The sequence below is a fragment of the Rutidosis leptorrhynchoides genome, chromosome 3 (genome assembly GCF_046630445.1).
Source record: "Rutidosis leptorrhynchoides isolate AG116_Rl617_1_P2 chromosome 3, CSIRO_AGI_Rlap_v1, whole genome shotgun sequence".
Taxonomy (NCBI): domain Eukaryota; kingdom Viridiplantae; phylum Streptophyta; class Magnoliopsida; order Asterales; family Asteraceae; genus Rutidosis; species Rutidosis leptorrhynchoides.
Genome location: NC_092335.1, coordinates 253,610,519 through 253,754,697, shown reverse-complemented (window position 1 = coordinate 253,754,697; position 144,179 = coordinate 253,610,519). Strand labels below are relative to the sequence as shown.

The 144,179-nt window shown below is 34.3% G+C and overlaps 1 protein-coding gene across 1 annotated transcript; it reads right to left on the bottom strand.

Moving 5' to 3' along the window:
- Nucleotides 1-85,172: 85,172 nt before the first annotated feature.
- Nucleotides 85,173-86,171, bottom strand: LOC139900956 (uncharacterized). The gene has a single exon (XM_071883701.1). The coding sequence runs from the start codon at nt 86,169-86,171 to the stop codon at nt 85,173-85,175; it is 999 nt and encodes a 332-aa protein (XP_071739802.1).
- Nucleotides 86,172-144,179: the final 58,008 nt, after the last annotated feature.

Here is a 144,179-nt window from a genome sequence, read left to right as displayed (position 1 = left end):
GAATTTAATACATATATTACTGATATAAGGTATATGATATGCATGTCGTTGGAAAGCTGTCGAAAAATTAATAACTTTTCATTTAGAAGTCATGTGTTTTCGTTGAACGGATTAAAAGATATAGTTAACTGAATTATCATTAATTCTGATATTATTATTATTACTATCTTCGTTATTATTATCGTCATTATTATTATTATCTAATAATTATTATTATTACCATTATCGTTATCAATATAAGTATTATCATTAAAATTGTTATTGTTAATATTATTACTATCGTTAATATTAAAAATTAACATTTTTATAAAAACTATCATTTTAATATTTTTATCCTTATTATTATTATTAAGAGTATCATTAATATTAAAATTATCACTTTTATTAAAATTATCATTTCTAATAGAAATATTTTTTTTATAAAATATTATCATTATTATCATATTAGGGTTATTATTATTAAAAATTATCATTTTTGATAGAATTATTTTTATAAAATATTATTATTACTATTCTTATTATAATAATTAATAGTAAATATTATTAAGATAAATTATATATATTTTTTAATATTGAAAATTATTATTATAATTATTATTAATGTATCGTTACTAATTATCATTTTAAATTTATCATTTTTATTAACACTATCATTCTATTAAAAATTATTATTATTATTATTAAAAATTATCTTTTTATTAGAATATAGTATTATTAAAAGTATAGATTTTAAAACTACCGTTTTATTTAAAATTATCGTTATTATCAATTTTATTTTTATTAGTATTATTAATATCATCATTATTATTACCATTGTTAATTATATTAAAATACTTTTAATAACATTATCTTTATTATTATTATCATTATTATTATTATAAAATAATACAACTTTTACTCATTATTATTATTATTATCAATTTTATTTTATCAAATAAATATGTGATACGAATATATTTTTACCACACGTAATATAATTACATTAATAATGCATATTACTATTTTTTTATGATATTGAGTAAACTGTATAAATTTTATTATTACTTGAGATATATAAAGGCATATTTTTATCATATATAAAATTTAATATAAATTTTTATTTATTAATATATGACTTGTATTATTTACTCTAATAAAAATCTGATAAATAAATTTAAATATATAAAATGACTATTTTAAGTTATATAATAAACATGTATAGATTTTTGAAAATCATTTTGGGTCAAATCGACTTTTGTTGACTTTTGCATATCGATCTCGAGCATTAGGATTGTGATACATTACGACTTGACCTAAATTGTTAAATAGATATTGACCGACATATAAATATATATATATATATATACTTAATATAGATTCGTGAATCTGAGGCCAACCATGTACTTGTTCAATGTCGTCATATGTATTTTTACTACAAAATACAGTATTGTGAGTTTCATTTGCTCCCTTTTTATATAACAACCCTCACTTTTCCATTCTGAATTTACCAGATTGCCCTTAGGGTTTCATTTCCAGATCCTGTGTATTGTCATTAGGGTTGGTATCCAGATAATTAAATGCTCTATAATTAATGCATGTCATTAATAACTTGAAACCCTAACCTCAAATATTAATTAAAACCCTAATCTTGTAAACCCTAAACCTAACTCTATACATTAAATACTAAACCCTAATACCATTTAATATTAAATATTAAACCCTGACCCTAATCAAACTATTATGTATATATAAAAATTTATACAATTCTGTAACAAAACTATGTAAAGTTATATAATTAGCTTCATAATTCAAATATGGTGTCAAATATCTAAATTACCAAACTTGAAGTAATAAAACTTATAAAGTGATAAATTAAAATAATTAATTAAGTTATTTGTAAATAATGTATATATATACATTATATAAAAAATATATAAATATATTAAATAAAAAAATGGCGGCTATCATTTATAAAAAAATAAATAAATAATATATAAAACAACTACAATTAAAAGATAAATACTAAGCTAAAATCCTAATCTAAATCAAATAACTAGTCCTAATCTAATCACAACTCCTAATCCTAATCTCTATTCTAGAATAATCTATGAGTAATCCTAATTGTGTTATGACTCTAACTAATGCAATATAAAAAGACATCTAGACACCCTCTAATCTCATTCACAAACTCATTCACAATTTGCTCCAAACTCTCTCCTCTCCTCTCTAATTTTTGGCTCACACATCACCACCCTACTGCAGCTTCTTTTTTTGCTGCTGCTGTCCGTCGAACAGCCACCACAACCACAGCCTTGCTACTATTTTTGGTGACTAAAAACACCACCAAAACACCACCTAAATCGCCCCTGAGCTGTTATTCCTATTTGATGCTTCTGCTGCTGTTATCGTGACCCAAAAATAACCCAATTCGCCACCTTTTGATCTTGAATTGCTGCTGCATTTTTCTTGTTGTTTCTACGTGGCAACAGCCCAAGAAACCCTTAATTTGGGTCGTGTTTCCAGCTGAGTAAATTGCTTCTGTTTCAGTCCCCAATCATCATCATTCTCTTGATCTTGATCTTCTAAAGGTATCCCTAAACCCTAGTTTAATCATGCATTTAAATCAATTACTTTTAAGTTACTTATAAGTATATTGTTAAAAGTATTATGATTATGAGTATGTTGGTATTAGTTTATGAATTAATGAAAAAGATAAAAGTATGATTATGAATATCATGTATGAATAAAGATTATAGTTATTAGTTATAAGATTAAGCATGATTACATAAGAAGTATTATGATTATTAAAAAGTTAAGGTTGATTGAATATGATTATGATATAGATTATGAATATGAGTTGAGTATGATTAAAAAGATTAGGGTTAATGAATACGAATAAGTAATATGAATTAGGGATTTGAATATGATAAATAGTTTATGATTTTATGTTAGTGTTATTAGGTTATGGTTATGATAAAAGGTATGATTTTATGTGCGTGGGATTGATTTATAGGTAATAATGATAATGATATACATGCATGCATGCATGCATGCATACGTATGTGTGTACATGTATACACTGTATATGTATGTGTATGTGTATATGTAAATATATACATACGTGTATATGTATGTGTATATATGTATGTATATGTACGTGTGTATGTATGTATGAATGTGTATTATGTAAGTTATATAAGGTTAGTAAACATAATAAGTGAAGTAATAAGTGCATTTATATATGTATCATCTTGCACTTATATATGTAACACATACACCTAATATATATATATATATATATATCATATAGTTCTGAACACATACATGTATAATAATAATAAAGAGTATATATGTATGTATCATATAGGTATATTCATACATGTAACATAATGATAAGATTACATAATGGGTGATTAATTAGATAATAATATAATTAATATAACTTATACACCTATCTATATGGTAACAATTAATTACACTAAGTATATTATCACTTATATATATATATATATATATATATATATATATATATATATATATATATATATATATATATATATATATATATATATATATATATATATATATATATATATATATATATAACTAATAAGTACATTAATAAATAGTTATGTGTATACATATATAACGTGAAGGTTATGATTAAAGATAGCGTATAAATACTACAAACATCACCGCTACTTGTGACCTAGGGTGATCCTTGTTGCCATTATGGGACACACTTGTGGATCTCGAATGCCATGACTTAGATTCTGGTCAAGAATCCTGGGCGCCCGGTAACAACAGATTATTCGAGTGACTTGCATGATAGCAACGAAGTTTGGACAAGATTGTACAACATCTTTGTTAAGAATTATAACCCGAACTTCTAAAACAAGAAAACTTACTATAAGTGGAAGCTTTCCACAAATAGTAGGTTTCCAAAAATAGAAACTTTGGAGAATATGAACTTTTCTCGAAAACTGTCACTGTTAATATAGTTTGCTATATTAATAAACAAACTTTATTTCTATTAGACATTAACTAATCGAACGTTATATATAGGTTGAGATCTCCGATTACATACCTCGTTCAAACTACTTGCGTGGAATTTCTTACATGCTACTAAGGTGAACTTCATAACCCCTCTTTCTACTATTTCTTAACTGTTTTATAAAATTTGGGGTGAGACACATGCTTGCTTTTAAATGATTTACAATTTAGACACAAGTACCTAAACTATTTGATATGCAATTTTGTGAGACTTTTATTAAACATGTATTTATTGTTACATGCAAATCCCCGACATAATATCGTTAATTGCTGGAATTGGAATTTTGCAAGCTTAATTATTATGAGTAGGCCTATTGAGAGTGACGTCTCTACCCATTGGCGTGATCATCATGGGGGTACATAATAATGATTGTCGACACCCGTACAGTGTCAGGGGTTAATGTTTAGTTTGATATTATAACTCATGGCATATTGAATATTTTGATGTTTTGAACTAAATCTTGTGGTCTAAAACTTATTACGATTGTTAAACCTATGATGTTCACTTAACCTTTGTGTTGACACTTTAAGCATGTTTGTCTCAGGTGAAGATTAGCTTATGTGCTGCCCTATGATGCTTAGTTAGCTGTTGCATTGTAGTCCACATATTAGACTTATCATTTGTTATTTACTTATGAATTTCATTATGTAAAACATTATTATGTTTCCGCAGTAAATCAAATTTTGTTAAAACGTCTCATTTAGAGTCGTTCTCATTTATACATACTTGTATTGTGATATTGTGAAGTCATATTTCCCCGACCCTATTTGGGGGTATGACATTTTAAATACTTTTGCAATATATATTTTTGGGACTGAGAATACATGCGCTGTTTTTATAGATGTTTGACGAAATAGACACAAGTACTCGAAAATCTATGGTTGGATTATCGAAATCGAATCTCGCCCCTTTTAGCTTGGTAGCCTAAGAATTGGTGTTTATTATAATTGCCACCAATTGACGTGAATCCTAAAGATAGATCTATGGACCTTGACAAGTCCCATTCGGGGTATGAATGCTTTAGTACTTCGATCGATATATACTGATTGCGACGGCCGGTATATAGCATGCAGTTTGCGAAATGCCTGTATGTGGGGGATATTCTATATGCATCCTATTAGTTCGGTTATCAAGCGTTCACCATATGAATGGATTTTTATAGCAGTGAGCAGATCTGCACAGATTGTTTATGAAAAATGAGAATCTTGTGGTCTATTAAAATGATGGAAATGATTGATATTGATAAACTAATGAACTCACCAACCTTTTGGTTGACACTTTTAAGAATGTTTATTCTCAGGTATGAAAGAAATCTTCCACTGTGCATTTGCTCATTTTAAAGATATTACTTGGAGTCATTCACGGCATATTTCAAAAGACGTTGCATTCAAGTCGTTTGAAGTCAAAAAGGCTGACATTAAGTCAATGATAGATTAGTTATTCATATTATTGGAATATATATCATTTGGTTATTTTGAAACGAGTGGTCATTCAACGCATGCAATGTTTGTAAAACGTATCATATAGAGGTCAATACCTCGCAATGAAATCAACTATTGTAATTCGTTTATAATCGATATGAACGGTTCCTTTCATAAACCCCCGATGTATGATGGGAAACCGGATCCTTTGATAAGCACAACATGGATCTCGAATGTCGAAGGGTGTTTTCGCACTATTGAATGCCCTCCCGAGAAGAGAATAAGACTCGCTACTAGCTTGTTGCGGGGTAGGGCGAAGGATTGGTTGGATGGTAAAATTGATATTGTTGCGAAGCGTTTATGGGGTTATCGTGGGATGATTTTAAGAAGGAATTCTTCGAGGAGTTCCGGACTCAAGCTGATTTGTCAGATTTGCGTGATGAGTTGCGAAATTTGCGACAAGGATCTATGGACTTGAATACTCTAAAGACGACTTTTATGGCGAAGGCTCATTTTTGCCCGGAGTATATTGGGAATGATCATGCGTTGATGGGGGACTTCTATCGAACTTTGAATGATGACTTGCGAAACAAAATTAGCCGGGGTCAAGTGAAGTTGTTTGCGGAGTTATTCGCGGTGGCTAGGGGTTTTGAATCGCATTCGCGATCGATGGTTAGTGAACCTTCAAGTAAGAGAAGGGCTGATTCGTATGGTGCCCCAAGTAAGAAAACTAAGGGTGCAAGTGCGAGTACGGATAATGTGGGGAAAGGTTCGACGGATTCTCATGTTTCAATTATGATGTTAGGGGCCACAAGTTATGGGGGTGCACAATGCCAAGAAGTGATGACGGAATGTGCTACTATTGTCATAAAGAGGGACACCGCAAGCCAGATTGTCCCGAGTTGGCCGCGACGAATGCCGCAAGGAGATATTAAGGTACTTTTCGTTTTAATAAATATGTCCTTAATTATTTATTGTGTACCGAAGAGTTTGGGTTTGCTAAATGCCTTGTGTTATGCATATTATTGTTGTGGGTGACATCCCTAATGGGATTACCCTACGGTGGTGTTTGGATTGACGGATGAAGGGCATACGACTTGGTGCAACCAAGCATTCCTTAGTGTTTGAGAAATGTTTCTACCAAGCCATGGGTATGGGCTTTGGATTTCAGTTGCTAAGCGCGTGTTCGCTTTTGTGTTGAGGGTGGTGAACTATGAGTTTCATTGGGTGGATGGAACCCGAGAGATCGAGTGTTTGATCTTGATGTATGTTGGTGAAGGAGTCTACATGACGCGACGTCAGGTGCCTCTTTCATACCTACTAGCGTGGTATTCGACTCCGATGGTGTTGCAGTTACATTGAACTTAGGGTACCGGTGAGAAACCCTTAGGTGCTTGAGTGACGGTGTGAAAGTTACAAGTGATAGCAACACGATGATTGCTAGAGTGATACTTGTACGGGTGGTAAGTAATTCGGTTGAAGTAGCGAAGGATAGTCTGAAATCCTTCGTGTGCTCAAGGGTAGAGCAATGCATTGTGATGTGCATATTATGGAATACAAGATGCATGGATCTTGTTTTTCTTTAGCATGTTGGTTGTATGAGTCTCGGTGAGATGGAGACCGGCTCAGCGATTGACTAAGTCAACAATGAGTGGATAGTGGTTTCGCGGGATACTTTTATCTCGATGATGTGGTTACGGCACGGAGTTCTAAGTGCGGGAGTTTGTATTCTCGCACGAAGATGTTCTAGTGTGTTGATATTGGACAATGTTCGTATAGATTTGAGGCTAGCATTGGGACCTACGTTGGTCGGTTGTGGTAAAAGTACGGTCTGGAATAAACTGTACTTATGATTTTGGATTTAAATTACCACCGAGGTGGTAATGTGGCGAATCTCTTTGGGAGATAAATGGACGTGTTTGACGAGTAAGGTAAGATCCCTCTGTTAAGGGATGTGCGTGTCTGATTCTCTTCTATAGAACTATTATTGTGCCTATGTAAGATATAAGTGGTTCTTGTGATAGCGATGTTCGCGCGTGCGAATAATTTAGGTGCGGAAATTCCAGGCGGTGTGGAATGATTTTAAGTATGCGTATATACTTTTGTTTGTGGTGAATGGTTAGTGTAATTCGTCAGGATTCACTATGGTGTGTGCAGTGCGCGATGCCACACTACTTATTGATTGTGAAGGTATTTCGTATGCCCGAGAGATATATTAAATTAATGTGGCTAATGTGTTGTGATCCAAGTCAGGTCATACCCAATAACAAACTTACCGACACCTTATATGCATTTAATCCTAACGATTGGATCGTTAAGTAAATACGCGACACTTGGATTTTAGAAAATCGGTTTTCTAAAATATTATCACTTGAGATAAATTATTTGGATGATTTATATTTGATTATTTATAGGTTTAAATAATTATATTGTGTTATATTTTATAAAAGGTTTATAAAATATATAAGTAGCATAACATTAAATGGGTTTTATACAAGTTTTATAAATAACAAAGTTTATATAAATAACAAAGTTTATTTATAAAATATGGTGAGTGTGGGCTGATTTTGGAGCCCCAAGAAAGACCATCCAATGCTTATTCTTGTTGTTTTCTATAACACAATTCCATATATGCATGTTCCTTGACTAGAAGTACACATACACATGCAATTACATCAAGTGAACTAGCAAAAAAACTGCACCATTCTGCTGTATTCAGGCCGTGGGTTTTGAGGTGCAAGAGGGTGTACTTCAAGCTCTTTTAAAGGCTAATTTTAAGTGTCAACAAATCCTAACCAAAGTACTAGGTGTTGGTGTCTTGTTTGGGGTATAATCTCTTGAGGTTTCATCATTTTGAGACTTGTATTCATCATCATTCCAAGTTGCTGCTGACTGAATTTTCACAGCATATACAAGAGGTTTCTAGCTTGGTTTTGTAAGTGTTTAAGTGTGTTAATCCTAACATAACTTAAGGGTGGTGTTGGTGCATCAAAAGCTTGGAGTTTTACACGCTTACTAATCCTCTTCTTCATCTATTTACCTCCTAACTTGGAGTAGGTACATCTCTAAACATCCTTTTATTGTAAGCATATTTCACAACTTGATCCTTATTGGGATTCAACTTTATTGGTCAAAGATTAACAAGTTTAAAATGGTAATTACGAAATGCTTCCGCTTTAATTTGATACTTAAAAAGATTTTATGTATTATGAAACTTGTTAAATCCAAACAATGGTATCTAGAGCTGAAGTTGTTGAAATATGCTTCGTGAAGATTTTAAACCCGCTAGATTTTGCATTTTATGAACATGCATAATAGTAGAATGCAAAAATTTTCGGTTTTGGGTGGGTTTATGTGTTAGGCCGAATTGTTTGGGTTCCAAAAGTGGGTTTTGGGCTCTTTCATTTGGTCATATTTGGTTGCATGTTCATGTTCACAATCATAGCCTTGACCTTGTGTTGAATGCATGTTATGGTTGTATGTTTGGTTAATTTGTAATATTCATTTGGTATGTAATATTAATTCATTCAATTGGATGTAATATTTATTTTGGCTATGTAATTTGTTTTACATTTGGTATGTAAAATAGAATAGGTTGTATTTTCATTTTCTAGATAAAAATGTATTAGGATACATATTTTGTAAAATGAAGATACAAGATGATGAAGACTTGAAGAACACAAGGAACATATGGATGCAAGGTTAAGTGGGAGATTTGAAATCTCCTACTTTGTATTATTACCCTTTAACCCGGTGACATTTGTTTTCGGCTAAACAAATGTCCACCAAAATGGCTAGATTGTGAACATACTTGTTTTGCATGTGTGGTTGTTTGTTTGTTTATTGTATTGTATGTTTGGTTGATACAATTAATCACAAGATAACAACAAGCAAAACGACAATTTAATTGGTTAAATTAGACGTATTAATAACATGCAAGACGACAATTTAATTGGTTAAATTAAAAGCAACTAAAGACCTTAATAAATGGTTATTAAGAACAAGAAAAGGATCACATATATATAAAATGGTTTATATCAAGTAATTGGCAAATTACAAGACTTGAAAATGGATTTCAAATGAACCATACACTAAATGCATGTTGGTGTATGGCATAAATGTTTTCTTAAACTAGAATTAACGAAAACTTAAAATCCCTTAATCGACAAGGTAAATAAGTTTAACGCCATCCTTTTGTGGGACACTTAAACGTAGTAGGGAACTCATAATGGGATAAAGGTCACCTAACCGTTATGAGCTAACTAATATGGTTAAGGTAAAATTCGAATGCTTGTGGGATAAAGGTCACCTAACCACTTGTATGTTAATTTTACATGTTTACACAAGTAGGACGACTTGATTTGGGAATCATGAACTTAGGGTCACCGAAGCATGAGGAACAAATAGGCGTTGATGGGATAAATATGCCATGCAAAAGGATTGCATGATCCCATAATTTAGAAGTTGCAAAAGGATTGCAATTGTCATATAAATGACTACCTAGCTAAATCAAATAACGGGATAAAGGTCACCTAACCGAAATTTGATTTACCGTTGGATTCTAATATTTAATAAAACAATTATATATAAAAGGGTATTATTTATTAATTTTAAAATCGATACTTAAATGAACTTTGTTTATTTTGTAGATGGCCGCAAATAACAACAACATGCAAAATGCACCACTTAACCTAAACAACCTATCATTAAGGTCTCTTCTCGAGAAAGACAAACTTAACCATACGAACTTTATGGATTGGTTCTGTAATCTTAGAATTGTCCTCAAACTTGAGGATAAAGCGTATGTGTTGGAGGACCCTATTCTCGACCAACCGGATGAGGAAGATCTAGAGGGCATGGCTTATTATGACAAGTATTGCGCCGATTCGGTGCAAGTCGCTTGCCTAATGCTTGGGACTATGATACCCGAACTCCAAAAGGATTTCGAACATCATAGTGCATATGACATGATTACGCAATTGAAGGAGATGTTCCTTCAACAAGCACGTGTCGAGCGCTTCGAAACGGTTCGAGCGTTACATGCATGTCGTATGGATGACACCCAATCCGTATCCTCTTATGTCCTCAAAATGAAAAGCCTTATTGATCGCGCAAACCGTCTTAATCTCAATATATCTAATGAGCTAGCCACTGATCTTATCCTAAACTCCCTGTCAAAGAGGTTTGACCAATTTGTAATTAATTACAATATGAATGGGATGGATAAGACCATTGGTGAACTTCATGGCATGTTAAGGACGGCCGAAACTAGCATGGGTAAGAGGGCTTCACCCGTGCTAATGATCAATGATGGTGGGTCCAAAGGTAACAACACCTCTAAGCCAAAGGCGGCTAAGAAGAAAGGACCCGCCCATCAAGGCAAGGGAAAGGGGAGGATGGTTACCCCAACCAAAAACAAGAACAAGAAGCAAAAGGTTGCCGGACAAGCAAACCCCAAGGAAGACCCGTGCTTCGGTTGCGGTGAAATGGGTCACTGGAAACGCAATTGCCCGGTCTACCTTAAGGAGTTGAAGGATAAGAGGGATGCGGGGCAATCCTCAGGTAACATATATATGGTATATATAGAGCTTAGTATTACTTCTTCTAATACATGGGTATTAGACACTGGATGTGGAACTCACATTTGCAATTCTTTGCAGGGGTTCAAAAGAAGTAGCAAGAAAACGGGAACATCAAGTCTCTTTATGGGTAATGGAGCCAAAGTGCAAGTGAAGGCTCAAGGAGACTTTGTATTAAAACTTCCAAGTGGTTTGGAACTTATTTTGAACAATGTTTTGTATGCACCGGATTTATGTCGAAACATTATTTCAGTTTCCCGTTTAAAACAATGTGGTTTTTATCTTAATTTTGTTAATGATGATATCCACGTTTATTTAGATAATGTATTTTATTCTAAGGCTTCGCCTTCAAATGGAATTTATGAATTGGTTCTTGATGACACATCATCTAGTAGCTCAATATACCATACTAGCACCAAGAAACTCAAAAGGGATTTGAGTGATTCCTACTTATGGCATTGTCGCCTTGGTCACATAAACAAGAATCGAATGCATACACTCCAAAAGAATGGCCTTTTGAAATCAAATGAACTAGACTCGTTTGATGTATGTGAATCTTGTTTACAAGGCAAAATGACTAAAGCACCTTTCAAAGGGACCTACGAAAGGGCTAAGGACTTATTGGGATTAATACATTCGGATGTATGTGGACCCTTTAAGCCCATAGCTAGGAATGGTGAAAGATACTTCGTTACTTTCATTGATGACTTCAGTCGTTTCGGATATGTCTACTTGTTAAGACATAAGGACGAAACTTTTGAAGCATTCAAAGAGTATCAAAACAAAGTACAAAATCAACTCAATAAGACAATTAAGGTACTTCGAACCGATAGAGGAGGTGAATACCTAAGCGATGCCTTCCAAGATCATCTTAGAAGTTGTGGGATTATCTCGCAACTTACTCCACCCGGGACACCACAGCTTAATGGTGTGTCCGAAAGGAGGAACCGAACCCTAATGGATATGGTTCGGTCTATGATGGCTAGAAGCTCGTTACCTCTATCATTCTGGGGTTATTGTCTATGCTCAGCGGCTCGTATTTTAAATATGGCCCCAACCAAGAAAGTGGAACGAACACCTCATGAGATGTGGTTTGGAAAACCTCCATCTCTATCATACTTAAAGGTATGGGGATGTGAATCTTACCCTAAGCGTTACGTCCCTAATAAGTTGAATGCTCGATCCACGAAGTGTATCTTCATAGGATATCCCAAGGATGATATAGGATACTATTTCTATGATCCTTCCGAGCAGAATGTATTTGTTGCTCGGAAGGCTGAATTCCTTGAAACTAAGTTCCTAATGGAAGGCAAAAGTGAAAGGAAGATAGATCTTGAAGAGGTTCAAGATCAAGTAGATGATACACAATTGGCTGACACTAGCACTCAACATGAAAATGTTAAGAGTGATCAGATGGATGATCAAAATACACAAGACGTTCGCAGATCTGGTAGGATTAGTAATCCTCCTGAGAGATATGGGTTTCTCATGGATGGTTGCTATGTGGTTGATTTGGATGAACCAATAAACTACCATGATGCTTTATCAAGGATTGATAAAGATAAATGGCAGGAAGCCATGAACGCTGAGATGCAATCCATGTATGACAACCAAGTTTGGGAACTTGTTGCGCAACCTCCTGGCTCTAGGCTAGTTGATTGTAAATGGCTGTTCAAAATGAAAACTGACATACATGGAAACTTGGATACATATAAAGCTAGACTTGTAGCAAAAGGTTTCACTCAAACTCAAGGGGTTGACTATGATGAAACTTTTTCGCCTGTGGCGATGCTAAAGTCCATTAGGATATTACTTGCCATTGCTGCTCATTATGATTATGAAATATGGCAGATGGATGTCAAGACCGCTTTCCTAAACGGACATCTTGAGGAAGATGTCTGTATGGTTCAGCCTGAGGGTTTTGTTGATCCGAAATATCCTAAAAAGGTATGCAAGTTAAAGAAGTCAATCTACGGATTGAAACAAGCATCTAGAATGTGGAATCATCATTTTAATGAGGAGGCCAAGAAATTTGGCTTCATTAAAAATGGTGATGAAGCTTGTGTATACAAGAAAGCTAGTGGGAGCACTATCATGTTCCTTGTACTATATGTGGATGATATATTGTTATTTGGAAATGATATTCCGGCAATGCAAGGTGTTAAAACTGTGTTAAGCAAATGCTTCTCCATTAAGGATCTTGGAGAAGCACAATACGTTTTGGGGATTGGGATCTACAGGGATAGATCCAAGAAACTGATAGGTTTAAATCAAAGTGCATACATTGAAAAAATCTTGAAAAGGTTCAAGATGGAGAACTCTAAGAAAGGTTTGATACCTATTCAAAAGGGAACACTTCTCAGTTCATCTCAGTGCCCCACCACGAAAGATGAACAGGAGAGAATGAAGAAAGTCCAATATGCTTCTGCCATTGGGTCAATCATGTATGCAATGATATGCACTAGACCGGATGTGTCATGCGCTCTTAGCCTGACAAGTAGATACCAGAATAACCCAGGAAACAGTCATTGGATTGCTGTTAAAAGTATATTGAAATACCTTAGGAGGACTAAGGATATGTTTCTGATATATGGGTCTGGTGAGGAGGAACTCGCTGTAAAGGGTTACGTAGACGCGAGTTTCCAAACTGATCGAGATGATTCTCGATCACAATCCGGTTATGTCTTCACATTAAATGGAGGTGCGGTCTCTTGGAAGAGTTCAAAATAGGATGTTGTTGCATTATCCACTACAGAGTCAGAGTACATTGCCGCCTCATTGGCAGCTCAGGAAGCTGCATGGATGAAGAAATTCGTCGACGACTTAGGAGTGGTCCCTACCATTCAAGACCCTCTTGAGATTTTTTGTGACAACGAAGGTGCGATTGCTCAAATCAAGGAACCTCGTGCTCACCAAAAGACCCGTCACATTGAGCGGAGATTCAACTACATAAGGGATGAAGTTGAAAAAGGAAAGATATGTATTCGCAAAGTTCACACAGATCTAAATATAGCGGATCCACTCACGAAGCTCTTACATGGTGCAAAACATCAAGGGCATGTTAGTGCATTAGGACTTCGATATTCTAGTGATTGGTCATGATCTGTTTTAAGTATTGTAACGGAACGAAATTGTTCAAACTCATTAATATAATTATCGTATTAATTTATTTTGAGTTATGTTCCTATTTTGCATATTTTATCCATGAATAAGTAATTATTCTAAATTCCGTAGTCGATCACGTTTGTGGGAGCAAATGTGAGGTTTAGGCTATTATGAACTCGGATTGGTATACATTCACGGGATGAATGTGGTGCAAGGTTGCAACCAAGGTTCATAGATATTTGTGGGATACAAATATTGGAAGACCCGCCCTCAAGACTTACTAAATGGAGCCTTTGTGGTTGATCACATGTAATCTTGAGTAAAGGCGAATATCATTGTATCCTCTGACCTGAGATACATATTGGGTTCGGACATTCACTAAGTATTGTGCCTTGATTCTTTCCTTCACTATTCTGAAATATGGTAGTTCATAAGGAAGAGCTCAGGTGTAATGCATAGTATATGTCTAGGACATATGTAGTCAAGATGGAATTTGTCCCTCTTATTCGTTGAGAGTCAGATGTCTAAGGCCTGATAAAGTTAAATCTAGAAGACAGTGATCACTCTATGTCTCTTGGATTTAACATGACATCTAGGACGAAAGGATATAATGAAAAGATTCACCTATTCATATTCGAGATGGGAACTCGAAAGGAATGATGTTATTGAATGGCACAAAGTCATAACATATTGGGGGTGATGGACGGTCGTTAGGTGGTATCCATCACTTGCATTAATTTCTTATGTTTCTCGTGCAAGTGGGAGATTGAAGGTATTTCGTATGCCCGAGAGATATATTAAATTAATGTGGCTAATGTGTTGTGATCCAAGTCGGGTCATACCCAATAACAAACTTACCGACACCTTATATGCATTTAATCCTAACGATTGGATCGTTAAGTAAATACGCGACACTTGGATTTTAGAAAATCGGTTTTCTAAAATATTATCACTTGAGATAAATTATTTGGATGATTTATATTTGATTATTTATAGGTTTAAATAATTATATTGTGTTATATTTTATAAAAGGTTTATAAAATATATAAGTAGCATAACATTAAATGGGTTTTATACAAGTTTTATAAATAACAAAGTTTATATAAATAACAAAGTTTATTTATAAAATATGGTGAGTGTGGGCTGATTTTGGAGCCCCAAGAAAGACCATCCCATGCTTATTCTTGTTGCTTTCTATAACACAATTTGATATATGCATGTTCCTTGACTAGAAGTACACATACACATGCAATTACATCAAGTGAACTAGCAAAAAAACTGCACCATTCTGCTGTATTTAGGCCGTGGGTTTTGAGGTGCAAGAGGGTGTACTTCAAGCTCTTTTAAAGGCTAATTTTAAGTGTCAACAAATCCTAACCAAAGTACTAGGTGTTGGTGTCTTGTTTGGGGTATAATCTCTTGAGGTTTCATCATTTTGAGACTTGTATTCATCATCATTCCAAGTTGCTGCTGACTGAATTTTCACAGCATATACAAGAGGTTTCTAGCTTGGTTTTGTAAGTGTTTAAGTGTGTTAATCCTAACATAACTTAAGGGTGGTGTTGGTGCATCAAAAGCTTGGAGTTTTACACGCTTACTAATCCTCTTCTTCATCTATTTACCTCCTAACTTGGAGTAGGTACACCTCTAAACATCCTTTTATTGTAAGCATATTTCACAACTTGATCCTTATTGGGATTCAACTTTATTGGTCAAAGATTAACAAGTTTAAAATGGTAATTACGAAATGCTTCCGCTTTAATTTGATACTTAAAAAGGTTTTATGTATTATGAAACTTGTTAAATCCAAACAATGGTATCTAGAGCCAAAGTTGTTGAAATATGCTTCGTGAAGATTTTAAACCCGCTAGATTTTGCATTTTATGAACATGCATAATAGTAGAATGCAAAAATTTTCGGTTTTGGGTGGGTTTATGTGTTAGGCCGAATTGTTTGGGTTCCAAAAGTGGGTTTTGGGCTCTTTCATTTGGTCATATTTGGTTGCATGTTCATGTTCACAATCATAGCCTTGACCTTGTGTTGAATGCATGTTATGGTTGTATGTTTGGTTAATTTGTAATATTCATTTGGTATGTAATATTAATTCATTCAATTGGATGTAATATTTATTTTGGCTATGTAATTTGTTTTACATTTGGTATGTAAAATAGAATAGGTTGTATTTTCATTTTCTAGATAAAAATGTATTAGGATACATATTTTGTAAAATGAAGATACAAGATGATGAAGACTTGAAGAACACAAGGAACATATGGATGCAAGGTTAAGTGGGAGATTTGAAATCTCCTACTTTGTATTATTACCCCTTAACCCGGTGACATTTGTTTTTGGCTAAACAAATGTCCACCAAAATGGCTAGATTGTGAACATACTTGTTTTGCATGTGTGGTTGTTTGTTTGTTTATTGTATTGTATGTTTGGTTGATACAATTAATCACAAGATAACAACAAGCAAAATGACAATTTAATTGGTTAAATTAGACGTATTAATAACATGCAAGACGACAATTTAATTGGTTAAATTAAAAGCAACTAAAGACCTTAATAAATGGTTATTAAGAACAAGAAAAGGATCACATATATATAAAATGGTTTATATCAAGTAATTGGCAAATTACAAGACTTGAAAATGGATTTCAAATGAACCATACACTAAATGCATGTTGGTGTATGGCATAAATGTTTTCTTAAACTAGAATTAACGAAAACTTAAAATCCCTTAATCGATAAGGTAAACAAGTTTAACGCCATCCTTTTGTGGGACACTTAAACGTAGTAGGGAACTCATAATGGGATAAAGGTCACCTAACCGTTATGAGCTAACTAATATGGTTAAGGTAAAATTCGCATGCTTGTGGGATAAAGGTCACCTAACCACTTGTATGTTAATTTTACATGTTTACACAAGTAGGACGACTTGATTTGGGAATCATGAACTTAGGGTCACCGAAGCATGAGGAACAAATAGGCGTTGATGGGATAAATATGCCATGCAAAAGGATTGCATGATCCCATAATTTAGAAGTTGCAAAAGGATTGCAATTGTCATATAAATGACTATCTAGCTAAATCAAATAACGGGATAAAGGTCACCTAACCGAAATTTAATTTACCGTTGGATTCTAATATTTAATAAAACAATTATATATAAAAGGGTATTATTTATTAATTTTAAAATCGATACTTAAATGAACTTTGTTAATTTTGTAGATGGCCGCAAATAACAACAACATGCAAAATTCACCACTTAACCTAAACAACCTATCATTAAGGTCTCTCCTCGAGAAAGACAAACTTAACCATACGAACTTTATGGATTGGTTCTGTAATCTTAGAATTGTCCTCAAACTTGAGGATAAAGCGTATGTGTTGGAGGACCCTATTCCCGACCAACCGGATGAGGAAGATCTAGAGGGCATGGCTTATTATGACAAGTATTGCGCCGATTCAGTGCAAGTCGCTTGCCTAATGCTTGGGACTATGATACCCGAACTCCAAAAGGATTTCGAACATCATAGTGCATATGACATGATTACGCAATTGAAGGAGATGTTCCTTCAACAAGCACGTGTCGAGCGCTTCGAAACGGTTCGAGCGTTACATGCATGTCGTATGGATGACACCCAATCCGTATCCTCTTATGTCCTCAAAATGAAAAGCCTTATTGATCGTGCAAACCGTCTTAATCTCAACATATCTAATGAGCTAGCCACTGATCTTATCCTAAACTCCCTGTCAAAGAGGTTTGACCAATTTGTAATTAATTACAATATGAATGGGATGGATAAGACCATTAGTGAACTTCATGGCATGTTAAGGACGGCCGAAACTAGCATGGGGAAGAGGGCTTCACCCGTACTAATGATCAATGATGGTGGGTCCAAAGGTAACAACACCTCTAAGCCAAAGGCGGCTAAGAAGAAAGGACCCGCCCATCAAGGCAAGGGAAAGGGGAGGATGGTTACCCCAACCAAAAACAAGAACAAGAAGCAAAAGGTTGCCGGACAAGCAAACCCCAAGGAAGACCCGTGCTTCGGTTGCGGTGAAATGGGTCACTGGAAATGCAATTGCCCGGTCTACCTTAAGGAGTTGAAGGATAAGAGGGATGCGGGGCAATCCTCAGGTAACATATATATGGTATATATAGAGCTTAGTATTACTTCTTCTAATACATGGGTATTAGACACTCGATGTGGAACTCACATTTGCAATTCTTTGCAGGGGTTCAAAAGAAGTAGCAAGCAAACGGGAACATCAAGTCTCTTTATGGGTAATGGAGCCAAAGTGCAAGTGAAGGCTCAAGGAGACTTTGTATTAAAACTTCCAAGTGGTTTGGAACTTATTTTGAACAATGTTTTGTATGCACCGGATTTATGTCGAAACATTATTTCAGTTTCCCATTTAAAACAATGTGGTTTTTATCTTAATTTTGTTAATGATGATATCCACGTTTATTTAGATAATGTATTTTATTTTAAGGCTTCGCCTTCAAATGGAATTTATGAATTGGTTCTTGATGACACATCATCTAGTAGCTCAATATACCATACTAGCACCAAGAAACTCAAAAGGGATTTGAGTGATTCCTACTTATGGCATTGTCGCCTTGGTCACATAAACAAGAATCGAATGCATACACTCCAAAAGAATGGCCTTTTGAAATCAAATGAACTAGACTCGTTTGATGTATGTGAATCTTGTTTACAAGGCAAAATGACTAAAGCACCTTTCAAAGGGACCTACGAAAGGGCTAAGGACTTATTGGGATTAATACATTCGGATGTATGTGGACCCTTTAAGCCCATAGCTAGGAATGGTGAAAGATACTTCGTTACTTTCATTGATGACTTCAGTCGTTTTGGATATGTCTACTTGTTAAGACATAAGGACGAAACTTTTGAAGCATTCAAAGAGTATCAAAACGAAGTACAAAATCAACTCAATAAGACAATTAAGGTACTTCGAACCGATAGAGGAGGTGAATACCTAAGTGATGCCTTCCAAGATCATCTTAGAAGTTGTGGGATTATCTCGCAACTTACTCCACCCGGGACACCACAGCTTAATGGTGTGTCCGAAAGGAGGAACCGAACCCTAATGGATATGGTTCGGTCTATGATGGTTAGAAGCTCGTTACCTCTATCATTCTGGGGTTATTGTCTATGCTCAGCGGCTCGTATTTTAAATATGGCCCCAACCAAGAAAGTGGAACGAACACCTCATGAGATGTGGTTTGGAAAACCTCCATCTCTATCATACTTAAAGGTATGGGAATGTGAAGCTTACCCTAAGCGTTACGTCCCTAATAAGTTGAATGCTCGATCCACGAAGTGTATCTTCATAGGATATCCCAAGGATGATATGGGATACTATTTCTATGATCCTTCCGAGCAGAATGTATTTGTTGCTCGGAAGGCTGAATTCCTTGAAACTAAGTTCCTAATGGAAGGAAAAAGTGAAAGGAAGATAGATCTTGAAGAGGTTCAAGATCAAGTAGATGATACACAATTGGCTGACACTAGCACTCAACATGAAAATGTTTAGAGTGATCAGATGGATGATCAAAATACACAAGACGTTCGCAGATCTGGTAGGATTAGTAATCCTCCTGAGAGATATGGGTTTCTCATGGATGGTTGCTATGTGGTTGATTTGGATGAACCAATAAACTACCATGATGCTTTATCAAGGATTGATAAAGATAAATGGCAGGAAGCCATGAACGCTGAGATGCAATCCATGTATGACAACCAAGTTTGGGAACTTGTTGCGCAACCTCCTGGCTCTAGGCTAGTTGATTGTAAATGGCTGTTCAAAATGAAAACTGACATACATGGAAACTTGGATACATATAAAGCTAGACTTGTAGCAAAAGGTTTCACTCAAACTCAAGGGGTTGACTATGATGAAACTTTTTCGCCTGTGGCGATGCTAAAGTCCATTAGGATATTACTTGCCATTGCTGCTCATTATGATTATGAAATATGGCAGATGGATGTCAAGACCGCTTTCCTAAACGGACATCTTGAGGAAGATGTCTATATGGTTCAGCCTGAGGGTTTTGTTGATCCGAAATATCCTAAAAAGGTATGCAAGTTAAAAAAGTCAATCTACGGATTGAAACAAGCATCTAGAATGTGGAATCATCATTTTAATGAGGAGGCCAAGAAATTTGGCTTCATTAAAAATGGTGATGAAGCTTGTGTATACAAGAAAGCTAGTGGGAGCACTATCATGTTCCTTGTACTATATGTGGATGATATATTGTTATTTGGAAATGATATTCCGGCAATGCAAGGTGTTAAAACTTGGTTAAGCAAATGCTTCTCCATTAAGGATCTTGGCGAAGCACAATACGTTTTGGGGATTGGGATCTACAGGGATAGATCCAAGAAACTGATAGGTTTAAATCAAAGTGCATACATTGAAAAAATCTTGAAAAGGTTCAAGATGGAGAACTCTAAGAAAGGTTTGGTACCTATTCAAAAGGGAACACTTCTCAGTTCATCTCAGTGCCCCACCACGAAAGATGAACAGGAGAGAATGAAGAAAGTCCCATATGCTTCTGCCATTGGGTCAATCATGTATGCAATGATATGCACTAGACCGGATGTGTCATGCGCTCTTAGCCTGACAAGTAGATACCAGAATAACCCAGGAAACAGTCATTGGATTGCTGTTAAAAGTATATTGAAATACCTTAGGAGGACTAAGGATATGTTTCTGATATATGGGTCTGGTGAGGAGGAACTCGCTGTAAAGGGTTACGTAGACGCGAGTTTCCAAACTGATCGAGATGATTCTCGATCACAATCCGGTTATGTCTTCACATTAAATGGAGGTGCGGTCTCTTGGAAGAGTTCAAAACAGGATGTTGTTGCATTATCCACTACAGAGTCAGAGTACATTGCCGCCGCATTGGCAGCTCAGGAAGCTGCATGGATGAAGAAATTCGTCGACGACTTAGGAGTGGTCCCTACCATTCAAGCCCCTCTTGAGATCTTTTGTGACAACGAAGGTGCGATTGCTCAAATCAAGGAACCTCGTGCTCACCAAAAGACCCGTCACATTGAGCGGAGATTCAACTACATAAGGGATGAAGTTGAAAAAGGAAAGATATGTATTCGCAAAGTTCACACAGATCTAAATATAGCGGATCCACTCACGAAGCTCTTACATGGTGCAAAACATCAAGGGCATGTTAGTGCATTAGGACTTCAATATTCTAGTGATTGGTCATGATCTGTTTTAAGTATTGTAACGGAACGAAATTGTTCAAACTCATTAATATAATTATGGTATTAATTTATTTTGAGTTATGTTCCTATTTTGCATATTTTATCCATGAATAAGTAATTATTCTAAATTCCGTAGTCGATCACGTTTGTGGGAGCAAATGTGAGGTTTAGACTATTATGAACTCGGATTGGTATACATTCACGGGATGAATGTGGTGCAAGGTTGCAGCCAAGGTTCATAGATATTTGTGGGATACAAATATTGGAAGACCCGCCCTCAAGACTTACTAAATGGAGCCTTTGTGGTTGATCACATGTAATCTTGAGTAAAGGCGAATATCATTGTATCCTCTGACCTGAGATACATATTGGGTTCGGACATTCACTAAGTATTGTGCCTTGATTCTTTCCTTCACTATTCTGAAATATGGTAGTTCATAAGGAAGAGCTCAGGTGTAATGCATAGTATATGTCTAGGACATATGTAGTCAAGATGGAATTTGTCCCTCTTATTCGTTGAGAGTCAGATGTCTAAGGCCTGATAAAGTTAAATCTAGAAGACAGTGATCACTCTATGTCTCTTGGATTTAACATGACATCTAGGACGAAAGGATATAATGAAAAGATTCACCTATTCATATTCGAGATGGGAACTCGAAAGGAATGATGTTATTGAATGGCACAAAGTCATAACATATTGGGGGTGATGGACGGTCGTTAGGTGGTATCCATCACTTGCATTAATTTCTTATGTTTCTCGTGCAAGTGGGAGATTGAAGGTATTTCGTATGCCCGAGAGATATATTAAATTAATGTGGCTAATGTGTTGTGATCCAAGTCGGGTCATACCCAATAACAAACTTACCGACACCTTATATGCATTTAATCCTAACGATTGGATCGTTAAGTAAATACGCGACATTTGGATTTTAGAAAATCGGTTTTCTAAAATATTATCACTTGAGATAAATTATTTGGATGATTTATATTTGATTATTTATAGGTTTAAATAATTATATTGTGTTATATTTTATAAAAGGTTTATAAAATATATAAGTAGCATAACATTAAATGGGTTTTATACAAGTTTTATAAATAACAAAGTTTATATAAATAACAAAGTTTATTTATAAAATATGGTGAGTGTGGGCTGATTTTGGAGCCCCAAGAAAGACCATCCCATGCTTATTCTTGTTGCTTTCTATAACACAATTCCATATATGCATGTTCCTTGACTAGAAGTACACATACACATGCAATTACATCAAGTGAACTAGCAAAAAAACTGCACCATTCTGCTGTATTCAGGCCGTGGGTTTTGAGGTGCAAGAGGGTGTACTTCAAGCTCTTTTAAAGGCTAATTTTAAGTGTCAACAAATCCTAACCAAAGTACTAGGTGCTGGTGTCTTGTTTGGGGTATAATCTCTTGAGGTTTCATCATTTTGAGACTTGTATTCATCATCATTCCAAGTTGCTGCTGACTGAATTTTCACAGCATATACAAGAGGTTTCTAGCTTGGTTTTGTAAGTGTTTAAGTGTGTTAATCCTAACATAACTTAAGGGTGGTGTTGGTGCATCAAAAGCTTGGAGTTTTACACGCTTACTAATCCTCTTCTTCATCTATTTACCTCGAGTAGGTACATCTCTAAACATCCTTTTATTGTACGCATATTTCACAACTTGATCCTTATTGGGATTCAACTTTATTGGTCAAAGATTAACAAGTTTAAAATGGTAATTACGAAATGCTTCCGCTTTAATTTGATACTTAAAAAGGTTTTATGTATTATGAAACTTGTTAAATCCAAACAGATTGAGGCCAGAAGAGCGTGTGTAATTGGTGGGTTATGGCCATTGATTCGGTCCGCTAACTTCACCTTGGGAGTAATGTTATATCGGCATGGTATAACGTTATCGGGAAATGCAAGTACTGGTAGGGAATGGGAGTAACATTCTTTGCGTTGTGATTTGGGACGTGAATATCGGGTTGTTCGTATTCACAATATTTCGGGTAGTACGATTGTCCCTGTCGGTCGGACTCATAGTTTGAGGTAGTGAATGTCGGGTGGTTCGGATTCACTAAGGCTCAGTTTGCACGGCCATCCTCAGTTATACTATGTGGTGGAGGTGGTGAATATCGGTTTGCGCGTATTCACAATGACTCGGGTTGTGCAGTCATTTCGTTATAGGAAATATGGATTAGGTTGGTGAATTTCGGGTTGTTGCGAGTTCATTAAGGTTCGGGTTGTTTCGACCATCCTCCATATATGTTTAGGCTTGGGTTGTTTCGGCCATTTTGGTGTGGAATTGTGATGCAATAGTCGTGTTTTACTCACGTATTTGCGGTAGTTGCGTATTAGCCATGTTTGCACACTACAAGGGATGGTAAGTAGTAAGTGTTATCCATAAGGATTCGCTTTTATTCGGTCTTCATCGGGTTGGGTGTTGACCTTATTTTGATATGTGGATACTTTAGCATTGTACTTGGTATGGGTACGCTAAGGAGATGATATCTCGGTACGAGATTGTTTAAGTTTTTCCGACGTGAGGGATTGAGCAAGTTCTTGTGCTCGAAATTGCGGATTCGATGAATCGCGGGTGACGATTTAGTTGTTGAAGGTGACTCTTTGAGAATAATTACCTATAGGAGTTAGAAGAATACATGGTGGTTTCGCGTATTCTAAATGGTCGTTGGAGACTTCGGTTATTGTGTGCATTGCATGCCTCGGAACGCGTGCAAGTGTGTATTTATTAAATGGAATAATCTTCGGGTTAATGAGAAATGTGGTGGAAATCGGATTGGAATGATTGCCAAAGGACCGTAGAGTGTAGGTCCGGATTGGTTAAGTGACTAGGATCGCGATGAAGCTATCTAGTTTAAGTGGGGGAGAAATGTAACACCCCGTTTTTCGTAGCGTAAATGTTTCGAGAGGTGTCTAAATGATGAAGTATATTATTTTATTAATAATATAATGTTTGAGGTGTCGGGTGTTGGAAACATGGAGAATGGAGCGTGTAAGGAGAGGTTATGCGCACTTTCACCAATTTGGTCATAACTTTCTCATACGAACTCGGATTGAGGCGAATCAAAAGCCCAGACAACCATAATTCGATCCCGAACGTTTTTAATTTCAAGTTGTGAGCTGGAAGGCTCCAAAAGTGCCGCCTTTGGTCTAGGAGCGCCACTTTTGGTCCTGATTGGGTGCTGTTGGAAATTTTAAAGAGTTAAATGAGGGGTAATTGGGTCTTTTCACTTGGGGTGTTTTGAGCCATTAAAACTAATCCATTGATCATTATTATCCTCATTTCACCCACACAAACACTTTCATCAAACCCTAGAGTGAGAAACCCATTTTAGTCAGAGAGAGAGCTCCATTTAAGGAAGAAGAAGGGTGAATCGGGTCAAGTCTCAAGTATTAAAGTTGTTCTACTCGTCAACGGCATCATTTTGGTGGTATCGGTAAGTCTCAACTCTGAATTTCATCTTTATGATTTGATATTCAAGTTAGGGTTTGGGTTCTAATTGTTGATAAAACCCATCTAGACTTGAAATGGGTTATTTGTAGCAAGTTATTGTTGTTGTTGGTAGATTTTGGGTTGGTTGATGATTTAGCCATGATTAGGGCTTTAAATTGAGTGTAATCACTATGATTAGTGATTGTGTTGTTGAAAGAACCCAAATGGGTGTTGTTGGAAACTTGATTTTGAATTGGGTTAAAATAAGAGTTGTAGGTTGATTTTGGTGAAGACAAGTGTTTAAAACTTGTGGTTTAGTTAAATTGGCATTGTTGGAACCATTTTCACTAGTTTTAGTGGTTATGGAAGCGTTGGAACCATTTTTGGGTGTTTTGGTTGACTAATTTTGAAATGGGTCAAAATTAGGGTTTATGTGTCAATTTGGGCAAGATATGTGTTTAACACTTATGATTGGGTTTGAGTGGTGTATTAGGACCATTCTCACTTGTGTTAGTGATATTTGGTTAGTGTGGGCGCGGTTTGTGCTTGGAAGTGCATTTGGGTCGAAATTGCACTAAGTGTCAATATAGGTTGGTTTGTAATCCACCCTAATTGTGTTGTTTGTTATATGATAAATGGAATAGGTACGTTTCATTGGCGATTGCGGATTTTGGTTTGTGCATCCATCAAGACTTCAAGGTGAGTGTAAATATATTATATGCGTATGTATGCATAGGATGGGTGCGGGTTGGTAGAGTGATCCTTGCTCGGATTCACTCTACATGTGATGGAAAAATGGATTCTCGGAGTTTGAGTCCATGATTTTACGTTTGTGTGTTTTGAGTTACCACCCTTGGGGGTAGTGAATCCTTGGCGTATACGGATTCACGTTGGTATGTCGGACCAACCCCGTCGTTGTTGATAATGTAGAGGAGATGAATCTCGGGTAGTGCGGATTCATGATGACTCAGGTAGTTCGGTCATCTTAGTGATGAGGTGGTGAATCTTGGGTAGTGCGGATTCACTAAGGCACGGGTAGTTTGGCCAACCTTAGTTGTTGAAGCAATGAAGGAAGTGAATCTCGGGTAGTGCGAATTCACTAAGGTCCGGGTAGTTCGGCCAACCTTCATATGTATGAGGTTAAGGGGTTAACCTTGGTGTCTTGGTTATCTATTGTATATGCGTATATATATTTATTAAATGTTGTAGCTAATCTTGCGGATTTGGCTCGGTGGTACGCTAGGTATAGCTTGTTAGTTATACTTGGATTGCGGTATGTGTTTACTAATTGTGTTGGTGTTACGTATTCATTTTATGCATATGTATTGAAAGTAACTAGAGGGGGGTGAATAGTTAGTGGTTTCTTAAAATTTTTTGAAATCTTTAACAATCAACACATAAGTTTTAAGCGTGGAAGCATTCATGTTTGTTAATGCAAGTATGTAAAGAATGTAAGTGTACAAACACAAGGATTTATAGTGGTTCGGGTGGATGTTAACTAATCCACCTTAATCCACTTCCCAATTCTATTAATTGATAGTTTTCTTCACTATGATACCCCAAACCCGGTGGAGTGTCCGGATACAACACTAGCTCCTCGATAACCCGCTACTTATGAACCCTTATGATCAAACCAAAATCGTCTGGAATGAATAGATTTCGGGTTTGAGTGCTTGACTTGGGAGAAATAGTAAGTCGAATGTTTTAACTCCAATAATTGCGCGAAGCTCGATTTGGAATCTGGATTCCAAGGGCGTAAAACAATTGATTGAATTAGCCTTATTCGATCAGAATCGAATAAGCTAATTTCTAAGAGTGGGGATTAATTCCGACGATGATCGGAGCACCGCCCGAAATTGATTTAACGACTGGAGTGATGTTACCGCAATTGATTTGGGCAGAGTAACGTTAATGCATTCAGTGTTGTTCTAATGAAAGATCTTGTTTACGTATTTATAGATGTCTAGGAGGGAAAGATGACGTGGCACATGTCCCTTACATGGTTGTAACGAACTTTGTCAATCCCGAGGGGTGACGTGGCACCTGTCCCTTTCGTGGGGAGTAATAGATCCTAACGAACTTCCCTAGATTTGTGGGCTGACGTGGCATGCAACTTGTTTGCATGCTTACTCCGTCGTTAGGTAATCGTTCCAGGACGAAGTGACTGCTCCGAAACAGTGCACTTTCTCCGGGATAATGGGTTCATCCCGGGAGAATATCTTCGTGCCGGGATGGAACGCCGTGATGGTACTAACGGCAAGTTGGTCCCGGTTACGGCAACACGGTGCTCTCATTCTAGCCGGGAAGGTTTTTCTTTCTGCTTTGTTCCAAGTGTTTCTTCACGGTTATGATTATCGCGACTGGCTGTATGACGCCAGTTATATGTATCTCATCCGGGTTCTTGGTCTTGCCATTTGTCCAGCATGGTAAAGTTTCCGTGATGACGTCAGGCTGACGTCGGGAAGAGAAGTCCGTATTCCGGTACGCGCAGTACCGGGTATGATTTTTGCCGGGATGCTTGCCTATTTTGAGACGGATCATTATGCGTATCATTAAGTCCCCCAGTTTGGTGAGGTCAGCTGGGACAGTTGCGTCGCCAAACTTGAATTATCATGACCCACCCACGTGACTCGATGTGAAATAAATACGTGTTGCATGCTATCTTAATCATAGTACATCTCGTGTTCCAACGCACCTTTTCGTGTTTTATGGGGCCCACGTAGGACTTTTGCCTATATAAAGGAGCGTTTTTCTTTATTTGATTCTTTCTACCTTCGATAGTATTCACTTTACAAAATACAGAAAAACGATTTTCTTATTTTCCTTGATTTGTATCTTATTTCTTTCATTTTTTTGCAGTACGGCCCCCAGACCTAACGTTCTTCATGACGTGTTACGTGCGCCTAGCAGCGTTGATGAAGCATACCTTGAGAGGGTTTGTTTTATATGTCTGATAACTCCTAAATTATACATGTTTTTGAATACATTTTGAGGAGTTATTTTGGTATTTTAAAGTTATTTTGATACTAAAACACACAAAAATGGGTAAAACGGGAAAAAGGTATTTTAATATTTTATTTGAGAAATGTGTTAAAACAGGACTAAAAACAGGAAAAAGGAAGTAAGTGTTGAAGCAATGCTGAAAATCTGCGTGCTATCACCGTTTTGGCCATATCTTGAGCATCTGGACTCCGTTTTCGACGAGTCACCTGTCAAAACGACCGTAACAGAAAATTATACAACAAAATGAAGGAAGTCGCTAGCCTTGTTAAGATGAAGTAGGCGGCTTCGGTCAAAAAGTCAATATTTTTCCGTGGAAGTTTTTCTTCGCCTCCAAGCTCAGATCTGAAGTGAGGCCACCGGCTTGACATCTGAAGCCGCCGACTTGGATCTAAAACATGTTTTCTTGGGCATAACGATCAAGTTTTGAGTGGAGAAAAAGTCACCGTCATAGGAAGCCGCCAGCTTGGTACGAAGCCGCCGGCTTGCGGGGTCTATAAATACTGGTCGAATCCTACAGTTTTCAATGTACATTTTCATTATTTCACTCTCAACTTTCGAAATTCTGTAGTTTAGGGTTAGTTTAGGTTTTATTTAATGTAAAGTTACTCTCTTGCATTGGATTCAAGTTTAAATTCAAGATTAATGCAGTTTTCTTATTCCTCTTTATTGCTTTGTAATTTATAATCTTATTTACTTTATCGTATCTCTTTTATTATGTCTTTATTTATTGTTAATTGTTTCTGTTCATCTCCAACTATGAACTAAACGTTCATAGTGGTTACTTGGATGAAACTGTGAACATCTGGGAAAACAGATGAAGCCGCCGGCTTCGTGCTTTAGTCCGTACGGTTTCTGGTTCTTTTCCAGATCTGTATGTTCATGTTTCTGTGATGATTATTTAAACTGTTTATATCTGCCATAATTCAATAACTTGTTTGCCATGCTTAATGATTAAATATTATGAATCTAGGATTAACTAGTCATTGATTCTATGATCTTATATTCGATTCATATCACTTGTTTAGATCTAGTCCATCAAATAGAGTGTTTGGATTACATGCTAATTAGGTAAACATCATTGGTAGTTATATAATTAGTTGAACTTGAATCACACTTATATAATAGAATTCATTATTGTTAGGCTTAATCGAAGAACCTTTGTTTATGTGTGTTTAATTGTCAATTGCACGAAAACCTGATTAAGATTAACTTTCAGCTAGTAACTTGAGTTGATCTGATTAAGTTTATTAGCTTATATAATTTGTCAGTCTAATTAAATATTGCCTTGGATCCACATCAGGTTTAGGTAATATTTATCATGTGATTATTTGAATGCCATGAATGGAGACATTAGCTATGAACATTACTTAGTTAATGTATGCTTTAGGTCCTACCTTATGAATGATATGTGACATTTAGCTTAACCTTTTAGGGATAATGATTGGTCTATGATTGTTACCTTTCTATTTGTTAATATAAGTTATGAAATAATTAATACAATTCCCTTATGATTAACACGTCCTTGTAATCACTTCTCTTTTATAATTGTTTATTTCAAAATCTTTACTTAATTATTTTGTTATTTTATTTATCTTCAATCATCTCTTTCCTAAGAGATAAGAATCTATCCTATAAAAACACATAAAAATATATCTTTAATTCTTTAATAAGAATTAAACTATTTAATAAAACAACTCTTATCCGCATACACGCTCTCTTAGGACGATAACCTAAATTACTACATCTGATCGGGTTTTGTTGCTCGTTAGGGTGTTAAAAGTGTATTAAATAAAGGTTATATAAATTTAAAAGTCTGAAATGCAAATTAAGCACTGTACACTTTGCGCATCAACTTTTTTACTCCGCTGCCGGGTAGCGCAGTAAATACGGAAGTTGGATATACTTAGGTTATTGATATTTCTTGAAAATGGGTGATGACTGTCTTCCTTTAGGGGAGGGTTGTTGGGGTTCCGATTTAAAGACTCCTGCTCGAACCTAGACGCTGACGGGTCACTTAAGTATTGAAAGATTCAATAGGCCGTGTATGTTTGATTATTCGTTGTTAAGCGATAAATGTTTTTTTATAATTTAATCATTTTATATCTATTTATATATTATTAAAATCCTAATTCCTTTCCCGATTTATATTCTAAAATATTTTTAATTTACTTATTTTTAGTTATTCGATCCTTTCGTGAGAATTTATTTTCGCAAAAGTTACTTGCTTTATTTTCTTTTCTTTTCTTTTGTGGTTTTTTTTTTGTTTTCTGTAGTGTGATTACAGCTAGGTTCAAAGCATAATGTCGAATCTTAGAGATATGTCCATGAAGGATATGTTGAGAAACCTAGGGATTTGTGAAACATGTGGAGTCTCTTATTGTGGAATGAGTTTTGATAAGAATATGAGTATGGAGCAATTGATGGGAACCAGCATGGGTTATTTACCGATTATTTCAAGTTATCAACCAAGCTTGGATGAGTTAATGCATGAAAACGAAAGAAGACTAACCATGCAATATGAGACTTCCGCTCAACTCCATCAAAAAGGATTAATCGGTCATGAGTTTATGTGGGAGTTAGCACAAATCAAGGCAACAATTGCCAAATCCTCAATTCCTACATTTAATTCGCAAGAGGAGTTCGAAGCATTTCAGACAAAACCTTGTAAAGAAGAAGAAGTGGAGGAAGAAGATGAATCCGCAGAGTCTATGATCGTAGAACCATTTGAGGAATTTCCATATTATCTAAAATTCGGATATCTTCATGAACTTAAACGATGGAACTTAAACAATAGACGGTGATAGATGCTGAATTGTTTGAACAAGAAAATGAGAAGGATGAGTATGCTTCAATTCCACAATCTACCACTCCACCACCTATGCTAGTAGCCTCGCTATTTAAGGATGAAATTTTAGCTGAAGAATCGCCGGGTATAGATTGGGATCCTTCAGATACCGAAGACGATGATGAGTTCCATCCGATCAAATGGGATTCTTCTAATGATGAAGAAGATGATTCTTATCCTAATTTTGAGGTGAACGTATTGCTAGAAAATACTAGGTTAGTGGAAAATGCTCCAATTTTAAGGTTATATGACATTGATTCTTCTCTTGAGGAAGACTTTCGAGAATTAATGAATGTAGAAACAGGGGATTTCACACCTATAGGTATTAAGGATGAAGATTTAGATGCCGAGTTTGACGAGTTTATGAAAGTCAACATCAATGATGAATCCGAGGATGAACTGTTTGAAAATTTTACTAAGAAAGAACTTATACAGGAAACACCACTTGAAATATGTAAAACTCCTATAGACTTCGTGTATCCTAAAGAAATTATTAGATGTGAAATGGTATTTAAAGACCCGTTTTGGCAAAAACCCGCAACAAAAACAAACTTATTGCCGCAAGACCTACACAATGGGGAACTATTAATTGACACTCGGGTTAATTTCAAAATTTTGAATAAACATCAAATTAAGTATATCTTTACAACCCGAGGTGTTAATGATTGGTTAACGTTAGTAATTCGTGGAACGTTTTCCACCAAATTTATATGTCGCCCGATAAGTGTGGGGGAAGTTAAACCCTACTAAGGAAAAATTTAAGTGGGGTCGAGTCAAGCTTATGACTCGTTAATAAAGAAGAACGTATTTATTTCCTTTTTATTAGTGATTGTTTGAATAAATGGGATGATTGGGCGCATGTTCTTCAAATTCAACTTCTGCAACTATCCTGTAACTACAATCTAATTCCAAGTAACATCACTCTTCTCCCTATTTACATTTTTGTCTTCCTTTATTTTATCATTGTAGTATAAATTCATGCAAGTGAGGACATTGCATGATTTGAAGTGTGGGGGAAAGACGTGAATTTTTCACTTAATTAAAAACTAAGATATATTTTTTTTTAAATTGTTAATGAAATACTAAATAAAAGGAGGTTTTCTAATCACACTAGATTTTGTTTGTCCTACATTATAAAATTTTTTGTTGCTTTTTGATTAATAATTCATACCCTTAAAAGTAACTAATTTTTAACTCCCTGTATGTGAAATTTTTAAATTTTGAGATGAAATAAAATATAAAACACCTAAGATCAAGGTAACGTAAATGATAAAAAATAATCTAGGATTCTATTTTTTTTTTAGCCTTTTTATTTTAAAACCAATTTAAGCTAGTACCCAGGTCATTAGCACCCAGTATGTGTGCTAGATACAAATAGTTACCATTAGAAACTTAAACCTTTTTAGGAATAACCCATATGAAACAAATTCCCATTCCTAACCCTATATTTTTGGAAGTATAAATTCTTAGTCAAACTTATGTCTTTTCATTAATCTAATCTTAAAGCTAATAGAACTAATCTCAACTTCGAGATCGGACTACTTGTTTAAGATAGGAAATAAACGCCAAATATTGTGAAACGATTGCAAACTTATAGCCACTACCATATGGTATAATAAGCATGGACCACTGAGTCAGCAAAAGAGTCCCAATGAGGGTCAACTTAGAAAAAATTGCCAAGTGCAAAAGAAATGAAAAGCAAAAGATCCCAATGAAGGCCAAAATGAGTGATGAGAGCGAGAGAAAAGAGTTCCAATGAGAACCACACACTTAGAAAGCTCTAGTTAGAAAATAAAAGAGTCCAATGATGACCAACTGTTGTATAAATCTGGTTTAATAAACATTAGGACCACTTGTACTCCTTGGTCTGGTTCAGAATAGTTCTTATAATAATAACTAAACTTTAATGATTACACATCTTTTTGACTTTGCATTTTGCTTTCGCTTGTACACCAATTTTATCTCGTGTCATGACCAACCCGATAAACCAAATTTTGATATAAACTACCCATTTAATATTTTTTTTGATACATTATGTAGGTGAAATTCATAAATAAGTGTTAATCTTTCAAAAGATTTTGAAGATAATTTCCAGTTGAAAACACATGATTAACCAAAGTATTGTACTACGTTTGATAAAAATTCCTAAGGGAGTATACTTTTAAATGTTTTATCTTTATTTGCTTGAGGACAAGCAAAAGCTTAAGTGTGAGGGATTTGATAACTCCTAAATTATACATGTTTTTGAATACATTTTGAGGAGTTATTTTGGTATTTTAAAGTCATTTTGATACTAAAACACACAAAAATGAGTACAAATGGAAAAAAGGTATTTTAATGTTTTGTTTGAGAAATATGTTAAAACGAGACTAAAAACAGGAAAAAGGAAGTAAGTTTTGAAGCAATGCTGAAAATCTGCGTGCTATCACCGTTTTGGCCATATCTTGAGCATCCGGACTCCATTTTTGACGAGCCACCTGTCAAAACGTCCGTAACAGAAAATTCTACAACAAAATGGAGGAAACCCCCAGCCTTGTTAAGCAGAAGCTGCCAGATTGGCCAAGGGATGCTGCCAGCTTCGGTCAAAAAGTCAATATTTTTCCGTGGAAGTTTTTCTTGGCCTAAAAGCTCAGATCTGAAGTGAAGCCGCCGGCTTGACATCTGAAGCCACCGGCTTGGACCAAAAACGCGTTTTCTTGGGCGTAACGATCAAGTTTTGAGTGGAGAAAAAAGTCACCGTAATGGGAAGCCGCCGACTTGGTACGAAGCCCCTGGCTTGGCACGGTTTTAGAGGTCTATAAATACTGGTCGAATCCTATAGTTTTCAATGTACCTTTTCATTATTTCACTCTCAACTTTCGAAATTCTGTAGTTAGGGTTAGTTTAGGTTTTATTTTCAATGTAAAGTTACTCTCTTGCATTGGATTCAAGTTTAAATTCAAGATTAATGCAGTTTTCTTATTCCTCTTTATTGCTTTGTAAGTTATAATCTTATTTACTTTATCGTATCTCTTTTATTATGTCTTTATTTATTGTTAATTGTTTCTGTTCGTCTCTAACTATGAACTAAACGTTCATAGTGGTTACTTGGACGAAACTGTGAACTTCTGGGAAAATAGATGAAGCCGCAGGCTTCCTCAGTCCAAGCCGCTGGCTAGGCTGAGCCAAGCCACCGGCTTGGCTGAGCCAAGCCGCTGGCTTCGTGCTTCAGTCCGTATGGTTTTTGGTTCTTTTCCAGATTTGTATGTTCATGTTTCTGTGATGATTATATAAACTGTTTATGTCTGCCATGATTCAATAACTTGTTTGTCATGCTTAATGATTAAATATTATGAATCTAGGATTAACTAATAATTGATTCTATGATCTTATATTCGATTCATATCACTTGTTTAGATCTAGTCCATCAAATATAGTGTTTGGATTGCATGCAAATTAGGTAAACATCATAGGTAGTTATACAATTAGTTGAACTTGAATCACACTTATATAATAGAATTCATTATTGTTAGGCTAAGTCGAAGAACCTTTGTTTATGTGTGTTTAATTGTCAATTGCACGAAAACCTGATTAAGATTAACTTTCAGCTAGTAACTTGAGTCGACCTGATTAAGTTTATTAGCTTATATAATTTGTCAGTCTAATTAAATATTGCCTTGGATCCACATTAGGTTTAGGTAATATTTATCATGTGATTATTTGAATGCCATGAATGGAGACATTAGCTATGAACATCACTTAGTTAATGTATGCTTTAGGTCCTACCTTATGAATGATATGTGACATTTAGCTTAACCTTTTAGGGATAATGATTGGTCTATGATTGTTACCTTGCTATTTGTTAATATAAGTTATGAAATAATTAATACAATTCCCTTATGATTAACACGTCCTTGTAATCACTTCTCTTTTATAATTGTTTATTTCAAAATCTTTACTTTATTATTTTGTAATTTTGTTTATCTTCAATCATCTCTTTCCTAAGAGATAAGAATCTATCCTATAAAAACACATAAAAATATATCTTTAATTCTTTAATAAGAATTAAACTATTTAATAAAACAACTCTTATCCGCATCCACGCTCTCTTGGGACGATAACCTAAATTACTACATCTGACCAGGTTTTGTTGCTCGTTAGGGTGTTAAAAGTGTATTAAATAAAGGTTATATAAATTTAAAAGTTTGAAAGACAAATTAAGCACTGCACACTTTTGCACATCAATGTCCTCAGCTGCGAGGTTTGGGGTTAGTTATTCCAAGGTCACAGCAGCGCGCTTGTGGGCCCCTGCCCAATCATTGTGCTATCTATTTGAGACCTTTTGAGGTCTCCAATTTGAGATACCCATTTACTCGCTTCTTCATGAAGGTTTTAAATTTCTATGGCCTTAGCGTAGCTCGCTTGCATCCGAATGGGGTTCGCGCGATCGTGCTGTTTGAAATGTACTTCAATGGTTTAGGCATGGGCTTGAGCTTGAATATTTTCAGAAGTATATTTCGATTATCATCCTATCGCAAAGTGTGGTACACGTTCACTGATGAAATCGATTTCCTTGGGGAGGCACCGGCGATTGCAGATAACTGGGTGAAATCATTTGTTTTTGCCAAGTGTTCTGATTTTCCGTTAAATAACGCACAGTCCTATTTGTTTAGGTCGATGACTGTTCAGCCGCCGAGGTAGCTTTTTGAGCTAGGTGAATCGATGGTTGACCAATTGAGGGGCCTGAGGATTCCTCAACGGTGTTATAAGGAGCAGGTGTTGGTAATGGCTAATGTTAGCAACAACTGGACTCATTCTGATAGGATTCCTGTCGCTCGGAGAGGCGGGAGAGGTATTTGACCGTTTGACGTTTTTGCATCTCCTTTTTTTATGTAACCGTGATTTATAAGGTGATGATTTGTGCAGAGTTGACCGTGTCGGAGGTTCTGAGGGCTGTGAGCCTGGATGGCATGGTTGAAGGGACGACACCTGCGTCCGCCAGCCGTCGCAGGATGTTACCTCCTGAAGATTTGGAATCTTCTAATGGCGGCTCTTCGGAAGGTGGGCTGATCCGTCGTACCCGGCATCGGATTGAGCCGGCTGCGGCAGCTGAAGGTAGATGTTAGTCCCGTATTTGCTTTAACTTTCTTAACAGTATCTTGCACTGATTGTATTGTTTTGTTTCATGTTATGCGTAGGTAATACTTGTGTGACCCCTGCGGGGGCGCAGGCGTCTGTCCCCATGGTTCCGTTGTTGGAGGGAGCTGCTCCCCGGGAGGAACTTGAGCCGGTTTCTAGGGAGAATCGGGTGATGGAGGGGTCAGCTACTGAAAGAGAGTCGACTCAAGGGCATCGTCCCGGCAAAGAACCCACTGTGGAGGCCTCGGATGCTCGCCCCCGGCTGACGACAAATGCTGGGCAGAATGTTTACGTTCTGCCCGATTGTAATATCGGGCCATTCCGAGATCTTCTCTGCTGTGATGCGTCAGACTATTCGGTTTATAGAGAATATCTTGATTTTATTACTTTTTCGGCACTTAAAGAGGCGCTGGCCGCTCTTTCCACCGCCCAGGCACATCACTTGCGTTCTCAATTCGCCGTGTTTACTCAGCACCTTGCAGCAGATGAATGAACCGAAGCGAGGCTGATGGTCGTCGCATTTACGAGCATTGTGTGCTGTTTGAGAATGATAACTGTCGGGTGAGGAATTTGTCGGCCACGATTGCTCGCCTTGAAAGGGAGTTGGCGTCAGCCAAGGAGGCTTTGGAGCCTATCCAGAATGAGCTGCGTGTTTCCCGGGAAACACAGGAGTCGTTGAAGACTGCGCTTGCCCAAGAACAGGAGAAAGTCTCCTTACTTTCTGATGACAATAAAAAGTTATCGGAGAAGGTGTCGCCACGTGTAACGACCCGGATTTTTTCCGCTAATATATAGAAGATTAATATTTATATAATTAATGTTTCCAACATGTTAAGCGATCAAACTCATTAAGATTTGGTTATTTGAAATGAATTTTATACAAATGTTTGGCCACCCAGTTTGTCTGACGATTCACGAACGTCATAACTCGAAATAATTATATAATGATGTATATATGGATATATATATATATATATATATATATATATATATATATATATATAATTATGATTTGATAAAATGATATTTAAGTATCTCATTACATATAATAACAATTGGTTATATACATAAAATGAGATTACTAACTTAAAGACTTCAAGATTATATACATATATATATAACGATTAACGTTGTAATAACTTATAAATTAAAATGTATGTATATGTATTGTATTAATATGTATTAATACACTTTTGAAGGACTTAAACATATATACTAACATACTTATACTCAACAAATATAGCTATACTCATAATCTCATTCAATTCCATCAAGAATTCTATTCGTATTCATTCGGTATTTATACCCGTATCATACCCAGCTTCCATACTTAAATACTATGAGTATATACCAATATGAAATACCAATTATAGCCTCCTTAGCAGCCCTATGAGTCATAAGACAAGGATAAACATGATGGAGACTTGTGGGAACCAACATTTAACTTCTAGTTTGCATTATTATGCTATATTCCAAATTTTGATAAAGTCTCTTAACCATATGCATGAACCATGACTTTTAACACTCTTTTTACTCATTCATATCAGCTATTTAACTTACCTTCACTCTCATAATATTTACACACAAGAACTCTAAGTATTCTCTCCATTTCTTACTCTTTAAACACTCTTTAAACACACATGCTTCAAGTACTAGAAAATCTTCATTCACTTTGATCATAAACTAGCTTCAAGAACACTTTGTTAACTCATCTACTCCTCATTATCAAGGTAAGAATCATATATAAGCTTTGGTTCAATTCATATACTTTTAACTACCTTAATTCAAGACAGAAATCTTATTCGAACTTTTGTTCATTCTATGATTCTACTCCAAGGATTACAAGCCATCAAGGATATCTTTGATCACAAGATTATCATCTTATTTTCTCAGCAACTTTGTTCATTTAATTTGAGGTAGTCACCTTATTCATAATCTTTTTCGATTCATATCCATATAGCTATCTTATTATGAGTTTATAACTTACAACAACAAGAACATAGTTTAGATTAATTCTAAACTTGTTCACAAACAAATTTAATCCTTCTTACTTGACTTTTAAAATACTTCAACACATGTATTATGACAGTATGTCAAGCTAACATAAGGATATAAAACTTGTAAACACGAAGAACACCTTAAAACTGAACATACGCCGTCATGGAACATCGGGGGCTGTTTTGGGTTTAATTTTAAAAACCAATCTTAAACTTTGAATTAAAAGATTTTCTTTGGTGAAAAATCTTATTTTATATGGATATGAAATATATCCAAAATACATGGTTAAACTCTAAGTGGAAGTATGTTTTTCAAAAGGGTTATCAAGATGTCGTTCTTACGAAGGATATGACTATCTTCTCTTATTTGACACCTAAGCTGTATTTTCGACTATAAAGTTATATTTTTTATGTTAAGGGTAATAATTTTGAGTTCGATACAAAACCATGGCAACTCGAATCACTCAAAACGGATCTGTAACGAAGAAATTATGGGTAAAACAAAATTGGATATTTTTGCTTGTTTTTAGCTACGGTTTTGATTAATAAAAATGGAAGCTAACCTTATCCTAGCTAACTTACCTTGTATCCTACATGTATTTATACATGTCTTGTTCCTGAACTTATGGAAATACAATTTATAATAGTCGTGATTAAGTTCTACGACAATATATTATAGTCTTAATAAAGATCGTAAGACACCATATATATATGACTTGATCACCGTGGATCCATATACAGCATTTTGACATATCATTTTGATTTCTTCTATATATATTATTGGAACAAACTATAAGACACCATTGGCAGTAATTTCGAGTTAGCTGTGGGTCGAAGTGGATTCCAAAATATTATATACTTTGAGTTGTGATCGAGCCTGAGACATGTATACAATGGGTCGCGGATTGCTTCAGACAATATACATATTATGTGTCTTATTATTTTAAGACAATATATTATAGTGTTAGTGAATTCTAACACAATATACACATTTATATTTATATATATATTTATACTGTTGGACTATTGGACAATTGGACTACGGATGTTGGACTACTAACAATGGACAATTAAAATTATCACAAGTATCATAAGTATGGAATATTAATTATATATAAATATATATATATATATATATATATATATATATATATATATATATATATATATATATATATCTTGACACAAGAATATTATTATTAGGTTCGTGAATTTGTCAAAAGGCCAAGTCTTATCACCATCTATTCGGAAATCATCACAAGTGAGTTATAGTCCCATTTTTACTATCTAAACTATTTTGGGATGAGAATACATGCAAATTTATAAACGTTTTACAAAATAAGCACAAGTTCATGAAACTACATTCTACGACTGTTTTGTTATACCGGATATCTGTACTTATTATTATTATGTTTTGTAACCTAAGAATTAGTGAAAAACACTAATTGACGTGAATCCTAAAGGTAGATCTACGGGCACCAACCACCCCCATTTTCGAATAGTGGAAATGCTTTAGTACTTCGAATGGTTCTTGTCATACATTTGAATAGTGGAATGTATGATGCCAGATATCTTAAGCGCTCTATGTTAAGGTCGGTTACCAGGCGACTCATCGTATGAATGATTTTTGCAGTTGTAATGATCCTGCGCATTTAAGTAAATGAAATCTTGTGGCTTATTAAATGTTATGATTATTATAATGAAATTAAACCTATGACTCACTAACATTTTTGTTGACGTTTTAAGCATGTTTATTCTCAGAAGAATATTAAAAACGCTTCCGCTGTCGTATGCCAACCCAAGGTCAAGATTTGGAGTCGGCATAATTGTTTATATTATTTAAACTTGCATTCGGAGTATTTGTTGAAATATATTTGATCATATTGTATGGGTTGTGTAAAAAGTTATTTATTTGAGGAAATTGTCTTTGATAGACAATCTAAATTATATCATTAAGACCTTTATTCAATAATAAAGGTTATGGTTGTTTTTAAAAACGAATGCAAGATTTGAAAAACGTCTCATATAGAGGTCAAAACCTCGCAAAGAAACCAATTAATATGAAACGTTTATAATTAATATGAACGGGGCATTTCAGTTGGTATCAGAGCGTTGGTCTTAGAGAATCAGAAAATTTTTCATTAGTGTGTCTAACTGATTTTTGATGCATTAGTGAGTCTGGACTTCGACCGTAATTATTTTAAAAATGATTGCTTAATATAATTGTTGGAAACATAAGATTATTAACATATAAATATTATAAGATATATCATTCTCTTAACGTGCCTGCTATTATGTGATAGATGACTTCATCCGATCATATAAGCATCTCTAGTGACTCAGATTTCATTTACTTATCAAGTGATTCGGAGGATGAGTCATAGCATACGACTTATGAACCAACAGAAAAGTTAACTTTCGGTGCTACCATTAAAGTGGAAAATTGTTGGAAAAATTGGGAAGATTCACAATTGCCAGTAGAGATTCCAGAAGAGGATCCAGAAGAAGATCCTGAAGAGGAACCCGAAGAAGAGGATCCTGAAGAAGTTTTGGAAAATACCGAACCACAACGTGATTTGGGAAAATCTTTGGCTGTTATACCCGATCCCAAACCCGATGAACCTATTATGACCCAAAATGTTTGTGATCATCCACCTGAACCACCTAAGAGACCAGTTTATAAAATGACCGCTCGTATAACGATTGTTGGGTTTGCTCCCAAACAATTAGCCGAAAGAACCAATTGGGAGGAATTGAAAAAAGAACTATCCAAACGAAAATCCAAACATTTGGCCGAGAAAGAAACAACTTCAATGTCTAAGAAATCTTGCCGTTCTTAAACCATCGGCAGCTATCCTGTATTCCATGCATTGTATAATATGTATTATATTGTGTGTTTAAGTTTGTAAGAAAATCCGCAATGTAATTTTCCGTATGATTGTATAATAATAAAAATAATCATGGAAGGTTTATTATTATTATTACAACTTATTATTACGTAGTAACGTAATAACTTACCATAGTTTTTCATATTAGAATTTTAGTAGTTATTTTGTGTGTTAGCTGCTAAGTATGAACATTATTATAGTTATAAAACGCTAATATGAAGAAAAGACTTTTATAATAATAAGTTTATATTAAGCTACAAAATACTTTTTGACTACTTCTAAAATTCTATATGATTAACTCAGTCGGCTATTTTTGAAGGAAATGGCTCCTCCAGTTACTAGACAACAACAATTGAACACAGAAGAACTTCAAGCTTTCGCTGCAAATATGGCTGCAGTGGTGAATGCAATGAACAACAATAACCAATCGGGTTCCAGCAGTGGAAGAAACAACGGCAACTAGGTAGGATGTTCCTACAAAGCTTTTATGGCCTGCAAACCCAATGAGTTTGAAGGAACTGAAGGACCCGTTGGACTAAAGCGGTGGACAGAGAAGGTTGAAGCCGTGTTCGCAATCAGCAACTGCGCAGAAGAGGATAAAGTTAAGTATGCCACACATACTTTCAGGGGTACTGCTTTGACATGGTGGAATACCTACATGGATTACGTAGGACAGAATACAGCCTACGCACTTCCATGGTCCGCTTTCAAGCACATGATGACGGAAGAGTACCGTCCCAGAACCAAAATCAACAAGCTCAAGGCAGAGCTTAAAGCACTGACAACCCAAGGGTTAGATGTCACTACCTACGAGCGACGTTTCAATGAACTGGCTTTAATGTGTCCTAGAGCATTTGAGGACGAAGACGCAAAAAATTGAAGCATTCATAAAAGAGTTGCTGGAACGAATCCAAGAGCATGTAGGTACTAACGACCCTGCATCAATGCAGAAAGCGAGCCGTATAGCCCACAAATTGATAAGCCAAATTACAGGAAGGATAAAGAAAGAAGCGGCCGATGAGGCCATAATGAAACAGGGAAAAAGAAAGTGGGAGGAAAGCAGTGATCAGGGTCACCAGTACAACAACAACAATCAAAACAACAACTACAACAACAATTGCAACCACCCTAACAACAACAATAATCGCAACAACAACCGTAACAATAACCGCAACAACCATCCCAATAATAATAACAACAACAATAATCCCAATCACAACAATAACAACAACAAACGACTCAACAACAATAACCCTAACAACAACAACAACAACAACAACAACAACAACAACAACAACAACAACAACAACAACAACAACAACAACAACAACAACAACAACAATAACAACAACAACAAAAGGCAAAGAACTATATGCCCCAGGTGTGATACGTTTCATCCGGAATGGTTTTGGAGAGAATTATGTACCAAGTGTAATAGGAATAGCCATATTGCGGCAAAGTGTGAAGTGTACGGACCAAATAGAAACAAAGGAGTAAATAATGCCGGAACAAATAATAACGACGTTGTTTGCTATGGATGTGGAAAACCGGGCCATACCATAAACCAGTGCAGGAATGGAAATAGGCAAGGCCGTGGGAGAGCCTTCAGCATTAATGGGGAGAAAGCACAGGAAGACCTGGAGCTTGTTACGGGTACGTTTCTTATCAACAACACATCTGCTTATGTTTTATTTGATTCGGGTGCCGATAGAAGTTATATGAGTAGAGAATTTTGTGCCAAATTAAATTGCCCGTTAACGCCTTTGGATAAAAAGTGTATAGTTGAAGTACCAAACGGTAAACTAATTAAGGTTGATAAAATTTGCCGAAATCGAAAAATTAGTTTAGTTAGCGAAACGTTTGCAATTGATTTAATATCGGTGGAATTGGGAAGCTTCGACGTAATTATTGGAATATACTGGATGTCCAAGGTGAAAGCCAAAGTTGTTTGTCATGAGAAGGCGATTCGCATTCCGAGAGAAAACGGGTTACCCTTAATGGTGTACGGAGAAAAGGGTAATGCCAAATTAAATCTTATTAGTAGTTTGAAGGCGCGCAAACTAATAAGAAAAGGTTGCTATGCCATACTAGCACATGTCGAGAAGGTTGAAAAAGAAGAAAAGAAAATCGATGACGTTCCTGTTGCAAGAGAATTTCCTGAGGTGTTTCCGGATGAATTACCGGGACTACCTCCACACCGATCCGTTGAATTTCAAATAGATCTTATACCAGGAGCCGCACCAATAGCTCGTGCTCCATATAGACTTGCGCCCACCGAAATGAAAGAATTACAAAGTCAGCTACAAGAATTATTAGAACGTGGTTTTATCCGACCGAGTACGTCACCATGGGGAGCTCCAATTTTGTTCGATAAAAAGAAAGATGGGTCTTTTCGCATGTGTATCGATTACCGTGAGCTGAACAAAGTAACCATCAAAAACCGATACCCTTTACCCCGAATCGACGACCTATTTGATCAACTCCAAGGTTCGAGCGTATACTCTAAAATCGACTTAAGATCGGGTTATCATCAACTAAGGGTTAAAGAAGCTGATATACCAAAAACAGCCTTCAGAACTCGTTATGGCCATTACAAATTCATGGTTATGCCATTCGGTCTAACCAATGCACCCGCAGTTTTCATGGATCTCATGCACCGAGTATGTAGTCCATATTTAGATAAGTTTGTTATTGTCTTTATTGATGACATTCTTATCTATTCGAAGAATAACCAAGAACACGAACAACACTTGAGACTTGTATTAGAGTTGTTAAGAAAAGAACAACTTTATGCAAAATTCTCTAAGTGCGCTTTTTGATTAAATGAAGTACAATTTCTTGGCCACGTAGTCAGTAGTAATGGAATCAAAGTTGATCCCGCCAAGATCGAAGCCATCAAAAATTGGGAAACCCCAAAAACTCCAACGCAAATACGTCAATTTTTGGGTTTAGCCGGTTATTATAGGAGATTTATTCAAGATTTCTTCCGAGTAGCGAAACCTTTAACTGCCTTGACATATAAAGGGAAAAAGTATGAATGGACTTCCGAACAAGAGGGTGCCTTCCAATTGTTGAAAAAGAAGTTGACTACGACACCTATTTTATCGTTACCTGACGGAATGGAAGATTTTGTTATCTACTGCGACGCATCAAGAATGGGTTTTGGGTGTGTTCTTATGCAACGGAAGAAGGTGATTGCATATGCTTCTCGACAACTCAAAATTCATGAAAAAAACTACACCACACATGATCTGGAATTGGGCGTCGTTGTTTTTGCATTAAAGATGTGGAGACATTATCTATATGGGGTCAAGTTTATTGTATACACCGACCACAAAAGTCTCCAACATATTTTAAATCAAAAGCAACTAAATATGAGGCAGCGTAGGTGGGTTGAGCTGTTAAATGATTATGATTGTGAAATCCGTTACCACCCGGGGAAAGCGAATGTGGTAGCCGATGCCTTGAGTCGAAAGGAAAGAGAACCTATTCGATTAAAAGCTATGAACATGATTATTCATACTAATCTTACTACTCGAATAAAAGAGGCACAACAGGAGGTTTGGAAGGATGGAATTTTTGGAAAGGAAATACCCAAAGGATTAGAAAAACAGCTTAATATTCGGGAAGACGGAACCAGGTATTTAGCTGAAAGAATTTGGGTACCAAAGAATGTGGATTTGAGGAAAGTGGTACTAGATGAAGCACATAAAACCAGATATTCAATACATCCCGGAGTGGGGAAAATGTACTAAGACCTCAAGAGAAACTTTTGGTGGCCAGGAATGAAGGCCGATATAGCCACATATGTAGGAGCATGTTTGACTTGTTCTAAAGTCAAAGCTGAACATCAGAAACCATCGGGTCTACTCCAATAACCTGAAATCCCGGAATGGAAATGGGAAAACATTACCATGGATTTCATTGCTAAGTTACCGAGAACCGCAGGTGGTTATGATATGATTTGGGTAATAGTCGATCGTCTTACTAAGTCAGCACACTTTCTACCAATAAAAGAAGAGGATGGTATAGAGAAATTAGCACGATTATACCTGAAAGAAGTTGTTTCTAGACATGGTATACCAATCTCTATTATCTCTGATCGTGATAGCAGATTAACTTCCAGATTCTGGCAGGCATTACACGAAGCGTTGGGAACTCGTCTAGATTTAAGTACTGCCTATCATCTACAAACTGATGGGTAGAGTGAAAGGATGATTTAGACACTCGAAGACATGCTACGAGCATGTGTTATTGATTTTGGAAGCAGTTGGGATCGACATCTACCATTAGCTGAGTTTTCCTACAACAACAGCTACCCTTCTAGTATTGAGGCAGCACCATTCGAGGCACTTTATGGTAGAAAGTGCAGGTCTTCGATTTGTTGGAGTGATGTGGGGGATAAACAGATTACAGGTCCAGAAATTATCCAAGAAACCACTGATAAAATCATTCAGATTCAGCAACGATTGAAAACAGCCCGGAGTCAACAAAAGAGCTATGCAGATGTTAGGAGAAAACCTTTAGAGTTTGAGGAGGGTGATATGGTTATGCTTAAGGTATCACCTTGGAAAGGTGTTATTCGTTTTGGAAAGCAGCGAAAATTGAGCCCAAGATACATTGGGCCATTCAAGATTGAAAAACTCATTGGGCCGGTGGCCTATCGACTTGAGATACCTCCACAATTAGAAAAGATTCACAACACCTTTCATGTTTCGAACCTGAAGAAATGCCTAGCTACCAAAGATCTCATTATCCCTTTAGAAGAAATTAAGATTGACGAGAAACTAAATTTCGTCGAAGAACCCGTCGAAATTATGGATCGTGAGGTCAAACGACTCAAACAAAGTAAGATACCAATCGTTAAGGTTCGATGGAATGCTCGTAGAGGACCTGAATTTACTTGGGAACGAGAAGACCAAATGAAGCTGAAGTACCCACATTTGTTTCCCGATATCGCACGTTAACTAGGTACAATTCTAAATTTCGGGACGAAATTTAATTTAACGGCTGTGTAATGTAACGACCCGGATTTTTTTTGCTAATATATAGAAGATTAATATTTAAATAATTAATGTTTCCAATATGTTAAGTGATCAAACTCATTAAGGTTTGGTTATTTGAAATGAATTTTATACAAATGTTTGGCCACCCAGTTTGTGTGACGATTCACGAACGTCATAACTCGAAATAATTATATAATGATGTTTATATGGATATATATATACTTATGATTTGATAAAATTATATTTAAGTATCTCATTACATATAATAACAATTGGTTATATACATAAAATGAGATTACTAACTTAAAGACTTCAAGATTATATACACATATATATATATATATAACGATTAACGTTGTAATAACTTCTAAATTAAAATGTATGTATATGTATTGTATTAATATGTATTAATACACTTTTGAATGACTTAAACATATATACTAACATACTTATACTCAACAAAGATAGCTATACTCATAATCTCATTCAATTCCATCAAGAATTCTATTCGTATTCATTCGGTATTTATACCCGTATCATACCCAGCTTCCATACTTAAATACTATGAGTATATACCAATATAAAATACTAGTTATAGCCTCCTTAGCAGCCCTATGAGTCACAAGATAAGGATAAACATGATGGAGACTTGTGGGAACCAACATTTAACTTCTAGTTTGCATTATTATGCTATATTCCAAATTTTGATAAAGTCTCTTAACCATATGCATGAACCATGACTTTTAACACTCTTTTTACTCATTCATATCAGCTATTTAACTTACATTCACTCTCATAATACTCACACACAAGAACTCCAAGTATTCTCTCCATTTCTTACTCTTTAAACACTCTTTAAACACACATACTTCAAGTACTAGAAAATCTTCATTCACTTTGATCATAAACTAGCTTCAAGAACACTTTGTTAACTCATCTACTCCTCTTTATCAAGGTAAGAATCATATATAAGCTTTGGTTCAATTTATATACTTATAACTATCTTAATTCAAGATAGAAATCTTATTCGAACTTTTGTTCATTCTATGATTCTACTCCAAGGATTACAAGCCATCAAGGATATCTTTGATCACAAGATTATCATCTTATTTTCTCAGCAACTTTTTTCATTTAATTTGAGGTAGTCACCTTATTCATAATCTTTTTCGATTCATATCCATATAGCTATCTTATTATGAGTTTATAACTTACAACAACAAGAACATAGTTTAGATTAATTCTAAACTTGTTCACAAACAAATTTAATCCTTCTAACTTGACTTTTAAAATACTTCAACACAGGTATTATGATAGTATGTCAAGCTAACATAAGGATATAAAACTTGTAAACACGAAGAACACCTTAAAACTGAACATACGCCGTCATAGATCATCGGGGGCTGTTTTGGGTTTAATTTTAAAAACCTATCTTAAACTTTGAATTAAAAGATTTCCTTTGGTGAAAAATCTTATTTTATATGGATATGAAATATATCCAAAATCCATGGTTAAACTCTAAGTGGAAGTATGTTTTTCAAAAGGGTCATCAAGATGTCGTTCTTACGACGGATATGACTATCTTCTCTTATTTGACACCTAAGCTGTATTTTCGACTATAAACTTATACTTTTTCTGTTAAGATTAATAATGTTGAGTTCGATACGAAACCATGGCAACTCGAATCACTTAAAACGGATTTGTAACGAAGAAATTATGGGTAAAACAATATTGGATATTTTTTCTTGTTTTTAGCTACGGTTTTGATTAATAAAAATGGAAGCTAACCTTATCCTAGCTAACTTACCTTGTATCCTACATGTATTTATACATGTCTTGTTCCCGAACTTATGGAAATACAATTTATAATAGTCGTGATTAAGTTCTATGACAATATATATATATATATATATATATATATATATATATATATATATATATATATATATATATATATATATATATATATATATATATATATATGACTTGATCACCGTGGATCCGTATACAGCGTTTTGACATATCATTTTGATTTCTTCTATATATATTATTGGAACGAACTATAAGACACCATTGGCAGTAATTTCGAGTTAGCTGTGGGTCGAAGTGGATTCCAAAATATTATATACTTTGAGTTGTGATCGAGCCTGAGACATGTATACAATGGGTCGCGGATTGCTTCAGACAATATACATATTATGTGTCTTATTATATTAAGACAATATATTATAGTGTTAGTGAATCTAACACAATATACGCATTTATATTTATATATATTTATACTGTTGGACTATTGGACTATTGGACTACGGACGTTGGACTACTAACAATGGACAATTAAAATTATCACAAGTATCATAAGTATGGAATATTAATTATATATATATATATATATATATATATATATATATATATATATATATATATATATATATATATATATATATATATCTTGACACAAGAATATTATTATTAGGTTCGTGAATTTGTCAAAAGGCCAACTCTTATCACCATCTATTCGGAAATCATCACAAGTGTGTTATAGTCCCATTTTTACTATCTAAATTATTTTGGGATGAGAATACATGCAAATTTATAAATGTTTTACAAAATAAACACAAGTTCATGAAACTACATTCTACGACTGTTTTGTTATACCGGATATCTGTACTTATTATTATAATGCTTGGTAACCTAAGAATTAGTGAAAAATACTAATTGACGCGAATTCTAAAGGTAGATCTACGGGCATCAACCACCCCCATTTTCGAATAGTGGAAATGCTTTAGTACTTCGAAGGGTTCTTGTCATACATTTGAATAGTGGAATGTATTATGCCAGATATCTTAAGCGCTCTATGTTAAGGTCGGTTACCAGGCGACTCATCGTATGAATGATTTTTGCTGTTGTAATGATCCTGCGCATTTAAGTAAATGAAATCTTGTGGCTTATTAAATGTTATGATTATTATATAGAAATTAAACCTATGACTCACCAACGTTTTTGTTGACGTTTTAAACATGTTTATTCTCAGGTGAATATTAAAAACGCTTTCGCTGTGGTATGCCAACCCAAGGTCAAGATTTGGAGTCGGCATAATTGTTTATATTGTTTAAACTTGCATTCGGAGTATTTGTTGTAATATATTTGATCATATTGTAATGGGTTGTGTAAAAACTTATTTATTTGAGGAGATTGTCTTTGATAGACAATCTAAATTATGTCATTAAGACCTTTATTCAATAATAAAGGTTATGGTTGTTTTTAAAAACGAATGCAAGATTTGAAAAACGTCTCATATAGAGGTCAAAACCTCACAAAGAAACCAATTAATATGAAACATTTATAATTAATATGAACGGGGCATTTCAACACGTTGTATTCCTGTGCTTTTTGCCCGACTCCTGAAGTCATCTATTGTTCATCAGCCGTTCAATGCCTTTATTGAGGCCATCAAAAAGTTAACTACATTTGAGGTGTTGAAGGCGGTGCAACGTTTCTTGCCGCCTGGTAGTGCAGCCCAAAAGAAGAAGATTGACTTGAGCGCTACCTGTGTGCAGGATTGTCACTGGGCACATGAGACTCTCAGCCGGATTAGTTTTGAAGAACTAGACAAAATCTGTAGGGATGAGAACACATCCGTTGAGGATATTTTAAATTACCAACCGTAGAGATATGCACTCGGTTGTATTTTGTATGATTAATTTAAGTTCTGTATTTTGTTGTATATTGTGTATACACTAGTTTACTTTGCTGTGAGTTGCATATGTTGTCATGACAAAAACATAGATATCTAGACTATGCGTGAGTGTGGTCGAGTTGTTTATACAATAGAATCGGACCACCAATGATATGGATAGATGTCCTTGTTATCCGTTAAGGTTCTTCATGGGGTGTCCTCCTACCAACGAAAGCTAGAAAGCATTTCTTCTGGCGGTAGGTCCGAAATATGCCGAAAGACTTTTGATTTTACTTGTGTCATATTCAGAGTCGTTACATTGCATAAGTATATAAAATGAAATTTTATTGATGACTTATACATAGAAATTATATGAGTACATAGGTGCTTTGCATTCCTGCCATCCAAGTGAATGATCAGTCCTCCCGGTCGCAGATAAGTTACACGTGATATTTCTTCAAATGGAAGGCGTGCAAAGGGTGTTCTATCGGAACTCCATCTGGTGTCTCCAAGTGATATGCACCATACTCAGTTATTCCGACTACCCTGTAGGGTCCCTCCCATCTGGGGCCCAATTTTCCGACGTCTTGCTGTCGGCTGGCCTCATTGCTGCGTAACACCAAATCGTTTAACTGAAAGTCCAGTGGCTTGACTTTTTTGTCATAGTGATTTGCGATTTGTTGTTTCTTCTCGGCTTGCTGGATATGTGCTATTGTCCGACGTTCTTTCATAGCATCTAAGTTTTCTCGTAATGCGTCATCATTTTGTTGTGCATCGAATACTGTTATTCGGTCAGTTGGGATAAGCACTTCGGCCGGTATAACCGCTTCGGTTCCGTACACTAGACTGAAAGGTGTCTCATTCGTACTATCTTTCGGTGTTTTCCGGTGTACCCATAGCACATGTTGTAGTTTGCCCACCCATCCTTGTCTGTGTTTGCCCAGTCTTGCTTTTATGCCAGCAACGATGTCCCTGTTAGTGACCTCGACATGTCCGTTGGCTTGCGGATAGGCCACGAAAGTGAATAACTGTTGAATGTCCATGTCTGCACACCAGTTTTTAAATGGATTGTGTGCGAACTGTGTGCCGTTATCGCTGACTATCTCTCGTGGTAAGCCGAAACGACAAACAATGTCTTCCCATACAAAGATCAAGATTTTTCTTCCCGTAATCGTGCTTAACGGTCTCGCCTCAACCCATTTAGTAAAGTAGTCGATTGCGACTACTAAAAATTTAACATTGCCAACATCTCGTGGGAATGGGCCGACAATGTCGATCCCCCATTTGCAAAATGGCCAAGCTGCGTGTATGGGAATCATGTTTTGACGAGGGGATCTGTTGATCGAAGCATGTATCTGGCATGCCTCGCAGTTTACGATCAGGTCATATGTATCTCGGTACATGTGTGGCCAGAAATAACCCATTCTCTTGATCCTGCTAACTATCGTTCGGTAGCCAGAGTGCGTTGAGCAGGCTCCCTCATACATTTCTCGTATTATATATTTGGCCTGTGCCGGGCCAACGCACCTTAAGTAGGGCTCTGTGAACGATTTCCTATACAGGACGCCGTTTTTAAAGTAATACATTGGTGCCCTCATTCGTATCCTACGGGATTGTAATTTGTCTTCTGGTAGTGTACCGTCGGCAAGATATTTTATAAAGGATGTCATCCAACATTCTTCTTCTGTTGTGATCGTCGCCATGTGTAGTGACCCGAACTTTTCCATGTTTATATATATTAATTGAGATTGATATTTACATGACTAAATGTTTCCAACGTGTTAAGCAATCAAACTTGTTAAGACTTGATTAAATGAAATAAGTTTCATATTGACAATTGATCACCCAAGTTGACCGGCGATTCACGAACGTTACAAAATTGTAAAAACTACATGTTGTGGTATATATAGACATATATATATATATATATATATATATATATATATATATATATATATATATTGTTGACATGAGATTATGATGAGTAAGTATCTCACTAAGTATATTAACAATGTGTGATATACATAAGAAATGAGATTACTAAGTTAAGAAACTCGAAATGATATATATAACGATTATCGTTATGATAACGTCTACTAAATATATATGTATCATATTAAGATATTGATACACTATACTTAACATGATAAAATTATATTTAAATATATCATTAAGTGTGTTAACAATGAACTACATATGTAAAAACAAGACTACTAACTCAAGAATTACGAAACGAGACTTATATGTAACGATTATCGTTGTAACGATATTTTAATGTATATATCATATTAAGAGATATTCATACATCATAATACAATGATAATATAATAATTTAACATCTCATTTGATATAATAAACATTGGGTTAACAACATTAATTGAGATCGTTAACTTAAAGGTTTCAAAACAACACTTACATGTAACGACTAACGAAGACTTAACGACTCCATTAGAATGTATATACATGTTGTATTTTGATCTGTATTCTTACACTTTTGAAATACTTCAAGACACATATCAAAGTACTTCTACTTAACCAAAATGCTTACAATTACATCCTCGTTCAGTTTCATCAACAATTCTACTCGTATGCACCCGTATTCGTACTCGTACAATACACAGCTTTTAGATGTATGTACTATTTGTATATACACTCCAATGATCAGCTCTTAGCAGCCCATGTGAGTCACCTAACACATGTGGGAACCATCATTTGGCAACTAGCATGAAATATCTGATAAAATTACAAAAATATTAGTAATCATTCATGACTTATTTACATGAAAACAAAATTACATATCCTTTATATCTAATCCATATACCAACCACCAAAAACACCTACAAACACTTTCATTCTTCAATTTTTTTCATCTAATTGATCTCTCTCAAGTTCCATCTTCATGTTCTAAGTGTTCTTCATAAATTCCATAAGTATAGTTTCATAAAAATCAAGAATACTTCCAAGTTTGCAAGTCTACTTCCAAGCTTTCTAATCCATTCCAAGTAATCATCTAAGATCAAGGAACCTTTATTATTTACAGTAGGTTATCTTTCTAATTCAAGGTAATATTCATATTTAAACTTTGATTCAATTTCTACAACTATAACAATCTTATTTCGAGTGAAAATCTTACTTGAACTGTTTTCGTGTCATGATTCTGCTTCAAGAACTTTCAAGCCATCCAAGGATCCTTTGAAGCTAGATCTATTTTTCTCATTTCCAATAGTTTTATAAAGAAAACTTTAGGTAGTAATGATGTTCATAACATCATTCGATTCATACATATAAAGCTATCTTATTCGAAGGTTTAAACTTGTAATCACTAGAACATAGTTTAGTTAATTCTAAACTTGTTCGCAAACAAAAGTTAATCCTTCTAACTTGACTTTTAAAATAAACTAAATACATGTTCTATATCTATATTATATGCAAACTTAATGATTTAAAACCTGGAAACACGATGAACACCATAAAATCGGATATACGCCGTCGTAGTGAAACCGGGGGCTGTTTTGGTTTGGATAATTAAAAACTATTATAAACTTTGATTTAAAAGTTGTTTTTTTGGGAAAATGATTTTTCATATGAACATGAAACTATATCCAAAAATCTTGGTTAAACTCAAAGTGAAAGTATGTTTTTCAAAATGGTTATCAAGATGTCGTTCTTTCGACGGAAATGACTACCTCTTTAGTAATTGACATGTAACTTAAATTTCTGACTATAAACCTATACTTTTTCTGTTTGGATTCTTAAATTAGAGTTCAATATGAAACCATAGCAATTTGATTCACTCAAAAGGGTTTAAAATGAAGAAGTTATGGACAGGAAGACCCGGAGCTTGTTACGGGTACGTTTCTTATTGACAATAAATCTGCTTATGTTTTATTTGATTCGAGTGCGGATAAAAGCTATATGAGTAGAGATTTTTGTGCTAAATTAATTTGTCCATTGACGCCATTGGATAGTAAATTTTTACTCGAATTAGCAAATGGTAAATTAATTTCAGCAGATTATATATGCCGGAATCGAGAAATTAAACTGGGTAGCGAAATATTTATGATTGATTTGATACCAGTAGAGTTAGGGAGTTTTGATGTAATAGTTGGCATGGACTGGCTGAAGGAGATGAAAGCAGAGATCGTATGTTACAAAAATGAAATTCGCATTGTACAAGAAGAAGGAGAACCCTTAATGGTGTACGGAGAAAAGGGCAACACTAAGCTACATCTAATTAGTAATTTGAAGAAATAAAAACTAATAAGAAAAGGTTGCTATGCTGTTCTAGCACACGTCGAGAAAGTACAAACTGAAGAAAAAAAGCATCAATGATGTTCCCGTCGCAAAAGAATTTCCCTATGTATTTCCGAAAGAATTACCGGGACTACCTCCACATCGATCTATTGAATTTCAAATAGATCTTGTACCAGGAGCTGCACCAATAGCTCGTGCTCCTTACAGACTCGCACCTAGCGAGATGAAAGAACTGCAAAGCCAACTTCAAGAACTATTAGAACGTGGTTTCATTCGACCAAGCACATCACCATGGGGAGCTCCTGTTTTGTTTGTCAAGAAGAAGGATGGTATATTTAGGTTGTGTATTGACTACAGAGAGTTGAATAAACTTACCATCAAAAACCGTTATCCACTGCCGAGAATTGACGACTTATTTGATCAACTACAAGGCTCGTCGGTTTATTCAAAAATCGATTTACGTTCTGGATATCATCAAATGCGAGTAAAGGAGGATGATATTCCAAAAACTGCTTTTAGGACGCGTTATGGTCATTACGAGTTTATGGTTATGCCGTTTGGATTGACTAACGCACCAGCTGTGTTCATGGACCTTATGAACCGAGTGTGTGGGCCATATCTTGACAAGTTTGTCATTGTTTTCATCGATGACATACTATTACTCAAGAATGATCAAGAGCATGAAGAACATTTAAGAAAAGTGCTAGAAGTATTGAGGAAAGAAAAACTGTACGCTAAGTTTTCAAAGTGTGCATTTTGGTTGGAAGAATTTCAATTCCTCGGTCACATAGTGAACAAAGAAGGTATCCAGGTGGATCCGGCAAAGATCGAAACCGTTGAAAAGTGGAAAACCCCAAAAACTCCGAAGCATATACGTCAATTTTTAGGATTGGCTGGTTACTACAGAAGATTCATCCAAGATTTCTCCAAAATAGCAAAACCCTTGACTACATTAACGCATAAAGAGAAGAAATTTGAATAGAAGGATGAACAAGAGAAGGCGTTTCAGTTATTGAAGAAAAAGCTAACTACGACACCTATATTGTCATTGTCTAAAGGGAATGATGATTTTGTGATTTATTGTGACGCATCAAAGCAAGGTCTTAGTTGTGTATTAATGCAACGAACGAAGGTGATTGCTTATGCTTCTAGACAATTGAAGATTCACGAGCAAAATTATACGACTCACGATTTGGAATTGGGTGCGGTTGTTTTGCATTAAAGACTTGGAGGCATTATTTATATGGGGTCAAAAGTATTATATATACCGACCACAAAAGTCTCCAACATATATTTAATCAGAAGTAACTGAATATGAGACAATGCAGGTGGATTGAACTGTTGAATGATTATGATTTTGAGATTCGATACTACCCGGGGAAGGCGAATGTGGTAGCTGACGCTTTGAGTAGAAAGGACAGAGAACCTATACGGGCAAAAGCTATGAATATAATTATTCGTACTAACCTTACTACTCAAATAAAGGAGGCGCAACAGGGGGTTGTAAAAGAAGGAAAGTTGAAGAATGAGATACCCAAAGGATCAGAGAAACATCTTAATATTCGGGAAGACGGAACCCGATATAGGGCTGATATAATTTGGGTACCAAGGTTTGGAGATGTGAGAGAAATGGTACTTAAGGAAGCACATAAAACCAGATATTTAATACATCCCGGAGCGGGGAAGATGTATAAAGATCTCAAGAAACACTTTTGGTGGCCGGGTATGAAAGCCGATATTGCTAAATATGTAGGAGAATGTTTGACGTGTTCTAAGGTCAAAGCTGAACATCAGAAACCATCAGGTCTACTACAACAACCTGAAATCCCGGAATGGAAATGGGAAAACATTACCATAGATTTCATTACTAAATTGCCAAGGACTGCAAGTGGTTATGATACTATTTGGGTAATAGTTGATCATCTCACCAAGTCAGCACACTTCCTGCCAATGAGAGAAGATGACAAAATGGAGAAGTTGGCGCGATTGTATTTGAAGGAGGTGGTCTCCAGACATGGAATACCCGTCTCTATTATCTCTGATAGGGATGGTAGATTTGTTTCAAGGTTCTGGCAGACGTTGCAACAAGCATTGGGGACTCGTCTAGACATGAGTACTGCCTATCATCCAAAAATTGACGGGTAAATTGAAAGGACGATACAAACGCTTGAAGACATGCTACGAGCATATGTTATTGATTTCGGAAATAGTTGGGATCGACACCTACTGTTAGCAGAATTTTCCTACAACAACAATAATCATTCTAGTATTGAGATGGCGCCGTTTGAGGCACTTTATGGTAGAAAGTACAGGTCTCTGATTTGTTGGAATGAAGGGGGGGATAGACAGATTACGGGTCCGGAGATAATACAAGAAACTACTGAGAAAATCATCCAAATTCAATAACGATTGAAAACCGCCCAGAGTCGACAAAAGAGCTACGCGGACAGTAAAAGAAAAGATATAGAGTTTGAAATTGGAGAAATGGTCATGCTTAAGGTTTCACCTTGGAAAGGCGTTGTTCGATTTGGTAAACGGGGGAAACTAAATCCAAGGTACATTGGACCATTCAAGATTATAGATCGTGTCAGACCAGTAGCTTACCAACTAGAGCTACCTCAACAACTCGCGGCTGTACATAACACTTTCCACGTCTCGAATTTGAAGAAATGTTTTGCTAAAGTAGATCTCACTATTCCGTTGGACGAAATCCAAATCAATGAAAAACTTCAATTCATTGAAGAACCCATCGAAATAATGGATCGTGAGATTAAGAGACTTAAGCAAAACAAGATACCGATTGTTAAGGTTTGATGGAATGCTCGTAGAGGACCCGAGTTCACCTGGGAGCGTGAAGATCAGATGAAGAAGAAATACCCGCATCTATTTCCAGAAGATTCGTCAACACCTTCAACAGCTTAAAATTTCGGGACGAAATTTATTTAACGGGTAGGTACTGTAGTGACCCAAACTTTTCCATGTTTATATATATTAATTGAGATTGATATTTACATGACTAAATGTTTCCAACGTGTTAAGCAATCAAACTTGTTAAGACTTGATTAAATGAAATAAGTTTCATATAGACAATTGATCACCCAAGTTGACCGGCGATTCACGAATGTTACAAAATTGTAAAAACTACATGTTGTGGTATATATATATATATATATATATATATATATATATATATATATATATATATATATATATATATATATGGTTGACATGAGATTATGATGAGTAAGTATCTCACTAAGTATATTAACAATGTGTGATTTACATAAGAAATGAGATTACTAAGTTAAGAAACTCGAAATGATATATATAACGATTATCGTTATGATAACGTCTACTAAATATATATGTATCATATTACGATATTGATACACTATATTTAACATGATAAAATTATATTTAAATATATCATTAATTGTGTTAACAATGAACTACATATGTAAAAACAAGACTACTAACTCAAGAATTACGAAACGAGACTTATATGTAACGATTATCGTTTTAACGATATTTTAATGTATATATCATATTAAGGGATATTCATACATCATAATATCATGATAATATAATAATTTAACATCTCATTTGATATAATAAACATTGGGTTAACAACATTATTTGAGATCGTTAACTTAATGGTTTCAAAACAACACTTACATGTAACGACTAACGAAGACTTAACGACTCCATTAGAATGTATATACATCTTGTGTTTTGATATGTATTCTTACACTTTTGAAAGATTTCAAGACACATATCAAAGTACTTCTACTTAACAAAAATACTTACAATTACATCCTCGTTCAGTTTCATCAACAATTCTACTCGTATGCACCCGTATTCGTACTCGTACAATACACAGCTTTTAGATGTATGCACTATTGGTATATATACTCTAATGATCAGCTCTTAACAGCTCATGTGATTCACCTAACACATTTGGGAACCATCATTTGGCAACTAGCATGAAATATCTCATAAAATTACAAAAATATTAGTAATCATTCATGACTTATTTTCATGAAAACAAAATTACATATCCTTTATATCTAATCCATATACCAACGACCAAAAACACCTACAAACACTTTCATTCTTCAATTTTCTTCATCTAATTGATCTCTCTCAAGTTCCATCTTCATGTTCTAAGTGTTCTTCATAAATTCCATAAGTATAGTTTCATAAAAATCAAGAATACTTCCAAGTTTGCAAGTCTACTTCCAAGCTTTCTAATCCATTCCAAGTAATCATCTAAGATCAAGGAACCTTTGTTATTTACATTAGGTTATATTTCTAATTCAAGGTAATATTCATATTTAAACTTTGATTCAATTTCTACAACTATAACAATCTTATTTCGAGTGAAAATCTTACTTGAACTGTTTTCGTGTCATGATTCTGCTTCAAGAACTTTCAAGCCATCCAAGGATCCTTTGAAGCTAGATCCATTTTTATCATTTCCAGTAGTTTTATCCAGAAAACTTGAGGTAGTAATGATGTTCATAACATCATTCGATTCATACATATAAAGCTATCTTATTCAAAGATTCAAACTTGTAATCACTAGAACATAGTTTAGTTAATTCTAAACTTGTTCGCAAACAAAAGTTAATCCTTCTAACTTGACTTTTAAAATCAACTAAACACATGTTCTATATCTATATGATATACTAACTTAATGATTTAAAACCAGGAAACACGATGAACACCATAAAATCGGATATACGCCGTCGTAGTGAAACCGGGGGCTGTTTTGGTTTGGATAATTAAAAACTATGAAAAACTTTGATTTAAAAGTTGTTCTTCTGGGAAAATGACTTTTCATATGAACATGAAACTATATCCAAAAATCTTGGTTAAACTCAAAGTGAAAGTATGTTTTTCAAAATGGTCATCAAGATGTCGTTCTTTCGACGGAAATGACTACCTCTTTAGTAATTGACATGTAACTTAAATTTCTGACTATAAACCTATAATTTTTCTGTTTGGATTCTTAAATTAGAGTTCAATATAAAACCATAGCAATTTTATTCACTCAAAACGGATTTAAAATGAAGAAGTTATGGGTAAAACAAGATTGGATATTTTTGATCTTTTTAGCTACGGGAAATGTTTAACAAATCTATACAAATCATATCCTAGCTAACTTATATTGTATTATGTAGTGACCCAAACTTTTCCATGTTTATATATATATTAAATGAAATTGTTATTTACATGATTAAGTGTTTCCAACATGTTAAGCAATCAAACTTGTTAAGACTTGATTAATTGAAATAGGTTTCATATAGACAATTGACCACCCAAGTTGACCGGTGATTCACGAACGTTAAAACTAGTAAAAACTATACGATGACATATATATGGTTATATATATAGTTAACATGATTTTATTATAAGTATGTATCTCATTAGGTATTTTAACAATGAGTTATATACATAAAAATGAGACTATTAAATTAAGAAACTCGAAAATGATATATATAATGATTATCGTTATAACAACGTCTTGCTAGGTACATATGAATCATATTAAGATATTGATACACTTGGTTAATTATCTTAAATGATAAGTAAATATATTATTAAGTGTATTAACAATGAAATACATATGAAAAAATAAGACTACTAACTTAATGATTTCGAAACGAGACATATATGTAACGATTATCGTTGTAACGACATTTAACTGTATATATATCATACTAAGATATATTATATATCATAATATCATGATAATATAACAATTTAACATCTCATTTGTTATAATAAACAATGGGTTAACAACATTCAACAAGATCGTTAACCTAAAGGTTTCAAAACAACATTTACATGTAACGACTAACGATAACTTAACGACTCAGTTAAAATGTATATACATGTAGTGTTTTAATATGTATTCATACACTTTTGAAAGACTTCAAGACACTTATCAAAATACTTCTACTTAACAAAAATTCTTACAATTACATTCTCGTTTAGTTTCATCAACAATTCTACTCGTATGCACCCGTATTCGTACTCGTACAATACACAGCTTTTAGATGTATGTACTATTGGTATATACACTCCAATGATCGGCTCTTAGCAGCCCATGTGAGTCACCTAACACATGTGGGAACCATCATTTGGCAACTAGCAAGAAATATCTCATAAAATTACAAAAATATGAGTAATCATTCATGACTTATTTACATGAAAACAAAATTACATATCCTTTATATCTAATCCATACACCAACGACCAAAAACACCTACAAACACTTTCATTCTTCAATTTTCTTCATCTAATTGATCTCTTTCAAGTTCTATCTTCAAGTTCTAAGTGTTCTTCATAAATTCCAAAAGTTCTAGTTTCATAAAATCAAGAATACTTCCAAGATTGCAAGTTTACTTCCAAGTTTTCTAAATCCATTCCAAGTAATCATCCAAGATCAAGAAACCTTTGTTACTTACAGTAGGTTATCTTTCTAATACAAGGTAATAATCATATTCAAACTTTAATTCAATTTCTATAACTATAACAATCTTATTTCGAGTGGAAATCTTACTTGAAATTGTTTTCGTGTCATGATTCTGCTTCAAGAACTTTCAAGCCATCCAAAGATCCTTTGAAGCTAGATCTATTTTTTTCATTTCCAGTAGGTTTATCCAAGGAACTTGAGGTAGTAATGATGTTCATAACATCATTCGATTCATACATATAAAGCTATCTTATTCGAAGGTTTAAACTTGTAATTACTAGAACATAGTTTAGTTAATTCTAAACTTGTTCGCAAATAAAAGTTAATCCTTCTAACTTGACTTTTAAAATCAACTAAACACATGTTCTATATCTATATGATATGCTAACTTAATGATTTAAAACCTGGAAACACGAAAAACACCGTAAAACCGGATTTACGCCGTCGTAGTAACACCGCGGGCTGTTTTGGGTTAGTTAATTAAAAACTATGATAAACTTTGATTTAAAAGTTGTTATTCTGGGAAAATGATTTTTATTATGAACATAAAACTATATCCACAAATTATGGTTAAACTCAAAGTGGAAGTATGTTTTCTAAAATGGTCATCTAGACGTCGTTCTTTCGACTGAAATGACTACCTTTACAAAAATGACTTGTAACTTATTTTTCTAACTATAAACCTATACTTTTTATGTTTAGATTCATAAAATAGAGTTCAATATGAAACCATAGCAATTCAATTCACTCAAAACGGATTTAAAATGAAGAAGTTATGGGTAAAACAAGATTGGATAATTTTTCTCATTTTAGCTGCGTGAAAATTGGTAACAAATCTATTCCAACCATAACTTAATCAACTTGTATTGTATATTATGTAATCTTGAGATACCATAGACACGTATACAATGTTTCGACCTATCATGTCGACACATCTATATATATTTCGGAACAACCATAGACACTCTATATGTGAATGTTGGAGTTAGCTATACAGGGTTGAGGTTGATTCCAAAATATATATAGTTTGAGTTGTGATCAATACTGAGATACGTATACACTGGGTCGTGGATTGATTCAAGATAATATTTATCGATTTATTTCTGTACATCTAACTGTGGACAACTAGTTGTAGGTTACTAACGAGGACAGCTGACTTAATAAACTTAAAACATCAAATTATATTAAAAGTGTTGTAAATATATTTTGAACATACTTTGATATATATGTATATATTGTTATAGGTTTGTGAATCAACCAGTGGCCAAGTCTTACTTCCCGACGAAGTAAAAATCTGTAAAAGTGAGTTATAGTCCCACTTTTAAAATCTAATATTTTTGGGATGAGAATACATGCAGGTTTTATAAATGATTTACAAAATAGACACAAGTACGTGAAACTACATTCTATGGTTGAATTATCGAAATCGAATATGTCCCTTTTTATTAAGTCTGGTAATCTAAGAATTAGGGAACAGACACCCTAATTGATGCGAATCCTAAAGATAGATCTATTTGGCCTAACAAACCCCATCCAAAGTACCGGATGCTTTAGTACTTCAAAATTTATATCATATCCGAAAGGTGTCCCGGAATGATGGGGATATTCTTATATATATGCATCTTGTTAATGTCGGTTACCAGGTGTTCACCATATGAATGCTTTTTTATCTCTATGTATGGGATGTGTATAGAAATATGAAATCTTGTGGTCTATTGTTACGATTTGATATATATAGGTTAAACCTATAACTCACCAACATTTTTGTTGACGTTTAAAGAATGTTTATTCTCAGGTGAATACTAAGAGCTTCCGCTGTTGCATACTAAAATAAGGACAAGATTTGGAGTCCATGTTTGTGTGATATTGTGTAAAAACTGCATTCAAGAAACTGATTTCGATGTAACATATTTGTATTGTAAACCATTATGTAATGGTCGTGTGTAAACAGGATATTTTAGATTATCATTATTTGATAATCTACGTAAAGCTTTTTAAACCTTTATTTATGAAATAAAGGTTATGGTTTGTTTTAAAAATGAATGCAGTCTTTGAAAAACGTCTCATATAGAGGTCAAAACCTCGCAACGAAATCAATTAATATGGAATGTTTTTAATCAATAAGAACGGGACATTTCAGTTGGTATCCGAGCGTTGGTCTTAGAGAACCAGAATTTTGCATTAGTGTGTCTTATAGAGTTTGTTAGGATGCATTAGTGAGTCTGGTCTTCAACCGTGTTTACTTGAAAAATAATTTCTTAACAAATTTTGTTGGAAACTATATATTTTTAACATGTGAATATTATGTGATATATTAATCTCTTAACATGTTTGATATTGTGTGATAGATGTCTACCTCTAGCACAAATCCCATTGACTTACCTAATAATAACGAAGAGTCGAATATATATTGGACTGATTCACAAGTTCCCGAAGAGGAACCGGAAGAACAATCAGAACCGGAAGAAGAATCGGAAACGGAAGAGGAGGAACCGGAGGAGGAAATAGAACCGGTGGGGGAAATAATAAAACGGTTAAGTAAAAGAAAATCCTCAACCAACCGACGAAGGTTAATTATGGTCAATGGTGTTTCCGCCAAGGAAGCAAAATATTGGGAGGATTACCAATTCTCAGATGAATCGGATTCCGACGAGAATTCCGATGATGTTATAGAAATTACCCCAACTGAATTTAAAAAAGCAAAAGAAAATAATAAGGAAAAGGGCATAAAAATAGAGAAATCTAATTCCAACCCCGATGAACTTTATATGTATCGTCAACCCCCGAAGTCCTTAAGTTGTAACAATGACCCGGGAACCTCTAAACCACCAGGTTTTTCTAAACCGTTGTGGAAAACGACAGCTAGTATTAGGGGAACATCATATATCCCTAGAAACTTGGCAAAACGAACCAAAACCGAAGAAGAAGAAACGAGCGAGTCGGAATAAGATAGTTGTATTCGTGTGGTGTAATATATGTAATATAGTGTGCTTATGCTTTATGATATATGTAAAAATTGCTTGTATTAATAAGTATTTTTTTATGAATCTAACTCTTGTCTATTTTACAGTTTAATAACACAAAATGGATAGACAACCCAATATTTTAAGAGACCTACCCGGAGACATGATTGATGAAATCTTGTCTAGAGTCGGTCAGAATTCCTCGGCACAACTATTTAAGGCGAAATCAGTTTGTAAGACATTCGAAGAACGTTCCAAGAATGTCTTGGTTTATAAGAGACTTTCGTTTGAAAGATGGGGGATATCACATTGGGAAACCCATAAGTTACGATGTGTTTACTTTGACGCATATATTGCGGGGAACCCAAATGCTATTTTACACAACGGGTTAAGAAATTATTTTGACTCAATGTATCCGAATATAGGACTTCGTGATTTAGAAAAAGCGGCTAACATGCAACATAAAGAAGCATGCTATGCTTACGGGTTAGTAATGTTCGCTTCTCACCAAAGTGAGAAAAAGAACATCGGGCTACAGCTATTAAACAAAACGTTCCCACAAGTGACGGAGTCGGTAATTGGGGTAAGAAATGAGGTTTTTAGGTTATTACGAGACTGTTGGTCATTACGTAACCCTCGTCCCTTTGACGACGTTACAACACGCTGTCTTATCAATGGCCATAACGGTTATGTTCCACAAGACTAAGGATGGGAAGTAGTCCTAGTAAAACCAGAATGCATGACTTGTTTCTGGACTTATGAATTACGTGTCTTTATTGCCTTTGCTGAACGACTTGTGTACTAGCTAGAATTATCTTCACAACTATCTTATATCAAAGTTATTGTGTGCTATATTTCATGCTTTATGTAAAATAAGCGGTATTGTAGGTTTGTAAAATATTGTAAAAAAGTTTGAACGCGAAATATTATTATAATCAGTTTTTCATATAGAATTGTAGTAGTTGAATTGTATATTAGCTACTAAGTATGAACTTAACGGGTAGGTACTACCCGAATTTAAACTTATAAAACGCTAATATGAAGAAAAAGCTTTTATAAATTAGTTCATATTATGATACGAAATACTATTAACTACTCTTAATATTCTGTATGATTAACTTGTTCCATTTGAATATTTTGAAGGAAATGGCACCGACTACTCGACACACCGTGAATATGAATGAAGAGGAATTCCGTACTTTTCTAGCTTCAAACATAGCCGCAGTACAGGGTACGCTACATACCAACAATAACCTTGGATCTAGCAGTATAGGAAATCGTGTAGGATGCACCTACAAAGAATTCACTGCCTGCAAACCTTTAGAATTTGATGGAACCGAAGGACCGATCGGATTGAAATGGTGGACCGAGAAGGTCGAATCGGTGTTTTCCATAAGTAAGTGTACTGAAGAGGACAAAGTGAAGTACGCTACACATACCTTCACAGGTTCTGCGTTAACATGGTGGAATACCTATCTAGAGCAAGTGGGACAAGATGATGCGTACGCACTACCGTGGTCAGCATTCAAGCACTTGATGAACGAGAAGTACCGTCCCAGAACCGAGGTCAATAAGCTCAAGACAGAACTTAGAGGGTTACGAACCCAAGGATTTGATATTACCACGTACGAAAGACGATTCACAGAATTGTGCCTATTGTGTCCGGGAGCGTTCGAAGATGAGGAAGAGAAGATCGACGCGTTTGTGAAAGGATTACCGGAAAGAATCCAAGAAGATATAAGTTCACACGAGTCCGCCTCCATACAACCGGCATGTAGAATGACTCACAAACTAGTGAACCAGATTGAGGAAAGAATTAAAGAACAGACGGCTGAAGAGGCCAATGTGAAGCAAGTCAAAAGAAAGTGGGAGGAAAACGGTGATAAGAATCATCAATACAACAACAACAGCAATTACAATAATAATCGAAACAATTATCCTAACAATCGCAACATCAATCGCAACTACAACAAACGGCCCAACAACAACAACAACAACAACAACAACAACAACAACAGCAGCAACTACAACAATCATCCCAACAACAATAACAACCGCAACAACAACAACAACAACAATCAGAAGCAGATATGCCAAAGGTGTGAAAAGTATCACTCGGGGTTCTGCACCAAATTTTGCAACAAGTGTAAAAAAAATGGTCATAGCGCGGCAAAGTGTGAGGTCTACGGACCAGGGGTGTACAGAACGAAAGGAACAAATGGTGTCAGAACGAGTAATGGCGGAGCAAGTAGTGTCGGAGCAAGTTATGCCAATGTAGTTTGTTATAAATGTGGAAAACCGGGCCACATTATTAGAAATTGCCCGAACCAGGAGAACACGAATGGACAAGGTCGCGGAAGAGTTTTCAATATTAATGCGGCAGAGGCACAGGAAGACCCGGAGCTTGTTACGGGTACGTTTCTTATTGACAATAAATCTGCTTACGTTTTATTTGATTCGGGTGCGGATAGAAGCTATATGAGTAGAGATTTTTGTGCTAAATTAAGTTGTCCATTGACGCCGTTGGATAGTAAATTTTTACTCGAATTAGCAAACGGTAAATTAATTTCAGCAGATTATATATGCTGGAATCGAGAAATTAAAATGGGTAGCGAAATATTTAAGATTGATTTGATACCAGTAGAGTTAGGGAGTTTTGATGTAATAGTTGGCATGGACTGGCTGAAGGAGATGAAAGCAGAGATCGTATGTTACAAAAATGCAATTCGCATTGTACGAGAAGAAGGAGAACCGTTAATGGTGTACGGAGAAAAGGGCAACACGAAGCTACATCTTATTAGTAATTTGAAGGCATAAAAACTAATAAGAAAAGGTTGCTATGCTGTTCTAGCACACGTCGAGAAAGTACAAACTGAAGAAAAGAGCATCAATGATGTTCCCGTCGCAAAAGAATTTCCCGATGTATTTCCGAAAGAATTACCGGGACTACCTCCACATCGATCTGTTGAATTTCAAATAGAACTTGTACCAGGAGCTGAACCAATAGCTCGTGCTCCTTATAAACTCGCACCCAGCGAGATGAAACAACTGCAATGCCAACTGCAAGAACTATTAGAACGTGGTTTCATTCGACCAAGCACATCACCATGGGGAGCTCCTGTTTTGTTTGTCAAGAAGAAGGATGGTACATTTAGGTTGTGTATTGACTACAGAGAGTTGAACAAACTTACCATCAAAAACCGTTATCCACTGTCGAGAATTGACGACTTATTTGATCAACTACCAGGCTCGTCGGTTTATTCGAAGATCAATTTACGTTCTGGATATCATCAAATGCGAGTAAAGGAGGATGATATTCCAAAAACTGCTTTTAGGACGCGTTATGGTCATTACGAGTTTATGGTTATGCTGTTTGGATTGACTAACGCACCAGCTGTGTTCATGGACCTTATGAACCGAGTGTGTGGGCCATATCTTGACAAGTTTGTCATTGTTTTCATCGATGACATACTTATTTACTCAAAGAATGATCAAGAGCACGAAGAACATTTGAGAAAAGTGCTAGAAGTATTGAGGAAAGAAAAACTGTACGCTAAGTTTTCAAAGTGTGCATTTTGGTTGGAAGAAGTTCAATTCCTCGGTCATATAGTGAACAAAGAAGGTATCCAGGTGGACCTGGCAAAGATCGAAACCGTTGAAAAGTGGGAAACCCCAAAAACTCCAAAGCATATACGTCAATTTTTAGGATTGGCTGGTTACTACAGAAGATTCATCCAAGATTTCTCCAAAATAGCAAAACCCTTGACTGCATTAACGCATAAAGGGAAGAAATTTGAATGGAAGGATGAACAAGAAAAGGCGTTTCAATTATTGAAGAAAAAGCTAACTACGGCACCTATATTGTCATTTCCTGAAGGGAATGATGATTTTGTGATTTATTGTGACGCATCAAAGCAAGGTCTCGGTTGTGTATTAATGCAACGGATGAAGGTGATTGCTTATGCGTCTAGACAATAGAAGATTCATGAACAAAATTATACGACACATGATTTGGAATTAGGCGCGGTTGTTTTTGCATTAAAGACTTGGAGGCACTACTTATATGGGGTCAACAGTATTATATATAACGACCACAAAAGTCTTCAACACATATTTAATCAGAAACAACTGAATATGAGGCAGCGTAGGTAGATTGAATTGTTGAATGATTACGACTTTGAGATTCGTTACCACCCGGGGAAGGCAAATGTGGTAGCCGACGCCTTGAGCAGAAAGGACAGAGAACCCATTCGAGTAAAATCTATGAATATAATGATTCACACTAACCTTACTACGCAAATAAAGGAGGCGCAACAAGGAGTTTTAAAAGAGGGAAATTTAAAGGATGAAATACCCAAAGGATCGGAGAAGCATCTTAATATTCGGGAAGACGGAACCCGGTATAGGGCTGAAAGAATTTGGGTACCAAAATTTGGAGATATGAGAGAAATGGTACTTAGAGAAGCTCATAAAACTAGATACTCAATACATCCTGGAACGGGGAAGATGTACAAGGATCTCAAAAAACATTTTTGGTGGCCGGGTATGAAAGCCGATGTTGCTAAATATGTAGGAGAATGTTTGACGTGTTCTAAGGTCAAAGCTGAGCATCAGAAACCATCAGGTCTACTTCAACAACCCGAAATCCCGGAATGGAAATGGGAAAATATTACCATGGATTTCATCACTAAATTGCCAAGGACTGCAAGTGGTTTTGATACTATTTGGGTAATAGTTGATCGTCTCACCAAATCAGCACACTTCCTGCCAATAAGAGAAGATGACAAGATGGAGAAGTTAGCACGACTGTGTTTGAAGGAAGTCGTCTCCAGACATGGAATACCAATCTCTATTATCTCTGATAGGGATGGCAGATTTATTTCAAGATTCTGGCAGACATTACAGCAAGCATTAGCAACTCGTCTAGACATGAGTACTGCCTATCATCCACAAACTGATGGACAGAGTGAAAGAACGATACAAACTCTTGAAGACATACTACGAGCATGTGTTATTGATTTCGGAAACAGTTGGGATCGACATCTACCGTTAGCAGAATTTTCCTACAACAACAGCTACCATTCAAGCATTGAGATGGCGCCGTTTGAAGCACTTTATGGTAGAAAGTGCAGGTCTCCGATTTGTTGGAGTGAAGTGGGGGATAGAAAAATTACGGGTCCGGAGATAATACAAGAAACTACCGAGAAAATCATCCAAATTCAACAAAGATTGAAAACCACCCAGAGTCGACAAAAGAGCTATGCGGATAGTAAAAGAAAAGATATAGAGTTTGAAATTGGAGAAATGGTCATGCTTAAGGTTTCACCTTGGAAAGGCGTTGTTCGATTTGGTAAACGGGGGAAACTAAATCCAAGGTACATTGGACCATTCAAGATTATAGATCGTGTCGGACTAGTAGCTTACCAACTAGAGCTACCTCAACAACTCGCGGCTGTACATAACACTTTCCACGTCTCAAATTTGAAGAAATGTTTTGCTAAAGAATATCTCACTATTCTGTTGGACGAAATCCAAATCAATGAAAAACTTCAATTCATTGAAGAACCCGTCGAAATAATGGATCGTGAGGTTAAGAGACTTAAACAAAACAAGATACCGATTGTTAAGGTTCGATGGAATGCTCGTAGAGGACCCGAGTTCACCTGGGAGCGTGAAGATCAGATGAAGAAGAAATACCCGCATTTATTTCCAGAAGATACGTCAACACCTCCAACTGCTTAAAATTTCGGGACGAAATTTATTTAACGGGTAGGTACTGTAGTGACCCGAACTTTTCCATATTTATATTTATATATATATTAAATGAAATTGTTATTTACATGATTAAGTGTTTCCAACATGTTAAGCAATCAAACTTGTTAAGACTTGATTAATTGAAATAGGTTTCATATAGACAATTGACCACCCAAGTTGACCGGTGATTCACGAACGTTAAAACTAGTAAAAACTATAAGATGACATATATATGGTTATATATATAGTTAACATGATTTTATTATAAGTATGTATCTCATTAGGTATTTTAACAATGAGTTATGTACATAAAAATGAGACTATTAAATTAAGAAACTCGAAAACGATATATATAACGATTATCGTTATAACAACGTCTTACTAGGTACATATGAATCATATTAAGATATTGATACACTTGGTTAATTATGTTAAATGATATGTAAATATATTATTAAGTGTATTAACAATGAAATACATATGTAAAAATAAGACTACTAACTTAATGATTTCGAAACGAGACATATATGTAACGATTATCGTTGCAACGACATTTAACTGTATATATATCTTACTAAGATATATTATATATCATAATATCATGATAATATAACAATTTAACATCTCATTTGTTATAATAAACAATGGGTTAACAACATTCAACAAGATCGTTAACCTAAAGGTTTCAAAACAACATTTACATGTAACGACTAACGATGACTTAACGACTCAGTTAAAATGTATATACATGTAGTGTTTTAATATGTATTCATACACTTTTTAAAGACTTCAAGACACTTATCAAAATACTTCTACTTCACAAAAATGCTTACAATTACATCCTCGTTCAGTTTCATCAACAATTCTACTCGTATGCACCCGTATTCGTACTCGTACAATACACAGCTTTTAGATGTATGTACTATTGGTATATACACTCCAATGATCAGCTCTTAGCAGCCCATGTGAGTCACCTAACACATGTGGGAATCATAATTTGGCAACTAGCATGAAATATCTCATAAAATTACAAAAATATGAGTAATCATTCATGACTTATTTACATGAAAACAAAATTACATATCCTTTATATCTAATCCATACACCAACGACCAAAAACACCTACAAACACTTTCATTCTTCAATATTCTTCATCTAATTGATCTCTCTCAAGTTCTATCTTCAAGTTCTAAGTGTTCTTCATAAATTCCAAAAGTTCTAGTTTCATAAAATCAAGAATACTTCCAAGATTGCAAGTTTACTTCCAAGTTTTCTAAATCCATTCCAAGTAATCATCCAAGATCAAGAAACCTTTGTTACTTGCAGTAGGTTATCTTTCTAATACAATGTAATAATCATATTCAAACTTTAATTCAATTTCTATAACTATAACAATCTTATTTCGAGTGGAAATCTTACTTGAAATTGTTTTCGTGTCATGATTCTGCTTCAAGAACTTTCAAGCCATCCAAGGATCCTTTGAAGCTAGATCTATTATTCTCATTTCTAGTAGGTTTATCCAAGGAACTTGAGGTAGTAATGATGTTCATAACATCATTCGATTCATACATATAAAGCTATCTTATTCGAAGGTTTAAACTTGTAATTACTAGAACATAGTTTAGTTAATTCTAAACTTGTTCGCAAATAAAAGTTAATCCTTCTAACTTGACTTTTAAAATCAACTAAACACATGTTCTATATCTATATGATATGCTAACTTAATGATTTAAAATCTGGAAAGACGAAAAGCACCGTAAAACCGGATTTACGCCGTCGTAGTAACACCGCGGGCTGTTTTGGGTTAGTTAATTAAAAACTATGATAAACTTTGATTTAAAAGTCGTTATTCTGGGAAAATGATTTTTATTATGAACATGAAACTATATCCAAAAATTATGGTTAAACTCAAAGTGGAAGTATGTTTTCTAAAATGGTCATCTAGACGTCGTTCTTTCGACTGAAATGACTACCTTTACAAAAATGACTTGTAACTTATTTTTCCGACTATAAACCTATAATTTTTCTGTTTAGATTCATAAAATAGAGTTCAATATGAAACCATAGCAATTTGATTCACTCAAAACGGATTTAAAATGAAGAAGTTATGGGTAAAACAAGATTGGATAATTTTTCTCATTTTAGCTACGTGAAAATTGGTAACAAATCTATTCCAACCATAACTTAATCAACTTGTATTGTATATTATGTAATCTTTAGATACCATAGACACGTATACAATGTTTCGACCTATCATGTCGACACATCTATATATATTTCGGAACAACCATAGACACTCTATATGTGAATGTTGGAGTTAGCTATACAGGGTTGAGGTTGATTCCAAAATATATATAGTTTGAGTTGTGATCAATACTGAGATACGTATACACTGGGTCGTGGATTGATTCAAGATAATATTTATCGATTTATTTCTGTACATCTAACTGTGGACAACTAGTTGTAGGTTACTAACGAGGACAGCTGACTTAATAAACTTAAAACATCAAAATATATTAAAAGTGTTGCAAATATATTTTGAACATACTTTGATATATATATGTATATATTGTTATAGGTTCGTGAATCAACCAGTGGCCAAGTCTTACTTCCCGACGAAGTAAAAATCTGTGAAAGTGAGTTATAGTCCCACTTTTAAAATCTAATATTTTTGGGATGAGAATACATGCAGGTTTTATAATTGATTTACAAAATAGACACAAGTACGTGAAACTACATTCTATGGTTGAATTATCGAAATCGAATATGCCCCTTTTTATTAAGTCTGGTAATCTAAGAATTAAGGAACAGACACCCTAATTGACGCAAATCCTAAAGATAGATCTATTGGGCCTAACAAACCCCATCCAAAGTACCGGATGCTTTAGTACTTCTAAATTTATATCATATCCGAAGGGTGTCCTGGAATGATGGGGATATTCTTATATATATGCATCTTGTTAATGTCAGTTACCAGGTGTTCACCATATGAATGATTTTTTATCTCTATGTATGGGATGTTTATTGAAATATGAAATCTTGTAGTCTATTGTTACGATTTGATATATATAGGTTAAACCTATAACTCACCAACATTTTTGTTGACGTTTAAAGCATGTTTATTCTCAGGTGAATACTAAGAGCTTCCGCTATTGCATACTAAAATAAGGACAAGATTTGGAGTCCATGTTTGTGTGATATTGTGTAAAAACTGCATACAAGAAACTGATTTCGATGTAACATATTTGTATTGTAAACCATTATGTAATGGTCGTGTGTAAACATGATATTTTAGATTATCATTATTTGATAATCTACGTAAAGCTTTTTAAACCTTTATTTATGAAATAAAGGTTATGGTTTGTTTTAAAAATGAATGCAGTCTTTGAAAAACGTCTCATATAGAGACCAAAACCTCGCAACGAAATCAATTAATATGGAACATTTTTAATCAATAAGAACGGGACATTTCATATTATACATGTATTTTAATATATTATGTAATCTTGGGATACCATAGACACGTGTGCAAATGTTTTGACATATCATATCGACCCATGTATATATATTATTTAGAACAACCATAGACACTCTATATGCAGTAATGTTGGAGTTAGCTATACAGGGTTGAGGTTGATTCCAAAAATATATATACTTTGAGTTGTGATCTAGTCTGAGACATGTATACACTGGGTCGTGGATTGATTCAAGATAATATATATCGATTTATTTCTGTACATCTAACTGTGGACAACTAGTTGTAGGTTATTAACGAGGACAGCTGACTTAATACACTCAAATCTTTAAAACACAATAAAAATGGTTGTAATTATATTTTGATCATACTTTGATATATATGTACATATTTGTATAGGTTCGTGAATCGATCCGTGGCCAAGTCTTATTTTCGAGGAAGGAAATATCTGTGAAAGTGAGTTATAGTCCCACTTTTAAAATCTAATATTTTTGGGATGCAGGTTTTATAAATGATTTACAAAATAGACACAAGTACGTGAAACTACATTCTATGGTTGAATTATCAAAATCGAATATGCCCCTTTTTATTAAGTCTGGTAATCTAAGAATTAGGGAACAGACACCCTAATTGACGCGAATCCTAAAGATAGATCTATTGGTCCTAACAAACCCCATCCAAAGTACCGGATGCTTTAGTACTTTGAAATTTATATCATATCCGAAGGGTGTCCCGGAATGATGGGGATATTCTTATATATGCATCTTGTTAATGTCGGTTACCAGGTGTTCACCATATGAATGATTTTTATCTTTATGTATGGGATGTGTATTGAAATATGAAATCTTGTGGTCTATTGTTATGATTTGATATATATAGGTTAAACCTATAACTCACAAACATTTTTGTTGACGTTTAAAGCATGTTTATTCTTAGGTGAATACTAAGAGCTTCCGCTGTTGCATACTAAAATAAGGACAAGATTTGGAGTCCATGTTTGTACGATATTATGTAAAAACTGCATTCAAGAAACATATGTCGATGTAATATATTTCTATTGTAAACCATTATGTAATGGTCATGTGTAAACAGTATATTTTAGATTATCATTATTTGATAATCTACATAATGCTTTTAAAACCTTTATTGATAAAATAAAGGTTATGGTTGTTTTCAAAAATGAATGCAGTCTTTGAAAAACGTCTCATATAGAGGTCAAAACCTCGCAACGAAATCAATTAATATGGAACGTTTATAATCAATGTGAAAGGGACATTTCAGTTGGTATCCGAGCGTTGGTCTTAGAGAACCAGAAAATTTTCATTAGTGTGTCTTATCGAGTTTGTTAGGATGCATTAGTTAGTCTGGACTTCGACCGTGTTTTCTTTAAAAATGATTGCTTAACATTTTTGTTGGAAACTATATATTATTAACATGTAAATATTATGTGATATATTAATCTCTTAACATGTTTGATATTGTGTGATACATGTCAACCTCTAGCAAAAATCCCATTGACTCACCTAATAATAACGAAGAATCTAATATATATTGGCAAGATTCCCAAGTTCCCGAAGAACCGGAAGAAGAGGAAACGGAACCGGAAGAAGAGGAATCGGAAGAAGATGAACCAGAAGAAGATGAACCGGAAGAAGAAGAGGTTCCGGAGGGGGGAATAGTAGGAACCACAGAAAACCGGTCAAATAAAAGAAAATCCTCAACCAATGGACCAAAGTTAATAATGGTCAATGGTGTTTCCGCTAAGGAAGCAAAATATTGGGAAAATTACCAATTTTCCGATGAATCGAATCCTGATGAGGATTCCGATGATGTTATAGAAATTACCCCGACCCAATTTAATGAGGCAAAAGAAAATAATAAGGGAAAAGGCATCAAAATAGATAAATCTGATTCCGACCCCGATGAACTTTATATGTACCGTCAACACCTGTATTTTCAATATCGTGACAATAACCCGAGAACCTCTAAACGACCAGGTTTTTCTAAACCCATGTGGAAAATGACAACTCGTATTAGAGGAACATCATATATCCCTAGAAGATTAGGAAAAAGAACCAAGTCCGAAGAAGAAGAAACCAGTGATTCAGATTAGAGGGGTGTGAGCATGTTGTGTAATAAATGTATTGTAGTGTGCTTGTACTTTTATGTTCTATGTAAAAATTGCTTGTATTGTTTGTTATTACGAATCTAATCCTTGTCTATTTTATAGTATAAAAACAAAATGTACGTTAAGGGTAGACAACCGAATATTTTAGAAGACCTACCAGAGGATATGATTGAGGAAATCTTGTCTAGAGTCGGTCAGAATTCATCAGCACATTTAGTTATGGCGAAATTAACTTGTCAAACATTTGAAAGACTTTCTAGAAATGCCTTAGTTTATAAAAGGCTTTCCTTTGATAGGTGGGGTATATCACATTGGGGAGGCATTAAGTTACGCCATGTTTTCTTTAAAGCGTTAAATGCGGGGAACCCAAATGCAATTTTACGCTACGGGTTAAGAACCTATTTTGACTCAACATATCCCAACATAGGATTTTGTGAATTAGAAAGAGCTTCTAACATGAAACATAAAAAAGCATGTTATGCTTACGGGTTAGTGATGTTCGCTTCTTACCAAAGTGAGAAAAAGAACATCGGATTGCAGCTTTTAAATAAAACTTTCCCACAAGTGACGGATTCAGTTGTTGGGGTGAGAAACAAGGTTTTTAGATTATTACGGGGCTGTTGGACATTACGAAACCCTCGTCCTTTTGACGACATTACAACATGCTGCCTAGCCAATGGTCATAACGGTTATGTTCCACAAGACCAAGGATGGGAAGTCGTCTTAGTAAATCCAGAATGCATGACTTGTTTCTGGACTTATAAATTACGTGTCTTTATTTCCTTTGCTGAACAACTTGCGTATTAACTAGATTTATCTTCAAAACTGTCCTGTATCATAGTGTACTATATTTCATGTTATATGTAATATAGCGAAGTTGTAAGTTTGAAGAATATTTGTATGTGATATATTATTATAATCAGTTTTTCATATGGAATTGTAGTAGTTGAATTGTATATTAGCAACTAAGTATGAACTTAATGGATAGGTAGTACCCGAATTTAAACTTATAAAACGCTAATATGAAGAAAAAGCTTTTATAAATGAGTTCATATTATGCTACAAGATACTATTGACTACTCTTAATATTCTGTATGATTAACTTGTCATTTGACTATTTTGAAGGAAATGGCACCGAATACTCGACACACCTTGAATATGAGCGAAGAGGAATTTCGTGCCTTTCTTGCTTCAAACATAGCCGCAGTACAGGCCGCGCTACATACCAACAATAACTATGATTCTAGCAATACAGCTAACGGCGCAAGAAATCGTGTAGGATGCTCCTACAAGGAATTCACTGCCTGCAAACCTTCAGAATTTTATGGGACCGAAGGACCAATCGGATTGAAACGGTGGACCGAGAAAGTTGAATCGGTGTTTGCCATAAGTAAGTGTGCTGAAGGAGACAAAGTGAAGTACGCTACACATACCTTCACAGTTGTTGCATTAACATGGTGGAATACCTATCTAGAGCAAGTGGGACAAGATGCTGCTTATGCGCTACCGTGGTCAGCATTCAAGCACTTGATGAACGAGAAGTACCGTCCCAGAACCGAGGTCAATAAGCTCAAGTCAGAACTTAGAGGATTATGAACACAGGGATTCGATATTACTTCGTACGAAAGACGATTCACAGAATTGTGCATATTGTGTCCGAGAGCGTTCGAAGATGAAGAAGAGAAGATCGACGCTTTTGTGAAAGGGTTACCGGAGAGAATCTAAGAAGATATAAGTTCACACGAGCCTGACTCCATACAAAAGGCATGTAGAATGGCTCACAAACTAGTGAACCAGATTGAGAGAAGAATTAAAGAACAGACGGCCGAAGAGGCCAACGTGAAGCTAGTCAAAAGAAAGTGGGAGGAAAAAAGTGATAAGAGTCTCCAATACAACAACAGCTATCCCAACAATCGCAACATCAATCGCAACTACAACAAACGGCATAACAACAACAACAACTACAACAATCATCCCAACAACAATAACAACCGCAACAACAACAACAACAATCAGAAACAGCTATGCCAAAGGTGTGAAAAGTATCACTCGGGGTTCTGCACCAAATTTTGCAACAAGTGTAAAAGAAATGGTCATAGCGCGGTGAAGTGTGAGGTCTACGGACCAGGGGTTAACAGAATGAAAGGAACAAATGGTGTCGGAATGACTAATGGCGGAGCAAGTAGTGTCAGAATAATTTATGCCAATGTAGTTTGTTATAAATGTGGAAAACCGGGCCACATTATTAGAAATTGCATGAACCAGGAGAACACGAATGGACAAGGCCGCGGAAGAGTTTTCAATATTAATGCGGCAGAGGCACAGGAAGACCCAGAGCTTGTTACGGGTACGTTTCTTATTGACAATAAATCTGCTTACGTTTTATTTGATTCGGGTGCGGATAGAAGCTATATGAGTAGAGATTTTTGTGCTAAATTAAGTTGTCCATTGACGCCGTTGGATAGTAAATTTTTACTCGAATTAGCAAACGGTAAATTAATTTCAGCAGATTATATATGCTGGAATCGAGAAATTAAAATGGGTAGCGAAATATTTAAGATTGATTTGATACCAGTAGAGTTAGGGAGTTTTGATGTAATAGTTGGCATGGACTGGCTGAAGGAGATGAAAGCAGAGATCGTATGTTACAAAAATGCAATTCGCATTGTACGAGAAGAAGGAGAACCGTTAATGGTGTACGGAGAAAAGGGCAACACGAAGCTACATCTTATTAGTAATTTGAAGGCATAAAAACTAATAAGAAAAGGTTGCTATGCTGTTCTAGCACACGTCGAGAAAGTACAAACTGAAGAAAAAAAAGCATCAATGATGTTCCCGTCACAAAAGAATTTCCCGATGTATTTCTGAAAGAATTACCGGGACTACCTCCACATCGATCTGTTGAATTTCAAATAGATCTTGTACCAGGAGCTGCACCAATAGCTCGTGCTCCTTACAGACTCGCACTCAGCGAGATGAAAGAACTGCAAAGCCAACTTCAAGAACTATTAGAACGTGTTTTCATTCGACCAAGCACATCACCATGGGGAGCTCCTGTTTTGTTTGTCAAGAAGAAGGATGGTACATTTAGGTTGTGTATTGACTACAGAGATTTGAATAAACTTACCATCAAAAACCGTTATCCACTGCCGAGAATTGACGACTTATTTGATCAACTACAAGGCTCGTCGATTTATTCGAAAATCGATTTACGTTCTGGATATCATCAAATGCGAGTAAAGGAGGATGATATTCCAAAAATTGTTTTTAGGACGCGTTATGGTCATTACGAGTTTATGGTTATGCCGTTTGGATTGACTAACGCACCAGCAGTGTTCATAGACCTTATGAACAGAGTGTGTGGGCAATATCTTGACAAGTTTGTCATTTTTTTCATCGATGACATACTTATTTACTCAAGAATGATCAAGAGCAAGAAGAACATTTGAGAAAAGTACTAGAAGTATTGAGGAAAGAAAAACTGTACGCTAAGTTTTCAAAGTGTGCATTTTGGTTGGAAGAAGTTCAATTCCTCGGTCACATAGTGAATAAAGAAGGTATCTAGGTGGACCCGGCAAAGATCGAAACCGTTCAAAAGTGGGAAACCCCAAAAACTCCGAAGCATATACGTCAATTTTTAGGATTGGCTGGCTACTACAGAAGATTCATCCAAGATTTCTCCAAAATAGCAAAACCCTTGACTGCTTTAACGCATAAAGGGAAGATATTTGAATGGAATGATGAACAAGAGAAGGCGTTTCAGTTATTGAAGGAAAAGCTAACTACGGCACCTATATTGTCATTGCCTGAAGGGAATGATGATTTTGTGATTTATTGTGACACATCTAAGCAAGGTATCGGTTGTGTATTAATGCAACGAACGAATGTGATTGCTTATGCGTCTAGACAATTGAAGATTCATGAGCAAAATTATACGACTCACGATTTGGACTTGGGTGCTATTGTTTTTGCATTAAAGACTTGGAGGCATTATTTATATGGGGTCAAAAGTATTATATATACCGATCACAAAAGTCTCCAACATATATTTAATCAGAAGCGACTGAATATGAAACAACGCAGGTGGATTGAACTGTTGATGATTGTGATTTTGAGATTCGATACCACCCTGGGAAGGAGAATGTGGTAGCTGACACTTTGAGTAGAAAGGATAGAGAACCTATACGGGTAAGACCTATGAATATAATTATTCGTACTAACCTTACTACTCAAATAAAGGAGGCGCAACAGGGGGTTGTAAAAGAAGGAAAGTTGAAGAATGAGATACCCAAAGGATCAGAGAAACATCTTAATATTCGGGAAGGCGGAACCCGATATAGGGCTGATAGAATTTGGGTACCAAGGTTTGGAGATGTGAGAGAAATGGTACTTAAGGAAGCACATAAAACCAGATATTCAATACATCCCGGAGCGGGAAAGATGTATAAAGATCTCAAGAAACACTTTTGGTGGCCGGGTATGAAAGCCGATATTGCTAAATATGTAGGAGAATGTTTGACGTGTTCTAAGGTCAAAGCTGAACATCAGAAACCATCAGATCTACTACAACAACCTGAAATCCTGGAATGGAAATGGGAAAACATTACCATGAATTTCATTACTAAATTGCCAAGGACTGCAAGTGGTTATGATACTATTTGGATAATAGTTGATCGTCTCACCAAGTCAGCACACTTCCTGCCAATGAGAGAAAATGACAAAATGGAGAAGTTGGCGCGATTGTATTTGAAGGAGGTTGTCTCCAGACATGGAATACCCGTCTCTATTATCTGTGATAGGGATGGTAGATTTATTTCAAGGTTCTGGCAGACGTTGCAACAAGCATTAGGGACTCGTCTAGACATGAGTACTGCCTATCATCCATAAACTGATGGGTAGAGTGAAAGGACGATACAAATGCTTGAAGACATGCTACGAGCACCTGTTATTGATTTCGGAAACAGTTGGGATCGACACCTACCGTTAGCAGAATTTTCCTACAACAACAATTATCATTCTAGTATTGAGATGGCGCCGTTTAAGGCACTTTATGGTAGAAAGTGCAGGTCTCCGATTTATTGGAATGAAGTGGGGGATAGACAGATTACGGGTCCGGAGATAATACAAGAAACTACTGAGAAAATCATCCAAATTTAACAACGATTGAAAACCGCCCAGAGTCGACAAAAGAGCTACGCGGATAGTACAAGAAAAGATATAGAGTTTGAAATTAGAGAAATGGTCATGCTTAAGGTTTCACCTTGGAAAGGCGTTGTTCGATTTGGTAAACGAGGGAAACTAAATCCAAGGTACATTGGACCATTCAAGATTATAGATCGTGTCGAACCAGTAGCTTACCAACTGGAGCTACCTCAACAACTCACGGCTGTACATAACACTTTCCACGTCTCTAATTTGAAGAAATGTTTTACTAAAGAAGATCTCACTATTTCGTTGGACGAAATCCAAATCAATGAAAAACTTCAATTCATTGAAGAACCCGTCGAAATAATGGATCGTAAGGTTAAGAGACTTAAGTAAAACAAGATACCGATTGTTAAGGTTTGATGGAATGCTCGTAGAGGACCCGAGTTCACCTGGGAGCATGAACATCAAATGAAGAAGAAATACCCGCATCTATTTCCAGAAGATTCGTCAACACCTTCAACAGCTTAAAATTTCGAGACAAAATTTATTTAACGGGTAGGTACTGTAGTGACCCGGACTTTTCCATGTTTATATATATTAATTGAGATTGATATTTACATGACTAAATGTTTTCAAAGTGTTAAGCAATCAAATTTGTTAAGACTTGGTTAAATGAAATAATTTTCATATAGACAATTGATCACCCAAGTTGACCGGCGATTCACGAACGTTACAAAATTGTAAAAACTACATATTGTGGTATATATATATATATATATATATATATATATATATATATATATATATATATATATATATATGGTTGACATGAGATTATGATGAGTAAGTATCTCACTAAGTATATTAACAATGTGTGATATACATAAGAAATGATATTACTAAGTTAAGAAACTCGAAATGATATATATAACGATTATCGTTATGATAACATCTACTAAATATATATGTATCATATTAAGATATTGATACACTATATTTAACATGATAATATTATATTTAAATATATCATTAAGTGTGTTAACAATGAACTACATACGTAAAAACAAGACTACTAACTCAAGAATTACGAAACGAGACTTATATGTAACGATTATCGTTGTAACGATATTTTAATGTATATATCATATTAAGAGATAATCATACATCATAATATCATGATAATATAATAATTTAACATCTCATTTGATATAATAAACATTGGGTTAACAACATTATTTGAGATCGTTAACTTAAAGGTTTCAAAACAACACTTATATGTAACGACTAACGAAGACTTAACGACTCCATTAGAATGTATATACATGTTGTGTTTTGATATGTATTTTTACACTTTTGAAAGACTTCAAGACACATATCAAAGTACTTCTACTTAACAAAAATGCTTACAATTACATCCTCGTTCAGTTTCATCAACAATTCTACTCGTATGCACCCGTATTCGTACTTGTACAATACACAGCTTTTAGATGTATGTACTATTGGTATATACACTCTAATGATCAGATCTTAGTAGCCCATTTGAGTCACCTAACACATGTGGGAACCATCATTTGGCAACTAGCATGAAATATCTCATAAAATTACAAAAATATTAGTAATCATTCATGACTTATTTACATGAATACAAAATTACATATCCTTTATATCTAATCCATATACCAATGAACAAAAACACTTACAAAAACTTTCATTCTTCAATTTTCTTCATCTAATTGATCTCTCTCAAGTTCCATCTTCATGTTCTAAGTGTTCTTCATAAATTCCATAAGTATAGTTTCATAAAAATCAAGAATACTTCCAAGTTTGCAAGTCTACTTCAAAGCTTTCTAATCCATTCCAAGTAATCATCTAAGATCAAGGAACCTTTGTTATTTACATTAGGTTATCTTTCTAATTCAAGGTAATATTCATATTCAAACTTTGATTCAATTTCTACAACTATAACAATCTTATTTCGAGTGAAAATCTTACTTGAACTATTTTCGTGTCATGATTCTGCTTCAAGAACTTTCAAGCCATCCAAGGATCCTCTGAAGCTAGATCCATTTTTCTCATTTCCAGTAGTTTTATCTAGAAAACTTGAGGTAGTAATTATGTTCATAACATCATTCGATTCATACATATAAAGCTATCTTATTCGAAGATTTAAACTTGTAATCACTAGAACATAGTTTAGTTAATTCTAAACTTGTTCGCAAACAAAAGTTAATCCTTCTAACTTGACTTTTAAAATCAACTAAACACATGTTCTATATCTAAAAGATATGCTAACTTAATGATTTAAAACCTAGAAACACGATGAACACCATAAAATTGGATATACGCCGTCGTAGTGAAACCGGGGGCTGTTTTGGTTTGGATAATTAAAAACTACGATAAACTTTGATTTAAAAGTTGTTCTTCTGGGAAAATGATTTTTCATATGAACATGAAACTATATCCAAAAATCTTGGTTAAACTCAAAGTGAAAGTATGTTTTTCAAAATGGTCATCAAGATGTCGTTCTTTCGACGGAAATGACTACCTCTTTAGTAATTGACATGTAACTTAAATTTCCAACTATAAACCTATACTTTTTCTATTTGGATTCTTAAATTAGAGTTCAATATGAAACCATAGCAATTTGATTCACTCAAAACGGATTTAAAATGAAGAAGTTATGGGTAAAACAAGATTGGATATTTTTGATATTTTTAGCTACGGGAAATGTTTAACAAATCTATACAAATCATATCCTAGCTAACTTATATTGTATTATACATGTATTCTAATATATTATGTAAACTTGGGATACCATAGACACGTATGCAAATGTTTTGACATATCATATCGACCCATGTATATATATTATTTAGAACAACCATAGACACTCTATATGCAGTAATGTTGGAGTTAGCTATACAGGGTTGAGGTTGATTCCAAAAATATATATACTTTGAGTTGTGATCTAGCCTAAGATGTGTATACACTGGGTCGTGGATTGATTCAAGATAATATATATCGATTTATTTCTGTACATCTAACTGTGGACAACTAGTTATAGGTTATTAATGAGGACAGCTGACTTAATACACTCAAATCTTTAAAACATAATAAAAATGGTTGTAATTATATTTTGATCATACTTTGATATATATGTACATATTTGTATAGGTTCGTGAATCGATCCGTGGCCAAGTCTTATTTTCGAGGAAGGAAATATCTGTGAAAGTGAGTTATAGTCCCACTTTTAAAATCTAATATTTTTGGGATGAGAATACATGCAGGTTTTATAAATGATTTACAAAATAGACACACGTGCGTGAAACTACATTCTATGGTTGAATTATCGAAATCGAATATGCCCCTTTTTATTAAGTCTGGTAATCTAAGAATTAGGAAACAGACACCCTAATTGACGCGAATCCTAAAGATAGATCTATTGGGCCTAACAAACCCCATCCAAAGTACCGGATGCTTTAGTACTTCGAAATTTATATCATATCCGAAGGGTGTCCCGGAATGATGGGGATATTCTTATATATGCATCTTGTTAATGTCGGTTACCAGGTGTTCACCATATGAATGATTTTTATCTCTATGTATGGGATGTGTATTGAAATATGAAATCTTGTGGTCTATTGTTACAATTTGATATATATAGGTTAAACCTATAACTCACCAATATTTTTGTTGACGTTTAAAGCATGTTTATTCTCAGGTGAATACTAAGAGCTTCCGCTGTTGTATACTAAAATAAGGACAAGATTTGGAGTCCATGTTTGTATGATATTATGTAAAAACTGCATTCAAGAAACATATGTCAATGTAATATATTTCTATTGTTAACCATTATGTAATGGTCATGTGTAAACAGTATATTTTGGATTATCATTATTTGATAATCTACGTAATGCTTTTAAAACCTTTATTGATAAAATAAAGGTTATGGTTATTTTAAAAATGAATGCAGTCTTTGAAAAAGGTCTCATATAGAGGTCAAAACCTCGCAATGAAATCAATTAATATGGAACGTTTATAATCAATGTGAACGAGACATTTCACCATGAGTGTATCCTCTTCAGTTGACTTCCTTTCTAGTACTTTAACCATAACTTTTTTAGTGAAATGATGGTATAGCAAAGAGGTGAGCTTGCTCAAAGCATCTGCTTTCTTGTTATGATTACGGGGTATATGTTTTATTTCGAAGGCCGCGAAGGTGTTGGTTAGTACCTTTATGAGTTCTAGGTATTTTTGCATCGATGTGTCTCTTGCTTCGAAGCTGCCATTTAGCTGGCTTGCCACCAGTTGGGAGTCGACATAGGCTGTGAGCTGTCGCACATCAATACTTTTAGCTAAGCATAATCCGACTATTAGTGCTTCGTATTCGGCCTCGTTGTTTGAGGCGGCGAATTTCAACCGGATAGCGTAAGGTATTTCTTCTCCGTTTGGGGAAACGAGGAGTATGCCTATGCCATCCCCCTTCTCACTTGACGCTCCGTCCGTATATAGTTCCCAGAACTCGTCTGTCTCTCTTCTTGTAACTGTGGTTTCGCCCTGCTTGATCATGTCGGAAGGGAGCTCTACCAGGAAGTCTGCTATGACTTGACCCTTGACCGAATGTCTCGGGAGGAAAGTGATTTCTTGTTCTCCGAGTTCGATTGCCCATTTCGCCATTCTTCTGGAGATTTCCGGCCTTGTCAGGACGTATTTAATTGGTTGGTCCATGAAAACTTGTATCGGATGCGCTTGAAAATAGCGCTGGAGCCATCTGGCTATGTGTACTAAAGCGTAGATTAGTTTTTCCATGGTCGGGTAATTTACTTCTCCGTTTTGAAATACTTTGCTTACAAAGTACACCGGCATTTGAATTTTGCCCCTATCGGCAATTAGGACCGAGCTGATTACCTCAGAGGAGGCGGCCAGGTATACCGTGAGGGTTTCTCCCAGTATAGGTGCCGTTAATGCTGGAAGCTCTTTTAAGAATGCCTTCATATCCTGGAAGGCTCTCTCGGCCTCATCCGTCCATATGAAATCTTTTTTGCTCAAGAAACCTTTTAGGCTCTGCACGTCTTTTTTACTCCTAGGTGACTGTACATCTGGAAAAAGGGGAGAGCCCTTTCGGTGGCTCGTGACAAGAACCTTGTGAGTGCCGCTAGTTTTCCGTTTAGGCTCTGCACGTCTTTTTTACTCCTAGGTGACTGCATATCTTCGATTTCTTGGATCTTCTTTGGGTTTGCCTTGATTACTCTCGGAGTGATCATGAAACCCAAGAAATGGCCTTCGTCCATTCCGAAAGAGCATTTTGACAGATTTAGTTTCATATTGATTTTGCGTAACGAATCGAACATTTCGATGATGTCTAAAATCATTTGTTCTTCTGTTTTGCTCTTGATGACGATATCGTCCACGTACGCTTTGACATTTCGTCCGATTTGGTCCTGTAACGCTTTGTCAATTAGCTGTTGGTATGTTGCTCCGGCATCCTTTAGCTCAAATGGCATTTTGGTATAGCAAAAGATACATTTGTTCGTGAAGAATGCGGTTTTTTCTTCGTTGATTTCTGCCATAGGGATTTGTTTTTAACCCCTGTATGCATCCAGGAAGCTTAGAAACGGGTACCCTGAGAGGGACTCGACTTTCCAGTCAATTTCTGGCAGAGGATAGTTGTCCTTTGGGCATGCTTTGTTGATGTCTTTGTAGTCGACACACATGCGGCAAAATCCGTCTGGCTTTTTTGCCATCACTGGGCTCGCCACCCATGTTTGATATTTTACTTTTTTCATTATACTGGCGTCAACCAATCGTTGTACCTCGTTGTCCAGGAAATTGCTACGTTCTAACGCCATTGCTCTTTTCTTCTGAACGACCGGTGTGATATTTGGGTTTACGTTTAGCCGATGTTGGGCTATTTCGCGTGGGACACCCGTCATGTCGGATGGTTCCCAGGCGAAGACATCTATACTTGCTGCTAAGAGTTTGCAGAGCGTATCCTTTGCGTTGGTGCTTAAAATAGCGCCAATCTGGATTCGTTGGTCTGGGTACTTGGGATTTGGGGATACGTATCCGTTATCGTGGACTACAATATCACTGTTTCCTTTAAATATTTGCATACATTCGATTGGTTCCATTTCTTGTGTCCAGATTGTAGCGACTCCAGCTGGAGTCGGGAACTTCAGTATTCCATGTACTATTGATGCAATTGCACCAAACTTCTGCATGGTGTTACGTCCCAAGATAACGTTATACCGTGAGTCTGTTTTGACTATGGCGAATTCGATGTCCGCTGCACTTTGGAAGGGTAATGTTCCTAAGACGTCCTCCAGCGTGATAGAGCCCACCGGCCAAGTTGCAGCACTGTTGAACCCCGCCAATGGCGAAGTTGTGGCTTTCTTCTGCCATCTGATGTTTTTTGGTAGCTGCAGAAAACAATGTTCAAACATGACTTCTACCCCTGCACCGGTGTCGGTGTATATTCGCCCAATTTGGCAATTGAAGATATGTGCTCGTATAATAACAGGGTCCGAGGATTGGTTGATAAATAACGAGGGGAAGACGATAGGTTCGGTGCTTCCATTCATCTAACGCCTCTGATTTTCGTCGTTGTCCCACGACCCATGAGTGAATCATATACACATCAGCGTCACTGGTGCTGTGTATGCTTGTTTCGTCATTTTCCAGCTCATCATGGTGAGTTGTGATTAATTTCGTACCTTTAGATAGCGCCATTTGATCAAACCAAAATCGTATGGTATGAATAGATTTCAGGTTTGAGTGCTTGATTTGGGAGAAATAGTAAGTCGAATGTTTTAACTCCAATAATTGTGCGAACCCCGACTTGGAATCTGGATTCCAAGGGCGTAAAACAATCGATTGAATTAGCCTTATTCGATCGGAATCGAATAAGCTAATATCTAAGAGTGAGGATTAATTCCGACGATGATCGGAGCACCGGCCGGAATTGGTTTAACGACTGGAGTGATGTTACCGCAATTGATTTTGGAGAAGTAACGTTAATGCATCCAGTGTTGTTCTAATGAAAGATCTTGTTTACGTATTTATAAATGTCTAGGAGGGAATGATGACGTGGCACATGTCCCTTTCATGGTTGTAACGAACGTTGTCAATCCCGAGGGGTGACGTGGCACATGTCCCTTTCGTGGGGAATAACAGATCCTAACGAACTTCCCAAGATTCATGGGCTGACGTGGCATGCAACTTTCTTGCATGCTTACTCCGTCGTTAGGTAATCGTTCCGGGACGAAGTGTCTGCTCCGGGACAGTGCACTTTTTCCGGGACAATGGGTTCATCCCGGGAGAATATCTTCATACCGGGATGGAACGTCGTGATGGTATTAACGGCAAGTTGGTCCCGGTTACGGCATCACGGTGCTCTCCGTCTAGCCGGGAAGGTTTTACTTTCTACTTTGTTCCAAGTGTTTCTTCACGGTTATGATTATCTCGACTGGCTGTATGACGCCAGTTATATGTATGTCATCCAGGTTCTTGGACTTGCCATTTGTCGGGCATGGTAAAGTTTCCGTGATGACGTCAGGCGGACGTCGGGAAGAGAAGTCCGTATTCCGGTACACGCAGTACCGGGTAAGATTTTTGCCGGTATGCTTGCCTATTTTGAGACGGATCATTATGCGTATCATTACCTTACGTCCCTTTGAAGAATTTACAAACACCAAATGCTCTTACCATAAGATCCTAATGCTCTAGCCTATGAAATCACAACTACCTTCTAGATCCTTTTAAGAAGATAGCTTACAAGTAAACTTATAACTAAGCTTACAATCACTCATAGTTCTTCAATAGGTCACACCAACTTAATTCCCAATGGAATTGATCAACTTCCTAGATCCCTTTAAGGAAGTTAAATCATTAAGTAAGATGGTGCATGAACCAACTATCAAAGCGCAACTCAACGGAGCTAAAATTACAAGTCAACGATGCACTAGAATATAATATAATATATATAATTATATAAATTATATATATTAAATTATATATTATATAAATCCGAGCAGCCCACGTTTTAAAAGGAAAATATCTCGGTACAGCTGGCCATGCAATCGCATGGCCAGGAAGAAGAAAAAGCATGCGATCGCATGAGCCCAGGAGGCTGGCCACATCTATAAATTGGAACGTTTTCTGCTCGAGTTAAAGACCAACATATATCCATCTACTATCTATCTCTCAATATATTTATATTTATTTTTTATAATTATAATTTTAATATTAAGTTAATAATAATAAGGTTATGGTAGCGAATGTTGTAAGTTTGTAAGTCGAAATTCTTTTCGTGTAACACTACGCGATTGATACTCATTTTAAGTTATGTTCAACCTTTTTAAATTAATGTCCCGTAGCTAAGTTATTATTATGCTTATTTAAGCCGAAGTAATCGTGATGTTGGGCTAAATATTAAGATTGGGTAACTGGTCTTTGTACCATAATTGGGTTTTGGACAAAAGAACGACACTTGAGGAAATTAGACTATGGGCTATTAATGGGTTTTATATTAACTAAACGATACCTCGTTAATTTAATATTAAAGGTTACAATTCGACGTATCTATATATAACCACATACGCTTAATCGGGTACGGTGGGCGGGATATTTATAAATACGAATTATTGTTCATTTTACCGGACACGGGAATGGATTAATAGTTAATGGACTCATTGAAACAGGGGTGGATTACATACAAGGGTAATTGGTGTAATTGTTAACAAAGTATTAAGACCTTGTTACAGTTCGAATCCCCAATTAGTTGGAATATTTGACTTTAGATATAAAGCTAATTTGACGAAGATCCTCGCACTTTATAATTATGACCGATGGACTATTATGGACAAAACCGTATGGACATATCGAATAATCCAGGACAAAGGACAATTAACCCATGGTAATAAATTAAAATCAACACGTCAAAAATCATGATTACGGAAGTTTAAATAAGCATAATTCCTTTATTTTATATCTTATCGTACTTTTAATTATTGTACTTTTTAATTATCGCAATTTTATTTATCGTCATTTTATTTATCGCACTTTTAATTATTGAAATTTTATTTATCGTCATTTACTTTACGCTTTAAATTAAGTTATATTTATTTTTTAATATTTGACATTAGGTTTTAATTGTGACTTAAGACATAAAATCGACAAACTGGTCTTTAAACGGTAAAATTTCCCTTTTATAATAATAATAATATTACAAATATAGATTTAAAAATATAGCGTTAAACTTGGCTAGCTCCCTGCGGAACGAACCGGACTTACTAAAAACTACACTACTCTACGATTAGGTACACTGTCTATAAGTGTTGTAGCAAGGTTTAGGTATATCCATTCTAAAAATAAATAAATAACTTGTGTAAAATTGTATCGTATTTAATAGTATTTCGTAGTAAAATTATAACTATTTCGTATACACCTCGCATAACATCAAGCATTTTTGGCGCCGCTGCCGGGGAACGCCATAGAACGCTATAATAAAAAAAAATTAGTTTTTAAGCTATTTTTGTAAAAATATATTTACATAAGTTTTAAATATTAAAAACAAAAATATAAAAACAAGAAAAAGAAAAAAAAATATATGTATCTATATTTTTAAAGTTTAGTTAAATTAAAAAAAGGTTTATATTTTTATTGTTAAAAGTTCTAAAAACTAATAAGTAAATTTTTATTAATTTATACGTTTTATTTAAATTATTTTATAAAAAAAATAAGTAAAACTAAATTCGGGCCACCAACTGTAGCAGCCCAACATCTGATCTGGAATTATGGGCCATGCGACCGCATGGCATAACAACCTACACTCCATGCAATCGCATGGAGAGAGGTGACAGGTCTGAAACCTCAGACGTACGATTAGGGTTAGGGTTTATTAATAATTATTATTAATTAATTAGTAATTAGGGTTAAATTTAATAATAATTAGTTTAGTTTTTAAATTAAATTTTTATTTTTAAGTTTTAATTAGTTTTATTAATATATAAATTAATACTTTTATAAAATAATAGTATAAAAATAATATTTTTATACAATTGTAATTTTATCAAAAAAAAATTAGTATTTTTATAAATTGTATATTTTTATCGTTTATTCGTATATTGTATATTTATCGTTCGTAATTAGTTTAAATTTAGTTTTTTCCGTAGTTAATTTTTATTTCTAGATTTTTAGAATTTGCCGTAAAATCCCTTAAGTGCTTTTTCTTTAGACTAAGATTTAGGTGCTTTAGAATTTTGCGACGCCGTTTTAAGATTTTAGTACTTTTAAGTTTCGACGCGCTACTTTATTATTATTTTTCGACCTTTGTTTTTCGACGCTTATTTTTCGACTTCTTATTTTTCGACGCATTCTTTCTCTTTCTTATTTCTCGACGCTCTAGTTTTTAGGACATAGATTTTTTCTTCAAAATTTCGACGAAAAATTATTTTAAGCGGTTAAATTGATAGACATCCAAAATTTTCTGGTTCGTAGTAATAGTTGGATTTGTTAGTGGCGAGTTGTGGGCTTCTGATTTAAAGGATCCTGGCTACCAGCTGCATCTATTGGCTATTCGAAACGTGGGCAAAATCAGAAAAGTCTATTAATTTGATAACTTTAATAATTTTCATCTTTATAACTAATAGGATATTCAGTGAATGCACCGATCAAAACGTTCACCACCTTTCATACGTTCACCACCTGCAACTCGATCAAGACATCTCGCCAACATTTTCACCGTTGATTTTTCTTTAGAATCGTCATCTAGTCGACCAAGTACTCCAATTCAAATTTTCCGATAATCCATTTTTTGAACCCGACCTCACAATTGAGAATTCGGAGGATATTCAGGGACAATTCAGAGATCCGGAACCACTAATCATTCCTCCTGAACCATAAATCACTCATCCAGAGATTGTCGAGGAAGAAACCATTAAGTCAGAATCCTCTAGTGATTCAAATTCAACAAACTCAATCATGGAAAATCTGGAACCTCTAAGTATGGAAGATCGAATGAGGGCTAAACGCACTGGCCAAGGTCACGCAATTACTCAACCAGACATTAATGCGCCAGATTATGAAATCAAAGGACAAATCCTACACATGGTAACTAATCAATGCCAATTTAGTGGTGCACCGAAGGAAGATCCAAACGAACATCTTCGTACCTTTAATAGGATCTGTACTCTATTTAAAATCAGAGAAGTTGAGGATGAACAGATATATCTCATGTTATTTCCCTGGACTTTAAAGGGAGAAGTGAAAGATTGGTTAGAATCGTTACCTGAAGGAGCGATTGATAAATGGGATGTTTTAGTTGAAAAATTTCTTAAACAATTCTTTCCGGCATCTAAAGCCGTAAGACTTCAAGGAGAAATAGTTACGTTCACATAAAAGCCAAATAAAACTCTATATGAGGCGTGGACAAGATTTGAAAAGTTGTTGAGAGGATGTCCTCAACATGGTTTAAACACTTATCAAATAGTACAAATATTCTACCAAGGATGCGATATTACTACACGAAAAGACATCGACATAGCAGCTGGTGGTTCCATTATGAAGAAAACCACAACTGAAGCTTACAAAATTATTGATAACACTGCTTCCCACTCACATGAGTGGCATCAAGAAAAAGACATCGTTAGATCATCTAAAGCGGCTAGAGCCGATTCTAGCCATGACTTTGATTCCATTTCCGCAAAGATAGATGCTTTCGAGAGACGAATGAAAAAGATGACTAAAGATATTCACGCAATACAAATTAGTTGTGAGCAGTGTGGAGGATCACATTTGACAAAAGATTGTCTCAGTATTGAACAAACAATGGAACAAAGAGAGAATGTTTCATACATGAACCAAAGGCCTGGAAATAATTATCAGAATAATTATCAGGGCCGGTCCCGAGATTTTGAGTGCCCTGAGCGAGGCGAGAAAAAAGGCCCTTAGACTCTAACGAATAATATAAGTCATTTACGGTACTTCTTTGACGATAGGATTACTTATATTTTAGGTGAACTCTAAATGAAGTGTTTAAATGTATTTGATAAAACTATATTTAAATGGAGACAATAGCATTAGTCACAGCTACAGCTTCCTTTTAATATGTTGTAATTATTAGCATCATTAGTTATAAGCATTCCTTAATTCGTCTTTTTATTTCAACAATAAATATTTAAATTGTAAAACCACTCCTTAATTCAATAATTGTTGGTGGTCTTAAAGCCTAATCAGAATACAACAATTGCAAATATTAAAACTAAGCTGAATAATAACTAATGTGTTTAACAAAGACAGAATTCAGATACCTGATTAGTGTTGACAGCATATGCAAATATGCAATGCATTTCTTAACGTCTGACAACAGTCACAAAACGTTGTGTTTGTGTGTCTTTGTATAAACAAATAATAACAATATGAAGAAAAAGAAAAAGACATATTTATACCTTGTTGAAAAGTAAGCGTAAATAAGAAAAACAATTACTCCGTATACAATTATACTCACTAGTGGCATTTGAATTCACCCTCAAGTACATCAAGCTCACTACCACAAAGAGTGGGATCCACATCATGTATATTATCTAACATGAGAAAACAAAATAAAGAAATCAATTGATATGTTAGTAAGAATCTTAATCTAATGTTTCTTCATCCCACATCGATGGACAATGTAAAAAGACGTCCCTATCTAACTAAAGGGCCTTAATGTAAATTAAAAAGATGTAAAGTTGGACTTCATTTATAAGAAGTTTATTTTCGTTTGCTTATCTAAAAAAATTCGTGCCATTGGGCCGGGCCTGATAATTATCAACCGCCAAGACCAAACTACAATCAAAATCAGAATTATAACCGAAATATTCCATACAACAACCAACAACGTCCCAAGTATCTAATAATACTTACAATCAGCAAAGACCTATTTTTACAAATAAACCACCACAAACCGATGATAAAAAGACAAATTTAGAAGACATGATGTCAAAGCTAGTTGAATCTCAAATGCAGTTTTTCACATGTCAGAAACAAACTAATGAACAAAATGCTCAAGCATTTAGAAATCAACAAGCTTCAATTCAAAATCTGGAACAAGAAGTAAGCAACTTAGCAAGGTTGATAGGTGAAAGAAAATCGGGGAGTCTACCCAGCGATACAAATGCTAACCCCCAGAATGAAACAGCTAAAGCCATTACCACGAGAAGTGGTATTACACTTAAACCACCTAAAAATCCTGTAAATTCTGATGACTCTATTCCTACTCCACAAGAACCACAATCTGATCAAGAAAAGGAAAAAGAATCGGTAGTTGAAAAGGTTAATGAAGATAACACAGTTAAGGCAAAACCTTATGTTAAACCATACCAACCACCGCTTCCTTACCCAAATGAGAAAAGAAAAACTTGAAGGCTAGCAATCCAAATTCTTGGATATGTTTAAACAAATAAATGTCAATCTTCCTTTCATTGATATGATTTCAGGAATGCCAAGATATGCTAAATTCTTGAAAGATCTAATCACAAATAGAAAGAAAATGGAAGAACTCTCAGCTGTTACAATGAATGCTAATTGCTCTGCAGTTGTGACACCCCCAAATAGGGCCTGGGGTATTTGTGTCTAATTATATCAAATCACAGTTGTATAAACGAGAACGACTCTACATGAGACGTTTTGTTGAGTTTTGCAGCGGAAGATAAATATGTCTTTAATTGATATGATATGTAATGAAGACTCCAAGCATAGCAAGCAATCATCATCAAAGCAGCAGATATACAGCGGAAGCAATATTTAAGTACCTGAGAATAAACATGCTTAAAAAGTCAACAATAGGTTGAGTGAGTTCCTAGGTTTGTCATAAATAATGATTTCAGTATTAGATATAGACCACAAGATTTAGTTTCTAAAGTTGATCTCCCACAAGATCAAAAAGTTATGCCAGTGCGTGATATTTAGACTAAACGTTGTTTGCCCCGTGACAAGTTGTTATGTCCTTGTCGTTTAATTTCATTATCAAGTAATATAAAGACTTAGTCAAATGTATCGGGGACGTTACTCCCGATAGGCCTATCCCCAATAATTAAGAATGCCGCAGCAATTAAAAATATCACTGTAGGGACTTAGTCGGACATAGTCGGGTATAGCATAGTTTAACAGTTAGTACTGATATTTAGACTAGACGTTCAAGTTTACCCCGTACAAGTTATCGTTTATACTTGTCGGTTGGGGACTTGCTGGTCATAGCCCAACATATCACAGTTTAATAGTTGATACGTGTAAAACAGTTATAAAAGTTGCGCATGTATGCTCAACCCAAAAATATATAAAAAGGGAGCAGATGAACTCACTATACGATACGATAATTTGTGGTAATTATACGTATGATGGAACTGAACAAGTACAGTGTTGTCCTCGGATTCACAAACCTATATCAAGTATATATATATTAACACATATACTCGTAATCGAATAAGTTTATATATATATATATATATATATATATATATATATATATATATATATATATATATATATATATATATATATATATATATATATATATTATTTAATTGTTATATATTTATATATATATATATATATATATATATATATATATATATATATATATATACTTTTATATATATATTCTATGTATAAGTATTTGTTTGATAAAAATGATTTTAATAATGATAATGTATAAAGAGTTGTATTATTTTGTAATAACAATAATAATACTAATAGTAAAAATGATAATAATCATAATAAGGTTTTAATAATAATAATAATAATAATAATAATAATAATAATAATAATAATAATAATAATAATAATAATAATAATAATAATAATAATAATAATAATAATATAGTTTTAAGGATAGTAAAAATGTTAATTTTTGTAAAAATGATAATATTAATACTACTAATAATAATATTTAATAATAAAAATGATAATGTTAATAATTAATAATAATAATACTTATGGGGATAATAACAATTATAACAGTAGTAGTTTTTAATGAAGATAATAATTTTAATAATAATACTTTAATACTAGTAACAGTAATTTTAGTAGTAACAATAATAATGGTAAGTAAAATTTTAATTTTAATCATGTTAATAATAATACATGGTAACTTTTTATTAGTAATAATAATAATTATAATAGTTATGATACTAATAATAATAATAATTAAAATCATAATAATAATATTGATCATAATTATAATTATAATTCTAATAATAATAACAATAATAATAATGATAAAGAAAGCTACCTTTAAAAGCTTTTTTAAAAAAATATGCCCAGGACGGGACTCGAACCCACAACCTCTCGAATACCCAAACACTTACAAGACCATTGTGCTGTTTCTGTTTTTCTGTTTATATATATAACTTGAATATATTTAACCTGATTCTTTATTTCATCTTCTTCTTCATCAACATAATCAATTCGACAGGAAACAAATCGTGATCGAATAATAATAAGTTTAGATTTAATTTAAGATTTGAAACTTAATTATAAACATCCTTTAATGAATACTTTTGTTAAAAAAAATAACAACAAAAAAAAATATTGAGCTCCTACTGCTATCGCGACTTTTTAAAAAAAATAAAATCTTGATTTTGATTTCTAGATTGTTTTAGCTTGTAATTATAACATGAAATGTGTTTCTAATCCATCCTAAAATCTTTTGGAATCGTCAATTTAACTGAAACATTAAAAACGAATTCGAATTTCTTGGTTGAACAAATGTTTGACTTTTGAAATTTAAACTTTGACTCGCGAATTCACAATCGTTTTAATGAATTGGAAGCTCAAACTTTTCAGTTAGTTTACTTAGATGACTCCTAACAACATGACATTAACACAATTTGAAAAATGATTCGAATTCAAGTTTTTAAAAAATAAAACCGTAACAGAGGTATCGAAAAAAAAATATATATATATATATACATAAATTTTTGTATGGAATCAATTGTATTGTGTTGTCAATGGAAATCAGCTGGTCTTATAAACAAAAATGTGATCGATTTAAGTGGGTGTCGACTGTGAATCCAATTTCGTGTCCAGTAGGAGATAAAAGAAAATAATCTAATATAAATAAAGAAAAATGGATCGTGGAAATAAAAAGTAGCAGATTAAAAATAATCACGATGAAATAAAAAAAATCAGTTATCTACTTTACCTAATTTATACCTAATTGCTTTTAATAAAAAAAATAGGAAAGGAAGATACTAATCAATTTGGTAATTTGATATTTGCTGTATCTTATTTTTCTTATTTTTTTTTCTTTCTAATTATTAAGGATATTAATAATAATACTATTAATATTATTAAATAAAGATAATAATAATAGAATTGATAATAATAATAATAATAATAATAATAATAATAATAATAATAATAATAATAATAATAATAATAACAATTAATATTAATAATACTTTTAATAATATGAATAATAATAAAAATAATAATAACATTAATGATTTTAATAAAAATGTTAAATTATCATTATTAATAATGATAACTATATACTAATAATAATAATATTAGTAATGATAATAGTTAAATTCTAATACTAATAATAATAATGTTAAGGATATATATTATGTTAATGATATTACTAATCATATTAATGATAAATAATAAAATTTTGATAATAATACTATTATTAATAATAATATTGTTTTTGACAATATTGATAATGATAATTGTAAATGATAATGATAATATTGTTAAATATAATAATAAAAGTAATAATATAACACCAATATTATTTTGTATAAAGTTTTACATGTTTAATTATAACAATTAAGTCGTATTATATTTCAAGTTCATATATTCATTCAAAATTATTTGTTCGTGAATCTTCGGAATTGGTCAATTGGTCAAAGATAATTAAAACATCTCAAAAATTTGTTTAAATTTTATCGAAAATTTTCGGGTTGTTATAGCAGTGCTGTTGAATAAACTACCAGAAAAACTCTCAGATCCAGGAATTTTCACAATTCCATATTTTCTGGGAAGTCTTAGTTTAATAGAAGCATTGGCAGACTTAGGTGCTAGTATAAATTTAATTCCGTATTCACTATACGCTAAACTAGACCTTGGAGAATTGAAACCAACACGAATAAGCATACAACTAGCCGATCGATCAGTAAAATATCCTAGAGGGATAATGGAGAACATGTTAGTTAAAGTTGGTACTTTAGTATTTCCAGTAGATTTTGTTATTCTGGACATGGAAGAAGATTCTCGAGTTTCTCTCATATTAGGAAGACCATTCTGAAACACGGCTAAAGCAATAATAGACGTGTTTGGTAAGAAATTGACCCTAAGTATAGAGGACGAGAGTGTTACCTTTTCAGTTGATAGAGCAATGAAACAACCGCAATCCGCAGATGATACATGTTATTACATTCAAACTATAGATTCACATGCAGAATTGTTAGAAGAATTTCCAGAATTACAAGGAACAGGAGAATGTTCTTTAGGAGAAGGAACTGAACCAATTGATGAAGCAGAAATGTTAGCCGCACTCATGGCTAATGATTACGAACCAACAACAGAAGAACTTCAAATACTAAAAGAGGAAGACAGATATCGATATAAATCATCGATAGAAGAACCACCGACATTAGAGTTAAAGACACTTCCAAACCATTTGGAATACGCTTATTTACATGGTGAATCTGAATTACCTGTAATAATATCGTCTTTTCTTACGGAAAATGAAAAATCTCGACTCATTTCTGTGCTAAAAGCTCATAAACCAGCTATTGCATGAAAGATTCATGACATTAAAGGAATAAGTCCTTCTTATTGCACACATAAAATCCTTATGGAAGAAGGCCATAAAACCTATGTGCAACGCCAACGAAGACTAAATCCTAATATGCAAGATGTTGTTAAGAAAGAAATTATTAAACTGCTAGATGTAGGTTTAATTTATCCAATCTTTGATAGTCCATGGGTAAGTCCAGTTCAATGCTTGTCTAAGAAGGGTGGCATGACTGTCATCACAAATGAAAAAAATGAGATTATTCCTACTAGGACTGTAACAGGATGGCGTGTTTGTATTGATTATAGAAAAATTAAATGACGCCACCAGAAAAGATCACTTTCCCTTACCTTTCATTAATCAAATGTTGGAAAGATTAGCCGGAAACAGTTACTATTGTTTTCTTGACGGTTTCTCCGGAAACTTTCAAATTCCAATCGCACCCGAGGACCAAGAGAAAACCATAGTCACGTGCCCTTATGGTACTTTTGCTTACAAATGCATGCCATTTGGACTTTGCAACGACCCTGCAACCTTTCAAAGGTGCATGATGGCGATTTTTCACGACATGATAGAAGAATGCATGGAAGTTTTCATGGATGACTTTTCAATCTTCGGTGATACTTTTGAAACATGTCTAGTTAATCTTGAACGAATGCTTATTAGAAGTGAACAATCAAATCAAGTTCTTAATTGGGAGAAATGCCATTTCATGGTTAAAGAAGGCATCGTTCTTGGTCATAAAATTTCAAAGGAAGGAATTGAAGTGGATAGAGCTAAAGTAGATGTAATTGCTAAACTTCCATATCCCACCAATGTTAGAGGAGTTAGGAGTTTTCTAGGGCATGCCGGTTTTTACCAACATTTCATAAAATATTTTTCTAAAATTGCCACTCCTATGAATAAACTCCTAGAAAAGGATGCTCCATTCATCTTTTCGGATGAATGCATCAAATCTTTTAATATTCTTAAAGAAAAACTCACTAATGCACCGATCATGATAACTCCAAATTGGAATCTACCATTTGAACTCATGTGCGATGCAAGTGATTTTGCGATGGGAGCCGTTTTAGGACAAAGGATTGAAAAACAATTTCAACCTATCTATTACGAAACAATTTCAACCTATCTATTATGCTAGTAAGACATTACAAGGAGCACAAACTAATTACACAACTACTGAAAAAGAACTCCTTGCTATTGTCTTTACTTTTAACAAATTTCGTTCATATTTCGTTCTAGCTAAAACGGTGGTCTATACCGACCATTCTGCTCTTAGATATCTATTTTTGAAACAAGATGCCAAACCACGATTAATCCGTTGGATCTTACTCTTACAAGAATTCGATATTGAAATTCGAGACAAAAAGGGAGCAGAAAATCTCGCCACTGATCATATTTCTCGTCTTGAAAATCCTGAATTAGAAGTTCTAAATGAATCGGCTATACAAGATAACTTTCCTGATGAATATCTTTTGAAGATCGATTATAATGAAATTCCATGGTTTGCAGACTATGCAAACTACTTAGTATGTGGATTCCTTGAAAAAGGTTTGTAGTACCAAAAACGAAAGAAATTCTTTAGTGATATAAAACACTATTTTTGGGAAGATCCACATTTGTTTAAAAGTTGTCCTGATGGAATAATACGCCGATGCGTATTCGGGGATGAAGCTAGTCAAATCTTAAACCATTGTCACACAGGACCAACAGGAGGGCATTATGGGCCTCAACTTACAGCAAGAAAAGTTTACGACGCTGGATTCTATTGGCCTACAATTTTCAAAGACGCACACCTTCTTTGTAAATCTTGTGATGCTTGTCAAAGGGCCAGAAAAATAAGTCAACGTGATGAAATGCCACAAAATGTCATTCAAGTATGTGAAGTATTTGACGTTTGGGATATTGATTTCATGGGTCCATTTCCAAAATCTCATAATAATCTCTACATTCTCATTGCCATTGATTATGTATCTAAATGGGTGGAAGCACAAGCTCTCCCAACTAACGATGCACGAGTTGTAGTCAACTTCTTAAAATGTCTTTTTGCTAGGTTCGGAACACCGAAAGCTTTAATAAGTGATCGGGGTACTCATTTTTGTAATAATTAACTTGAGAAAGTTCTCAAAAGATATGGAGTGACTCATAAAATCTCAACCGCTTATCATCCACAAACAAGTGGACAAGTTGAAAATACCAACCGAGCTTTAAAACGTATTTTAGAGAAAACCGTAGGATCAAATCCGAAGGAATGGTCCATGAAATTGGAGGATGCACTCTGGGCTTTTAGAACAGCCTACAAAACTCCAATTAGAACCACACCTTTTAAACTTGTTTACAGAAAAGCATGTTATCTTCCAGTAGAAATTGAGCACAAAGCATTTTGGGCTTTGAAGACATGTAATATTGATTTACATGAAGCTGGACGTCTACGGTTAAGTCAACTAAATGAATTAGAAGAATTAAGACATGAAGCATACGAAAATTCGTTAATCTATAAGGAAAGTACGAAGAAATGGCATGATAAAAGAATCAGAAGTTCAAAAGAATTTAAAGAAGGAGACAGAGTTCTTCTTTTCAATTCAAGATTCAAGCTATTTCCTGGAAAATTGAAATCAAGATGGTCTGAACCATTCATAGTCAAAAGAGTTTTCCCATACAGAACAATAGAGTTAATAAATTCAAATGGGATTGAATTTAAAGTTAATGATCACAGAGTTAAACATTACATACATTGAAATGTCCCATTCTTATTGATTAAAAACGTTCCATATTAATTGATTTCGTTGCGAGGTTTTGACCTCTATATGAGACGTTTTTCAAAGACTGCATTCATTTTTAAAACAAACCATAACCTTTATTTCATAAATAAAGGTTTAAAAAGCTTTACGTAGATTATCAAATAATGATAATCTAAAATATCCTGTTTACACACGACCATTACATAATGGTTTACAATACAAATATGTTACATCAAAATCAGTTTCTTGAATGCAGTTTTTACACAATATCATACAAACATGGACTCCAAATCTTGTCCTTATTTTAGTATGCAATAGCGGAAGCTCTTAGTATTCACCTGAGAATAAACATGCTTTAAACGTCAACAAAAATGTTGGTGAGTTATAGGTTTAACCTATATATATCAAATCGTTACAATAGACCACAAGATTTCATATTTCAATACACATCCCATACATAGAGATAAAAATCATTCATATGGTGAACACCTGGTAACCGACATTAACAAGATGCATATATAAGAATATCCCCATCATTCCGGGACACCCTTCGGATATGATATAAATTTCGAAGTACTAAAGCATCCGGTACTTTGGATGGGGTTTGTTAGGCCCAATAGATCTATCTTTAGGATTCACGTCAATTAGGGTGTCTGTTCCCTAATTCTTAGATTACCAAACTTAATAAAAAGGGGCATATTCGATTTCGATAATTCAACCATAGAATGTAGTTTCACGTACTTGTGTCTATTTTGTAAATCATTTATAAAACCTGCATGCATTCTCATCCCAAAAATATTAGATTTTAAAAGTGGGACTATAACTCACTTTCACATATTTTTACTTCATCGGGAAGTAAGACTTGGCCACTGGTTGATTCACGAACCTATAACAATATATACATATATATCAAATTATGTTCAAAATATATTTACAACACTTTTAATACATTTTGATGTTTTAAGTTTATTAAGTCAGCTGTCCTCGTTAGTAACCTACAACTAGTTGTCCACAGTTAGATGTACAGAAATAAATTGATAAATATTATCTTGAATCAATCCACGACCCAGTGTATACGTATCTCAGTATTGATCACAACTCAAACTATATATATTTTGGAATCAACCTCAACCATGTATAGCTAACTCCAACATTCACATATAGAGTGTCTATGGTTGTTCCGAAATATATATAGATGTGTCGACATGATAGGTCATAATATTGTATACGTGTCTATGGTATCTCAAGATTACATAATATACAATACAAGTTGATTAAGTTATGGTTGGAATAGATTTGTTACCAATTTTCACGTAGCTAAAATGAGAAAAATTATCCAATCTTGTTTTACCCATAACTTCTTCATTTTAAATCCATTTTGAGTGAATCAAATTGCTATGGTTTCATATTGAACTCTATTTTATGAATCTAAACAGAAAAAGTATAGTTTTATAGTCAGAAAAATAAGTTACAAGTCGTTTTTGTAAAGGTAGTCATTTCAGTCGAAAGAACGACGTCTAGATGACCATTTTAGAAAACATACTTCCACTTTGAGTTTAACCATGATTTTTGGATATAGTTTCATGTTCATAATAAAAATCATTTTCCCAGAATAACAAATTTTAAATCAAAGTTTATCATAGTTTTTAATTAACTAACCCAAAACAGCCCGCGGTGTTACTACGACGGCGTAAATCCGGTTTTACGGTGTTTTTCGTGTTTTCAGGTTTTAAATCATTAAGTTAGCATATCATATAGATATAGAACATGTGTTTAGTTGATTTTAAAAGTCAAGTTAGAAGGATTAACTTTTATTTGCGAACAAGTTTAGAATTAACTAAACTATGTTCTAGTGATTACAAGTTTAAACCTTCGAATAAGATAGCTTTATATGTATGAATCAAATGATGTTATGAACATCATTACTACCTCAAGTTCCTTGGATAAACCTACTGGAAATGAGAAAAATGGATCTAGCTTCAAAGGATCCTTGGATGGCTTGAAAGTTCTTGAAGCAGAATCATGACACGAAAACAATTTCAAGTAAGATTTCCACTCGAAATAAGATTGTTATAGTTATAGAAATTGAATTAAAGTTTGAATATGATTATTACCTTGTATTAGAAAGATAAACTACTGTAAGTAACAAAGGTTTCTTGATCTTGGATGATTACTTGGAATGGATTTAGAAAACTTGGAAGTAAACTTGCAATCTTGGAAGTATTCTTGATTTTATGAAACTAGAACTTTTGGAATTTATGAAGAACACTTAGAACTTGAAGATATAACTTAAGAGAGATCAATTAGATGAAGAAAATTGAAGAATGAAAGTGTTTGTAGGTGTTTTTGGTCGTTGGTGTATGGATTAGATATAAAGGATATGTAATTTTGTTTTCATGTAAATAAGTCATGAATGATTACTCATATTTTTGTAATTTTATGAGATATTTCATGCTAGTTGCCAAATGATGGTTCCCACATGTGTTAGGTGACTCACATGGGCTGCTAAGAGCTGATCATTGGAGTGTATATACCAATAGTACATACATCTAAAAGCTGTGTATTGTACTAGTACGAATACGGGTGCATACGAGTAGAATTGATGATGAAACTAAACGAGGATGTAATTGTAAGCATTTTTTTTAAGTAGAAGTATTTTGATAAGTGTCTTGAAGTCTTTAAAAAGTGTATGAATACATATTAAAACACTACATGTATATACATTTTAACTGAGTCGTTAAGTCATCGTTAGTCGTTACATGTAAATGTTGTTTTGAAACCTTTAGGTTAACGATCTTGTTAAATGTTATTAACCCATTGTTTATTATAACAAATGAGATGTTAAATTGTTATATTATCATGATATTATGATATATATAATATATCTTAGCATGATATATATACAGTTAAATGTCATTACAACGATAATCGTTACATATATGTCTTGTTTCGAAATCATTAAGTTAGTAGTCTTATTTTTACATATGTATTTCATTGTTAATACACTTAATAATATATTTACTTATCATTTAACATAATTAACCAAGTGTATCAATATCTTAATATGATTCATATGTACCTAGTAAGACGTTGTTATAACGATAATCGTTATATATATCGTTTTCGAGTTTCTTAATTTAATAGTCTCATTTATATGTATATAACTCATTGTTAAAATACATAATGAGATACATAATTATAATAAAATCATGTTAACTATATATATAACCATATATATGTCATCGTATAGTTTTTACAAGTTTTAACGTTCGTGAATCACCGGTCAACTTGGGTGGTCAATTGTCTATATGAAACCTATTTCAATTAATCAAGTCTTAACAAGTTTGATTGCTTAAAATGTTGGAAACACTTAATCATGTAAATAACAATTTCATTTAATATATATATAAACATGGAAAAGTTCGGGTCACTACAGTACCTACCCGTTAAATAAATTTCGTCCCGAAATTTTAAGCAGTTGAAGGTGTTGACGTATCTTCTGGAAATAAATGCGGGTATTTCTTCTTCATCTGATCTTCACGCTCCCAGGTGAACTCGGGTCCTCTACGAGCATTCCATCGAACCTTAACAATCGGTATCTTGTTTTGTTTAAGTCTTTTAACCTCACGATCCATTATTTCGACGGGTTCTTCAATGAATTGAAGTTTTTCATTGATTTGGATTTCGTCCAACGGAATAGTGAGATCTTCTTTATCAAAACATTTCTTCAAATTTGAGACGTGGAAAGTGTTATGTACAGCCGCGACTTGTTGAGGTAGCTCCAGTTGGTAAGCTACTGGTCCGACACGATCTATAATCTTGAATGGTCCAATATACCTTGGATTTAGTTTCCCCCGTTTACCAAATCGAACAACGCCTTTCCAAGGTGAAACCTTAAGCATGACCATTTCTCCAATTTCAAACTCTATATCTTTTCTTTTACTGTCCGCGTAGCTCTTTTGTCGACTCTGGACGGTTTTCAATCTTTGTTGAATTTGGATGATTTTCTCGGTAGTTTCTTGTATTATCTCCGGACCCGTAATCTGTCTATCCCCAACTTCACTCCAACAAATTGGAGACCTGCACTTTCTATCATAAAGTGCTTCAAACGGCGCCATCTCAATGCTTGAATGGTAGCTGTTGTTGTAGGAAAATTCTGCTAACGGTAGATGTCGATCCCAACTGTTTCCGAAATCAATAACACAAGCTCGTAGCATGTCTTCAAGCATTTGTATCGTCCTTTCGCTCTGCCCATCAGTTTGTGGATGATAGGCAGTACTCATGTCTAGACGAGTTCTCAATGCTTACTGTAATGTCTGCCAGAATCTTGAAATAAATCTGCCATCCCTATCAGAGATAATAGAGATTGGTATTCCATGTCTGGAGACGACTTCCTTCAAATACAGTCGTGCTAACTTCTCCATCTTGTCATCTTCTCTTATTGGCAGGAAGTGTGCTAACTTGGTGAGACGATCAACTATTACCCAAATAGTATCATAACCACTTGCAGTCCTTGGCAATTTAGTAATGAAATCCATGGTAATGTTTTCCCATTTCCATTCCGGGATTTCAGGTTGTTGTAGTAGACCTGATGGTTTCTGATGTTCAGCTTTGACCTTAGAACACGTCAAACATTCTCCTACATATTTAGCAATATCGGCTTTCATACCTGGCCACCAAAAATGTTTCTTAAGATCCTTGTACATCTTCCCCGTTCCAGGATGTATTGAGTATCTGGTTTTATGAGCTTCTCTAAGTACCATTTCTCTCATATCTCCAAATTTTGGTACCCAAATTCTTTCAGCCCTATACCGGGTTCCGTCTTCCCGAATATTAAGTTGCTTCTCCGATCCTTTGGGTATTTCATCCTTTAAATTTCCCTCTTTTAAAACTCCTTGTTGCGCCTCCTTTATTTGAGTAGTAAGGTTAGCGTGAATCATTATATTCATAGATTTTACTCGAATGGGTTCTCTGTCCTTTCTGCTCAAGGCGTCGGCTACCACATTTGCCTTCCCCGAGTGGTAACGAATCTCAAAGTCATAATCATTCAACAATTCAATCCACCTACGCTGCCTCATATTCAGTTGTTTCTGATTAAATATGTGTTGAAGACTTTTGTGGTCGGTATATATAATACTTTTGACCCCATATAAGTAGTGCCTCCAAGTCTTTAATGCAAAAACAACCATGCCTAATTCCAAATAATGCGTCGTATAATTTTGCTCGTGAATCTTCAATTGTCTAGATGCATAAGCAATCACCTTCGTCCGTTGCATTAATACACAACCGAGACCTTGCTTTGATGCGTCACAATAAATCACAAAATCATCATTCCCTTCAGGAAATGACAATATAGGTGCTGTAGTTAGCTTTTTCTTCAATAATTGAAATGCCTTCTCTTGTTCATCCTTCCATTCAAATTTCTTCCCTTTATGCGTTAATGCAGTCAAGTGTTTTGCTATTTTGGAGAAATCTTGGATGAATCTTCTGTAGTAACCAGCCAATCCTAAAAATTGACGTATATGCTTCGGAGTTTTTGGGGTTTCCCACTTTTCAACGGTTTTGATCTTTGCCGGGTCCACCTGGATACCTTCTTTGTTCACTATGTGACAGAGGAATTGAACTTCTTCCAACCAAAATGCACACTTTGAAAACTTAGCGTACAGTTTTTCTTTCCTCAATACTTCTAGCACTTTTCTCAAATGTTCTTCGTGCTCTTGATCATTCTTTGAGAAAATAAGTATGTCATCGATGAAAACAATGACAAACTTGTCAAGATATGGCCCACACACTCGGTTCATAAGGTCCATGAACACAGCTGGTGCGTTAGTCAATCCAAACGGCATAACCATAAACTCGTAATGACCATAACGCGTCCTAAAAGCAGTTTTTGGAATATCATCCTCCTTTACTCGCATTTGATGATATCCAGAACGTAAATCGATCTTTGAATAAACCGACGAGCCTTGTAGTTGATCAAATAAGTCGTCAATTCTCGGCAGTGGATAACGGTTTTTGATGGTAAGTTTGTTCAACTCTCTGTAGTCAATACACAACCTAAATGTACCATCCTTCTTCTTTACAAACAAAACAGGAGCTTCCCATGGTGATGTGCTTGGTCGAATGAAACCACGTTCTAATAGTTCTTGCAGTTGGCTTTGCAGTTCTTTCATCTCGCTGGGTGCGAGTCTATAAGGAGCACGAGCTATTGGTGCAGCTCATGGTACAAGATCTATTTGAAATTCAACAGATCGATGTAGAGGTAGTCCCGGTAAAAAGCTCCGGGTCTTCCAGTGCCTCTGCCGCATTAATATTGAAAACTCTTCCGCGGCCTTGTCCATTCTTGTTCTCCTGATTCGGGCAATTTCTAATAATGTGGCCCGGTTTTCCACATTTATAACAAACTACATTGGCATAACTTACTCTGATACTACTTGCTCCGCCATTACTCGTTCTGACACCATTTGTTCCTTTTGTTCTGTTAACCCCTGGTCCGTAGACCTCACACTTCGCCGCGCTATGACCATTTCTTTTACACTTGTTGTAAAATTTGGTGCAGAATCCCGAGTGATACTTTTTACACCTTTGGCGTAAGTGCTTCTGATTTTTATTGTTGTTGCGGTTGTTATTGTTGTTGGGATGATTGTTGTAGTAGTTGTTGTTGTTGTTGTTGTTATTGTTATTGTTGTTGTTGTTGGGCCGTTTATTGTAGTTGCGATTGATGTTGCGATTGTTGGGATAATTATTGCGATTATTGTTGTAATTTCTGTTGTTGTTGTATTGGAGATTCTTATCACCGTTTTCCTCCCACTTTCTTTTGACTTGCTTCACATTGGCCTCTTCAGCCGTCTGTTCTTTAATTCTTTCCTCAATCTGGTTCACTAGTTTGTGAGCCATTCTACATGCCTGTTGTATGGAGGCGGGCTCGTGTGAACTTATATCTTCTTGGATTCTTTCCGGTAATCCTTTCACAAACGCGTCGATCTTCTCTTCCTCATCTTCGAACGCTCCCGGACACAATAGGCACAATTCTGTGAATCGTCTTTCGTACGTGGTAATATCAAATCCTTGGGTTCGTAACCCTCTAAGTTTTGTCTTGAGCTTATTGACCTCGGTTCTGGGACGGTACTTCTCGTTCATCAAGTGCTTGAATGCTGACCACGGTAGTGCGTACGCATCATCTTGTCCCACTTGCTCTAGATAGGTATTCCACCATGTTAACGCAGAACCTGTGAAGGTATGCGTAGCGTACTTCACTTTTTCCTCTTCAGTACACTTACTTATGTCAAACACCGATTTGACCTTCTCGGTCCACCGTTTTAATCCGATCGGTCCTTCGATTCCATCAAATTCTAAAGGTTTGCAGGCAGTGAATTCTTTGTAGGTGCATCCTACACGATTTCCTGTACTGCTCGATCCAAGGTTATTGTTGGTATATAGCGCAGCCTGTACTGCGGCTATGTTTAAAGCTAGAAAAGTACGGAATTCCTCTTCATTCATATTCACGGTGTGTCGAGTAGTCGGTACCATTTCCTTCAAAATAGTCAAATGGAACAAGTTAATCATACAAAATATTAAGAGTAGTTAATAGTATTTCGTAGCATAATATGAACTCATTTATAAAAGCTTTTTCTTCTTATTAGCGTTTTATAAGTTTAAATTCAGGTAGTACCTACCCGTTAAGTTCATACTTAGTAGCTAATATACAATTCAACTACTACAATTCTATATGAAAAACTGATTATAATAATATTTCGCGTTCAAACTTTTTTACAATATTTTACAAACCTACAATACCGCTTATTTTACATAAAGCATGAAATATAGCACACATTAACTTTGATATAAGATAGTTGTGAAGATAATTCTAGCTAGTACACAAGTCGTTCAGCAAAGGCAATAAAGACACGTAATTCATACGTCCAGAAACAAGTCATGCATTCTGGTTTTACTAGGACTACTTCCCATCCTTAGTCTTGTGGAACATAACCGTTTTGGCCTTTGATAAGACACCGTGTTGTAACGTCGTCAAAGGGACGAGGGTTACGTAATGACCAACAGTCTCGTAATAACCTAAAAACTTCATTTCTTACCCCAATTACCGACTCCGTCACTTGTGGGAACGTTTTGTTTAATAGCTGTAGCCCGATGTTCTTTTTCTCACTTTGGTGAGAAGCGAACATTACTAACCCGTAAGCATAGCATGCTTCTTTATGTTGCATGTTAGCCGCTTTTTCTAAATCATGAAGTCCTATATTCGGATACATTGAGTCAAAATAATTTCTTAACCCGTTGCGTAAAATAGCATTTGGGTTCCCCACAATATATGCGTCAAAGTAAACACATCGTAACTTATGGGTTTCCCAATGTGATATCCCCCATCTTTCAAACGAAAGTCTCTTATAAACCAAGGCATTCTTGGAACGTTCTTCGAATGTCTTACAAACTGATTTCGCCGTAAATAGTTGTGCCGAAGAATTCTGACCGACTCTAGACAAGATTTCATCAATCATGTCTCCGGGTAGGTCTCTTAAAATATTGGGTTGTCTATCCATTTTTTGTTTTTATACTGTAAAATAGACGAAGAGTTAGATTCATAAAAAAAAATACTTATTAATACAAGCAATTTTTACATATATCATAAAGCATAAGCACACTATATTACATATATTACACCACACGAATACAACTATCTTATTCCGACTCGATCGTTTCTTCTTCTTCGGTTTTGGTTCGTTTTGCCAAGTTTCTAGGGATATATGATGTTCCCATAATACGAGCTGTCATTTTCCACAACGGTTTAGAAAAACCTGGTGGTTTAGAGGTTCCCGGGTCATTGTTACAACTTAAGGGCTTCGGGGGTTGACGATATATATAAAGTTCATCGGGGTTGGAATTAGATTTCTCTATTTTTATGCCCTTTCCCTTATTATTTTCTTTTGCCTTTTTAAATTCAGTTGGGGTAATTTCTATAACATCATCGGAATTCTCTTCGGAATCCGATTCATCGGAGAATTGGTAATCCTCCCAATATTTTGCTTCCTTGGCGGAAACACCATTGACCATAATTAACCTTGGTCGGTTGGTTGAGGATTTTCTTTTACTTAACCGTTTTATTATTTCCCCCACCGGTTCTATTTCCTCCTCCGGTTCCTCCTCTTCCGGTTCTGATTCTTCTTCCGGTTCTGATTCTTCTTCCGGTTCTTCTTCGGGAACTTGTGAATCAGTCCAATATATATTCGACTCTTCGTTATTATTAGGTGAGTCAATGGGATTTGTGTTAGAGGTAGACATCTATCACACAATATCAAACATGTTAAGAGATTAATATATCACATAATATATACATGTTAATAATATATAGTTTCCAACAAAAATGTTAAGCAATCATTTTTAAAGAAAACACGGTCGAAGTCCAGACTCACTAATGCATCCTAACAAACTCGATAAGACACACTAATGCAAATTTTCTGGTTCTCTAAGACCAACGCTCTGATACCAACTGAAATGTCCCGTTCTTATTGATTAAAAACGTTCCATATTAATTGATTTCGTTGCGAGGTTTTGACCTCTATATGAGACGTTTTTCAAAGACTGCATTCATTTTTAAAACAAACCATAACCTTTATTTCATAAATAAAGGTTTAAAAAGCTTTACGTAGATTATCAAATAATGATAATCTAAAATATCCTGTTTACACACGACCATTACATAATGGTTTACAATACAAATATGTTACATCGAAATCAGTTTCTTGAATGCAGTTTTTTCGCAATATCATACAAACATGGACTCCAAATCTTGTCCTTATTTTAGTATGCAACAGCGGAAGCTCTTAGTATTCACCTGAGAATAAACATGCTTTAAACGTCAAGAAAAATGTTGGTGAGTTATAGGTTTAACCTATATATATCAAATCGTAACAATAGACCACAAGATTTCATATTTCAATACACATCCCATACATAGAGATAAAAATCATTCATATGGTGAACACCTGGTAACCGACATTAACAAGATGCATATTGATGTGTGCGAGGTGTATTAGGAAATAGTATTATATTTTTGATACGAAAAGCGATACAGATTACACAAGTTTTAATTATTTATTTACAAATGGGATATACCTAAACCTTGCTACAATACTATAAGCAGTGTACCTAATCGTAGAGTAGTATAGTTTTTAGTAAGTCCGGTTCGTTCCACAGGGAGCGGGCTTATTGCACACTATATTTTTAAACAATTATATTTGTACAAAATATATTATATTGATAATATATAAAAGGGGGTTTTACCGTTTAATGACCGGTTTGTCGATTTTATATTTTAAGCGAAGCGTAAAGTAAATGACGATATTTAACTAACAATATAAAATAAATAACAATAATTAAAATGACAATAAATAAAAGTACGAGGAAATATGAAATAAAATATATTATGCTTATTTAAACTTCCGTAATCATGATGTTTGACGTGTTGATTTTTAGTTTTATGCCCATGGGTTAATTTTTCTTTGTCCTGGATTATTTAATATGCCCGTCTGGTTTTTGTCCATAACAGTCCATCAGTCATAAATATAAAGTGCGAGTGTCCTCGTCAAATTATCCTTATATCCGAAGTCAAATATTCCAACTAATTGGGGACTTAAAATGTAACAAGGTTTTAATACTTTGTTTAATAATTACACCAGGATGTCGACTGCGTGTAACCCAAGGTTTTAATACTTTGTTATCAATTATGCCAAGTGTCCTTGTACATAATTTCACCCCTGTTTTAATAATTCTAGTGACTATTAATACATTCCCGTGTCCGGTTAAATGAACTATTATTCGTACATATAAATACCCCGCCCATCGTGTCCGATCGAGTATATATGGTTATTTATAGGGACGTCCAATTGTAAATTTTTATATTAAAATTAACAAACTATCATTTAGTTAAACAAATATAAAGCCCATTAATAGCCCATAGTCTAATTTCCACAAGTGTCGTTCTTTTGTCCAAACCCCAATTATGGAACAAAGCCCAATTACCCCGTCTTTAATATTTAGTCCAACATCATGATTACTTTGGCTCAAATAAGCATAATAATAACTTTAGTACGAGACATTAATTTAAAAAGGAGAACATAACTTACATTGAGTATTTATCGCGTAGTGTTACACGGACAGAATTTCGACTTCAAAAACCCGTAAAATAACCTTTACATAACCCGAACTAATCTAATATAAAACTACCCTATACTATATATATTATATATATATTTATTTATTTATTTATTACAGAGTATTATTATTATTATTTATTATATATAAACTCGGCAGAATGCATGGCCTTTTATAGGCGTTTTGATTTCTGACAGCTCCGCGAGTCGTGGAGTTTTTGGCCTTCAAACTCCGTGAGTTGTGGAGTTTGAAAATCCAGCTCAGGATCCTTTGTCTCATAGCTTTTCGACATGATTATATATATATTTATAATATATAAATAATTTATATAATTATTTATATATTATATTTTATTCTTGTACATAGTTGACTCATAATTTTTGGTCTATTGCGTCGGGCGTTGATAGTTGACTAATGTCCCGGTTCCGGATTTTCGAACGTCCTTGCGTACAATTTAATATCTTGTACTTTGCGTTTTGTAACTTGTACTCTTGTCATTTTGAGACGTTTCTCATCAATAAATTGAACCTTTTGAATTGTATTTTGTACATTTGAGCTTTTTGGACGTTTGTGTCTTCAAATCTTCGTTTTCGCCTTTTGTCTTCGCACTTATTTATTTAAACAATTACAATGAAAATATAATACAATTACATATGAAAACCTATTATTTAAGAGGGATATTGTTATGAAATATATGTTCCTTTTTAGCCTTATCAAATATCCCCACACTTGAGCGTTGCTTGTCCTCAAGCAATACATAACTTGAAATAAAATCACACTTCACTCGAATCACTTTTTTATTCTCACACTTTATACATCAGTGATTTTGATACGGCGGTATAAACAATGATAGTGACGATAGAACCATGGTTAAAGGTGGGTGTGTCATCCACAGTTGCCTCGAGTTTAGGTCAACGACACTTGCAATCAAATAGCCGATTTACTTTCGGTTTCCAAAGCAAAGTGCACATTTAAAAGGCGGTTTACAGTCCCACATGACTATGAAAATGTAGATCCTTAAGGAAATTGGATCTTTATGAAAATATTTGATCTTTTGAAAATTCAATCTAGCTTTTACCCTAGATAAGTTTTTCAGAATAACCTTTCACCGGTGTTGCAAAATATTTTTGTGGGTTTTGTGGGTTTCAGATTTGAAAATTTTAGCTCAAAACTTATGTTTTTGTGTCACCCACTTGCTAACCTTGTATTAGGAAAGCAACACGTCCAGTATTGTTGCTCCGTATATTACTTTTCGGTAAACTACCGTCCGGTTGTAAAGGAAAGCGATGAACAAGCAACTGTTAAGGCAATGTCTAATGACATGCTTTTGATTATGGTCTATAACGGGTCAGACGCAATTACTATCCTTTGTAGGAGTAATAGTAAAGCTCACCCTTATAATTTTTCGGTCTGGCACAAGGTCCTGTCTTTGACCATGCTATGCAACCACCGTTCTTACGGTTGACACCCGATTTGGTTCAGGTGACCTAATGAATTCTAGGTGAATTCCTAGGATTTTACGTTCAATGGTAATGAACGCATTGAAAATGGGTTTTTAGAAAACAAATCGGTTTTAATTTTGATAAAAATATTTTTTCGTTCAAGCTCGAGTTTAGATATCATTGAATTCCATGAGTTTGAATTCTCAATCTTTAAGGTCAATCTCAAGGATTGAGTAATATCAGTCTTAAAAGCTGATTTTTAATCTTTAAGGATATTATCCTTTCTGGGGATCTGATTCATTAGTATTATCAAGCAAATTTGCACGGTGCCCCCCCATTGTACGAGATAAATCCTTCTCATGGTTAGGATAAATCTGACCACTTGGCGATCCTGTTTGATGCTGAGGTTCGTGGATTTCCTGCTGATTTTAGAGATGACTTTTCTAGATTTTTCGTCAACCTACAGCCGGTCTGGACGACAATTTCTTGACCTAAATCAAGAAGCGCGTGTCTTTTTCGGAAGACTTTACTTCCTTTTAATGATAGAATTGATTCATCGTGTAGATCCATCTTTTCTTTCAAATATATTATAGTAAATCGGGTAAAACTGATTAAAATCGTCCAAAACAAAAGTACCTGCAATAACTTTACAGAAACATGTGATAGATAGTTTTTAATTGAATAACTTGGTACATTCTCCCCACACTTAGTTTCTTTCTTTGCCTTTTTATTCTCCTTTATTCCATTTTAAATGAATTCAATCGTTTTAGGGTGTTTCTCAATTTATGTCCTTTCCGAGGTAACGATAATTTCGGTATTAACACCTAATTTTCATCGTTCGTAAATATGTATAAACATGATTTTGAATTCATTTATTTGAAAATTTTTAAAATTTTCACAAAATTTGGCAAATAAACTAAGTGCAAACCCGAGAGAATTTATAACCCTTCCCCACACTTGAGATCATGCAATGCCCTCATTTGCATGAAATCAGACTATAATTATAAATTCACGAGGGTGATAAGTGTAGAAAAGTGATTAAAATACCCAGTTTATAATTACAAAGCTCGTCGAATGATAGATGGCGCGCCTCATCGTTCATTCCTTCTTGTTTTATCACACATGTTTTTCTTCAAAAACGGTTGCTTTTCTGGACTGTTTGCTAATTTTTGAAAATGCGTCTTTTACCCTAATCTATTATGCATGTTTATTAACGAGTTATGCACTAACCCGAACCCCTAATTTAACGTTAAGTGGGGTTAGACTTCCCCACACTTAGCTGACAACATGTGAAGTCGGTAGAATAAGTTCCACGAATTAAAATAGTGAGCCAGTTATTTACATGTCGGGTGGTATATATTATATCAATGGGTTTAAAGTTTAGACTCGCCCGATTGTCACTACTTAATTCTTTTTTAAGTGTAGCTTTTAGTAAATGGATATATCTCTTTTCTGGTTCTTGGTCAAATGGATCGATATACACCGACATACATATTATAGGGTGGACAATTCCTAACATTTCCTTCCGTTCATTCTCGGGATCAAAGTTTTCACCTCTATTACCCAATTGGGTAAAATCCGAGGTGTCAATATCTATTACAGCTCGTAGTTCATCTTCGGTTGATGACTCGTCTATTGAGAATATTGGGTTGGAAGGTTGTGGAATGGAGAAGTTTGGTTTGGTCTCGGGGGTAAAATTTTCAACGTTATCGTTTTCCCAATAGTACCAATTTATCACCCTTTCTTCTTCTTCATCATCCATTGATGGATTGATGATTTCGTCGGTAGAGGCTAATGTGTTGATATGTTGTGAAATTGGTAAGACTGAATAAAAAGTATCATCGGGATAGTTGGTGATTTCGGAGCTCTCGAATTCATCAAAATTCGATGATATGAGATTTTCTTGAACAATACTCCTCAGATCAACAGGTGTGTAGTCTGATAGAGTTTCAGCTTGCCGGTTTACAAACTCTCTCATTTGTTCATTTTGAGCATTGAGTTCTTCGAGTTTGATTTTCATATTGTCTAATAAATTTTCAGACACGTAATTTTCCTCGTCTACTGGTTGTTGAGTTTGGAAATATTCTTGAGAATAATCCCAATTTGAATTGTATTCTTCATAATCATTCCATTCAGGTTCCGTGGGTGCGTAATTTTCCATAGGAACGTAATAATAACATTCCTATGTTGAGTGATAATCTCCACAGATTTCACAACCAGTTATTGTTTCGTCGTTCGTGATCCAAGATTGACTGAGCGAATTGTCATCAACACCCGGTTGAGAGTATTGATTTAATTGATTTTGGATATCAAAAAGAGTTTCCATAGCCTTGTTTTCAAAATTTTCCATTTTATTGCGATGGCCAAATTTTAGCTACAATGTGGTGCATTTACTAATTATCCTATTAGTTATAAAAATAGAAAAACTTATATAAGTTGTCCAATTAATAGACCTTTCTGCTTTTGCTCACGTTTCGAATAGCCAATAGATGCAGCAGGGAGCCAGAACCCTTTAAATCGGAAGCTCACAACTCAGCCACTAACAAATCCAACTATTACTACGAAGCAGAAAATTTGGATGTCTATAAATTTAACCACTTAAAATAATTTTTCGTTGAAATTTAAAGAAATTTTAGAGAAGAAATAGAAAAATTCTATGTCCTAAAAACTATAGTGTCGAGAAATAAGAAAGAAAAAGAGTGCGCGTCGAAAAACGTCAAAAAATAAAAATAAGAAAATAGCGCGTCGTAACTTAAAAGTCTAAAAATTAAATCTAAAAAGTTACGCCTAAAGGTATTAAAGCTTAAAGGAATTCTATATCCAAAACGGAAATAACTTAATTAGGCACTAAAATCTAAAAACTGCGTCGCAAAATTCTAAAGCACCTAAATCTTAGTCTAAAGAAAAAGCACTTAAGGGATTTTACGGCAAAGCCTAAAAATTTAGAAATAAAAATAACTATGGCAAAAACTATGACTTAAAACTAGAAATGAGCGAAAAATACAAAAGTTACGCTAAAACAAATAAAAAGGGACAAAATATAAAAATATATAAAAAGTGATAAATTTATTTATTTTTATAAAAATATGATTTTTATATTTATTATTTTATAAAAGTATTAATTTTTACATAATTAAAACTAATTAAAATTTAAAATACAATTTAATTTAAAATTTTAAAACTAATTATAATAATAATTAAGTAATTAGGGTTAATAATAATAATAAATAATAATTACTCCGTAATAAATGCAGTTTAGGGTTTCTGTGTGCGCCTGTCAGGGTGGCTCCGCGAGTCGTGGAGTTTTAAGCCTGCAAACTCCGCGAGTCGTGGAGTTTGTCGTGGAGTTTGAAAGACGTTTTTTTTTTTAAAATTTTATATTTTTTTTCTAAAATGATATATAAATATATTTATAGAAAAATAAATTAAAAATATAGCGTTTCGCCGAGTCCCCGGCAGCGGCGCCAAAAACTTGATGTCGTGCGAGGTGTACTAGGAAATAATATTATATTTTTGATACGAAAAGCGATACAGATTACACAAGTTTTAATTATTTATTTACAAATGGGATATACCTAAACCTTGCTACAACACTATAGGCAGTGTACCTAATCGTAGAGTAGTATAGTTTTTAGTAAGTCCGGTTCGTTCCACAGGGAGCGGGCTTATTGCACACTATATTTTTAAACAATTATATTTGTACAAAATATATTATATTGATAATATATAAAAGGGGGTTTTACTGTTTAATGACCGGTTTGTCGATTTTATATTTTAAGCGAAGCGTAAAGTAAATGACGATATTTAACTAACAATATAAAATAAATAACAATAATTAAAATGACAATAAATAAAAGTACGAGGAAATATGAAATAAAATATATTATGCTGATTTAAACTTCCGTAATCATGATGTTTGACGTGTTGATTTTTAGTTTTATGCCCATGGGTTAATTTTTCTTTGTCCTGGATTATTTAATATGCCCGTCTTGTTTTTGTCCATAACAGTCCATCAGTCATAAATATAAAGTGCGAGTGTCCTCGTCAAATTATCCTTATATCCGAAGTCAAATATTTCAACTAATTGGGGACTTAAACTGTAACAAGGTTTTAATACTTTGTTTAATAATTACACCAGGATGTCGACTGCGTGTAACCCAAGGTTTTAATACTTTGTTATCAATTATGCCAAGTATCCGTGTACATAATTTCACCCATGTTTTAATAATTCTAGTGACTATTAATCCATTCCCGTGTCCGGTTAAATGAACTATTATTCGTACATATAAATACCCCGCCCATCGTGTCCGATCGAGTATATATGGTTATTTATAGGGACGTCCAATTGTAAATCTTTATATTAAAATTAATAAACTATCATTTAGTTAAACAAATATAAAGCCCATTAATAGCCCATAGTCTAATTTCCACAAGTGTCGTTCTTTTGTCCAAACCCCAATTATGGTACAAAGCCCAATTACCCCGTCTTTAATATTTAGTCCAACATCATGATTACTTTGGCTCAAATAAGCATAATAATAACTTAAGTACGAGACATTAATTTAAAAAGGAGAACATAACTTAAATTGAGTATTTATCGCGTAGTGTTACAGGACAGAATTTCGACTTCAAAAACCCGTAAAATAACCTTTACATAACCCGAACTAATCTAATATAAAACTACCCTATACTATATATATTATATATATATTTATTTATTTATTACAGAGTAGTATTATTATTATTTATTATATATAAACTCGGCAGAATGCATGGCCTTTTATAGGCGTTTTGATTTCTGACAGCTACGCGAGTCGTGGAGTTTTTGGCCTTCAAACTCCGCGAGTCTTGGAGTTTGAAAATCCAGCTCAGGATCCTTTGTCTCATAGCTTGTCGACATGATTATATATATATTTATAATATACAAATAATTTATATAATTATTTATATATTATATTTTATTCTTGTGCATAGTTGACTCATAATTTTTGGTCCATTGCGTCGGGCGTTGATAGTTGACTCATGTCCCGGTTCCGGATTTTCGAACGTCCTTGCGTACAATTTAATATTTTGTACTTTGCATTTTGTAACTTGTACTCTTGTCATTTTGAGACGTTTCTCATCAATAAATTGAACCTTTTGAATTGTATTTTGTACATTTGAGCTTTTTGGACGTTTGTGTCTTCAAATCTTCGTTTTCGCCTTTTGTCTTCGCACTTATTTATTTAAACAATTACAATGAAAATATAATACAATTACATATGAAAACCTATTATTTAGGAGGGATATTGCTATGAAATATATGTTCTTTTTTAGCCTTATCACATATATAAGAATATCCCCATCATTCCGGGACACCCTTCGGATATGATATAAATTTCGAAGTACTAAAGCATCCGGTACTTTGGATGGGGTTTGTTAGGCCCAATAGATCTATCTTTAGGATTCGCGTCAATTAGGGTGTCTGTTCCCTAATTCTTAGATTACCAGACTTAATAAAAAGGGGCATATTCGATTTCGATAATTCAACCATAGAATGTAGTTTCACGTACTTGTGTCTATTTTGTAAATCATTTATAAAACTTGCATGCATTCTCATCCCAAAAATATTAGATTTTAAAAGTGGGACTATAACTCACTTTCACAGATTTTTACTTCGTCGGGAAGTAAGCATTGGCCACTGGTTGATTCACGAACCTATAATAATATATACATATATATCAAAGTATGTTCAAAATATATTTACAACACTTTTAATACATTTTGATGTTTTAAGTTTATTAAGTCAGCTGTCCTCGTTAGTAACCTACAACTAGTTGTCCACGGTTAGATGTACAGAAATAAATCGATAAATATTATCTTGAATCAATCCACGACCCAGTGTATACGTATCTCAGTATTGATCACAACTCAAACTATATATATTTTGGAATCAACTTCAAACCTGTATAGCTAACTCCAACATTCACATATAGAGTGTCTATGGTTGTTCCGAAATATATATAGATGTGTCGACATGTTAGGTCGAAACATTGTATACGTGTCTATGGTATCTCAAGATTACATAATATACAATACAAGTTGATTAAGTTATGGTTGGAATAGATTTGTTTCCAATTTTCACGTAGCTAAAATGAGAAAAATTATCCAATCTTGTTTTACCCATAACTTCTTCATTTTAAATCCATTTTGAGTGAATCAAATTGCTATGGTTTCATATTGAACTCTATTTTATGAATCTAAACAGAAAAAGTATAGGTTTATAGTCGGAAAAATAAGTTACAAGTCATTTTTGTAAAGGTAGTCATTTCAGTCGAAAGAACGACGTCTAGATGACCATTTTAGAAAACATACTTTCACTTTGAGTTTAACCATGATTTTTGGATATAGTTTCATGTTCATAATAAAAATAATTTTCCCAGAATAACAACTTTTAAATCAAAGTTTATCATAGTTTTTAATTAACTAACCCAAAACAGCCCGCGGTGTTACTACGACGGCGTAAATCCGGTTTTACGGTGTTTTTCGTGTTTCCAGGTTTTAAATCATTAAGTTAGCATATCATATAGATATAGAACATGTGTTTTGTTGATTTTAAAAGTCAAGTTAGAAGGATTAACTTTTATTTGCGAACAAGTTTAGAATTAACTAAACTATGTTCTAGTGATTACAAGTTTAAACCTTCGAATAAGATAGTTTTATATGTATGAATCGAATGATGTTATGAACATCATTACTACCTCAAGTTCCTTGGATAAACCTACTGGAAATGAAAAAAATGGATCTAGCTTCAAAGGATCCTTGGATGGCTTGAAAGTTCTTGAAGCAGAATCATGACACGAAAACAATTTCAAGTAAGATTTCCACTCGAAATAAGATTGTTATAGTTATAGAAATTGAATTAAAGTTTGAATATGATTATTACCTTGTATTAGAAAGATAACCTACTATAAGTAACAAAGGTTTCTTAATCTTGGATGATTACTTGGAATGGATTTAGAAAACTTGGAAGTAAACTTGCAATCTTGGAAGTATTCTTGATTTTATGAAACTAGAACTTTTGGAATTTATGAAGAACACTTAGAACTTGAAGATATAACTTGAGAGAGATCAATTATATGAAGAAAATTGAAGAATGAAAGTGTTTGTAGGTGTTTTTGGTCGTTGGTGTATGGATTAGATATAAAGGATATGTAATTTTTTTTTCATGTAAATAAGTCATGAATGATTACTCATATTTTTGTAATTTTATGAGATATTTCATGCTAGTTGCCAAATGATGGTTCCCACATGTGTTAGGTGAATCACATGGGCTGCTAAGAGCTGATCATTGGAGTGTATATACCAATAGTACATACATCTAAAAGCTGTGTATTATACGAGTACGAATACGGGTGCATACGAGTAGAATTGATGATGAAACTGAACGAGGATGTAATTGTAAGCATTTTTGTTAAGTAGAAGTATTTTGATAAGTGTCTTGAAGTCTTTCAAAATTGTATGAATACATATTAAAACACTACATGTATATACATTTTAACTGAGTCGTTAAGTCATCGTTAGTCGTTACATGTAAATGTTGTTTTGAAACCTTTAGGTTAACGATCTTGTTAAATGTTATTAAACCATTGTTTATTATAACAAATGATATGTTAAATTGTTATATTATCATGATATTATGATATATAATATATCTTAGTATGATATATATACAGTTAAATGTCGTTACAACGATAATCGTTACATATATGTCTTGTTTCGAAATCATTAAGTTAGTAGTCTTATTTTTACATATGTATTTCATTGTTAATACACTTAATAATATATTTACTTATCATTTAACATAATTAACCAAGTGTATCAATATCTTAATATGATTCATATGTACCTAGTAAGACGTTGTTATAACGATAATCGTTATATATATCGTTTTCGAGTTTCTTAATTTAATAGCCTCATTTATATGTATATAACTCATTGTTAAAATACCTAATGAGATACATACTTATAATAAAATCATGTTAACTATATATATAACCATATATATGTCATCGTATAGTTTTTACAAGTTTTAACGTTCGTGAATCACCGGTCAACTTGGGTGGTCAATTGTCTATATGAAACCTATTTCAATTAATCAAGTCTTAACAAGTTTGATTGCTTAACATATTGGAAACACTTAATCATGTAAATAACAATTTCATTTAATATATATATAAACATGGAAAAGTTCGGGTCACTACATACATGGTCCAATGGAAGTTGATAATGAAGTTAATCATAATTTCATCACCCAAGAAAACCCTCAGAATGAAAACATAAATATGTTGTCAACGACATATGAAAAACCAAAATTGCAAGACGGGGAGGCTTCAAATTGGAGTGATGAAGAAGAATTTCTATATAAACCTCCCATTACAAGAAACAAAGAAAAATGTGAACAAGAAGTTCAAGTAGAGGTGAAAGAACCAAGAAAAGATCACCCGAAAAAGGTTAACAAACCAACTCTACTTGCTAAAGTAGGAGACTCAGGTTATTTATCATTTCTTGCTTGCTTAATGATAGTGCTATGTATAATGGACTTGCAGATTTAGGAGCAAATGCAAATGTTATGCCTCTTTCCTTATACAAAAGATTAGGTGTGGGTAAATTAAGACCAACCAGCAGAGGTGTTCAATTATTTGACCAAACCATTAAACACCCGGTTGGAATAGCCAATAATTTACTTGTTAAAGTGGGAAGTTTGACCTTTGTTGCAAACTTCATAGTTATTAATATGGAGGAAGACCTTGATATTCCTCTAATTTTAGGTCGCCCATTTTTAGCAACCACCGAAGCATTCATTGATGTAAGAGAAGGTAGAATGACACTAAGGGATGGTGACAAATCGGTCACCTTTGTGAACCGAAAGTTTAGAACTTCACCAACCACAACTGTTGAACCAATAAAAACGCCTATGTGTGGGGAAGATGAAGAAACACCTAATGATAACCCGATAACAAAGAACCCCGTTATTATTACGAAATTAGATGAACCCGTTTTCAACAGTTCAACGAAGAAACTTTATAAAAAATTCAAGATGCTAGGATTAAGGGGAACTTTAAGTTATGCAATCGATTAGTATCCAATTTGTCGCCTAAAGAAAAAGGCAATGTTAGTTGAATTTGTGAAAGTTACAGAGGAAATCAACAATTGGCTTGAAGCAAAAGTCAGAGATATACAAGTTGTTGATAGTCCAATTGAAAACGAAGTTAATCACAATTTCGACACCACAGCTAACTAAGTGTGGGGAGAATCAAGTCTTTTTAAGGATAATATATATTTCTGTTAGAGTTAGATTTTCTGTTTTCGTGTAGTTCTCGAGAATGGAATCTGAATGGTCTTTCCCTAGCAGACCCTAAAGAACTAGTCTTCTCCCCCATTCTGAATTTCTATTTTTTTAGGTTTTACGAGATGAAGAATTCCTTTGATTTGAACCATGGTCTAATGCTACATGCTTTGATTACTAAACGTAATAATGACACACTCCCGAGTGAAGTGGTATCATTCATAAGAGGCAAAATGGATGAAGTGAGGAAAGAACTCATGAAAGATCATCATAAAACACATTTTGGTAAAGGAAAATCAAAATTCGCAACAAAAAGAAGAGCACGACACCTTGAAAGATGTCATAAATGCGGAAAATGGTCACATGAAGGTAAATGTTCGAACAATCAAACATTTTCAAATACCGAATTTGTTACTCTATGCAGAGAAGGACCGTTCACATGTTTAGAAGAAAAGTTATTGAAGAATCGAGGTTACACTTATGTAGCTATGGAAAACCAAATCACACGACTCTCCTATGAGTCGGCTAAAGCAGGTCTCTGAGAATTCTATCTCACAGGTAAGTATGTACAGTTTTTATTCGTTTTTATTTATTGCTTTTAACCTTTTGATAATAAACGCTGAATAGTTCGCTATAAAGTATTAAATTGATATTCAATAAAATTAGGTATGCGAAACCGAAATTATTGATATCATACAAAAATTTAATTCATCACTACGAAATTTACCGTTTATTCATAAGGTATAAATATCTTTAATCAATCAATTCAAAATATTTCAGAAATTCGTCAGGAGTAAAACTAGGTAATATAGCCGAAATTACTTTACCCAAAAGAGGGGCGTATATTTTTGATAATATTTGATTGATTAAAGTGGGATAAAAGACCAAAAAGATTTTTAATTTTAATTTTTACCTTATTTTTAAATTAATATTAAATTATTATTGTAAATTTCTAAAACTAATATATTTAAGTTTTTAAATATTTTAAAAATTAATATTTTCAATATAAGTTTGTAACATTAATGTATAAAAATATTAATGATATTTATATGAATTTTTAATTTTATGCATTTTAAATTTAAGTTTGGTGTGAATTTAAAAACAAAAATGTACTTTATTTCATTAAGTTAAAAATGTGATTTCTAAAAATTCGTCGTGAGTTGAAGACTAGGTCGTTGAACCGAAATTGCTTAACCCAAGGGAGGGACGAGAAATTTTGTTATCATTATTTTTAATCTTATTGAATTAAAGTATACCAAAAACATTAAAAAAACCAAAAATCATTGCTTTTAAAAGAACGCTTTAAAGTGACAAATTTTAAAATTTTGTCGAGAGACAAACTATGACAAAGATCCGAAATGCCCTCATTCTAAAAGAAAACAAATTTTTAAAATTAATTAATTGTTTTATAAATAAAAGTTTTTATTAAAAAAATGGTCAGGACCCCATGCGATCGCATGGGATATACCCTACAGATCCATGTGATCGCATGGGACAGAAAAACTGGGCAGAAACAAAAAGGCACGAGCTGGTTCTCTGTCTTCACAATACACACATACAAACACACGAAAACTCTCACAAAACATCACCTAAAATAATCATTATTCAACCAATTCACCGAAATTTAGTGCTATAATCCGCTATAATCATGCCTTTCTTCAGATGGGGAAGCAAAAAGGTAGAAATTTCACCCCTAAACTATTAAATTTCTCAGTTTTAGTGATAATTACAACTATTTTACCTAATTTAATTTTTATAATTTCTAGCTTAATTAGAGTTAAATTGTTAGTATATTATGCTTGTATAACCTAGATTGATGCTATATGTCATGATTTGAAGCCTTAAACTTCAAAAATTTTAGAAATCTAGGTTTTGTGTTCTTGAGCAATTTGGGGCTTTTTGATATAAACAGGTTATGGCCGATTTTTGTTATAAATTAATGCTAAATTAAGTAGTGTAACATGTTTAGGTTGCTAAATGATCCAAACTTTGATCCTAAACAAGATTTTTGAGCATCAAAGTGGACTTTTTAAGTCTAAAATTCATGAACTTGAATATTTTGATATAAATGTCATCTGAAACTTGTTTAATTGCTAGTAATAGTTATTTTAACATGTTATTTGAGTTGAATGCTTATGAACTTTGTATACCTTTTCATATATGCTTATTTGAAAAATTGTAAAAATTGATAAAAATATGAAAATGAGTATAAGTTTAATATGGATTAAACATGTTATTGTAATTGTTTTAATTTGTTATTTTGCTAACACTAATGCATATTTGGATGCACAAATTTTGTGTTTAATGTGTTTTGCAAAGAAATACAGATACAGACGGTGCATCATCATCTAGACATCATGAACAAGAACCTAAACAAGAACCTGATCAAGAATAACTACCGAAACCACAACCTGAACAACAACATAATGATTAACACATACTTTAGTATGAGCTGGAACCACTGTTTTACGCTCATTATCGTCAGTTTCAGCCTCACCCGAGAATTGTGCACCCACTTATCAATGACCAACAGTTACATCCCAACCTAAGATTCGATTGTTGTTGGACAGAATACCCAAAATTTCAAAAGAACATGCACATTCTTTACAGCAAAAATATTGAAATGCCTCGGGTAATCGATTGGGAGCCTTTAGAAGCGGTTCACCTAGCTGAACCGGTTAGGATTTACTACTCCAGAGGTATGTAGCTCTACATTTAACAATTGGATCCGCTTATTTAGTACGCATAGAACTATATATAGAGAATGGTGTGTTGAATTGCTTAGCACTATAGAGTTAAATAATGAAGTCACTATGATAGGAGATAAAAGTTTTATTAGATTTCTTTTAGAAGGTACAATGTATAGAATGTCCATGTTGGACATAGCTAGAGCTCTATTAATCTACACCCCCGCTGAGATTATTACACCTGATTGTAATAGTTTAATTACTGAAGGTGAAAGAGTAGATAGGAATTTTGACGCTAACGCCATATGGAGGCGTATGTCAAAATTTAGGGAATTTACGCGGGGTGAAAGACACACCTACTTAGATATTGATAGAGCAGAGCTCCGGATAATACATAGATTCTTAGCGAACTCGATTACACAATGGGGTAGAAACAAAGAAAAAATGACTCTAAACGATTTATTTTACCTTAAGTGTATTCGAGACCCGAGGTGTAAAGACCCGTCCTAATCCATCCGAACGAAGTCCATATCGATTATAAACGATTCACAACAGTTGATTACATCGCGAGGTACTTGACCTCTATATGATACATTTTACAAACATTGCATTCGTTTTGAAAAGATAATCTTTCATTACATCTAAAGTTGACGACATGCATACCATTTCATAACATATCTTACTATAATTGACTTAAAAATTATCTTGATGAACTCAACGACTCGAATGCAACATTTTTTGAAATATGTCATGAATGACTCCAATTAATGTCTCTAAGATGAGCAAAAGCACAGCAGAAGATTTCTTTCGTACCTGAGAATAAACATGCTTTAAAGTGTCAACCAAAAGGTTGGTGAGTTCACTAGTTTAACATAAATAATCATTTCATAATTTTAATAGACCACAAGATTTCATATTTCCAATTCTCATAAATAAACGTCCCATGCATAGAGACAAAAATATCATTCATATGGATTAAACACCTGGTAACCGACATTAACAATATGCATATAAGAATATCCCCTATCATTCCGGGACACCCTTCGGATATGATATAAATTTCGAAGTACTAAAGCATCCGGTACTTTGGATGGGGTTTGTTAGGCCCAATAGATCTATCTTTAGGATTCGCGTCAATTAGGGTGTATGTTCCCTAATTCTTAGATTACCAGACTTAATAAAAAAGAGGCATATTCGATATCGATCATTCAACCATAGAATGTTCATTAGTTTAATTACTTGTGTCTATTTCGTAAAATATTCATAAAAGTTGCGCATGTATTCTCAGCCCAAAAATGTAAAGGGTAAAAAAGCAAATGAAACTCACAGTACTGTATTTTGTAGTAAAAATACATATGATGACATTGAACAATGCAGGGTAGGCCTTGGATTCACGAACCTATATCATTTGTATATATATATATATATTAAAACATATAATCATAACTGAACAAATTTACTTATTATACCTTTAATTTATATATTATGTATGTTCAATTTGTGTATATATTCATAATAGTTAATATTTATATAGTTATATTAATATATCTATATTAATATATATATTAGTTTAATGTTATATTTAAAAATCGATAATTTGTTATTTGTATATATTTATATAAATAATATTAATAGGTTTGATATATATAGTTATATGAAATTTTAATATAATTATAATATATGTAACAAATATACTTTATGTACAAAATATTTATTTGTTTAAAAAAAATGATAGTTTTGATATTAATGATTTACTAATAATAATAATAATAATACAACTTTATTAATATTAATAATACTAATAATAATAATAAGAATATTGTTAACAATGATACTTATGTTAATGATAATAATATTAGTAATTATAAAAATGATACTAATACCAATATTAGTGAAAATAATAATTATTTGCATCATTTTCTTAATAATACTAATACTAATCATCGTTTCTAAGTTTACATAATAATAATGATAATACATATATTAGTTGTCCATAATATCATAATATAATAATAATTATAATAACAATACTCTTAATTTTAACTATGATCATAATAATAATGATAACTAATGATATTAATGATAATTATAATACTAATAATACTTATAATACTAGTAATGATACTAATAATAATATTATAACTTTTAAAATGATACAAGTATTAGTTTTTAATGAACAAATAATAAATTTAAGCTCTGTCTGATATTTCCACTATAATTTAAGCTCTTCCGTTCCATTATTCTCACCATTCCTATACTTTCTTTCTTAGTTCATACATCCAAAAGATTGTAAAAATGCTTAATCCAGTTCTAATCCTTGTCCTCACCCTTACTATCGTAACAATCATTCTCCTTTTCCAACTTCCACCAGAGGAATCTGCTTACTTCTACTTAGCCCCTTGGGGTTATGGTGCTTTTAATTTTCCCGTGTCTTTATGTGGCGATAAACATTGATATACATGGGTTGTAATTTATGCGTTGTTATCGATTTTATTTCTCCCATTATATTACAATGTCCCTATTTCTGTTTCCTACAATCATTGTCATCCACAATTAATACTTCCTCTTATTTGCTGCGATTTATACTCTAATTTCTATTTCGAAGTTTTGTCCCTTCGTTTCTTCTTGTGATTAAGCACTGCTTGTAATGGTCCAGAATTCGCAGATATAATTTTCGGAATGAACACAGTTAATGTTCTAGAAAAGAAATGGTAATAGTACAATCTGACTTGTCAAATTACCAGAATTCAAGGGAAAGATAGGACTATCAAGAAAATATGTTCTTGATATGTTTATATATCAGATAAAATGTAAGAGTCGTGTAACATGGCACATGATGACGTTATAATCTGTGAATCATCATGTCCCATTTAGAAACTCAGTATGACTTAATGTAATATAATCACGTTGATCAAGTGTCATTATATTATACTAACTCATGCATCAGTTCCCAACATTACTTCAATAACATTCATATTTTAAGCTCGAAGTTTACAGAATATAGAAACTAACAGTTTCTATATGATGTAATACTGATAGCACGAAGAGATTAATGATTTCAGATAAGAATAGTTATAAAAATATCTTCAGAAATATGGAGGATATTTATAATGAAAAATACGATGATATCTTGGAATTTCTAATATCGAAGGATGGTGAAGAAAATTTGTCCACAAGAGTTTGGAGTCAGAAGCAAGGTATTCGCTAAAGATTTCATCATAAACAGAATCATCAGGATTCTTAATGTACAAGTTTAGTCCTTGTGATTCGTTCAGAGACTCCTTCGTGGTTTGCTCAATCTGTTTTTCAGTTCCAAATTTTCTATCGAGCGTTCCTAACACTCCCTTCTTTATCATCAAACTTTTTGCCGTTTAGACCATCTATAATTTTTAGTTTCCTCTGCATTTAATGCTAACATATCTGAGTCATCGATTATCAATCCGAGGTGGTTTCAAGAGAATTGTGTTTTTAGATGATTAAACGCTGAGGGTAATATGGTGGAATATAAAAGGTTCCCCGGTAACAATAAAAGAGTACGCATATATATCATGGTTATAATAAGGTTGTTTCGAATGAAAAGTCGTAGTTGACTTGCTGGAGCTGTGACAAAACTGACTATTGTGAAAAAGAGTTGCTAAGTTATTTTCGGTAATAACAACGCCAAAGAAGTTAGCACAGATATGTGTTAAACGTTTACTCAAGTTCCGAATGTTTTCAGGTGCATAACTATATGCATCGATCTTTTCTTCCGTAGATGAAGTGCGGTTGGTTCATCCTCTCGATTGAGGTGTTTTTAAGAATCATGAAAGATATGAACGCAGATTGTAATCATCAAGATAGAAATGAGGTTTAAGATGAGATCAAGTGGCAAACTTGAAGAGTTGTTTAATTTCATATGTTATAATCAATATTTTAATTTATTTTTAATTGCCCAATCTTGATAGTCCACATTCGATAGTCCACAGTTAACACTCCAATAATTCATATATAGTTTAATATATATAATATTTGAATTAATTAAAATGTATCGTGACCCGTGTACATGTCTCAGACTCGATCACAACTCAAACTATATATATTATAATAGAATCAACCTCAACCCTGTATAGCTAACTCCCGCATTACTGCATATAGAGTGTCTATGGTTATTCCAAATAATATATATAGATGGGTCGATATGATATGTCAAAACCTTGTATACGTGTCCCGATATTTAAAGTGCGTAAAATAATTACAGAAAATAAATGACGATAAATAAAGTGCGTAAAGTAAATAACAGAAATTAAATGACAATAAATAAAATTGCGATAATTAAATTGCAATAAATAAAATGTAATCAGTTAACTAGGAACAGTTAGCGTGGATTCTTAACAAAATTTCTCATAGTTAATTTGTTTGTTTCTAACAAATTTTATTTTGTCAAATGTTTTCTTCATTATGTCACTTGTTGGATTCTGATAAATCAAAATCCAAATATGAAATTGGATGAATATGGTTATTCTGTGGTGAACGGGTACGTATATATGTGGATGTAAGTAGGATTGTAAATGACTGTTGAATCAGATTCGAAGAACGTACAATGTAACTTATTAATGTGAAATCTAAATATTCCTCGAGTATTACCTACCCGTTAAAATATTTTCACCATTAACAGTTTGTACAAAAGAATTTTTAATTATACATATATATTTTCTTCAGATGTAATCATGGATTTAATGAGTTAATATGATATTAATCTCATTTGATTTATCGTTAGAACTAGAATATATAATCTCTAAAACATTAGAGATTACTTAATCGCCATATCGAACGAAGATAAATGACGTAGAACGATTCGTAGATTGATGATTATGCTCGAGGTACATAATGAGATGTTGAGGCATAGATTGTTGATGGTACTGGTGCTGTTATTGATGGTACTGCTGGTGTCGGTGATGTTGCTGAAGCTGGTATGTTTTGCACCATATTTTCCAAAGCTACAACTCGGGCGCGAAGCTCGTTGACTTCTTCTATTATACCGGGATGATTGTCGGTTCGAACGAGCGGATGAATGAGGTTTAGAATCTATGATAGTATATGATCGTGACGGGATACTCTGGAAATGAGAGAGAAAATGATATTACGAACAGGTTCGCCAGTAAGTATTTCAGGTTCTTCGCCAAGAGGTGAATTCGGTTAGTGGAAGAGATCGCCTTCTTCGCGTCTCCTTTGATTAAGTCGACTACGAATACATCAGATGAATTGGGGATGGCTGATTTGTAGTGACCCGAACTTTTCCATGTTTATATATATTAATTGAGATTGATATTTACATGATTAAATGTTTCCAACATGTTAAGCAATCAAACTTGTTAAGACTTGATTAATTGAAATAGGTTTCATATAGACAATTGACCACCCAAGTTGACCGGTGATTCACGAACGTTAAAACTTGTAAAAACTATATGATGACATATATATGGTTATATATATAGTTAACATGATATTATGATAAGTAAACATATCATTAAGTATATTAACAATGAACTACATATGTAAAAACAAGACTACTAACTTAATGATTTTGAAACGAGACATATATGTAACGATTATCGTTGTAACGACATTTAATGTATATATATCATATTAAGAGATATTCGTACATCATAATATCATGATAATATAATAATTTAAAATCTCTTTTGATATTATAAACATTGGGTTAACAACATTTAACAAGATCGTTAACCTAAAGGTTTCAAAACAACATTTACATGTAACGACTAACGATGACTTAACGACTCAGTTAAAATGTATATACATGTAGTGTTTTAATATGTATTCATACACTTTTGAAAGACTTCAAGACACTTATCAAAATACTTCTACTTAACAAAAATGCTTACAATTGCATCCTCGTTCAGTTTCATCAACAATTCTACTCGTATGCACCCGTATTCGTACTCGTACAATACACAGCTTTTAGATGTATGTACTATTGGTATATACACTCCAATGATCAGCTCTTAGCAGCCCATGTGAGTCACCTAACACATGTGGGAACCATCATTTGGCAACTAGCATGAAATATCTCATAAAATTACAAAAAATATGAGTAATCATTCATGACTTATTTACATGAAAACAAAATTACATATCCTTTATATCTAATCCATACACAAACGACCAAAAACACCTACAAACACTTTCATTCTTCAATTTTCTTCATCTAATTGATCTCTCTCAAGTTCTATCTTCAAGTTCTAAGTGTTCTTCATAAATTCCAAAAGTTCTAGTTTCATAAAATCAAGAATACTTTCAAGTTTGCTAGCTCACTTCCAATCTTGTAAGGTGATCATCCAACCTCAAGAAATCTTTGTTTTTTACAGTAGGTTATCATTCTAATACAAGGTAATAATCATATTCAAACTTTGGTTCAATTTCTATAACTATAACAATCTTATTTCAAGTGATGATCTTACTTGAACTTGTTTTCGTGTCATGATTTTGCTTCAAGAACTTCGAGCCATCCAAGGATCCATTGAAGCTAGATCCATTTTTCTCTTTTCCAGTAGGTTTATCCAAGGAACTTAAGGTAGTAATGATGTTCATAACATCATTCGATTCATACATATAAAGCTATCTTATTCGAAGGTTTAAACTTGTAATCACTAGAACATAGTTTAGTTAATTCTAAACTTGTTCACAAACAAAAGTTAATCCTTCTAACTTGACTTTTAAAATCAACTAAACACATGTTCTATATCTATATGATATGCTAACTTAATGATTTAAAACCTGGAAACATGAAAAACACCGTAAAACCGGATTTACGCCGTCGTAGTAACACCGCGGGCTGTTTTGGGTTAGTTAATTAAAAACTATGATAAACTTTGATTTAAAAGTTGTTATTCTGAGAAAATGATTTTTATTATGAACATGAAACTATATCCACAAATTATGGTTAAACTCAAAGTGGAAGTATGTTTTCTAAAATGGTCATCTAGACGTCGTTCTTTCGACTGAAATGACTACCTTTACAAAAACGACTTGTAACTTATTTTTCCGACTATAAACCTATACTTTTCTATTTAGATTCATAAAATAGAGTTCAATATGAAACCATAGCAATTTGATTTACTCAAAACGGATTTAAAATGAAGAAGTTATGGGTAAAACAAGATTGGATAATTTTTCTCATTTTAGCTACGTGAAAATTGGTAACAAATCTATTCCAACCATAACTTAATCAACTTGTATTGTATATTATGTAATCTTGAGATACCATAGACACGTATACAATGTTTCGACCTATCATGTCGACACATCTATATATATTTCGGAACAACCATAGACACTCTATATGTGAATGTTGGAGTTAGCTATACAGGGTTGAGGTTGATTCCAAAATATATATAGTTTGAGTTGTGATCAATACTGAGATACGTATACACTGGGTCGTGGATTGATTCAAGATAATATTTATCGATTTATTTCTGTACATCTAACTGTGGACAACTAGTTGTAGGTTACTAACGAGGACAGCTGACTTAATAAACTTAAAACATCAAAATATATTAAAAGTGTTGTAAATATATTTTAAACATACTTTGATATATATGTATATATTGTTATAGGTTCGTGAATCAACCAGTGGCCAAGTCTTACTTCCCGACGAAGTAAAAATCTGTGAAAGTGAGTTATAGTCCCACTTTTAAAATCTAATATTTTTGGGATGAGAATACATGCAGGTTTTATAAATGATTTACAAAATAGACACAAGTACGTGAAACTACATTCTATGGTTGAATTATCGAAATCGAATATGCCCCTTTTTATTAAGTCTGGTAATCTAAGAATTAGGGAACAGACACCCTAATTGACGCGAATCCTAAAGATAGATCTATCGGGCCCAACAAGCCCCATCCAAAGTACTGGATGCTTTAGTACTTCGAAATTTATATCATATCCGAAGGGTGTCCCGGAATGATGGGGATATTCTTATATATGCATCTTGTTAATGTCGGTTACCAGGTGTTCACAATATGAACGATTTTTATCTCTATGTATGGGATGTGTATTGAAATATGAAATCTTGTGGTCTATTATTATGATTTGATATATATAGGTTAAACCTATAACTCACCAACATTTTTGTTGACGTTTTAAGCATGTTTATTCTCAGGTGATTATTAAGAGCTTCCGCTGTCGCATACTTAAATAAGGACGAGATTTGGAGTCCATGCTTGTATGATATTGTGTAAAAACTGCATTCAAGAAACTTATTTTGTTGTAACATATTTGTATTGTAAACCATTATGTAATGGTCGTGTGTAAACAGGATATTTTAGATTATCATTATTTGATAATCTACGTAAAGCTTTTTAAACCTTTATTGATAAAATAAAGGTTATGGTTTGTTTTAAAATGAATGCAGTCTTTGAAAAAAGTCTCATATAGAGGTCAAAACCTCGCAACGAAATCAATTAATATGGAACGTTTTTAATCAATAAGAACGGGACATTTCAGTTGGTATCCGAGCGTTGGTCTTAGAGAACCAGAATTTTGCATTAGTGTGTCTTATCGAGTTTGTTAGGATGCATTAGTGAGTCTGGACTTCGACCGTGTTTACTTGAAAAATGATTGCTTAACAAATTTTGTTGGAAACTATATATTTTTAACTTGTGAATATTATGTGATATATTAATCTCTTAACGCGTTTGATATTATGTGATAGATGTCTACCTCTAGAACAAGTCCCATTGACTCACCTAATAATAATGAAGAGTCAAATGTAAATTGGAATGATTCGTGGACTGATTCACAAGTTCCCGAAGAGGAACCGGAAGAAGAGTCGGAACCGGAAGAAGAATCGGAACCGGAAGAAGAATCGGAACCGGATGAAGAAATAGAACCGGTGGGGGAAATAATAAAACGGTTAAGTAAAAGAAAATCCTCAACCAACCAACCAAGGTTAATTATGGTCAATGGTGTTTCCGCCAAGGAAGCAAAATATTGGGAGGATTACCAATTCTCCGATGAATCGGATTCCGACGAGAATTCCGATGATGTTATAGAAATTACCCCAACTGAATTTAAAAAGGCAAAAGAAAATAATAAAGGAAAGGGCATAAAAATAGAGAAATCTAATTCCAACCCCGATGAACTTTATATGTATCGTCAACCCCCGAAGTCCTTAAGTTGTAACAATGACCCGGGAACCTCTAAACCACCAGATTTTTCTAAACCAATGTGGACAACGACGGCTCGTATTAGGGGAACATCATATATCCCTAGAAACTTGGCAAAACGAACCAAAACCGAAGAAGAAGAAACAAGCGAGTCGGAATAAGATAGTTGTATTCGTGTGGTGTAATATATGTAATATAGTGTGCTTATGCTTTATGATATATGTAAAAATTGCTTGTATTAATAAGTATTTTTTTATGAATCTAACTCTTGTCTATTTTACAGTATAAAAACACAAAATGGAAAGACAACCCAATATTTTAAGAGACCTACCCGGAGACATGATTGATGAAATCTTGTCTAGAGTCGTTCAGAATTCTTCGGCACAACTATTTAAGGCGAGATCAGTTTGTAAGACATTCGAAAAACGTTCCAAGAATGCCTTGGTTTATAAAAGGCTTTCGTTCGAAAGATGGGGGATATCACATTGGGAAATCCATAAGTTACGATGTGTTTACTTTGACGCATATATTGCGGGGAACCCAAATGCTATTTTACGCAACGGGTTAAGAAATTATTTTGACTCAGTATATCCGAATATAGGACTTCGTGATTTAGAAAAAGCGGCTAACATGCAACATAAAGAAGCATGTTATGCTTACGGATTAGTAATGTTCGCTTCTCACCAATGTGAGAACAAGAACATCGGGCTACAACTATTAAACAAAACATTCCCACAAGTGACGGAGTCGGTAATTGGGGTAAGAAATGAGGTTTTTTGATTGTTACGGGACTGTTGGACATTACGTAACCCTCGTCCCTTTGACGACGTTACAACACGCTGTTTTATCAACGGCCATAACGGTTATGTTCCACAAGACCAAGGATGGGAAGTAATCCTAGTAAAACCAGAATGCATGACTTGTTTCTGGACGTATGAATTACGTGTCTTTATTGCCTTTGCTGAACGACTTGTGTACTAGCTAGAATTACCTTCACAACCATCTTGTATCAAATTTATTGTGTGCTATATTTCATGCTATATGTAAAATAAGCGGTATTGTAAGTTTGTAAAATATTGTGTAAAAGTTTGAACGCGAAATATTATTATAATCAGTTTTTCATATAGAATTGTAGTAGTTGAATTGTATATTAGCTACTAAGTATGAACTTAACGGGTAGGTACTACCCGAATTTAAACTTATAAAACGCTAATATGAAGAAAAAGCTTTTATAAATGAGTTCATATTATGCTACGAAATACTATTAACTACTCTTAATATTCTGTATGATTAACTTGTTCCATTTGACTATTTTGAAGGAAATGGCACCGACTACTCGACACACCGTGAATATGAATGAAGAGGAATTCCGTACTTTTCTAGCTTCAAACATAGCCGCAGTACAGGCTGCGCTACATACCAACAATAACCTTGGATCTAGCAGTACAGGAAATCGTGTAGGATGCACCTACAAAGAATTCACTGCCTGCAAACCTTTGGAATTTGATGGAACCGAAGGACCGATCGGATTGAAACGGTGGACCGAGAAGGTCGAATCGGTGTTTGCCATAAGTAAGTGTACTGAAGAGGACAAAGCGAAGTACGCTACGCATACCTTCACAGGTTCTGCGTTAACATGGTGGAATACCTATCTAGAGCAAGTAGGACAAGACGATGCGTATGCACTACCGTGGTCAGCATTCAAGCACTTGATGAACGAGAAGTACCGTCCCAGAACCGAGGTCAATAAGCTCAAGACAGAACTTAGAGGGTTACGAACCCAAGGATTTGATATTACCACGTACGAAAGACGATTCACAGAATTGTGCCTATTGTGTCCGGGAGCATTCGAAGATGAGGAAGAGAAGATCGACGCGTTTGTGAAAGGATTACCGGAAAGAATCCAAGAAGATATAAGTTCACGCGAGCCCGCCTCCATACAACAGGCATGTAGAATGGCTCACAAACTAGTGAACCAGATTGAAGAAAGAATTAAAGAACAGACTGCTGAAGAGGCCAATGTGAAGCAAGTCAAAAGAAAGTGGGAGGAAAACGGTGATAAGAATCACCAATACAACAACAACAGCAATTACAACAATAATCGCAACAATTATCCCAACAATCGCAACATCAATCGCAACTACAACAAACGGCCCAACAACAACAACAACAACAGCAACTACAACAATCATCCCAACAACAATAATAACCGCAACAACAACAACAATCAGAAGCAGCTATGCCAAAGGTGTGAAAAGTATCATTCGGGGTTCTGCACCAAATTTTGCAACAAGTGTAAAAGAAATGGTCATAGCGCGGCGAAGTGTGAGGTCTACAGACCAGGGGTTAATAGAACGAAAGGAACAAATGGTGTCAGAACGAGTAATGGCGGAGCAAGTAGTGTCGGAGCAAGTTATGCCAATGTAGTTTGTTATAAATGTGGAAAACCGGGCCACATTATTAGAAATTGCCCGAACCAGGAGAACACGAATGGACAAGGTCGCTGAAGAGTTTTCAATATTAATGCGGCAGAGGCACAGGAAGACCCGGAGCTTGTTACGGGTACGTTTCTTATTGACAATAAATTGATTCGGGTGCGGATAGAAGCTATATGAGTAGAGATTTTTGTGCTAAATTAAGTTGTCCATTGACGCCTTTGGATAGTAAATTTTTACTCGAATTAGCAAATGGTAAATTAATTTCAGCAGATAATATATGTCGGAATCGAGAAATTAAACTGGTTAGCGAAACATTTAAGATTGATTTGATACCAGTAGAGTTAGGGAGTTTTGATGTGATAATCGGTATGGACTGGTTGAAAGAAGTGAAAGCAGAGATCGTTTGTTACAAAAATGCGATTCGCATTATACGAGAAAAAGGAAAACCCTTAATGGTGTACGGAGAAAAGGGCAACACGAAGCTACATCTTATTAGTAATTTGAAGGCACAAAAACTAATAAGAAAAGGTTGCTATGCTGTTCTAGCACACGTCGAGAAAGTACAAACTGAAGAAAAGAGCATCAATGATGTTCCCGTTGCAAAAGAATTTCCCGATATATTTCCGAAAGAATTACCGGGATTACCCCCACAGCGATCCGTTGAATTTCAAATAGATCTTGTACCAGGAGCTGCACCAATAGCTCGTGCTCCTTACAGACTCGCACCCAGCGAGATGAAAGAACTGCAAAGCCAATTACAAGAACTTTTAGAGCGTGGTTTCATTCGACCAAGCACATCACCGTGGGGAGCTCCTGTTTTGTTTGTCAAGAAGAAAGATGGTACATTCAGGTTGTGTATCGACTACCGAGAGTTGAACAAACTTACCATCAAGAACCGCTACCCACTACCGAGAATCGACGACTTATTTGATCAACTACAAGGCTCGTCTGTTTATTCAAAGATTGACTTACGTTCCGGGTATCATCAAATGCGGGTGAAAGAAGATGATATTCCAAAGACTGCTTTCAGAACACGTTACGGTCATTACGAGTTTATGGTCATGCCGTTTGGTTTAACTAATGCACCAGCTGTGTTCATGGACCTTATGAACCGAGTGTGTGGACCATACATTGACAAGTTTGTCATTGTTTTCATTGATGACATACTTATTTACTCAAAGAATGACCAAGAACACGGTGAACATTTGAGAAAGGTGTTAGAAGTATTGAGGAAGGAAGAATTGTACGCTAAGTTTTCAAAGTGTGCATTTTGGTTGGAAGAAGTTCAATTCCTCGGTCACATAGTGAACAAAGAAGGTATTAAGGTGGATCCGGCAAAGATAGAAACTGTTGAAAAGTGGGAAACCCTGAAAACTCCGAAACACATACGCCAGTTTTTAGGACTAGCTGGTTACTACAGAAGGTTCATCCAAGACTTTTCCAGAATAGCAAAACCCTTGACTGCATTAACGCATAAAGGGAAGAAATTTGAATGGAATGATGAACAAGAGAAAGCGTTTCAGTTATTGAAGAAAAAGCTAACTACGGCACCTATATTGTCATTGCCTGAAGGGAATGATGATTTTGTGATTTATTGTGACGCATCAAAGCAAGGTCTCGGTTGTGTATTAATGCAACGAACGAAGGTGATTGCTTATGCGTCTAGACAATTGAAGACTCACGAACAAAATTATACGACGCATGATTTGGAATTAGGCGCGGTAGTTTTTGCATTAAAGACTTGGAGGCACTACTTATATGGGGTCAAAAGTATTATATATACCGACCACAAAAGTCTTCAACACATATTTAATCAGAAACAACTGAATATGAGGCAGCGTAGGTGGATTGAATTGTTGAATGATTACGACTTTGAGATTTGTTACCACCCGGGGAAGGCAAATGTGGTAGCCGATGCCTTGAGCAGGAAGGATAGAGAACCCATTCGAGTAAAATCTATGAATATAATGATTCATAATAACCTTACTACTCAAATAAAGGAGGTGCAACAAGGAGATTTAAAAGAGGGAAATTTAAAGGATGAAATACCCAAAGGATCGGAGAAGCATCTTAATATTCGGGAAGACGGAACCCGGTATAGGGCTGAAAGGATTTGGGTACCAAAATTTGGAGATATGAGAGAAATGGTACTTAGAGAAGCTCATAAAACCAGATACTCAATACATCCTGGAACGGGGAAGATGTACAAGGATCTCAAGAAACATTTTTGGTGGCCGGGTATGAAAGCCGATGTTGCTAAATATGTAGGAGAATGTTTGACGTGTTCTAAGGTCAAAGCTGAGCATCAGAAACCATCAGGTCTACTTCAACAACCTGAAATCCCGGAATGGAAATGGGAAAACATTACCATGGATTTCATCACTAAATTGCCAAGGACTGCAAGTGGTTTTGATACTATTTGGGTAATAGTTGATCGTCTCACCAAATCAGCACACTTCTTGCCAATAAGAGAAGATGACAAGATGGAGAAGTTAGCACGACTGTATTTGAAGGAAATCATCTCCAGACATGGAATACCAATCTCTATTATCTCTGATAGGGATGGCAGATTTATTTCAAGATTCTGGCAGACATTACAGCAAGCATTAGGAACTCGTCTAGACATGAGTACTGCCTATCATCCACAAACTGATGGGCAGAGCGAAAGGACGATACAAACGCTTGAAGACATGCTACGAGCATGTGTTATTGATTTCGGAAACAGTTGGGATCGACATCTACCATTAGTAGAATTTTCCTACAACAACAGCTACCATTCAAGCATTGAGATGGTGCCGTTTGAAGCACTTTATGGTAGAAAGTGCAGGTCTCCGATTTGTTGGAGTGAAGTGGGGGATAGACAGATTACGGGTCCGGAGATTATACAAGAAACTACCGAGAAGATCATCCAAATTCAACAACGGTTGAAAACCGCCCAAAGTCGACAAAAGAGCTACGCTGACATTAAAAGAAAAGATATAGAATTTGAAATTGGAGAGATGGTCATGCTTAAAGTTGCACCTTGGAAAGGCGTTGTTCGATTTGGTAAACGAGGGAAATTAAATCCAAGGTATATTGGACCATTCAAGATTATTGATCGTGTCGGACCAGTAGCTTACCGACTTGAGTTAATTCAACAACTCGCGGCTGTACATAACACTTTCCACGTCTTGAATTTGAAGAAATGTTTTGCTAAAGAAGATCTCACTATTCCGTTAGATGAAATCCAAATCAACGAAAAACTTTAATTCATCGAAGAACCCGTCGAAATAATGGATCGTGAGGTTAAAAGACTTAAGCAAAACAAGATACCAATTGTTAAGGTTCGATGGAATGCTCGTAGAGGACCCGAGTTCACCTGGGAGCATGAAGATCAGATGAAGAAGAAATACCCGCATCTATTTCCAGAAGATTCGTCAACACCTTCAACAGCTTAAAATTTCGGGACGAAATTCATTTAACGGGTAGGTACTGTAGTGACCCGAACTTTTCCATGTTTATATATATTAATTGAGATTGATATTTACATGATTAAATGTTTCCAACATGTTAAGCAATCAAACTTGTTAAGACTTGATTAATTGAAATAGGTTTCATATAGACAATTGACCACCCAAGTTGACCGGTGATTCACGAACGTTAAAACTTGTAAAAACTATATGATGACATATATATGGTTATATATATAGTTAACATGATATTATGATAAGTAAACATATCATTAAGTATATTAACAATGAACTACATATGTAAAAACAAGACTACTAACTTAATGATTTTGAAACGAGACATATATGTAACGATTATCGTTGTAACGACATTTAATGTATATATATCATATTAAGAGATATTCGTACATCATAATATCATGATAATATAATAATTTAAAATCTCTTTTGATATTATAAACATTGGGTTAACAACATTTAACAAGATCGTTAACCTAAAGGTTTCAAAACAACATTTACATGTAACGACTAACGATGACTTAACGACTCAGTTAAAATGTATATACATGTAGTGTTTTAACATGTATTCATACACTTTTGAAAGACTTCAAGACACTTATCAAAATACTTCTACTTAACAAAAATGCTTACAATTGCATCCTCGTTCAGTTTCATCAACAATTCTACTCGTATGCACCCGTATTCGTACTCGTACAATACACAGCTTTTAGATGTATGTACTATTGGTATATACACTCCAATGATCAGCTCTTAGCAGCCCATGTGAGTCACCTAACACATGTGAGAACCATCATTTGACAACTAGCATGAAATATCTCATAAAATTACAAAAAATATGAGTAATCATTCATGACTTATTTACATGAAAACAAAATTACATATCCTTTATATCTAATCCATACACCAACGACCAAAAATACCTACAAACACTTTCATTCTTCAATTTTATTCATCTAATTGATCTCACTCAAGTTCTATCTTCAAGTTCTAAGTGTTCTTCATAAATTCCAAAAGTTCTAGTTTCATAAAATCAAGAATACTTTCAAGTTTGCTAGCTCACTTCCAATCTTGTAAGGTGATCATCCAACCTCAAGAAATCTTTGTTTCTTACAGTAGGTTATCATTCTAATACAAGGTAATAATCATATTCAAACTTTGGTTCAATTTCTATAACTATAACAATCTTATTTCAAGTGATGATCTTACTTGAACTTGTTTTCGTGTCATGATTTTGCTTCAAGAACTTCGAGCCATCCAAGGATCCATTGAAGCTAGATCCATTTTTCTCTTTTCCAGTAGGTTTATCCAAGGAACTTAAGGTAGTAATGATGTTCATAACATCATTCGATTCATACATATAAAGCTATCTTATTCGAAGGTTTAAACTTGTAATCACTAGAACATAGTTTAGTTAATTCTAAACTTGTTCGCAAACAAAAGTTAATCCTTCTAACTTGACTTTTAAAATCAACTAAACACATGTTCTATATCTATATGATATGCTAACTTAATGATTTAAAACCTGGAAACACGAAAAACACCGTAAAACCGGATTTACGCCGTCGTAGTAACACCGCGGGCTGTTTTGGGTTAGTTAATTAAAAACTATGATAAACTTTGATTTAAAAGTTGTTATTCTGAGAAAATGATTTTTATTATGAACATGAAACTATATCCAAAAATTATGGTTAAACTCAAAGTGGAAGTATGTTTTCTAAAATGGTCATCTAGACGTCGTTCTTTCGACTGAAATGACTACCTTTACAAAAACGACTTGTAACTTATTTTTCCGACTATAAACCTATACTTTTCTGTTTAGATTCATAAAATAGAGTTCAATATGAAACCATAGCAATTTGATTCACTCAAAACGGATTTAAAATGAAGAAGTTATGGGTAAAACAAGATTGGATAATTTTTCTCATTTTAGCTACGTGAAAATTGGTAACAAATCTATTCCAACCATAACTTAATCAACTTGTATTGTATATTATGTAATCTTGAGATACCATAGACACGTATACAATGTTTCGACCTATCATGTCGACACATCTATATATATTTCAGAACAACCATAGACACTCTATATGTGAATGTTGGAGTTAGCTATACAGGGTTGAGGTTGATTCCAAAATATATATAGTTTGAGTTGTGATCAATACTGAGATACGTATACACTGGGTCGTGGATTGATTCAAGATAATATTTATCGATTTATTTCTGTACATCTTACTGTGGACAACTAGTTGTAGGTTACTAACGAGGACAGCTGACTTAATAAACTTAAAACATCAAAATATATTAAAAGTGTTGTAAATATATTTTAAACATACTTTGATATATATGTATATATTGTTATAGGTTCGTGAATCAACCAGTGGCCAAGTCTTACTTCCCGACGAAGTAAAAATCTGTGAAAGTGAGTTATAGTCCCACTTTTAAAATCTAATATTTTTGGGATGAGAATACATGCAGGTTTTATAAATGATTTACAAAATAGACACAAGTACGTGAAACTACATTCTATGGTTGAATTATCGAAATCGAATATGCCCCTTTTTATTAAGTCTGGTAATCTAAGAATTAGGGAACAGACACCCTAATTGACGCGAATCCTAAAGATAGATCTATCGGGCCCAACAAGCCCCATCCAAAGCACCGGATGCTTTAGTACTTCGAAATTTATATCATATCCGAAGGGTGTCTCGGAATGATGGGGATATTCTTATATATGCATCTTGTTAATGTCGGTTACCAGGTGTTCACCATATGAATGATTTTTATCTCTATGTATGGGATGTGTATTGAAATATGAAATCTTGTGGTCTATTATTATGATTTGATATATATAGGTTAAACCTATAACTCACCAACATTTTTGTTGACGTTTTAAGCATGTTTATTCTCAGGTGATTATTAAGAGCTTCCGCTATCGCATACTTAAATAAGGACGAGATTTGGAGTCCATGCTTGTATGATATTGTGTAAAAACTGCATTCAAGAAACTTATTTTGTTGTAACATATTTGTATTGTAAACCATTATGTAATGGTCGTGTGTAAACAGGATATTTTAGATTATCATTATTTGATAATCTACGTAAAGCTTTTTAAACCTTTATTGATGAAATAAAGGTTATGGTTTGTTTTAAAATGAATGCAGTCTTTGAAAAACGTCTCATATAGAGGTCAAAACCTCGCAACGAAATCAATTAATATGGAACGTTTTTAATCAATAAGAACGGGACATTTCATGATTGATGGATTCATTCTGGTGACACCGCTTTCGAAGCTTAGGTGAATATCCATGTCAGAATAGTTGTCGAAATAACTATCGGAATAGCTATCGAAATCTGAGGGACTCGAACTGGTTGAGGGATTCCTCTCGTACGATCAGATGAAGTATTTTCAATAAGAAATAGATTATAGGATGTAGATTAGTACTCTGCAATACATAATTTACATATGCATATATAATACTAAAATCCCATAAGTTACGGAGGAATGTACGAAAGCTGTCAGGTAGAGGTAACAATAACAGATACGCTAAGATATGAATTTATCTATACACTGTCTATGCAATAGAGGCAGTATGACGTGTCTAGACTTTATGGATGATAAGCAAATAATTTTTCGACACTAAATGATAAGCAAAACTTTTGACATGCAGACACGGTCGAAGTCCAGACTCACTAATGCATCCTAATGACTTATCAGCTAGACACACTAATGCAAGACCTGGTTTGCTAAGACCACTGCTCTGATACCAACTGTAATGACCCATCCTAATCCATCCGGACGAAGTCCATATCGATTATAAACGATTCACAACAGTTGATTACATCGCGAGGTACTTGACCTCTATATAATACATTTTACAAACATTGCATTCGTTTTGAAAAGATAATCTTTCATTACATCTAAAGTTGACGACATGCATACCATTTTATAACATATCTTACTATAATTGACTTAATAATAATATTGATGAACTCAACGACTCGAATGCAACGTTTTTTTGAAATATGTCATGAATGACTGCAATTAATGTCTCTAAGATGAGCAAAAGCACAGCGGAAGATTTTTTTCGCACCTGAGAATAAACATGCTTTAAAGTGTCAACCAAAAGGTTGGTGAGTTCACTAGTTTAACATAAATAATCATTTCATAATTTTAATAGACCACAAGATTTCATATTTTCAATTCTCAGAAATAAACGTCCCATGCATAGAGACAAAAATATCATTCATATGGATTGAACACCTAGTAACCGACATTAACAATATGCATATAAGAATATCTCCTATCATTCCGGGACACCCTTCGGATATGATATAAATTTCGAAGTACTAAAGCATCCGGTACTTTGG

Excerpts from the sequence above, each read along its gene's own strand:
- LOC139900956 (XM_071883701.1), bottom strand. The coding sequence starts at position 86,171 with ATGAATGGAAGCACCGAACCTATCGTCTTCCCCTCGTTATTTATCAAC.